Raw genomic sequence first — 123,403 nt, 5'->3', positions numbered from 1 at the left:
GGAAAGGACCTGTTTCCATGTATACAGATGCACACAGTAATTCATTTCCAGGCTTGGGACTGTGTAAAACCCAGAGATCAATACTGATGCTCAGCAATAAAAGGTAGTGATACATAATGATGAGCAAGGAAACCATTTACCTCTCAGGTGTTCTTAATAATGGGATATTAATAGTTATGGGACATTTGTTAGTGTAGACATCCTCTCCTTTCCTATAGGCAGGGTCTTACCTTTTCTTTAGCAGACCTAATTGGCCTTATATTTCTGAGATGTGACTATTCCCTGTAGTAAGATCCTGATGACAAGAGTAATCAGAGAGTTACGTACATAGGGTATAAACATTGTGAGGAAGCTAATTTACTCCTACATACCCTGGCTACCCAGAAGTCACCCCAACAGGAAAACAGAACTTCTGTGGAGATGGGCAGGCAGCCGAAGACACAGGTTACTAATGCAGACTGGCAAGAAGCACCCACTCCTCCATTGCCTTGCAATTATTGCAATTAGTCATGGGAGTGCGGGATCCAGAAGCAGCTGCTCTGCCAGTTCTTGCACCTGTGCTTTGCCTCAGTCACTTGAGTCATCCCTCCACTGACCCTCAGCCCACGGATTCACGCAGCCTTGATGTCAGACCTTGTCTTTCCTAGAACATGTCCTCCCCCAGTGGAGCTTTGCCTGCTGGTGCACGGACACCTGCGTCCATCCTCAGAAGCTGCAGCTCCCATGGGGCACTGTCCTTGCAGCAGCAGGCGGTGCAGAGCTCTCCTGGGAGAGCTCTGGGCTGTAAGAGAATTACCAAGTTACCACACTCAGGAGCAGAATGTTTTCTGTCGTGATCCAGACTGAAGGGGCTGTCTGTCCCAGTCAGCTAGCTGCTCATCATAACCCATGGATATGGAATGTTTTCTTTAGGCAGGACACCTGCACTGGCAGTGTTGCTCATTATTTTTTCTTCAGGCACTTATTAGATGTCTCAAGTTCTCCTCACCTGCTATGTCTTTCATGTGTCAGTTCCACTTCTTCCATCTGCTTGCTGTTGTTTCTCTCTTTCCTGTGCTGACTCATCTGCCGAAGACAGCTCGTGCATGTTGGGAGACTCCTGGGGTGGCCGTTGGCCTGCAGTGAGCTCTGGAGGCAGCTTCTCCTTCTGCTCTGCGCCTGTGATCAAAGATTTGCACCATGCCAGAATGGGCAGACAAGGTGTGAAGCAGTCATTCAAGCAGCCTAGAGGGAGCGAAGAGCTCACACCAGGTAAGCCAGAGCCAGCTTTCACAAGGTCCAGCACTCCCACTTGACCAAGAGCTCTCTAGGCTGTCATTTAGACCAGAAGCTAGCTTTGGTGATTTCAGTCATTCTTTCAGGAAAATGATTCCCTCCGTAGGCAATGCAGGAGTCTGGAGTGTCCAGTCTCCTAAGCTAACCCCCATCCCCACCTGACCATGCAGTTGTCCAGCTCGCAGTCAGTACAGTTCCTGCCCTCCCCAGGATCTCCTGCTGGATCCTCCTTTTGCACCCGGAGGAAGGTGGGAAAATGCACTCCTTCCGTGCATCTGAGGTTGGTGCACGCAGCTTGCGTGAGCTTAGGTCTGCGTGCATTTCTTCAGGCTGCAGAAGCTGACAATAAGAATTGCGCCCTGTGGGACCCAGCTGCCCTGTGCAGCTGGTGCACCGGGTTGTCATCGCTCACTGAGTTATCTGATGCTTTTTAACAGAAACACAGTGCCTGGCGCTCTGACTGCTGGGTAGTGAGGGCCACTCTTATGTCCCATGCACAGATGAATCCTTGCCTTTTATTTATTCCAAAATTACCTGCCATTAACTTCAGGAGCTTCTGTGGAGCAGTTCCCATGCTGAAAAGGGGGAAAAAAACCCCCAAAACCCCCACACTTTCATTTTCTACTTTTCCATTCACTCCTCTATATATATAAAAAAGAAATCTCCCAAAGTGCTCCCAGGAAGGCTGCTGGCTTGGTTTGGAGGAGTAGGGACCCAACAGTGGTTTTATTTGGTCTGTTCTGTGTCTGTGGCACTCCTTTCCTCCTTCAGATTCTTTTTTTTTTTTTTTGCCTTTTCTGTACTTCTTTTGATTTTGCTTCCTGATTTATCTTGTTTATTCCTCTGTAGAGAAGGAGAGTGAGGAAGAGGAAGAGGGACTCCTTTGAAAAGTCTGGTTAAATGAACCACTGTGGGAGTCCAAATACCCTTTATAGTTAAGCATGCTGGTGGAGAAGTGAGTGCCAGAATATTAAGCTGCATGCTGAATGGTGATTGCAAAGAGCAGCCCTTACAGTCCTTTTAGGAGGGGGAGAGAATGGGACGGGGACACTCATTTGCCCAGAATTCAATCCCACTCTGAAGTCACAAGCCCAAGCCTTCAAAGAAGGCTGCGAGCATTTGATGTTTGCATTGTGTATGAGTGTGGCAGATGCATATTTTGAGTTCAGTTCAGCCGTGGCAGCATCTATATTTTGGTTTTCATAGCTTCTAGCGGGCTGCACATTTCTGTCTAGCTCCACTCTGGCAAGGTCTGCATCTGAGCTCTGGTCCTGCTCACTCTGGCAGAATGCACATTTTTTGGCTGCTACATGTTTTTTCATTTTAGTCTTTTTTGGCTGTTCTAGAAGCAGCTGGGCAGAAATTACTTTCATTCCAATATCATTATTTCCATACCACGGGCTTCCAGCTAGTTACAGCTATACCGGGGGGGGGGGGCGGCAGATAACAATGACGGTTCCCTTTAGTACAGAAAATAAACAAATTCAGCAGACCAGAACCAGACACTTTGAAGAAAGATCCTGTCACTTTTGTGTAAGCCCAAACACCAGCTGCTTTTCTGGCACTGCAGCTTCACCTGTAGTGCTGACTGCTGAATCTGCCTGGAAGTTGTCACCTGAATGTGTCTTGTGGAAAGCAGAGGGAAGAGCATATACAATATAGCTGCCTCTTCACAGAGGCAATTCTGAGTTTCATGTCCTCCTTCCCTTACTTAGGGGGAACATGTGGCAGTGGGCACTGTAGATTCCCCTGACTGTAATGAACCTTGTCCATGCAGCCCACTACTTCTGAGCTGCGTCTTGATCGACACATTTGTTCTGTTTTCTATAGTCCTGACAGCACTGTAAGCCAGCGCGGTATTCACCACGGTAGAAACAGCTCTGCAAATTGAAACAGGTGATGCTGCGGCCCCCACACCTCCACGAGGTGTGCGCTGGGAGGTGTGGTGCTGCATAAATGCTGTGGCAATGCGAGTGGTTAAAGCGTTCGGGGAGGGGAAGCTGCCCTGCACAGCCCTGCTCTCTCAGCTGTGGTCCCTCAGGACAGATCCTGGACAGTGTACTGCTGTCCCTTTGTCTGTCTGGCAGCTCACAGAGTATGGCAACATATCCTTGCCCCTGCCAGAGCCCCACCACCACTTCCAACGTGTGGCAATAAGCCTGCATTAGTTCCTGCTCAGGCTGCTGCAGAGCAGTGCTGTGGTGGCTGCTGCTCCCTCCTCCGCACTCCCAGGTGAGGCAAAGTGCAGGGGCAAGGGCTTTATGGACGAACAGAAAGATTAATCCCTTCTGTCCAGTTTAATGTATTCAGGCACTCGCCCATACAGCCTTTGCAGTGCTCTAAAAACACAGTGCCTGCAGACAACAGCAGCACTGAGGGAGTTAAGGTGCTCGGGCTCCCAGATAAACGCCCTGTAAATGCTCTCTTGCCTGATTGCCCCTCCTCTACAGCTCCACATTTCTCTTCCCGGCTTCCTCCCACTTAGAGGGCAAATAGGCACTAGATATACTGTAGAGGCAGCAGCAGAGTGTTGACTCCTTGCCCCTAGGTCGGAAGGACCATCAGCATCCTTCATTCTCTGCATTTCTCAGTGGCTGTGAAAAGACAGGCTGCTATGTGAAAGCTGTGATTATTGCTGGCTTCCACCACCCTCTGATCTCCCAGTCCCATCGCTGATTCGCAGAGGTCAGGCTCTTTCCTGCCTTGTGCTTTTGATCCATAAAGCTTTGCTTGTCAGCAGTGACCCAGCCACGTCTCTGTGCATTTCCAGTACGCTGGGGGAGCCCTTCATGAATGTCCGTTTGCATTTGGTCCTGGGCCTGTTAACCTTGACCCTCAGCCCCAGCATGGGCTTATGGCCGTTAAACCTGGCTATCCAGGCTTTGGTCACCACGTGGATCGTTTCCGCAGCGCTGTGGTGCTCATGGCTTTCTGCTGGTGGGGATGGCTGGGGGCACGCAGCTCTGCACAGCAGCCAAGCACGTGCTGGACAGGCCTGCTGGCACCACAAACCCAGCCCGAGCACCTCTGGTCCCAACACCACTCACCTTTGGCTGTAGCTTTCTCCTCGCAGGCTGTGCTGCAGCTAGCTTTTTCTACAGGAAAAAGCTGAGCCCAGAGCTTTTCCAGTGCCTTTTGGCAGCTTCCCTCACCAAGCAGGGTGCACCTTCCTCTTCTCTTGGTGATCTTAGACTTGATGATCTTAGAGGTCTTTTCCAGCCTGTTCCAACCTGAGGATATAAGGGCTTAGCCCTATGAGCTTTAGCATCTTATTTAACTTTCATGACAAATGGTCTTGAAGGCTGTTTCACTTGCCTTAGTCTCCTGAGAGGTTTTGGTTGCCATTAATTCTGATTAGTTCTTCCAGAGCTGCTGTTGGGACGTGTGTCTTTACATTGCCACAATCCATCCCCGAAGGCCATGTGAGCAGCAGGAGCCTGGGATGCTTGGTGTACAAAAAGAGAAACACCAGCAGCAGCAAGTGAAGCACCTTTGCGATCACAGCAGAGCCAACAGCCAGGGCCACCCGGGGCCGAGCTATCTTTCCGCACCAATGACCCACGAAAACTGGACAGCATTGCAGGCAGCTGCCAGCAGCTCAAGACTGTCTCTGGCTGAGGACCAGCTCCGCACAAACAGCTGCTCAGCACCGTCAGCAGCAGCATCTCCTCCCAAAATGAAGGAGGGGAGGGTGGTGCTGCCGCAGAGAGGCATGAGCAGCCAGCGCCTGGCACTTCAATCCAGCTGCTTCCCAGCTCACTGTGTAGGCAAATGGGGTATTCTCACTCCTGCCAAACTCCTCTGCTTGGTCTGTCACACATGCCCCTCCTGCTTATCTCTACTCCGGTTAAACAGCCCAACACCCGCAGTGCCTCTGCAGGCTTTGCTGGTTTTCTTCCATGTCTCCGGATTTCTCTTTGCACGAGTTGGAGAGGAATAGGCACCCAGGTGACACCCCCACAAGGCTTACAGCCACCTCCTGGAGCAACAGCCCGTTCCTTCATACACCTGTCCTCGGCACAGCTCAGAACTGACAACTGCTACGCACTGCAGGAGATCTGCTTATAGGGTGAGCTAGCAAGTTAATACAGGGCCACGGGGAGCTTAAATTAAGAACCAGAAACTGCGTTTGTAGAGACTGCCAGATTAAATTCAAAAGCCTAGAAGATGTTAGATGGTAGAAAAAGGGAAATGTGCTTGCTAAATACTGCTGTGCTTACGTGGGAAGAAGGAAGACAGAGCGATTACATTACATGAGAATGATGAGAACAAATGCACACAGGTTAAGAGGACTTGGTAGTGACCCTCGTGAGCCATTGATTGCTACTGTTCAAGCAGGGGCATGGTTTTGTTCACTAATGTTTGCAAAGGCTCTGGGGACCCAGCAGAATAAGAAGAAAAGCATCGTGATGCTGAAGGCTGTTCTTGGCATAGTGCCTCGCTCAGTTGCTTTCCTCCCAGCCTGCAGATGGGCATTTTCATCCTCCTGCAACCTGCGCACAGCACAACAGCATTCAGTCATTGCTTGAGCTTTTCTTGTGCTGGTAATTCAGCTGCTCCAGTTCCCCAAATAGCCTTCATGATGCAGTGGAAGTCTAAGACCTGGGTAGGAGAGTGGACACAAAATATTAAGTTAAAAGCTATCTTCACTTGCAGCTATTGACGTAGTGAGGACGGGTGCAGCTCATGTCAGCTCAGACTGAGGGCTCAGGCATAGACAACCTGCAAATGCTCCACAGTGTTTAAGGATTCAGGATGGAGTGAGAGGTTATTCAAGGCAGGTGTTTCAGGTCCAGAATGAATACATGCAGCTAAGTCCTCTGTGTTTTCTCACTCAATTGTGAGCGTATCTCAAGAGCTAGAGAGACACATTAGGACACAAATCGAAGTTAGGCAGTAAGACACTTTGGGAGGATGCCTGGTTTGACCATTAAAAACGAAGTCAAGCACTACGTATTTTCCAATGATGTTTATTTGCTTTCTGTAGCCCGCTGACACAGCCGGATCTGGCAACAGAGCAGATTTGTTTTTCCTTAAAGTGTCTATGTGACATTAAGTCAAGGCTTACACTGTAGTCAAAGGCATTTAGAGAGGGCAGCAGCAGAAGCAATGAGAGGTGTTGAGAGAAGGCTGTACAGCAGGGCAAGAGGGGCAGGGAGCACCTTCCCTCCCACTGCCACAGTGGAGACAGGGTGCAGGTACACATACAATCTTTTTGGTTCTCTGTACCAGACAAACACAGACCATGCAACACAATCTGCAGCTGGAAATGAGTGAAGAGCAGGATACGGATAGTGACTGCAATCTGCTTTTTTGGAAGCTATGTTCCTCAGAAGCACAGCTCCCCTTGGCAGGGAGCAGTCTGATGAGTAACCAGGCTGTCAGCAGCTGGGACACAGGCTCCCGAGTGTCATTTGCTTGCTGAAGGGAACCACAATTCTCAGGATGCATCTACAGGGATAGACCTCTTCCTTGGAGCCAGATCCACTCTGCTGCATTTCAGATGGAGTTAAAGTATCCAAAATATCGTGTGAAGAGCCACCTATCTATTTTCTTTGCAAGAGGTGGACTGCCATGGTGTCTCAACAGGTTAAGGTTCCTTCCCAGGGTGCCTTCCCTCCCAGCTCTGACCCAGACCTGCACCTTCCATGGTCACTTGCTGTCCAGCCGAGCTGAAGGCAGCGCTACCTCAAACATCGTTTCTCTTCTAAAGGAAGATTGGAAGAATACCTTCTCCTGATCGCACTCTGCTGCTAGCAATTCCACCCACCTCCCACCCTCCAGCCCAGGTCCCACAGCCCACCGCCCCACGCTGTGTGTGCTGTATAGCTGCACACAGGTGCAGAGGCTGGGCTATGGGTACAGGAGGATGACACACACACAGAGGATCACTCGCTTTTACTTCGTTTCACCAGTCACAGACCTTCCAGCACATGAATAGTCCTCTGCCAAGTGGTTCCTTAACCCCAAGCAATCCGCACAGCAGCAGCCAACCCAGCAGTCTCCATGGCGGGGGGGCGACTCATGCACCCCGCTTTGCGGCTGGAACCGTTGCTCAGCCCTGGGGGCCGAGAGAAAGGCTTTGGAAAGGCGGGCTGGCTCCTGCAGCCAGCACCATGCCCTTGTCCCAGCCAGTTACTGTACAAAATGGACAATACACACACATTATTTACAGTCTGGTTTTCACATAATGGAGCAGCTCTTGGCTCGGTCTTTCCTGATCTCTGCATCATTCAGTAAGTCTGTCCTGCCAGGCATCTGTGATGCCCGCTTCAGTCCCCGTTTGGAGTTGCTGCGCTTCAAGTTCTTGTGCACCCTGTTGACCGAGGCAAGCGTGGTCACATGAAACACATCCCGTACACTGTTCTCCGAGACCTTGGAGGAGCACTCTGCATAGGCCACTGCCCCAATCTGCCGTGCCAGTGCACTGCCCTGTGATCCAGAGAGAGTGGGAGGAAAACGGAAGAAGGTTAGGACACCAGCGCTGCACGAGGTGCGTCCTTTCACAGCACCATCAGCCCCGTCTGTGCTGGCAGTCCCATCACATCACCATGGCACAGCCGGGAGCGGCTCTCTAACAATGTTTACTCATCATCTCTTTAAATAAAGCACAAGTGTCTGTGAGAGCACCAGATGCGCGGGTGGCCTCCCAAGCAGACAGTGTCACCAGGCACTGGACCCTGAATCACTTGTGCTTTCTCTCTAACGCAGTGCCACCTCTGCAGCTGATGGCCTGGACAACCTCTCTCACCAGGACGGTCACCTGGGACCTGCTCTGCACAACACAGAGCCAGGCACAGAGCAGCCCCTGCACTGCACCACAGAGACCGGGTCTCTGGGCCAGCCTGGAGACGCTGCTGGGTCCGCTGGCGGCCGCAGCAGCCCGGCAGCAGATCCTCAGACTTGCCCCCCACAGCAGTGTTGCCCCAACACAGAACCTGAGCAGGAGAGTCACTGAGTGAAGAAAGAGCTGCACTGAACTAGGAGATGCAGAAGCACAACACTCCCCTTTAGCCACTCCAATGTGTCAAAGCAGGCATCTCCACCACCTTTGAGGAAGACTTTTCAGCTCCTAACCAGGAGGTGGTTCAGTGGAGCATGAGGCATAGGTCAAGGTCTGCAAGAACTGGGGAAAAGAATGCCATAAGCATGAGCAGCTCAGAGTCCACGAGCCAAGATCAAATCACCTTCAGACCAAGACCTGGGCACAGAGGGTCATTTGCTGCTGAGCTTCCTCATACTAGTAGCTCCTGCAGAAAAGCCCCCACCTCACCACCCCGAGCCCTACAGGGATGGCAGCTGAAGCACACCTGCTCATGCGTCACAGGGATGAGGCGCTGCTTGGAAAGCTCACGGAGCGTGTTTAAGTCTGTCCGCATGTCCAACTTGCAGCCGACCAGCACAATCTTCGCGTTGGGGCAGAACTCCTGAGTTTCACCTTGCCACTGCAGAGAAGACAAGAGGGAGAAGGTCTCAGGGACTGCTGGTGTACAAGACACTTCAAGAGGCCCAGCAGCACCTCCACACCAAGTTAATTTTGGCATCAGGCAGCCTGCGAAAGGGCCAAGGTTGGAACAACAAAGGCAGTCACAGGGTCTCGGCTCATCACTCCCAGCCCCCTTCCAACCAGGCCAACCATCCAAGACCCCCAGCCCTGGAGGGAAGGACAGGCCAGGAGAGTCATGCCATCTGTTCCTACCGGACAGCATCATCCAGTCAAATGCCTCCGTGCCCCACCGCCACGGCAGAGCCCATGAGCCTGGTCCATAGCTCCTCCTGCTCCCACCACCAAACGGCACGTTCCTCTCCAGAGAAGCGACGGCTGCAGCAGCCCAGGGTCCAAGCACCTCCTGACTATCAGCACACGCTGCGAAGCCACCCTGGTCTGGCTCGTCTCTGCACAGGACCTGGGACTGGACCAGTTAGGGTACCAGGGCTGCTACTGGCAACCACTGCAACGCTTCTTGTAGGCCTCCTGCCTCGGACCTGCGGTGCCCAGTGCCAGCACTGAGGCTGGTCTTGACCCCGCTCAGCCTGCATGCCCAGATTTCAGGGAGAGGGGAAGGGGCACAGGCAATGGTGGTCAGCGGGGGCTCTCAGTGAGGATGCAGGCCGGGAGCAGCTCTGGAGACTGTGCTGAAGACAGGGAACACAGGGACAACCAGCGTTTCGAATACAACGTAAGACTCTGATGGGATTGGAAAGCAGACTTCAGAGGCCAAGGCTGTGCACTCTGTGTGTACGGCTTTTCCAAACGGGGGTCACAGCTGTTCAGAGACTGGTTATCTCATCAGGGCACTTTAATGACTGGCATAGGCAAGGATGGGAACGGACAGAGTGCCTCTTGGATAACTTTATGCTCGCTTGTTCCAGACACGCCCTGCAAACCTGCTAAATCTAAGCTGCAGTCCCCTGCGTTATGCCATGGGAGACCACTCCTGGGTATGACTGTGGAAAAATAGTGACCACACAGTCGGGTGCACAGATTTGGGACTCCAAAGGTCGACCTCACTGGACCTTTTGAACCACAGTCGGCAGGGAGATCTTTGCACAGCACGCTCGTTATTTGTTTATTATTGGGAGCCACACGTTGAAGACATTAAGACATTCAGAGCATAGCTACAGCCAGGGAAATAAAGAATTGAAGCAATGAAAGGAGAAGACCAGGGCAAACATCCACTGCCTTCACACCAACGGTCCCTTTCAGAGCACCAAAAATAAATGCCCAATGTGCAGCTAAGTGTCCACAGCAGTACATAAAACCATCACCTGTGACCTTCCCCAGGGCAGACCTGTACAGCCCCATCAGCACATCCACCCCGGCTACGTATCTAGCGTTTCTGAAGTAGGAGGCAGATGATAAACAGAGACTACCTCTGGCTAAAGATGTCAGTTGGAATTAGCCATTTCCTGCTACGCTAACTGATGGTTAAGCATATACCCTAGGCAATTAGAAGGGTAAAGAACACCAACCCTACAACCCAGTGTCCATAAGCTGGTGGGAAAGGAAGTGCCAAGAATGACCCAAGTTTCATTCAACCAATATCAGACCAAAGCAACTGCAAAATATGGAAAAATCTTATTTTCCACCAGGAGATGGGCTCAGTATCTTCACCGTGAACCCCCCTTCCCTGCTGCCAGGGACATTTGTCCACCAGGACTCACACACATCCCCAGCACGCTGGGCTGCACAGCTTCTGGGAGATTTCTGGGTGTCACAGCCTCAGAATGTCAAGGGCTAGCACACCGGCAAGAGGAGGATGATGCAGTTCTTTTGGAGCTGGAATTCAAGCACCCTAATTTACCTGAAGGATGAAAATGCTCAAAGCGACTGAGCAGGCAGAGGTCATGGCTGTCTATAATGACATAGGGCTCCTCAGTCTTTGGAGAGAGGTGTGACCCTCTTCTCACACAACTGGCATCTTGGGGAGCCCAAGATTTTCTGCGCTATCAAGACTTGCCAGAACAAAGATGCCACCCCACAAAAACCTGCTTTGAACGAAATGAAGAGCTGCTTGTTTGCATTCTCTCAGATGGCTCCTTCTCTTCAACTGTACATGCTGTGCAGGCAGCCTAGGCATCAGAAGGGCAGCAATAATAAAGATTTCCTCTGCTGAATTAGCATTTTTGCCTGAGGCTTGACTAGGGAGTGTTATTTTCCTTATTTGCCTGATATCAAAAACTAAACCCCATTTCAGCTTCATGGTGTCTTAGGAATTTTCCTCATCTCCATAGGCTGCAAGCCTGCACGAAAGGAAACAAGGCATCTACTCACAGGCACTTCAGAAATCCCCCATGATTTAGGGCTTATTTTAAGTCACCATATCAAAAAGACATTACCTAACAGTACTCAAAGCATCTGTGAGGCTGCACAGGGAAGACCTTGCACTGAGCAGTGCAGACTCACATGAAGAGGGTGAAGAGACACAAATAAACCCCAACCCCAGCTAACTGTTGATGGGTTAGCATCTCATTAAGGTATAAGTGGTTTTCTTGCATTGTTATTCTGCTGACCCTCAAGCTGAGCAGTGAATTCTTTCAGTCTGCATGAAACGCCTCCCTCCACCCAGCACACTTGGTACCCGGGACCTGCTCTGGAAACAAACACAGAGCCATTGACCGAGTTATCTGAAGGGTCTTTGTCCCCTCACCAGGACACTTGTGAGACACAGACCTACTTCTCAGCCCTCCCAGCGGCTGAGTAAGAGGCACTTGCTTCAGCACAACATTTGGCAAAATGTGGAGAGGCCAAGAGGGCAGTCAGTACAAAGTGACTTGTTCAGACAGTGGCCAGTCCAGCCCCGGCAGCCTGGGGCTCACTGGGGAGAACAGCTACGGGAATCACTGTTCTGTAGTGCTTTTCACGCCTCGGTGTCTCAGAGAGCTTCACAAACAAGATGCCAGACAAGACTTGCCTCTGGGACAGAATGCAGCTGCCAGTGAGCTCTCTGCAGCTTTGCTGCACAGCAGTGAGAGCTCACTGAAACCACAGCTCCCTGAATTTCATGGAAGGAAGCAGGGTACAGCCAGCAACAAGGGATGCAAGTGGCCAGGAAGCCATTCACCCTCTCCCCTGAGCAGCATCCTGAGCTGCGGGACTTCATGCCATCTCAGCAGAAAGCCTCCACAGGAACCTCTCCCTCAATGCCACCGACTGCCCCAGGGCACGGCAGGCAAGGACCTGCTGGGAGGCCAGCCAGAGGTGCTCCACAGCAGATCCCCAGCCTTTTGGGGCTCTTTCAGGACCTGCCAGACATGCCACCTGGAAATATCTGCTTTGTTGAAAGGCACTAACCTGCAAGTAGAAAACTCTCGGCTGCTAACGCAGGGCATGGCCAGTCAGCTCTGAACACCAGGGCCCTGCATGCTATCCAGTCCCGTGGCATCATGCTATCTCATTTCATTCATTCACGGGCTTGAAATTCAGTGCCACAGCTCATTATTCGTGTTGTCAAGCTATAGGGAACTGATTGCTCTCTTTCTTACTGTGCAGGTGCTGAACTGAGGGGACAGCCAAAGAACTGAGCTCTCTACTTGCATGGAAACAGGCGCCAGGAGTCATTTCTCAAGTGCTGCAACCACTCACTGGTGGTTATGCTAACAAGAGATGCACAACACTTTCCAAGGTCTTCATGAAAAACAGAACAAATGCCCTACATTTCTTGGCTGTCATCGCATTTAGTATGTGTGCATACACAGACACCCAGACAGACACACACACACACCCACCCACATGCTGCAAGCTACCATGAGGTACACCATTCACTGGGCTCCTTTCAGATGGAAACCTCTTGCCTTCTGCGCACACCGTGTAGGGATCAGCAGCAGCCAACCACGCTCCTCATCTGAGCACGCAAGCTCCAGCCAAGGCTGGCTGCAGAGCCAGAGCTTTTAGGCCTGAGGACATCCTCAGGGAGCAGGGACCCCAGGGCAGCTCCATGTGCTGCTGCAGAGGACCCGTCTCGCCAGCCGGAAGGCGCGCCAGGCACTCACCTTCTTGAGCACACTGTCCAGGGTCTCCGGGCGGCTGATGTCGAAGCAGATGAGCACCGCATCCGAGTCCGGGTAGGCCAAGGGACGTACGTTATCATAATACGCTGAGCCTGCAGAGAGGAGTGGGAGGAGAGTGATGAGCAGAAAGTCTCACCTCACCGACTACTTGTTACCCAAATCGGCAGGCAAGGACCCCCAGCCCTCTCTGCCACGCAAAGAGATCTTTAATTCCAGTAAGCACTGGAGACGTTGCCACATGATGCAACCTGCTCTGTCAGCGATAAAGGATGTTGACCCAAGCTGTCGACCAGTGACCAGACAACATTACGTTCAGCAGAGTCTCTTTGGCAGAGGATTTGGTCCCTTTGTTTGGACATGGAAGTCAGAGGTTTTGTCCGTGTGCTCTTACATTTATTCCTTTGCAAAGTGGAAATAAACTCAAGTTTTGCATCCCTCCTCCCTAGCAAGCACCTGGCAAGTAAGAGGCGGTGGAGCTGTGCTGCCAGGGCATGCTGGCTCACTGCAGAAAAGGGAACATGGAAGGGCTGTGATACCGTAGAGCAGCTCAGCCTCTCCACCACGTGCATATGTATGCTATTGCTCATCACGCAGCTGCTGTACCACTGTGGCTGAGGGAAGACAGGGAACGCTGCTGCTATTTTTTATCCTCTCGCTATCTTTCTACTGGAGAGTTTGCTCACACAGGCTGTGAGAATTTAAGACAGGTAAAAAAAGAATTGTCTTTTGCTCTGGATATGTGCTGGAAAAAGTCAGACAGATTCTTTTTGTAACATACAAGATGTGACAGGATTTGTGAACCAGCCATAAACTGGAGGGGATGATTCCATACTCTGAGGATTTCTCAGTGAGCAGAACCTAGCCTGAATCCTGCACAGCTTCTGCTGCACACACGCACGTGTGCACATGCTTGCACACACAGCCTTGATGCAAATTTCAGGCATTAAAGTCATGGTGGCATAATGTCTTTATTTGAAGTGTGTTCTGTGTGTGATTGTAGATGCCTCAGCAAACAGTAATGGAGAAATCAGCTCATTGCTACTTAAAAACACTGGCTTGGTCTTCTGTCTGGGTTTACAATGGCTTCAACTTCCTCGAGGGATGAGCAGCAGATGTTTATTTATGAAAAGGGGCAGCAGAGACACCAGAGTCCTTGTTGAATCTGCCTCCTCCGAAAGAAGGATTGCCCACCCTGAGGCCGAGGAAACTGGAGCCCACACTTTCCCACCCTGGGAGGAAGATGGATCACCCAGCCCGGGTGTCAGGTGGCTCCTTGATGAAGTTCAGCACCTGATGAATTATGGATGATGGTGGCTTCTGTTTCCGGGAGGATGGGAATCTGCCTGGGACAAGCGTGAGAGAACAGGCTGATTCTCCACAGGGGCTCCGGCCCTGGCTCTTGTCTGGACAGGGGCTCACAACTGCTGTACAGCACAGAGTGGGGCTCAGCCCCTCCAGCACAGCTCTGCGTGCCAGGTGCTTTGCAAACACCCCAGATCCCTCTGCAAGACTCAGCCAGGAGAGCAGACCTAGCCATGACCGCTCCTTCCTCTGCCCAGAGCCCACACGGGGCAGGCTGAGGGCTGGGATGCATCATCTTCCCAAACCCTGCCCAGCTCCAGAGACTGGCCACCCACTCTCCCCTTGACACTAGCTCACAGCAAGACACCAACAGCAGCTACCACTGGGACCTCCACAGTATGGCAGCAGCCCCAGCTGTGCCCACACAGCCCCCACTGCTCTCATGGAGCCTGGGTCAGGCACCATGGAATTCCACGTGCATTTGGATTCTCAGCAAAACCAGATACAGCTATCTCCAGCTCTTACAGACAGCCACGCTGCTCCCAGCCCACAGGAGTAAAAGCACCTACACCCCCTGCTCCCGTCAGTGAAAGAAGCTGCAGCCCAGGTCTGGGTCCCTGCAAAGTCACTGGGAAGGGAAGCAATCGGGATCCAGCACAGAACAAAGAGAGCCTGATCTCTGCAGGGCCCAGCCCTCTTCCTAGAGGGAAAGTCATGTTCCCTGCATAGGAAGGAGCCAGTCCCTGCAGTGCCTGGGCCAGCTCTGGGGACAGGGAATGCAGGCTGGAGCACAAGGCAGCACAGTGAGCCAGGGTGACCCTGCATCCCAGGCATGGAGATTTGTGACCTCACTTCAGGCTCAAGCTGCTTCAGCTCATGACTGGCAGCGCTGGCACCAGTGAACCGCTCCCTCCCTTGCTCCTGCAGCGCAGCAAGGTGACCCACTTCCCACTGAGGAAGAGGCCGCTTTACCAAGCTCAGGAGTGCCAAGTTTCCCTTTAGACCGAGCTTTCAGTCTCATGCCTTGTGTGGGTTTACTGGATGAGACGTGAGATCCAGCACTGATCACAGAATCACAGAATGGTAGGGGTTGGAAGGGACCTCTGTGGGTCATCTAGTCCAACCCTCCTGCCGAAGCAGGGTCACCTACAGCAGGCTGTACAGGACCTTGTCCAGGCGGGTCTTGAATATCTCCAGAGAAGGAGACTCCACAGCCTCCCTGGGCAGCCTATTCCAGTGCTCCGTCACCCTCAGAGGGAAGAAATTCTTGACTCAAATTGCTTGATCTGCAAGCTTGGATGTGCTGGGTCCTTTACCCAAGCCATGCCCTCTCCCCAGTGCATGTAAGGGTATCGGCCTCCAGACAGGGGCCCCCAGCACACGCCGCAGGAAAGCGTTCCCACACACATCCTCTCCCTGCAGCTCCTCAGCTTTACATAAACACTGCAGATAAATCTGCTCCCCCTCCCAGCCCAGGAATGCTCCTTTTGTAGAGGTGGTTTTGGCTCCATTCAGCACAGACATTGCCACAGCAAACTGTATCATAGCAACCTGCTGCTCCCCTCAGCAGCCAGCCAGCTCCTCGCTGGAGAGCCTGCAGCACGTGCGCAGCGGAGCACGGCCCTCGGTTACCCCACAGAACCACCACTGTCCCCACTCCGGGGCCAGGAATCGTGCTCTCCCCACCTGGGACCACAAGAGGAAAGACCCCCGTGCTGGCAGGAGGAGCTGAGGGAAGGGATGCACAAGATCAGCCTCATTTTCTTAATGAGATCAAAAATTACCTTTGTATTCATTAACTTTCTGCTCCAACTCCAAAGGCAGGAGCAGCCCCTGGCACCTTCGCTGGCAGTCCAGCTGTGCAGCTGCTCTGGCAGTGGGCAACAGCCAGTGCTCACCACGACTCAGAGATGCTGCTCTCAGGCAGGGGATTGAAATCGGCTGTTTCATCTATACCAACATAGTGTTAATCTTCATTTGTTCCTTATTAGCTTTTCTGAGAGTTAATGAGCCTCCTCATATGGGCACCCTCCATCCAACAACAGCACACACCACACACCAGCAAACCAAATACTCATGCAGAGCCATGAACTGCTCCGCAAGGGGCTCCTGCAGCCCCAGCCAGCTCTGGCTTGAAACAGAGATGAGCACTGCCAAGACCTAAGTCTTTCAGCATCTCACTTGTCTCAGAGGGCTCACTGTAAACTCTCCCCATAGAGCCAGCAATGCTGTGGGGCGTGCTGCTTTCTGCAGGGACAGCCAAGAACATCCTTCACAGAATGAAGCAGAAATTCAATTCACCCCAGCTTTCTGGAGTGCTGCATCGACAAGCCCCAAGAGCTTTGGGTTATCCCTCTGCACAGCCGTGCCACACCAGCAGCAGCCTTTAGAGACTACAGAGGATGTTTTCTTTGCTAGACAAGTCCCACCACCAGTTCAGCCAAGCCCTTGTCCGGAGGACAAAGGTGTCAAAGCAGGACCAAGTGAAAAGGAATTCAGCCTCGGGGAACACTGAAGAGCAGCAGTTAAACAGCCCCAAAGGTCATGCCCAGTCCCTTTATCCTACTGGGGACAAACTAGGAAGGAAATTTTTCTTCCATGGTCTTTTTACTCAACTTAGCTCGACCATACAACGGCCCAGCCAGCACCTGTGGGAATGGGCAGGTCACGGACTGGCACCAGAGCTCCCCAGCTGAGCACACAACGGGCTCAGATCTCTGTGTGCAAGGACGAAGCTGACCACGCTGACACACCACTAGTGCTCACTGCCAGCCGCCGTGCCACGGCCACCTCCTGCGTGGCCGCCCCGGGATGTCTGCCGGTGCCTCCTGCTTGCACGATCCCCCAAGACACCCCCTCCTGCAAGGCACCCCGTGGGAGCCAGGGAGTTGGACCTCCCAGGGCCCAGGAACAGGCGTCTCCACGATAAAGGGCTTCTCAGACGATCTCTCACTTAGAAGGAACCATGAGCACGGTAAACTCTGCAGACACGGGTCTCCGCCTTGAAGATTTCAGTTGCCTTTATAAAGGCAGAAGGCAGCGTTTGAAGAGCAATAGCTCAGTGTGCCTGGCATACAACAGACCAGAACATGCAAACACCCTCCTCATTCCCTGTGGCATTAGTGCTGGTGGGCTTTACAAACAGGAGACCAGGACATCGGCCACTGCAGCCTTGCAGACTGCAATAGCTGCACACCAGGGAGACAATGATCTGAACCATCAGGAGTTCAGAGACTGACTTCATCCTGCCAGTGTGAAATCAGACCCTCTCTCCTGAAGGAAAATCAGAGGATTTTTTTTTTTTTGTCTGAAGATTGATAAACTGCAGCAATATTCCTGAGCACCTTGCAGGTCCCGGCTCAGAAACAGGTTAAGGATCCCTGACCCTGCCTGGCTGAATATTGTCTGGAAAAGGGAGGATAATGCAGATCCCACTGACACAAAAAAACATGTTTCTGATACTAATACCATGCTCGTTAGAGTCCAGCCCAGAAGTGACAAGTGGCAGAGACAGCAGTTAAAGCACTGGTGACAGACTCATGAAATAGAGTCCAACAGAGCCGCCACCGTGCCAAGTTCCACTCTACAGCGAAGACCTGGCTGTCCACACGTGAAACGCCAGGCTGAAATGCCACTGCTACCCCTGCCAGCACCAAAGTGCCCTGTGCTGCTCGGGGCTCCCTGGCTCTGCCTGCAGCAACAACACAGCCAAAGCCGGCTGCTGTTCTCTGCAAGAGGCCATCTCCACCACAGCCCACGGGGCAGAGCTTTTACCAGCGCATCCCCTGTGTCTTCTCACAGAAGACCCTCCAATGGCAGGCTTTGCCACAAAAGGAGATACCACCATCCTTCCAGGCAAAGCCTCACAAAGGTTTTACCCAAGCGAAGGTCACAATCTGATCTTCAGAAGTTCGGGTATGACAGAGCCTTGAAATGGGGAAGGCTCCAACTCTCTGACCCTGACAGCCAGCAAGGTCAGAGTCAGTGAGTTGTCTTCAAATGACACAAAGCCCTGCCTGCCAGAGGGAAAGCGGGCAAAACAAGGAGAGCTGAGGCATGCCACCAAAGCTGGAGGGAAACAGAAAGCAGCAGAGGGAACTGCCGGCCATGACTGCAACTACCCCTCGTCCAGCCCTCCGAGTGACACTGAACACAGCACGACCGTCGGCTCCAGGACCTTTACAAGCTTCTCTCATGGCTGGACCATGACGTTTCTCCTGCTTGTGCAACACCACTGCAACTAACCCTGAAGTGTAGGAAGGGAGGAAACTGTTCCATGACATGGAACATGCAATCATCTGCACAGTGCATGACAGAAACAACAGCTGATCAGCTTGGACAATTAACCTCTGCTCCTAATTCTGATGATGCCTGTACAAAATTACCAAACAGTCCAGGCGGCATACCTTCAGGACAGACCTGATCAGAATGAAGGGAACAGTGCTTGCATGGGCTGAGGTAGCATTTCCAGGCCCCTCTCCAGATCTTCTTACCAGAAACCAGTCACTCAGGAGGAGGCTGTTCTCCTGGATTTACTGGCAGAGGAATCCCCAGCCCAGGCAGGCACAGGGTGCTTCTGCCTTATCCAGATCCTGTGCCCTGTTTCACACATGCAGCTCAGAGGTTCAGAGGAGCTTGCTCAAATGCAAACCTCACTCAGGCAGGTCTGGAAGCCCCTTGTAGCAGTCCCTGCTGGCATCTCTGGGGGAGCATCACCGAGTGTCTGGAGTGGGAGGGCTGGGGCTGCAGAGGCAGCCTGAGTAGCTCATCCAGGCTTCTCAAAGCATGCTGGAAATCATGCCTGTGGCAACTGACACGGGAGACAAACAGGAGCCAGAAGTCGCTTCCTGGCACTCTTGCCATGTCACAAGGGCAGTTGGCGTTGTCACAACCTGCCTGTCATCCCTTCTACGGGGTATAACAAGGACTAGGAGTGGCAACAGATTCCCAGAGCACAGCCAGTGCACACTCTGGCTTTGGGGAACTTGTCCAAGGGCTGTGCGAACACAATTATCTTTATGCAATGTTGCACATTTCAGGTTTGCCGTGCAGAAGCAGCAGATCCCTCCCTGACTGCTGGGCTGCCAGATAAGGTTTCTCCCCACAGCAAAGGCTGGGACTGTACACTTGTGAAGTTTAATTGAGTGTAGATTTTATCTTCAGAATCTGGGGCAAAAGGAAAGCTGCATCCGTGTCTTCACTGCACACAGGGGGCCTTGGGTGCTCACCGACCGGCTGCTTCAGAACTCTTCCTCCCACAAAGCCTCCTGCTGTCCTCCATCAGTCATCCTGAAGCACTGTTTGATGGGGCAAGAGGGGCATCCTTGGCACCACGCTGGGTGAAGGCTATTAGAAAGGCAAGCCGTCACAGGCAGAGGACAGGGCGTGACTGCCCTGCTCCAGGGATTTCTGCAGATCTGTTTATGTGACTGTTTCCATAAGGAGCTTCCACTTGCCCTAAACGTGTTAAATCGGTATTAAAGCAGCATCAGGAGGTGTCACAGGCGCCACAGAGCAGCCAGGCTGACAGAAGAAACGGCGAGAACAGAGTGGTGCTGCCCTTGCCCACAGGAGAGAGTGGATCACCTCCATGCGGTGGGAAGGGGGTCTGGGAACAAATCCACCCTACAGAAAGCCCTTCCTTGCCTACAAGGTCGCAGCAGCCAGCAGGGTCAGCTGGTTGTCACTAATGGCACCATTCCCACTCAGCATCCCCCCATGACTCCCAGGACACCCCGCAGAGGCTGAGCTTCCCGAATTCACAGGGGAGAACGGACAGATGCTGCCCCAGGGCACGCTGCCCTTGCTCCAGGGAGCTGCAGAAGTGACCTCCACCCCTGAGCTACACAGCATCACAGCACACCCACAGCATGCCCAGCCCAGCAAGACAATCCTCACAGGTACTGTCACGTCATGTCATGTCTTCTGAGGTCCATCCTCCACTCACTCCAGCACAAGCATTTCTGCTGCTGTTTCTGCTGCAACTCTTTGAACTTCTGTCCAACTGGTTACTGACCTGCCTGAGAATGTGACCCAGCTGCAGGAATTTTTAGACTTAACTATGTATTTGTGCTGAGGCAGAACACAAGTATGCTGGTTTCAGGCTCCCAGCCTCAACAGGGAGCATGGGAGGAGCTATTTTGGTATGGAAAGTGCAGCTCCACATTTTTTCTCTGCCTCAGAGTGCAAGCAGCATTGAACTGTTCCCAAGGCAGAACTTGCTCTTGCACTTCTGAAGAGGCAGCCATGGCAATCCTGGAGCCGCACGCTGGGAATCCAGGCACAGACAGCCTCAGCATCCATGGAGATGCCATCGCTAAACTCGGCCCCTTTCAGCTCTCTAATCTCATCAACATTCCTCAGTAGTTCCCCGAAAGAAGGATCTGTTATCACAGCCTCTAGGTTCCCACACAGGCCATACCAAGGCAGACTATTTGCTGAGTACAGGCAAAGAGGGAGGCGGAGGGGCATTTGCAACTCACAATGTTATTCTTGTCTTGGAAGCACATCTGCTTAAGAGACAGAAACCCCGGCGAAGGACTGGCGGTCATGCAACTCCCTGTTGTGAGCTGCAGCACAGAGGGGGGCAAGGCAGCACTGCTGAACCTGTGGGCACTGATCTGTGCCGTGTCACAGGTTGTGGTAGACACTGCGGCTTGCAGCAGCAGTGCATCGTGCTGGTCCATAAAGGACAGAAAAGTCCACTCCAGCAGCTTTCCAAGATGGCAATGATCATGTGCATGGCACAAAGCCAGGCCTGGGTCTCCCCCTGAGCAATTGGCATGGATGCCCCTACTCGAAATGGGCAGTACACCAGTACTCTGCACTGGGATCTGCATCAGCAAAAGATGCACCAAGCAGATAAGTGGTCTCAAGTCACATCCCTGCTCTGTCTGCACTTAGAGGCCACAGACAGGCAGAGTCTCCCAGCGTAAAGGGATGTGAACCAAAAGCAAAGAATGGAGCCCAGACTGCCACGCACAGAGTAGCTTCCTCCCCATCATTATTGGAAACAAAACAACAAGCCCCACCTAAGTACAGAGCAAAGCCTCAGACCCACCAGCACCGAAGCTGTAGCACCCTGGCCTTGCCGAGCCATCGGGCAGCAGCGCTGCCTGAGCCCGGCTCTCCCATGCTGGTACCCAGTGCCAGGGAAGGGGCTCTGTGGGGACGTGGGGCCAGTGCAGAGTTGTGGGCAGTGGGGCCGCTGGCAATACCTGAGCCACCGCAGGAACGCGCCGAGCGCTGGCGCCTGGGGAGGGGTCAGCCGGCGCGGAATGCTCTGGCCGCTGGAGACCGGCTGAGCACCGCAGCCACTCTGCTCCAGGTGCAAGACCTCCCCGAGTGGGGCAGACCCACTCCCCGATCCCACAGGGAACACAGCTATCGCACTGCTGAGGGGAACTGACCTGCCCGGTGCGCATCGAGCAGTAACTGCAGTCCCGTTCACACCTCTGAAGCACGGACATGAAACTCGCCTGCTCTTTGCAAAGCGTTGCCAGTGCTCACAGAACCACCCGCCCTTCCTCCACCCGGCCGCAAGGAAGAAAGCTCTTCCCGACAGGTCTGGGGCACCGGCACTGCGAGTCTGGGAGGCACCCAGCCCTTTGGGAACAGCACTCCCAAGCCATCAGGCATCCCGTCAAACAGGAGTTTCCCCCGTCACAAGATACCAGCGCCGTGCAGAGACGTTGTTTCTGTGCTGAGCACGTTTGGCCAACAGGCAGCAAAGAAAGAATTTGCCAGAATGGGAGCATGCGGAGCAGCAAAGCACCACGTCCTCTGTAAGGCTCACCAGCAGAGGTGCCAGGGCACGGCAGGCAGGCTCCACACCCCTTCCATCACACACCAAGATGTCAAAGTGCTTTTTAAGGGAGGCTTTAGAAAATGGCATGTAGCACAGACTTTCAGGGAGACAGTGTAAAATGCAGTGTAAAATGGCACCTGAAGGAATTTCACTCTCACAGTGTGGCTGGACGTGGGACTAACTTAAGCAGAAACAAACATGAAATGCAACCAGCATCTGCAGATGATCGACAAGGGTTCAAGCTCAAACTTGGTTTGCTTTTCTCCCTGGAAGGTACCTAGATCTAAGGCACTTCAGACAGCGCAAAGTCCTTGCATTTGCCCCTTCTGAGCAGCACAGATTTCACCCTCATGAAGGATTCTTACTGCTGGAAACTCTCTAGAGTCACGCTCCACCCTCAGAAAAACTAATCAATGGACAAAGGTTTAAAAGACTTTTAAAGGAAATCAGAGGTCCCAATACAATTTTGGAGCCATTCAGTCCTCTATCTCTTCTGTCCACTCTATGGCAATATTTCTTTAACTAGATTTACTGCCTGCCTGCCAGCTGCTTAATGCTGTAGCCTGCATTTGCCACTTAGCAAGAGGGGCATATTCAGCCTGAATGGTTGCATTTTCCAACACACTTATATCAGCCGGTACTACAAGCCCCAGGGAGCAGACAACAACCCAGTTTGTACAGAAATTATCAACGTGACTTCTGAGCAGTCAGGTAGGCTGTGGCCACGCTCAGTCGCAAATAAAAGGAGTTTTCCAGGGAGACTGCTCTTGCCCCAACACCCGTTGCTGGATGATGCTCAGCTCACCCCGCACAGCTCTCAGAGTTTCTGACCACTTTCACAACTAACTGGGGGGTGGGGTAAAAAAAAAAAAAAAAGGAGAAAATCAATAGTCAGCTTTTCTGTCCAGATCTCTCTTCTGATTTCTGGAGGAGACCTTCAGTTCAGTTATCTAAGAGATGGCCAGTGTTTAAAATATGAAGGGCAATCTTGACAGGAGGAGGGGAACAGTTGCCCAGCACCTCCCCTCCCACTCTTGCTGGCATGGAATTTGTCACGAACAATAAGCCCCTGCATGCGAAGCTGCTTAAAAGAGACAGGAGGTAGCACAGAGACAAGGGAAAGGGTACCCCAGTGCCTGTCATTCTGCATGAGGAGGGCAATTAGCCACTCTTAACCCCTTCAGCTCAGCTGGTTCAATTCGCTGTTGTGCAAAACTTCTGATATCAAAGCCCCTGTTCACAAGTGTCTCCGAAGGCTACTGGAAATTCCACAGCAGCTTGCAGCCTACAGCTAAAAACATCAGTTTGCTTACTAGGGAAAATTGCTGTGCATTGCTTTGCAGGACTGTTTATTGAAGAACTAGCTCTCGTGCATTTCAAATCAAGGCTGCAACAGAAGGGAATTTGTCTGGAAAACTATCTAGCAAACTCTATCTACAACAAAGCTGTTCAAAAGGTCTTACATTTTTCATAAGGAGAAGGGAGAAAGAATCAAAGTTCATTTCCTCTTGGCTATAGAGACAAACACCTCTTTTGGTGAAAAGAGTCCAAATGAATGCGTGACAGCGTCAGACGCAGGTATCAGATACATATACACAGCTTTAAAGACTTTGTATCATGTCCTTTTCTCTAAACATTTGTAAGATCAAAGCCAAACATTCTGGAGAATTCCTAAAAAGCAGACAATGAATCAAATGTGCTTCCACATCCTCAAAAGGTGAAGTTTTTCCCATCAAATACAGGCACTCAGAGCAAAGCCGTTCAGTGCCTAACAAAGATACCCCACCCAGGCCCTTCTCGCAGGCTGCAGAAGTCCACAGCTTGGAAATCCCCCCCAGCCACAGCGATGACCAAACTGCGGGTGTACGCACAAGCGTGCCCCAGTGACGCAGGGGGTTGGGCCACCCCTCACTGCTGGTGCACCCCAATCCAGACTCACCCCGTCGGAGCAGCTCCACGAACCCTCTGCAGGGAAAGCCCCTGGGTCAGCACGGACGGCCTCGCTGTCACCACGTCTGACGTACTTCACGCAGACGCGTCAGCCCAGCACCATCCACCATGCAACGACTTCCACATTGTAGCCACCATTCTGCGCTTCAAGCCCAGCTCCCAGTCCAGTGCCAAGAGCCAACGCTTCATCCACGCTTCCAGCACCAAGAGCTGCCCTAAGAGCCAGCATCCTTGCAGCTCACACCACATCACACATCGTGTGGGCAAAGCAAAAGACCCCTTATTGTCTCAGGGAATAAAAGCAGCAAAAGCAAGGTCTCCTGGGTCAGGAAGCTCCAGAGAAGACTCAGCAAACACATTTTACATGTTAGAGCCAGTCCAGGACTCAGCAAAGCCACTACTCTAGGTAGAGCTGTGCTGATCCTACAGCTACAATTCGGTGGATATAAAATTACAGCAAGAACTTTGAGTGTACGAGAACAAGGAAAGCCCTAGGTCACATTTTAATTTACTATTGCTCTTGGACACTGCGAGGAATTAATCTGTGACAAGGACTCCAGAAATTACGGGGAAAGAGCATCAGCAAGGCCGTGATGCACACACACTGACGGAGCACAGCATTCAGCGGCATCATGCGCACCCAGCACTCTGAAAATGTTGTCAGAGGTAAATTAAAAGGTGCGCACGACCTTTGGTGGACGTCAATATTTCTATTAGCTCTGCATCAAGCACTTGCAACTTGTGCCTCCCCAGAAAGACAGCATGAAGCTTGGGAAGGGTCTCGGTGCCTCCGGCTTCCTGCAGAATCCCAGCTGCGGGCACAAAGAGGCAAAACCAAACCACCACAACCCCCCCCCCCCCGGGAGCCCCAGACGCTCCGTCACAGCGAGCCACCGGCGGGGGACCGCGTCCCCGCGGCACATTCCTCTCCGAGGCGAGGTCTCCCCGCCCGCCGCGCCTGCCCCAGCCCTCCCGGCCGCGCCCCGCGCAGCTCCGGGCGCTCCTGGGCGCGGACGGAGCCGCTCGGCGGCGGGCGCAGCTCCCGCGGGCAGCGCGGAGCCGGGCCCGGGAGGCTGCACCGGGGCGGCGGCCCGGGACCTGGCCCGGGGCTCGGCGGAGCGGGGACCCCCGGCCGCAGGGACGAGCCCGGCGCCGCCGCCGCCCCCCGCCCCGGCCCACCTGAGGTGTCCCACATGTTGAGCTCGGTGCGCTGCTTGTCGATCTCGAAGCTGGCCGTGTAGTTCTCGAAGACGGTGGGCACGTAGCTCTGGGGGACGGAGGGGAGAGGTGAGCGGAGGTGAGCCCGGCCCGGCCCCGCCGCCCCCGCCCCCGCCCGCCGCACCTCGGGGTAGCAGTCCTTGGCGAAGACGTGCAGCAGGGCCGTCTTGCCGCACTGCGTGTCCCCCACCACCACGATCTTGCAGCGAGCCAGGTGCCCCTCCATGGTGCGGGGCCGCGCCGCCCGCGCCGCCGCTTTACCGGGCCGGCCCCGGCCTGGCCGCGCCCCCGGCCCCGCCGGCACCAACCAGGCGCGGAGCGGAGCCGGCGCTGGGCAGGGCCGCGCCGCCACGGCCGCCCCCGGCCGCCTCCCGCCGGCCGCGGCCCCGGGAGCCGCCCCCCGCCCCCCCCCCCCGCCCCGGCCGCGGTTCGGCGCGGAACCCCCGGCCACGGCGCGGGGGGCGGCGGCGGGGCCTCTCCCGGGGCCGGGCGCGACCCGCCGGGGGCTGCCGCCGTCCGCTGCCCTGCGGCCCCTGCCCCGCGCCTCCCGCCGCATCGCGGCCAGGGGGCTCGGGGCGGAGGCCCGGGGCGGCCGGAGCCCGCAGGCAGCAGCCCCGGGCCTCCAGCCCCGCGCTGCCGAGGGGTGCGAGCGGGGCACGGCTCCAGCCGGCGGGAGAGGCCGCGGCCCGCAGCGCCTGCCGTGCCCCCCCCGCCCCGTCCCCGGGGGTCCCCAGCCGCGGCACGGCCGGAGGAGCGGGACGCGCTCCCCGGGGGGAATTCGGCAGAACGGGAGCACCCGGCATTTCAGGCAGCCCCGCGCCTGTTCGCAGGCTCCCGCATCTCCGCTGGCCGTGGCCGAGTCGGGCTGGCGCGGAGCAGCCCGAGCTCCTGCGGGGGCTGCTCGGCCCGGGCCCGGCTGCGCGGGCTGCCGCGGGGGGGGCCGCGTTCCCTGCTCGCCGTTCCTCCCCGCGTGCGGACGGTGCGTCTGCCGGTTACGGACAGTGATTTTAATTAACAGAATTACTGAGCAAGGAAAGGCTCCTCTGCTGCTAATATTTCGCTGGCCGTACTGCATAAAGACTCACCGCAATGGCAAACTTTCATTTGCCAGAGACAAGCTGCCTGTCACAAAATGCAGTAAAAACAGAGACAATGAAGACAAAGCCAGTCTGAGGAAGTAGAAATTAAAATGTTTTGGCAGTGAAACAGGATTTATTATTGGACTGAGGGGGCAGGGGTTTTTTGCTGAAATCACAGTCATTTTTCATATCTAAGTATTGGTGCCGTGCGTGAAGTTGGGATGAGCAAAGGACAGAGACTTGGTGCACGGCATGGTGCTGTACAGGTCCCTGGTGGTTCTGAGCACTGCTTTTCTTTCTGCTGGGGCTGCCAGCTGAGCACCGGCTGGGACACGCCAGCCGCGGTCAGCGCGTGCCTCGGAGAGCTGGCTGCCTGCACGCCTCTGCGCGGCCGTGGGCCACACGGGTCCCGTGTCTGAGGACGCTCCCCTGGGGCAGGGGCCAAGCGCGAGTGGGGCTGAAAGTGTGTTCTTTGTGCATTCAGCTGGTCAGACGAGAATTGAGGTCCCCCCTCATCTTGTCATCACATACCAGGCAAGACCTCAAAGCAGAGGGGATGAGGCTGTCCTGGAGTCACGGTAGCGCGGCTCACACCCACACCTGGTGTGACTCCGGCATTGTACGGGCCAGGAAACGCTGCCACATGCTCATTTCTTTCCATTGTCCCCAGGGAACCAAGCCTGCACAGCATCGTGTCACGTTTTGTAAGCCCCGTAGGGCTTTTTGGCCTTCTTACCCGTGTGCATGTCGCTCAGCTTTTATGTGGAGGACTGGAAAGAGAAGTTCATTGTTCCGGCGACTGCAGGTAAAGGAGTGCTGGGCAGCCATAGGTGTCACCTGGAGCAAGCTGTTCCCCTAGCCAACACCCTTTCTTCCGAAAGCTTTTCACCGTATTTCTCAGTAGGAATTAGTTTTTTGCTTCCAGCCAACAGATTGTTGTGACCCTGCTCCAGAGGAAGCTCTCTGCAGTGAGTGCTCAAGACCTGCATTTGCCTTCCCCCGCGGAGGGAACGAGGCTGAGTGCCTTTTGCTCGGAGCCACCTGGGGCACTGCCACTGCTGAGCCTTGTGTCCCCTTTGGTGCAATGCACCTTTTGGCAGGCAACACTTGCAAAATATGTGAGGCAATCTACAGCGACGGTGTAAATTTCCCGACTAGGATGCAGAGAGAGACATGCTGTGACTGTCACCACGGATGGTGAGTCGACAGATGGCTCCCACACATTTGCTCCTGAAAACGCTTCCCCGGTGCCTAGATCCTCCCTTGCTGATCCATGCTCTCAGGGACTTTAATTGCTGTTATGAATCAACTTTACTATGTTATATTTGTGTTATTTCCTGTACAAAGAAACAAGGAGACATCCTCAGGAGATGTACTGGGTGAAAGTAACCCTTACCAAAGGACCCACAGTCTGAAACCTGGAGCCTGTGACATCTTGTTCTTGTGCCTGCACAGAGCCTCAAAGCCTGGTCCTCTACAGCCAGTCACAAGCTCCAGGCCCAATTTTAGATGTGATGAAGCAGGCCAATGTAACGAGTGAGGAGCCTCCTGTACTCTGTCATACAGCCGTGACCCATGCCAGATGCACGCAGGTATCTAGCGAGAGGCACGAGTGTCACCCCTGAGGACACAGACAGAGCTCACGCCCATCACGTTACGCAGTGACCCTGTCTCTGTATTTTCAGGGTGCCATGCATTGTTAACTTTGTACATATCTTTTCTGTGCTATTTGTCTTGGTCTGCAACATCTTGTTTCCACTGGTAAGCCTCTAACTGGGACATAAATAAGGGACACACTTTAATTTCTCACCAGACCTAGTCTTAAGTATCTTTTTGGACTTGTCAAATACGTGAAAGAGCTAGCAACTTGTCAAGTAAAACTGCAGAGTATTGCTAACTGTTAACACTCAGCAGTCAAATCATTCAGTCCCAAATGGTGTATTATTTGATGGTTTCCCCTAGAAGATGAAGAGGTGGAGAAGCCGTAGAGTCTGAACACACACAACAAAAAGATACAAATCAACAGCAATTAGGCTGGTTAAAAGAAAGAAAAAAAAATCCCAGTCAAATCCCATTTCATGTGTCCAGCCTGTTTACATTCTGTGCTAGAATAACGCTGATCTGACTCACTGCTGGCATTAATGAAGTTTGCACCTCTGGGCGAGCAATTTAATTTATCTCAGCAAGCCAAAGCTCATTATAACGGTCCGTAAATGCTATCAGATGAAAGCAGCATCCTTCAGCAATCTCAGGGATTAAAGCAAGGAGGCATTTAACTGACAAGGCTTCTGCTGGAAAGACTGCAGTCGGAGCACGTGTGTTACAGGCTGAGGTGGCACAATACCTCAGCTACTGCTGCGGATTTCTCTGCATCAGGAAAGTGGTCTGGAGCCTCGGTAATGCTCCTCTGGAGGTAAGCATCTCCCTTTTTTTCCCCTCTGTCTCACAAGACACCTCTCCTCAGGATTCATCAGGCCTAGCACCAGCTGGAGAGACACGTGGGGGTCTGTGGGGCTCAACAGGTTGGCTGCAGACTGATCGCTCTCCTGCAGGGAACAAGGGGCTCCTCAAAGGGGCAGGGGCTTGCAGCACTGAAAGCACACAGAGAGGGTCAGGATGGGAGCAGGAAAATGGCTGATTCTCAGGCTCTGTCCTCTTGGGTGTGGAAACCTCCTTGCCACAGATGTCCCCTCCCGCACCGGATCCAGCTGCTTGAAATGCAGCTTCCCCCGCTGCGCTGGCCTTCCTCTGGCCTTGCTCCGGGTGCAGGCAGGGCAGCAGGCACCCGCTCGCTCCCATCGCGCCCTTTCTGCCGGGGCTGCCAGCCACGGCCGCACGGCTGCGGCTCCGGCACACAGCACCGGCTGTGGGGCGACGGGGCGAGCCCAGCTGGATGCTCCCTGGCAGAGGTGCTCGGTGGAGATGGTTTCTCCAGCAGTAGGGGTGGTCTCCACCACCTCCGTGTTTGAAATCACTCATCAAAATGAAAGCTTTTCAGTTTTGCAGTTCTTTTTCCTGTGAAGAATGGTGGAGATGGGTAGGGCAGGGAATGGACAGAAATAAACCCTTGAAACTTCCGTTTCTTTTCCATTTAATTTCAGACATGAATTGCATATCCCAAACACTAATTGGGGAAAAATGCTTTTCTTTATAAGGTCTTCCTTTAAGCAGGCCCAACAGAGTGAGGCAGCATCCTATGGGCTGCATGTACCTGGGACGGGTCGGGTCCCTCCCTCACCACAGGCTGGTGAGAAGGTCCCTGCTGTGGTCTGAGGGATGGGGCTTCCCACGGGGGCTGCACCAGACGGGCTGGGTGCAGGTGAGGGTGTTCAGCTCTGCTGCGTCCTGCTGTGTCTCAGTACCACACTCACTCTTCCTTGCAGAGCAGCTTCCGTGCCTGGGGTGATGCAGCTGGCACCACCGGTGTGCAGCAGTACGGGGACTCGTCAGGAACCGGGGCCCTTTCGCGGTCGCAGAATTTTCAGCGGTGCAGAGAAAACTGTCTCCCATTGCAACACACACACCACGCTACCCGGTCCTGCACGTTGTATGGTTACCTCATTCCTTGAAAGCCACAGTGGGCACACAGAGGGGAAGTTTGTGCATTTTCAGCAGGGTAAGACACGCTGACAAAATAAGCGGCTTCTAATGGGTGAACAGCATGTGGCTGTGCTAAGCCTGTAATTTTGGGACTATAACTGTCAGTGAATTATTAATGCTGTGGTGGAAGATTGAAGTTAAGGAGAAGGATTCTTGTTTCACAGGGTTTCTCCAAGGACCACAGCAGAGACAGTGATGTGCCTCCCCTCCAGAGGAAGACATGGTGGGATGCTGTTCTGCGCACACCTGGAAACCGGCCTCACACCAGCTGTGCCGCTTGCTTGTGCTGCTTCCTCAGCCTCTGCTGCTTGGGTTTGTGCAGAGGAAGATGCTGGAACAGCCTCAGCCCAGCTAAGGCAGTGTTCTTTGTGGGAATGATCCTCTGTGCCTCAGTCTGCTGTCACCGTGAGGAGTGAACTGACGTTTGCTGAGCATCAGTTGCCACTTGACAGTCGCCTCCATTGTCTCTGTGATGGAAACAGCAGCGCAGGGAACTGCGGCTGTGAGTGGCAGGTACATCTGAGGGGTTGTGTCAGATCTCTTCCACTCGCTGCGCTACCTGTCAAATCTAAATGTAACTCACTGTGATACAGGCACGGCGTCATCCGGGAGGCACAGCATTCCTGGTACATGTGATGCAGCTGGGAGACCTCATCTGTGTCTACCTCTGCGTGCATCCCAACACTCTGCAGACACAGGTGACGAAAAGGCAGAATAGAGGCAGGAGGAATCTCTCTCTTGAGTTCCTGACAAACCCAGACAGATTGATCCAGGTCAACACTTGCTGTAGATCTAGCCCTTCTAACGTCATTTCAGGCCCTGCCACCCCATGGAGTCAGCCCGCAGCCCCTCAGCCCCTTCCAGAGCCAAGCCCCTGCACCGGTCTGCAGCTGGGGCTGGCCTGGGAGCAGGGGGTCTTGGGGAGCATGGGCAGCACCAGCAGAGCAGAAGCAGGGAGGTGGCAGCACCAAGTCAGGGCTTGAGCAGGAGTGGGAAACCTCAGCTCTGAGCGCTTTGCCTGTGGCCAGGTGTGGAGATGCCGCACGGCCGGGCAGTCGGCCCCCGGCCCCGAGCGGGGTCTCAGCTTGGCAGCCTCACCGAGTGAGGGAGGGCTTTCGTGGGCTTGGCCCTTCCAGAGTCCATCCTGAGTGAACCCTGGGGCCAAGGACGAGCTCCCACAGCTTGCAGACTGCTGACTGGCAGACTGCTGCCAGGCTTTCTTATCTCCTCACTCATTCATCGTTCCAGTGTCCTTGAGAGCAGCAGAGAGGGACTGTTAGAGCCCTCTGTGAAAATCCAGGGAGGTGGAACAAGAGCCCGGCAGGGCGGGCTGGCACTGTCCTGCTGTGGGCACATCCTCATTGCCTGCTGCCGGGGGCCGAGGGGGAGCAGCAGGAGGCTACGAAAAAGCAGGCAAGGAGCTCATGGCGAGGCGCAGGCTACTGCAGAGCTGACCGTCTGGGAGAGAGTTGATGAGAACAGTTTCCTTGGTGGCCTGTGCCTACCTCTGGCTGTAAATCACAAGTCGGTCCCTTTCAGAAGGCCCAAGCGCCTCGGCTGCATGCTCCCGTGCAGCGAAAGCCCACATTTGGAGAGCTTGCTGAAAAACGAGGTGGAGGAGCGAGCACCAATTCCACTGGGAAAACTTGTTGTTTTCTCTGGCTAACCCTTCCCCTTGCTTAGCCCACGCCCGCGTCCATCCTCTGCAGAGGCAGCTGCCTCTCTGCCGTGCTGGGGGCTGCAGGTCTGCAGGCTCAGAGCGTGCCAGTGTGAACCTCCCCATCAGCTCCCCGCAAACGGCAGCACTTCACCTGCACCGACGCCTTGGCACAGCAGCAACTAGCCAGAACCGTCCCTCCTAGATCTGCAGCTTAAATACAGTGGAAAAACTACCACAGCGGAGCACAAACTGAACTGGGTGAAGTAAGATTTACAGGGCAAATGTTACTAAACTGAGCTGATAAGGAAAGGTTGACTCAGGAGCACAAAAGAGACAAAGGCAGCAAGAGCAGCCTGCCCAATCGAACAGACCTGCCGCTACGCAAAAATACCTCTATCTAATCTGCTTTAGAGCCCAGCAGAAGAGGAGTCTGCCTCCCAGATTCCACTGCCTTCATCTGGGAGTCATCCCCTTATCCCAGGTGTCTGCAGGCACTCCCTTCTGGGCAGCGTTTCGCCCACCACAAAAGCCCTGACAACTGTGAAAACAAATCACTGAAAGGACAAATGCCAGGAAAGCTCCTAAGAAGAGCAGTAGGCGACAGAGGATTGTGCTTTGACGACTGCTTCTTCCTAATTTTGGTCATGAGAGACGCCCAGACATCAGGAAGGCACAGCTGTATTTTTCAGAGCCTAACAACAGCAAACAAAGGCGTAAAGTAACTGTCCAAGCCGGACTGCAGTCCTGTCATGCAACCGGACGTCAGCCTCCTCCTTGTTGCCACTGCAGCCGTCCAAGCACCCATAAATACGCCACGCCACAGAGCCAGATGATGCGCAGCCTGCTCCAGGCCTCTGCCCTCCTGGCTGCTTTCCTGCCTTTGTGCTCCACTTCCTGAGCAGCCCCAGCCCGCCTGGCTTGCACGGCTCTGGGGCCAGCCCGGCTCGGGGCGCAGCCCCGCAGGACAAGGCCATATTCACGCAGAACTGCTGCTGGCCGCGGTCAGCAGACGGCATTCGCGTAACGAGCAGGGCTGCTGGCGCAAACCAAGCCCCTGGAAACCCTGGGGTTTGCTACTCCGTGGGCTGGCCGGAGCCTTACATCAAATGCTGTCAGCAGTGCCCTGCCCAAGGCAGGCGTCGTGCCAGCTTCTGTTTGGCTGGGGAGTCCTGGAGCACTGGAGTGACACAGAAACTTCCCCAGTACGTGTTTTGATTATCCTTCAGGTAGTCTTTGCTTTCTTTTTGGGGGTGGATGTTTTTCTCTCCTAGGGGCTCTGTGATCTGTATGCTCGAGCAGCCACCCTGCAACGGCTGCGGGTTATTAGGGAGGAAGACATGTTCACCATACATCAGACAAGCGCCGCATGGATCTGACTGCGCCCTTCACGCACAAAACCGCACCGAACCAGCAGTCCTGATGGCCAAGTGTGACACACGGGAGCTGGACACAGACCCGAGCAGGGAATTCATGGAGAGGGCAGCTGTCTGCTGGCAGATGCCTCACGCGCGGGAGGAGAGGCTGGATCCATCCATCTGTCCACGCACCCTGCCTCGGTTACTCATCCGTGGTTACAGGACCAGAGCTCCACTCCTCCCCCTCGCCTGGGAGCCAGCCCCTGCCTCCTCCCCGCTACACGCAGCCATTTCAGGGTTTATGAAAACCTCCCCGCAAGTGGCATCAGTCCCGCACAATAAATTGCCGCCGCAGCTCAGCGAGACGCCGCTCCAGCACGACAGCCGCTTCAAAGGCGTCTCCGGAGCGGACGCAAGCAGTTTGTTTGCTTGAAAGGAATCATTTACCAAAAAAAAAGGGAAAAATAAAAAACCCCGGGTGGTGCGGCGGGACAGGGGTGCTGCGCGCGGGACGGCGCGGCCGGGGCTCCCCGGAGCCGCACCCCGGGTCGGGGCAGCGGGCGGTGGCCTGCGGGCCTCTGCGGGGCCGCTCCCCCCCCGGCACCGGCCGCCGCCTCGTCGGGAGGGGCCCTCGGGGCCGGCCGCGGGGCGGGAGCGGCGGGGCCGGGCCCGGCGGGACGGGGCGAGGCGGCCCCCGGGACACCGCTGCGAGGGGCGGCGGCCGGCGGGCAGCGGCGGGGGGGAGGGAAGAGGGGGGCGGTGGCTCTGTCCCCGGCCCGCCTCCCGCCCCCGGCCCGCCCCCCGGCCGCGCCCGGCGCCCCGGCTTTTCCCCGCCCGCCGCCGCCCCGCGCCCGCAGCCGCCGCTCCGCTCCGCCATGTCCGCCGAGCCACCCCCGGCCGCCGCCCCCGAGCAGGCCCCCGGCCCCGAGCCGCCGGCGGGCGGCGAGGAGCCGGCCGAGCACCGGGCGCTGGTGCTGACGGGCTTCGGCGGCTACGAGAAGGTGAAGGTGCAGGCGCGGCGCGGCGGGGGCCCGCGGCCCGGCGAGGTCTCGGTGCGCGTCCGCGCCTGCGGCCTCAACTTCGCCGACCTGATGGCGCGGCAGGGCCTGTACGACCGGCTGCCGCCGCCGCCCGTCTGCCCCGGCATGGAGTGCGCCGGCACCGTCCGCGCCCTCGGCGACGGCGTCCGCGACCGACAGGTGAGGGGAGGGGCGGCCCGGCCCCGCCGCACTGCGGTGGCCCCGCCCCCCCGGCTCCGGCGCGCGCTGCCCCCGGCGGGACCGCGCCCGCAGCCCCGGCTCGGCCGCCGCACCGGCGCGAGGCGAGCGTCTCTGGGCCGGGCCCCGGCAGAGCCGCGGTCCCGCCCGCCGCCGCCCCGCCCGCCGAGGCTCCCGCGGCAGACAAAGCCCCGTGACAAAGGGCTGCGGCGGCGGGACGGCCCCGCCCGAGCCCCGGGACGGCGGGCGCACCGGGGCCCGGCTCCCGGTTCCCTGGGTCGGCGGTCGGGGCGGGGCTGGCAGCGGCCGCGGGCCCGGGGACTGCCGTTCCCGCACGCGTCCCTGCGGGGCGTTGGGCTGCGGCGGGGCCGTGCTGTGCCTGAGCGCGTTTGTGAGCGGCCCGTTCGACGGCACGGACGCGGCTCGGGCTGCGGCGGGGCCGTCCGGGGCTGCCGCGGCGTGGGCACGAGCAGGGTCGGTGCTCTGGGCGCTGGCGTGGTGGCCGGTGAGCCCGTGGCTGCTCCGTTTCCCGTAACTCGGGGGACGGGGCAGCTGGCTCCACGTGTCCAGACCTTCGAGTCTCGGGGCTGCTGCAGTCGTGGTGCTTCAAGATGATCCTTGGGTGCGAAACAGTCTCAAAAAGCCTTGGTGTGTCAGAGACCATTCCCTCCCCTCCAGAAAAACATCTTGGTTTATTCAAACGTAAATGCCAAGCCCGCACAACGAGGAGCGTTTCTGCTCGCTGCCTTGGCTCTGCCTCTCGTCCGCTTGCTGACACGGCTGCTTGGTGTCCTGCCGTCTCCTTCCCTGGCACGTCGAGCGGATGCCGCTCGCCCAGCGGGATACGAGCAGATTTTGGGGAATGCCTCAGGCTTCAGGCCTGAGGCCTGGACCTGGGAGGTTCTCCTAAGGTTGGACGTGCTTTTGCCACGGTTGATCCTGGTAAGCATTGCCCCAAGCCTCCTGCCTGTCGGCAGAATGATCCTTGCAAGGGGCAGCAGTAATATTTCACAGTGTTCAGGCTCCTGCCCCCAGCTTGGGCAAGGATGGCAGGATGTGTCCTGTGTTCCTCTGACCTTGTTGGAGATCTGTTGGTTTGGGCAGATGGCGGTCAGGCAGCACGGTGGGCACAAGCCAGAGCTAGGGACGCTTGCGGTCCCTCTGAGGCTCCTGGTGTGTGGTGGGGTCCGTGGCGAGAGGTGCCGTGGTGCGGTTTGCCTGATGAGCAGAGCACAGGCGGTGGGCCTGGCCCAAGCCCAGGGGTGCTCACAGAATCACAGATTCACAGAATCACAGAATGGTAGGGGTTGGAAGGGACCTCTGTGGGTCACCCAGTCCAACCCTCCTGCCGAAGCAGGGTCACCTACAGCAGGCTGCAGAGGACCTTGTCCAGGCGGGGCTTGAATATCTCCAGAGAAGGAGACTCCACAACCTCCCTGGGCAGCCTATTCCAGGGCTCCGTCACCCTCAGAGGGAAGAAGTTCTTCCTCATGTTCAGACAGAACTTCCTCTGCTTCAATTTGTGCCCATTGCCCCTTGTCCTGTCACTGGGCACCACTGAAAAGAGCTTGGCCCCATCCTCCTGACACCCACCCTTCAGGTATTTGTAAGCATTTCTAAGGTCCCCTCTCAGCCTTCTCTTCTCCAGGCTGAACAAGCCCAGCTCCCTCAACCTCTCCTCGTAGGAGAGATGCTCCAGCCCCCTCACCATCCTTGTAGCCCTCCGAAAGGCTGTGATGGCTTCTGCCAGCCTGAGGCTTGCTCCAGACTGCCTTGTCCTCTGTTTGATTTTAGGTTGGTGATAAGGTGATGGTCCTGGCTAGGTCAGGGCTCTGGCAGGAAGTGGTGAACGTGCCCGTCAGTCAGACGTTCCTAATACCTGAGGGGATGAGCTTCGAGGAAGCCGCTGCTCTTCTTGTCAACTACATCACTGCCTACATGATCCTGTTTGACTTTGGAAACCTGAGACCCAACCAGAGTGTCCTCATCCACATGGCTGCAGGTAGGCAGTTCTTGCGAGCCTGTGCTGACACTCTTGGCCTCGGCATCTGAATAGGTGGCATGGGTAAGGAGATGGTCACAACAGGGCTGGACTGGCAAAACATCACCTGCCAGAGATGCAGGCTTCATGCTGACCCAGGCACTGGCAGATGCTGAACCCGTGTCCCAGCAGCTGGGGTCAGTCTCCCCCAGCGTGTCACAGCCTGCCCCAGGCAAAGCCTTTGTTCTGTACCATCCCGGTGCTGCGGGATTAGCACAAGCAGGGATAGTTTACCTATCCAGAGGCTTTTCTGACTGCTAGGGCTGCTTGCTTCTAAGTCTTTCTCACTGCTGCTTTTCAGGTGGTGTGGGAACTGCTGCCATCCAGCTGTGCAAGACTGTAGAAAATGTCACCATTTTTGGCACAGCATCTGCCTCCAAGCATGAGTCACTCAAGGAGAGCGGAGTCACTCACCCCATTGACTACAGAACGATGGATTACGTGGAGGAGGTCCGGAAAATCTCTCCCAAAGGTACCATGTGGTGGAGGACTTCTACAACTGTCCTGCATTTCTTTCAAGTGCAAAGAAACTTCTAGCTATTCTCAATTCCCTCTAGGTGTTGACATTGTCCTGGACCCCCTGGGAGGATCCGATACATCCAAAGCATTTAACCTGTTGAAGCCGATGGGCAAACTCATCACTTACGGTGAGTGTAAGCAGCGTGCCCACACCCCAGCTTCTGCACAGGAGAGACCATGTGATGGGAGGGTGGGTGTGGATCTGCACGGGGATGCTCTGCACTGCTCCGAGCCTGGGCACAGAGCCATGAGGGAGCATCGCTCTTGCTGTGTGTGCTGTGGTTCTGTTATTTCGTGAAGGTCTTTAGGGTGCTTTGCCTTGGTGAGGCACTGAGAGGGGTGAGACTTGTGCCTTGTCCCAAGAGTTCTGGTCACGAGGTCCAAGGCACTTCCTTCCCATGGCAAGATATCTCTTTGAGTACGAGGCAGTGCCTGCAGGGGAAGCTGGAATGTCCTCCTGGAGGAACGCTAGCACAACTGCTTTGTCCAGGCTGACTTAATGCACAGCACTAATAGAGCCTTGCTTTTCTTCTAGAGGATGTGTGGGTGATGAGGTTTGAGGCTGCTGAATGCTTATCTCCCCGTTCCCCAGCCCTGAAACACTGTGATTTTGTCCCATAGACAAAGGCCTCGCACAACCCCCAGTGGGATTCCAGACACTTGCACCAGTGTGCTGCTTCTGTTGTCCCAGCCATCGTAGCGTGTGGCTGCCCTGAAGAAGCCTGGCTGTAGGAGAAGGGGAATGCTGTCCTGCCAGCCTGGCTGGGGGTGACTTGTAACCCTCTCTTGCCTCTGCCAGCACTTCAGTCTAGCTGCATTGCTGCTGCCCTCCTGAGAGAGGAGTTGTTCTATATTTTTGCGGTATATGGGTGTCAATAATCCAAATTCTGTGTATCTTGGGGCCAAGCCAGATACCTGTTTCCATTGAAGATCAGCTGGCAGATCCTGATGTGATCTGGTTCTCACCTCTGTCCTCTGTCAATGGCTGTTACCCTGCATATTGTCTGAGCTGTTACATGGGATGCCCACTGCCCCTCGTGTTGTTTTGATTCCAGCTCACCTGTGGCTTGCCTTCTTTTTAGGGGTAGCAAACCTGCTCACTGGGCAGAAGAAGAACCTCATGGCTATGGCTAAAACCTGGTGGAACCAGTTCAGCATCAATGCCCTGCAGCTCCTGCACCATAACAAGGCTGTGTGTGGCTACCACCTTGGATACATGGATGAAGAATTTGAGCTTGTCGGAGGTGTTGTAGCCAAGCTGGTTAACCTGTATAGTCAAGGCAAAATCAAGCCCAAAATAGATTCTGTATGGCCCTTTGATCAGGTGAGTCTGAGCTAACATATAGGCTGGCAGCACCCAGAAATTACTGGGCGGTTGTTTTCTGCACAGTGAGCTCTGGATCAGTGCGAGCACCTTGTTTGTGGGGGCTGAACTGTTGCAAATGTTTAGCAGCTATCAGTTCTCAGGCATTCAGTGCTGTTTTCCTTTTAAGATATTAAGAAGGAGTAAGGTGGCTGGGCTCTTGTGCTCCGGTGCACAGAGTTGGGCGATGCCAGGCAGCATCCCTGTGGAATAAGGCAGGCGCTCAGCTGTGCTCCATGGGCAGCAGCAGCCCGTGAAGGGGCTGGGTTATGTGTCAGGAGACTGCCCTGAGTCTGCAAGCTGTAATTAAGCAGACATCTGGAAAGGATTCTGCTGCCCCTCCACGAGTGAAAGAGAGCCCAGGCAGTGAAAGCAGAATGAGGGCGTTGGAAGGAAGCAGCAGGTTTTTCGACAGCTCTGCTGTGCTCGGCATTGTTGCATCAATGTGTCCAGGCAGAGTCAGGTACTTCCCTTCAAAATCCTTTGCTGGGGCAGGAATTATTGCAAGGGAGCAAAGGACTTGGTGATGACCAGCTGGTGTTAGTACCTGAGAACTAGTTCTGATGCAAATGCTTAGGGAAAACTCTGTTGATTCCAGGCCTGGCCCAGGTGCTGTTTTGATTAAAAATAATAATAATAAAAATCTGTGCATGTGTTGTTCTGTGGTTGTGTAGATGGTAGGAGCATTGTCCCTCTGGCTGTTGGCTCGCCTCTGGAAGGGAAGCTGTGGTGACACACACTTCATTCCTCCACAGTTTGTGTGGCAGAGCATCCTTGCCAATGTTGCGGTTGGTCTGTGTGAATTCTTGAGGACAGTTTTCTACGGGCAGGCTGGGGTGGCTGCCCAGCTCTGTCCAAAATGCATCTGTGCAGAAGCACTCAAGTGCTTGGCAGTCGCTTGGACTGCCGAGGAAGCTTCAGGCTAGTCTGGGTGGGCCGAGGGGCCCGGGAAGGGCACAACTGCACTGCGTGGTGGGTGCGGGTCTCCTGAGATTTCTCCTGCTTCTGCTTCCAGGTGGCAGATGCCATGAGGCAGATGCAAGAGAAGAAGAATGTTGGAAAGGTCATCCTGGTTCCTGAAGCACCCAAGGAAGAGTCCAAAAAAGAAGAGAACTAAAGAGGAGAGATGCGTGCAGGTTGTGATTTCATGGTTTAACTCCCATCTTTGGGACCTGGAAATGGACAGATCAGTAGCTTCCATCTTCACCAGTACAAGAACGTCGTGATTAAAGTTCAGCTGAGGTTTGCATGCTCTTGTTGTGGCTGACCCTTTGCCAGCTATGCCTCCTGCCCTAGCTCTCTGTTTTAAAGCTTGTTTGTTTCGTACGTTTTTCTAATCACTTGTTTCTCTACTGAATTTCCACGCTAACCTTATTTTTCTCTGGCAGTGCAGCTGAAGCTTCCAGGCCGCTGGTGATGAGCGGCTGCATAGCCTGCCACTGTAAAGTCGAGATGTAACATGCTGTAGCAACTGCCAAGTGTCTCTGCAGAAACTGAGCCCTGCTGAAGCATTTGCACTGTCACCTTTGAGAAGGTCAGCAGGAGAACTGGCCAAACTGAGGATGTTTTCTCAACAGCCAGAGGGAGAGCATGGCTGGTCTAGTTTAATTCCAGCACAGGCTACTCCTCTGTTTACACTAACCATGCTCTTTCCCCTCTGCTTTCATAGGCCTCTAACACCAGTCAGATAGTAACAGGTCATGTTATCTTTGCCTTGTAAATAACCATCATGGCCTTCTGGGGTCTATGGCATATTGCACTTAATTTGCAGTCACTTCTCTGTGCAGTCAGCAAATAACCTGACAGGCTAGGCTGGGCTGTGTCTGAATACAGAAGAAAAGTTTCAATTAGGTAACTTGATCTTGTCCATTTTCTGATTCCAAACTGTATAGGGAGATCTAAACTGTGTGTGATTTTTTTAGAGACCATAAGGACTCGACTGTGTCTCAAACGACTGGAACAACTGATATTGGCTCTGTGCTTTATTAATGTTGGGCTCCAAGCTGGTATTGTTAAGGCTAAACTTCACCCTCGTGTTTGTATTTCCAATGGCTGCAGTGTTGAATCAGACTTCAGCAAGATGGGAACAAAATAAGCCCCTGTTAATGCTTGCTTTGTGCTGTGCCCTATGGACTGGGGAGGTCTTACAGTTTAAGAAGTGACTTGCAAGAACGAGTCCTGTAAGCTTGCTTCCCAGGAGCCTGGGCTGCCTCTTTCCATGGCACCCCACTCAGTAAAGCTATCACCGTGTTACCAGTCTGGATGGTGAACTGCCTAGCTCTGCGTCAAGCCTCTTGGCCTGTATGTCTTGAGCAGTTTAGGTTGTGCTTCCCATTCTCTGCTAGCTAGCTCGTTCAGTGTCCACTCAGCCCAGCTCTCGCCTCGTGGCTCAGTGCTGCAGCAGGGCTTGGCTCTTCTTCCCCTGAAACTGTGAGTCTTGGGACCCTCGGGCTCTCCTCCAGTGCCAAGCATTTAAGAACTGCCTGGGGTGCTCCTCCCAGACCAGAACTCGGTTTCTTTACCTCTTCTCTTTCTTCCGTGCAGTTGGAAACGTAGCTGTGCAGAGACCCAAGCCAAGTTCCATAAGCACTTAATGTCCTGGGTGGTGCCCCTCCCCCTGCTTCCTGCTGGACCCTGTTTTCAGCCCTGAGTGACTGGTGCTGTTTGTGCTTGCTTTGAGGCTTTTAATGGACTGTAGGTGCTGCAGGCTTTTAGGATTCATTTTGGATTTGAAAAGGTAAGCCTGAGGGTGCCAAGAAGACCCGCCCATCACGGAAGATCTCAGGCTCCAGGAGCAAAACGTGGCTACTGGGAGTCCTGCTTAACCAGCCCCGAGGAGGGAAGGTGCCTGCCGGGCGAAGGGCCCTGTGTGTGGAGCCCCTCCACCGCTCACAAGCAGCTGAGCACTGTGCAGGGCTGGGGGTTCCTGTGAAGGTGAGGAGTGCGGCTGCTTCCTCAGCCAGCTCCATCCTCCAGCGGCACTCCTGTCTGTCAGTGCAGCTTGTATTTCTGGCGCTTGGGCTCAGTCCCTAGTTCTCTAGAAATGTGTAGGCATAGCCTCTAGGGACTTGCCCTGGCTAACTTTAAGTATGAAAACAACCCTGTTCCCTACAGCCTCAGAGGGCTGAAGTCCTGTCAGATCCTTGTCAGTCCACCTCTCGCACTTGATACGTGAACTTCATAAACATGGTCCGATAAAACTCACAAGCACAACTTTTAACCTTTCTGAATCCAAAATCTTGCTGCTTCTCCTTTCAACCTGCCATGTCATGCTAATTTAGATTAAATCCAACAGTGTCCAATGCTGCTTTACCAGGTCTGACAACAGAAGGACTCTAAATTGCTGAAATGGGAAGTCTGGACCTGTTCCTCCAAGAAACTGGACTTCACCTTGATGAAAGAGCAGCGTGCTCAGACAGCACACAGCCCTGCACATCTTCAGGTTCTGCACGCTTGTAAAGGGGAAAACTGTCAAGTTGTGTTTCACAGTAACGCCCTCTCCTTGCTTTACTCTCAGCTAAGCACGTGCTCAGTGCCTTACTTGGATGGCCTTGGATCAGGCAGTGTAGCAAGGCTCTCTCAGCCTGTCCCTCGCTCCCCAGCATGGAGGAGGACAGCAGGAGTCTTGCAGCTTCCCGTAGGATGCCTCTGACATGCTGCCTTGTGGTATGCCACAGAAAACAGTCTCTCAGTGCCTTCTTCTACGTGCCTGTAAGGACTAGGAAGTCACTGGAGCCTTTTCCATTCCGGCCTTTCAAAGTATTGCCAAAAACCTGTTACAACTCTTGCTAGCTCTGTTTTGTGAATACTGGTGATGTAGTCTTGACTTACCGTGCATCAGACGCTCCCTTTCCGTGTATTGCAGCCTTTCCAGGGCCGTCCTGGTGGTTCTGGGCTCCCCGGTCCTGCAGTGCTGTTGTAGAGCCCTTGTCTGCCCCAGGGCAGCTCTTCAGCTCCAGCCAGTCCTGGAGCGAGGCTTTATCTGCTGCCCCAGCCTTGGCTCTCTGGAAACAATCAGGGCTCTCTTCGGGCAGCTGCTGTCTGTCTGCTGCCTACAAATTCCTGAAGCCCTTATCAGGGCCAGAGTGCTAAGCAGTTGCAATCTGTTTGCCTTTAGCACTGGCTGGTTTATGTCCCTTGGTAGCAACCATGTTTTCTATGGAAAGACCAAGATTAAACGTAACCTTGCTCTTCACTGCCGCACTGGTCAGTGCTCTGCTTGAGGTGGTTGATTGTTTTTTGGGCTTGTTTTTTTACAGACAAACATTGTACGGGCCAATAAGTATAGAACCTATGTAAAACAACTTCAAGTGTCTTAAAGAAGTTAACCAGCAGGTTTGTATACTAAGGACCAAAGCAAAAAAACAAAACAACAAACCCTAGGATAAAATCATTCCACTCAGTGTTGCTTAACTGTTTAGGGCAAAGTCGTGCTGTTGAGGAAATAGGAGAGTCCTGTGCTTAGATTGCGTGTGCCATTCCAGCTATCAGAAGTGCAATTTAGTGTTTCTTTTGCTGATTGTCTGACCCCGAGGTTGTGCCATGGAGTCCAAGTGGAACACGTCCGTAAGGAGTTAGGAGCAGAGGAGGTGTCCCCAGCCCTGCCCGCTGCTGGGGGCTGCGCAGCACGGGGTGAGTGCCCCTTCGGTGTCCTTGCTGCCATCGCCTTCCCAGACTGGTGCTGCTGGGCTCGGACAAAAGGCAATTCCTTTGCTGTCACCAGGCAGCTTTTCTCACATTTTTGACTCTTTGGTTTGTCTCAAGCTCGCTTGTGTCGCACGCTACCTGCAGAAGGGGAAGGCAGTGGAAGCAGCCTTGGCTTGCGCAGAGCAGCACAAGCCCTGCCAAGTCCTTTGAGAGGGGGGAAGGGGTTTAGCTGTAGCTTTTGTTTCAGACACCTGTATTAAACTAGAATTGATTGACCAGGGAGAAGTAAGAAGTGTTGTGGGTGTCAGGCTTGAATTGTGCAGGATCCTGGCCCACTTACGGCTGCTATCATAGGTGTAAAACCACTCTTGTTGCCTAATGAAGTCTCTAGTGTGCTGAGCCCTGGTGATGGCAAAGTGTGACTGGCAAGAAGTAAACGAGCGTGATGTGAAATGTGTGAAGACTCTGAGCCTCTTACAACATACGGTCTGGTCTGTACTGTCTGAGTCGTGTTGATTTGCAGATACGTGATGTGAGTGATGCTCATCCCACAGACACATGGAAAATCTTTGTTTTAAAAAATATATTCCGCTTTGTGCGTGTAACCAAGTTGGACAGAAAGCAAGTGTGCCAATGCTGTTTACATGACTATACTGTGTAATGCTCCTCTGTCTAATGTTACCATATGCCTTATGTGTTTCAAATGGTAATTAAAAGCATAACAAAACCCTCAGTGGTATGCTGCTCTGTCTTCTGGTGGAATGAACCCTCTGCCCCAGCTCAGCCTCTGGGCTCTTCTACTGCTTCTGCAGGCAGTCAGGGGGTGGACGCATTGTGTATAAATTCTAACTCTGCCAGGGTGAGAAGATACCTCTGCTGTCATGGACAACTGTTAATTGTTGCCTTGCGTGTTGCACTGATGTTCTGACACCCTGGTCCAGAGAGCAGCTATGGTGGGCTTCATTCACAAAGCCCTTAGCTGGCCTCTGCAGTTCAGGCTGTGTCTGGGCGTCTGTGTAGCCAGTGGAGATTGAAATGGGTGACTGGGGTGTGATGGTAAGACAAGGTGTGAACAAGCACTACTAAAAATCTCAGAATAAATCTTGTTTATTTGTGTTCCTCTACTTAGAGTCTGCCCATGCCTTTGTATTGTCATGGGAAGCACCAGGTTGCCTGCTGGCCCCAGAGCAGGGGCTAGGGAGGGGCTGGAGCTCAGGGCTGTCTGCATGGCACCGAGGTGTCTGAGCCAACAGCTGAACTTAATGATGGCGCTGGCTGAGCTGGAACCTGCCTGTAGCAGCCAGAGGGGAAGAGACTTCCAGAAGATGGGGCTGGACTAAATGCAGGCTCCTGCCCAGGTTTGGGTTATGCTGTTGAAAGCCCTGCTGGGGCTGAGCCTGGAGCTGGTGCTGAAACGAGCTGCACAACTGGCTGGTGAGGACAGGCGTCCAGGAGGAGCTGGCGCTTCAGGGAAGCTCTGATCCATGCTGAGGCTTGCAGGGGCCAAGATGGAACTGCTACTGTCACCAGCGTGCAGGTTTTTGCCTACCTCTAGGGACACTGGAGCTCCTTGGACAAACACCTGCTTTTTCCCAAGCTGTCTGTGTTAGGCTGTGTTGTCAGCTGGAAAGGAAGGCGAAGCGAAGGCATGGGCTGTGGCTGCTCAGGCAGGGAGGCTCAGGTGATGCCCAGGTTCTTCAGGACTGCGCAAAGTTTGCGGAGATACTGGGCGTCTGGATAGCCGTTCCTGCGGGGCAGAGAGGGAGGTGGTGTCAGTCCTGCTGACCGTGCTAAAACCACTGGCAGGAGCAGCAGGGGGTTTGCCCCATCCCTTCAACAGCAACTGAGGTGGAAGTCCTGCTCCCTGGGAGCTGCTGCCCGCAGGCACAGCTCGCACCCAGAGCTGTGAAAAAGCCAGGAAAGCTGTAAGTGAACAGGGCCCAGAATTCTGTTCCGCGGGGAACTTACAGGTGTGGGGTAGGCAAAGGGAGGCACCAACTTTGCCACTGCGGGAGCCTGGAAGAGCCACCCATGCCAGGACTTGCTGAGCTGTTCTCCTCTTCCAATTGCTAGAAAGAAAACCCTAGAAGCTTGGGATGAGCTGGGCCATACCTGGCTTTGCCTCCATCCCAGGAGGTTTTGTGTGGGATAAGGCCCCATGTCACTCTTTCCTCTCCGTTGCAGGACTTGATCTGGAATGTCAGCCCATGCTCAAATGCTTTCTTCAGCAGCATTGCTGCCTTCTGCCCTTCCCTGTTGTCAGGCAGGAAGGCATAGAAATTGCCTCCTTTGTAAGGCTGTCCTGGATGGGGGTCACCAACCTTAAAACAAGAAGAAAGCATTTTAAACAACCACCTGAGTGCTGTGCCTCGGATCTGGCTGCTGAGATTCTGTCCAACTCGAAAATACACAGACTGTGGCCCTCATGGGCTGCTAGTCACTTTGAACCAAAAGCACAGGTCACACACTCCTCAGAAGCAACAAGCTGCTCCCGCACCCGGTGTGGAGCTTTTTGCCTTCCACGGGGCAATACCTTTGCTGCTTGGCACGCGGGGCACCCCTCCCGCCACCCCCAGCCACCCCGACAGAGCCCACTGCACGTCCTGCCATGGGATGGGGAAGCCCCCGTGGTGGGTACCTACCCCTTGCACGCCATCAGGGATGTTGTAGGCAACCTGGAGCGTGAGGTCTCGATAGTAGCCACTCAGGCTCTGAGACAGGGAGGAGATCTTGAATGTCCCTGAGATCTTGTGGCTCAGGGCGACCGAGGAGGAGCTGCAGCAAGCTGGCTGCGTACTGTCTGCTGCAAAACATGTCCTGCACAAGGCATGACCACAGGGGGCCTGGCAGGTCACACCAGAGCCCTGGCAAGCATCACAGCGGCCCAGCGAGGTCTTGCCGCTTTCCTGTTCAAGGCTGGGGCCTCGCGTCTGCTGTGACGAGAGCTCAGGCTGCTCCTGCACATCGCTCCTGCCCGCTGGGAGCAGGGCCCGTTCCCGGCTCCTGGGCTCTGCTGCAGGCAGCTGCCGGGCTGCAGCCTCGGGTGGCTCAGCAGCCGTGGCCCGGTGCAGCCGGGCAGGCAGGGAGTGAGGAGCACCGTCTGCTGCAGGAACCGGCGACCGCAGCCGTCCCGTCGCTTCATTGTGGCCTCTTCTGCTCTTGTCTCTTGCAAACTGGAATCTGTCTGGCAAAACCTGCTTCAGCCGCGCAACGTCAGGCTCCCCCACAGACAGTTTTGGCTCTGGCTGTTCCTGGGACTCCCTCGGACCAGCAAGACTTGGCTTATCCACTGCGCTGGGACTGAGAAGGCTGCTGACTGCTTGCACAGCCCCAGAATCACGGTCACTGGCCTCCTCCCGCCCCAGCACCTGCTGGAATCTCCAAGGACTGGGGGGCCTCTTTTCCTCAGCCTCTGGCAGCCGGACAGCCCTGAGCACACCGGTGTGGTCTGCTTTATCGCTGATGTTCAGGTGCTGCAGGCCCATCTGTAGGGACTCCAGGCTGCCGGGAAGGGCTGCACCCAGCGCAGCATCCTGGCTTCTGCTTGGCTGGATGACACTTGAGTGCCCCGTACTCTGTGGTCCTGGAGAAAAGGATGAAGATTTCAAGGCACAGAGTCTCCTGGAAGAAAACACGTGGAAGGCCTCAGTCAATCCTGGTAGCATCTCCTTGGGGCAGGCAAGATACAGCTTGTACTTGTCTTTACTAAGACCAACCTGGAGGGAGTTTCTTTGCAAGAGGCTGCACAGTTCACTCAGGGCACTGTCATCTGGACCATCTACAGCGAGCTCCGAGTAGCTCACGCTCTGACACACAAGGTCAGGACACTTCTGCACAAGAGCTTCCACCTTCCATTTAGCCTGGAAAAGCTTGCTCCTGTCCGCTGCCTGTAGTGTCAGCACAGTGCAGTCCCCAGCACGATGCTCCAAGATCTGCACACCCGCACCCCTGCGCAGCTCATCAATAGCAGCACGGCAAGCGTCCCTCAGGTAAGACCACTGCAGAGAGTCCAGGCTCAGCTCTTCACTCACCCTACTGCCTCCGCTGCCTGCCCTGCCAGTGTCTTGGGGCTTGTCGCTGTCCTTTGACCTTGGCAGGGAGAAGCTGTTGGAGCGTCGCAGCAAAGGCCTGGATTCAGAGGGTTTAGAGTCTAACGCAGAAGAGGTCTTTGTCACATCAGAGGTACTGGGAGTGCTAGCAAGGGAGTGGTGCTTGATGAGACCTGAGCCTTTAGAGTCCCCAAGACACCGCGAAGTGCTGTTTTCTTTGCCTCCAAAGGGAGACAGAGCCTTGTGTCTTGTAAGCCTGGCACCTCCTTTCATATGGTCCCACTCTTTGGGGTCCTTCTGCTGAGACTCTCCTGCTGATCCCATAACCCCCTCTGTTGCAGAGACCTGAGGCTGGTACTGCTGGGTCAGTGCTGTTGGGTCACTTGGACCTAGAGCATCTGTCTCTGACAAAAGCTTTCCAGAAAGCTGCGCCTGTCCCACCGGTGGAGAATCCTGATGCAGCAAGAGGCCCTGGCTGACCTTAGACTTGTCAGCTCTCCAAGCATTGAAGTTGGCAGCTAGCTTGAGCTCGCCCTTCAGCTCTGGCCTGCGTGGGCTGAGCCCTGAGGGCAAGGTGTCCACAGACACTTTGGGCTCCTGCAGCGCAGCCTCCGTGGTGCGGGAGGTTGCTGGGTGCGAGGGCAGGGAGCCGCCGAGCATGCCAGCTGTGTGTGCAGCACGTCTTCTGGTGCTGAAATCCTGAAGGTACTGCTTGGCCTGGGACACATCAACAAGGTTTCCAATAAGGTAAAGCTGCTTCTCATCCTCATGGCAGAGCAGCTGGGGATATAGTTTCTGCAGCTCATGTGTCAGAGCCCTGAGTGCCTGGCTGTCCGTATCCAGTCCTCCCTTGGTGATCTTCTCCTTGCGCAAGCTCACCTCCAGCTGCCGGTAGAGCTGCTGCAGGGCCAGGTGGGCCTGCTGCAAGGTGTCCATGTCCCCAGACAAACCTGCAGCTGGCTGGAGGTACAGTATGGCAATGCCATCGCTGCTAACGTCCACCACATCCACACGATGCTGGCGTAGCACACCTTGGTACTCAGCAGCACAGAATCTCTGCATGTACAAGTAAATGTCCGAGTCCATCACTAGGGAAAAGTCCTCCAGCTGTTCCACAGCTTCCCCATCCACTGGGCCCCGAGGTGATGGGACTTCAGCTGCCTTTTCACACAGTTGGTCCCAATGCGTCAGCTTTGCTGTCTCTCTTGCTGACTCAGCAGAGTCAGGCACTTGCTGGTGATCGTGCATCCTGATCTCTTTGGCCACATGGCTGGAACCTGGCATGAGGATCTCTCCAACAGGTTGTGTGTTGAGGTTCAGGCTGCCCAGCAGGTCTCTGCTGAAGGCCTGTAGCTCAGTGAATGGTCCCTTGACCATGCAGTGTGTGCTCTTGGAGTCGAAGTTGAACTGCACGTTGCTGTAGCCTTCATGCAAGTTCCTCAGGAGGGTTTTGCCAGCAGGAAGCTTGCCATAGTCAACTATCACGCAAGCACGTATAAAGATCTGCAAGTAGAGAGCAAGGGAGTGAGAGAGCAAGGACCAAAAATAACCTCCCGCCAAGGCACAGGGGGAGGCAAATGCACCTGGCGCTTGCCACAGCCCCTGCATTACTATGACAGAAGAGATGATGTGATCCACCACGGCTCTCTCTCAGAATCCTTCATTCAAGTGAGATGGGAGCATAACACAGCCAGGACTAAAAGACCCAGCCAGCCCGAGCAACTCTTGGACCTTGCACTCATAGTCAAAAGCCTTCTGCAAACAAGGAACGTGAGGGGCAAATTGCACAGAGGTGCAGCCCCACTTCTGCATGCTGGGAGCTCTGCAAACAGCCCCAACCCAAGAAATCCACCATCCTTTCTGCATCTGAAATGCAGTTGCCCTCTTGCTCTCCCAGAGCTTCAGCTGCAGACCCTCAAGCAGTCTGGCACCACAGGCTTGCAGAAAGTTCTGCAATGCCACGCTGACCCCATGCCCTTGTTTTCAGTGCGCAGACATAAAAACATGTGATGTGGCTATTGCCATACCCTCTCAAAACTGGAGGAAGAGAACTCTCCAATGCCTCCTAGACACCAGCATGCCTGTCTCCTAAGGTCTCCTGAGAAGGAGAGGAGATAAATACTCTGTGCGTGTCCAGCTAATGACATGGCGTGCAGCTAATGACATGGCAGAGGCATTAACAGAACCCCCCGTGTGTCTCCAGACGGGCTGGGGAAAAGTGCCTGGCTGTCCCTGAGTTATTAGCACAGAAAAAAACAGATTCCTCATTTGAATACAAATGAAACCGGATTTGCTTTAAGTCTAATTAAGAGTAAAGGAGAGAGCGCGTCTGCCAGGCACGGAGCCAGCCTGGGAGCCAGCTGGGGCTGTCACGGCCGCAGGGGCAGGAGCTGTCGGCTCCTCGCTACCTCGTCGGGGCTCAGCTCCGCAACGTGCGCCGTCACCTCCAGCGGGTATTGCTTCCCTCCGACCGACAGCACGTGGTTCCTTGCCTTCACGATCCTCTCGGCCACTGGGCAGGAAAAGCCAGCGGGCACTGGCGTCAGGCCAGTCCCGCAACGGGCATGGTGGCCCTGTCCCTGCCCCGAGCTCCTGGGGACCCGGGCGGGAGTGCAGGGGAGGACGGGGCTGGGGAGGACGGGGCAGGGGAGGACGGGGCTGGGGAGGACGGGGCTGGGGAGCTGAGGAGGACGGGGCTGGGGAGGACGGGGCTGGGGAGCTGAGGAAGACGGGGCTGGGGAGGACGGGGCTGGGGAGCTGAGGAAGACGGGGCTGGGGAGGATGGGGCTGGGGAGCACGAGGAGGACGGGGCTGGGGAGCACGAGGAGGACGGGGCTGGGGAGGACGGGGAGGACGGGGCTGGGGAGGATGGGGCTGGGGAGGATGGGGCTAGGGAGCTGAGGAGGACGGGGAGGACGGGGCTGGGGAGGATGGGGCTGGGGAGGATGGGGCTAGGGAGCTGAGGAGGACGGGGAGGACGGGGCTGGGGAGGACGGGGAGGACGGGGCTGGGGAGGACCGGGCAGGGGAGCACGGGGCTGTGGAGGGCACGGGCGGGTGCTCGGGAGCGGGCAGAGCCCGGGCCGGGCCGGGGCAGCGCGGCCGTTACCTTCGGGCGCCTCGAAGGTGATGAGGGCGCAGGCCGGGGGCCCGCGCAGCACCCGGACGTCCGCGATCTCCCCGCCGCCGTTGCGGGAGCGCAGGAAGTGGATGGTCAGCTTGTCGGCCACTCTGTCGGGCGGCAGCTCGGCGGGCAGGCCCCGCACCCGCACCGTGCGGCCCGCCATGCCCGCGCGGGGAGGCCGCCGGGCCGGGCCGGGCCGCTCCCGCAGCAGCTGCCCCCGCCCCGGGCCCCCTCCCCGCGCCGGGCCCTCACCCGCCCCTCTCCGGCCGAAGCCCCGGCCCCGCCGCCCCCCGCGCCGCGCCCCGGCCCGCCCGGCCCCGCCGCCGCGGGGAAACGAAAGCGAAACCGGGGCCGCCCCGCCCCGGCCAGCGCCTCCCCCGCCCACCCGGCCCAGCCCCGGGCCCCCCTCAGCGCCCTGGCCCGGCCCGGTGCCCGCAGAGCACGCCCCGCTCCGGTGCCCGCGCAGGGCCCGTCCCGCGCCCGCCCCGCACGACAGACACGCCGCTCCGTGCAGACGCTTTAATTGCTCGGCGCGCAGAACGGGGCCGGGGCCGCCGGGGCTACCCCGCGTCCTCCGCGAACACGGCCACCCCGCGCCGCCCCGCCGGGACGTAGGCGAGCGCGTCCACCTCCCCCCCGCCGCGGCTGCCCCTCTGGAAGTGGATCTCCAGCGTGTCCCGCATGGGCTCCGCAGCCAGCACGTCGGGGATCCCCGAGAGCAGGACGGTCCTGGGGCAGCGGGAGGGCTGCAGCTGGGCAGAGCGGGGGGAGGGGGGGTGAGTCGCGCCGGGGGGTGCGGGGACGGGACCCCCGGGCCTCGCTGAGCCGGGAGCAGCACTGCTCTGCGCGGGGTCGCCGGCGGGAACCGCACCCGGGCTGCGCAGCGGCGGGGGGAGCAGGGCTGCGGGAGCCCCCGCGCTGCGGGCCCAGCGGCGCTGCCTGCGCCAGCGCTCCTGCCCCTACCTGCAGGTTGGTGACGTCTCCACTCATGCACGGCGATATTTTGAGCTCGTATTTTCCTTTCCCGATAGGCACCTGGATGCGTCCCCTCGCAAGCAGCGGCTCTGCCACTGCAGCCGGAGAGGAGAGCCCTGAGCCGCCCAGGCGCCCGCAGAGCTCCGGGGAGGTCACGGCCCTGGCACCAACACCAAGGCTGGCACTGCCCAGCCCCAGCTCACCTGCACCAGCACGGTCTCAGGGGAGACAGGACAGCCTGGGCTCCCTCTGCCTTCCCCGTTCCCCACAGACACAGCTCCGTCCGCTCTCGGGAGATGGCCTGTGCCCCCCCAAGACGGGCTGGGCCGCTCCCCTCTTGCCAACAGCCCAAGCTCCGCATGCCCCACGCACCTCCATCCTGCGCAAAGGTCAGCACGACCTGGCCAGAGTCGTCCAGGAAGTCCCTGCTCTCCACCTCGCCGCCCCCGTTCTTCGTCTTGCTGAAGAAGAGCTCCAGCTTGTCCAGCAGTGCCTCCTCAGGGATGCCCAGGCTGGGCAGGTCAGACACCAGGATACTCCTGCGGCTCCGAGTCAGCCCGATCTGCACGTGGCACAGGCTGGTCGGTGCCAGGGCAGGGCAGGGCCGGCCCCGGAGCCCAGGGGCGCAGCGCAGAGCTGCCGTGTGCCGTGCTAACGCGCTGAGCTGGGCTGGTACCAGTGACCTGGTACCAGTGACCTGGCAGAGGCAAGCTCGGCGCGCAGCGGCGCAGAGCACGGCAAAGCTGGCGCGTTCCCAGGGCCGCTCTGCGTTTCTCCACAGCGTGGGGAGCAGCGGGCCCTCAGGACCCACCTCCAGGGCGGACGGCAGCAGGACGTCCACCGGCGCTGCCTGCACTCGCACTTGGCACCGGTCGAGCTCCTCCAGCTCGTCCCCGCAGCTCAGCTCCACCACGTGCTCCTTCGCCTCCACGATCCTCTGGGCCACTGCAAGCACAGGGCATGGGCCGCCGCTCCGAGCCCGCTGCGGGACAGGGCACGGGGGCAGCTAACGCCCTGGGGAGGGGGCACAGCCCTGCACCACGCCGGCAGAGCTCCGAGCCCCGGCCCCGGGGGGGGATGCAGGGCAGGCTCCAGAGCTGATCGACCAGGACACCCGGCTGTGGCAGTGCTCTTACCCTCTGCCTTCTCAAAGGTGATCAGGGCTGAGCCCCCCAGCAGCGGGCAGCGGATCAGCGGGGTGAGCACCAGCTTGTTCATGTCCTCCTTGTTTGTCACAAGTCCCTTGAACACCATTTTCTTCTCTGGCAAGGCAGGCAGCATCTAGGTTTGAGTACACAGACAGCACCTGGAGCAGACTGGGCCCTGCACAGGGCCTGTCCCTGCCCATCCAGACTGGAAACAGCTCCTGGCTCAACACAAAGAGCTACAGAGCCTCAGCAGAGTCTCCTAGGGTCCGTTTTCTGGCCCTGGCAGAGGGGCCGCCCGGTAGCCAGAGCTGTCCCAGCCGTCACGCAGTGCCCAGCTGCATGGCCTGCGCCCTCCCCAGCCAGGCTCGTGCCCCGAGCCAGCAGAGCCGAGTGCCCACGCGTGCTCTGTTACCATCACCGGATCCTCCCAGAGGATCCTCTTCTTCACTTCCTCCAGCTGTTTTTTCAGCGCCTGCTTCTCCTGCCTCAGCCTGTTCTTCTCCTCCTCTGCTAAAAAAACGCCCACCTGGAAGGAAAGAACGACGGGCAGTACGGGAACCCTGGGGACGCGAGGGGCTGCAGCATGCCCCCCGACGCGAGCACAGCCCTGTTCTCAGACACGGACGTGGCCGCGCCATTTCTCGGCTCTCAGCTGCCTGCCGCCCTGCCCCGGCTCCTCGCATTTGCTTTCAGCCCTTCCTCCAGCGCCGAGGCGCAGGCCTGGTGTGACGCCCCGTGAAACCTCCCCGGGGTCCAGAGCGACGCGGCCGCACCACCCGTGCCACCCCCCCAGCCCAGGACAACTCCCCGGCACCGACCCGGCAGGATCTCTCTTCCTCTCTGTTCACGGACGTCTGCTGCTCCAGGTTTTTACGCAGAAGTTCTCCCTCTCTCCTCAGCTCTCGGGTCCTTTGCTCCGCGGCTTCCTTGGCCGCCTCCAGCCTCGCACGGTCGTGCTCCAGGGCGGTGCAAAGCTCCTGCGGGAGCATCAGGCAGCGAGACCCGCAGACCCCGCGCCCCCCCGGCCCGCACTGCTCCGGGGCTGAGCCCCAGGCCCCGGCGCGGCTCAGAACAGGGGGACACCAGGGGACCGGGGGAACCGGGGGAACCAAGGGACACCGAGGGACCCCCACCGGGGGACACCGGGGGACCGGGAGGGACCGGGAGACACCGGGGAACCGGGGGACACCAGGGGACCAGGGAACTGGGGGACACTGGAGGACCGGGGGACACCAGGGAACCAGGGGGAACCAGGGGACACCAGGGGACCGGGGTACACCAGGGAACCAAGGGACACCGGGGGACCAGGGGACACCGGGGGACACCTGGGGAACCGGCGGACCGGGGGACACCGGGGACACCGGGGGACACCAGGGAACCGGGGGACACCTGGGGAACCAGCGGACCGGGGGACACCGGGGACACCGGGGGACACCGGGGGACCAGGGGGAACCGGGGGACACCAGGGAACCGGGGGACACCTGGGGAACCGGCGGACCGGGGGACACCGGGGGACCCCGGGAGACCAGGGGGAACCGGGGGGAACCGGGGGACACCTGGGGAACCGTTGGACCGGGGGACACCGGGGGACAGCCCGCCCCGGCCCGCAGCCGCCCGGGAGAGCCCGCGGGGCTCCGGCCCAGGGGCCCGGCGGCCGGGGCGGCCGGGGCGCGGTTCCCTCCCGGTTCGGGCCCGGCGCGGTTTCCTCCCGGCCCCGCCCACCCCCGGTCGCGGCGGGACGCACCTGGCAGCGCGCGATCTCCCGCCGGAGCTGCTCGGGGGCCGCCGCCGCCGCGCCGCCGCCCCGCGCGCTGCCGGGGGGGGGAGGGGGCAGCCGGACGAAGGACTCCTGCGGGCGGGGGGTCCTCAGCCACGCGCCCAGCCCCGCGCCCCCCGCCCGCGGTCCCCGGGCCCTCACCTCCTCCGGGTCCATCTCCGCCGCGCCGGGACAGCGCGGCCGCGAACGGCGGCGAACGGCGGCACGGCAAGGCCCCGGGGGCTGCGGGGAGCCTGCCCGTCCGCCCGCCGGTCCGTCCGTCCGTCCGTCCGTCCTTCCGCGACCCCGCTGCGGTGCGGCCCCGCGCCTCTCCCGCCCTGCGCTTTCGCTTTCGGTTCCGCGGCCCCGCGCAGCCCCTGGGCGGGGCAGAGGCGCAGAGGCCCGGCCCCGTCCCGCTCAGCGCTGACCCGAACACCGCACCGTTCCCCGCCCCTCCCAAACCCTCAGCCCCGCAGGACCCGCGCCCCAAAGCGACCCCCTCCCCTCCAGCCCCCCCGAAACAGCCTCCCCCCTCCCGCCCCGCCGGCCCCGGGAGGGCAATCGCGAAGGCGACCGAAACCCCCGCACCCCCGGTGGGCACCGCCCGAGGGCGGGGGGCACTGGAACCAGCCACGCACTGCCCCCTGCCCCCCCCCCTCTGCCCCAGGGAACACCGACCACCCCGGGACAGGGCAGCGCCCCGCCCGGGGGGGGAACCGGAGGGGACAGGGCAGCCCCCCGCCCCGGGGGGGGGGGGAACCGGAGGGGACAGGGCAGCCCCCGGCCCGGGGGGGGGGGGAACAGGACGGGACAGGGCAGCCCCCCACCCGGGGGGGGAACCGGACGGGACAGGGCAGCCCCCGGCCCGGGGGGGGGGGGGAACAGGACGGGACAGAGCAGCCCCCCGCCCAGAGGGGGAACCAGACGGGACAGGGCAGCCCCCTGCCCGGGGGGTTCCACCCTTCCCGCAGGCCCCAGCCCCCCCCAGCTCCGCAGAGGCTCTGCCACGGCTCTCCCCGCCCCTCCCGACCCAGCATCGCCCACGCCACGGAGACCAAGGCCGAGCGCGGCTTTTATCCACCAAGAGAGAAGGGGTTTCAATAAACATTTATTGGCGCAAACTTGTCAGAGCCTTAGAAGCGCAGCTTCTGGAAGAACCATTTATTCTTGCCAGTCTTGTACCTGGAAGAGGAGCACAAAGATCACTGAGCGCTCGTTAAGACCTCCCGTGCTGTCAGGGCGCTGGGCAGGGCGCAGCGCCTGGGGACCCCCACACCAGCGCCCACCCCCTGCGCCCCCATCCGTCTGATGCCCAGGGGAGCCGGATCAGGGGAGCCGGATGGCGGCCCCGGTTTCTGGCGCGGGACACCCGCACGGCAGTGGATTCCACCTGGGAGCAGCGCGCGCCAGCCCCTCCAGACCCCCTCCAACTGCCCACGGCCACCGCGCTGCACCCTGGGCTGCCCCCCTGACCCCCGCAGCACCCGAAACCACCCAGGCCCAGCGACAGCCAGCGCACACCGGCAGGGCGATGCCCCGTGCCTCGCACCAGAAGGCCCGGCCTGTGCTGCAAACTGCTCCCCCCCTCACCCCCAGCCCCCTCCGCACAGCTGTGCCAACACGCACGGCAGGCGAGGGGGAACCCACCCACCCAAAAATGTCTCCAGGAAAGCTGGGGCAGCAGCGTCCATCCTGGACTCCCCCAGGCTATGGCACAACGAGCCCGCACGCTGGGGACGGGTGCCGGCACCACTCAAGGGACGAGCTTCCGACTCACCTCTCCTCAAACTTCACCTTGGCTTCACGCCTGGCTTTGCGTTTCAGAGCGGGGTCCCTGAACACGTCCTTATTGACCACGGTTTTGTCCAGCGGGATGTCGACAGAATACCTGAGCAGGGGAGCAGCAGGGTTCGCAACGGGCACGGTGCCGGGCACGAGGGCGAGACACAGCAGGCAGCCTGCCCTGCCCCAGCGCACGCCCCACTGCCAGGCCAAGGGACCACAGCTCTCAAAGCTTTCCCGGGTCTGCAAACCACCCGACCACTCCAGCATCCAACGATGTTTTAACACAGCCCAGAAGGGAAGCGGCTACGCCCTGGGAGCCCTGCACCCGCTGGAGCTCCACGGAGCCAGCGGGCCGTCGCAGCTCGGCCAGCACCCCAGGCCCTCGGGGCTGTCCCGAGGCTCATCCGCTACCACCCCACACGGACAGCGAGCGTGGCTGAAGGAAGGGGCAGGCGCCTCGCTCCAGAAGGTCACCGACATGTCCACCCCAGCCTCCCACCCTCCGGTCCCCGCACAGTGTGGGTGCCCCGTGCTTGTTCAACCGTGTAGCCAAGAACCTCAGTGACTCCCAGCACTCGCTGAGGAGAACTCACGAGAACTACGGCTGCGGAGGGCAGAGGGGGCCTCTCCGGCCCCGCCGGCCGCAGCCCCGCTCACCGGGTGGGCATCAGGTGGTTGTAGTTGTAGACTTTCACGAAGGACTTGATCTTGGACCTCTTCGCGATCTTCTTCTTGCCCATGGCGGCGGTCACCTTCCGCGGGTAGCGGTCGATGCCCGCCACCAAGGCGTGGCTGTACGGCCGGTCCGACGTGCCGTCGTCGATGTTCTGGAACACACCGAGCGCAGCCGGCGATGGCACCGCAGAGCGCCGGCCGCGCCCACCCGGGAGAGCGGGCGGGCGGGCGGCCGGGGCAGCCCCGCCGGCCCCGCGCTCACCTTCACGATGACGGCCTTGCGGCCCGAGTAGCGGCCGGCCAGCACCAGCACCACCTTCCCCGGCTTCATGAACTTCCCCATCGCTGCGGAGACAGCATACAGCGGTCACCGCCGGGTCACCGCCGGGCCCCCGCCCGCCGCCCGCGCCGATGCCGCCAGATCCCGCGCCTGCCCCCGCACTCACCGATTCTCCCGCGGCGATGGCGCCCAGACCGGAAAAGGACAGGGAAGCCACGCCCCCAACCTTTCACCTCGTGTCACTCGTCACTTCCGCTTCCCCCTCCAGGGGCGCTCGCGCATGCGCGCAGGACGCCACGATCGCCTGGCAACGGGCGCCGGTGCCCAGGGCCGCCCCCGCCGCCCCGCCCCGGTTCCCCCCTCCCCGGTCGCCCCCGCCGCCCCGCCCCGGTTCCCCCCCCTCCCCCCGGTCCCCCTTCCCCAGTCCCCGCCGCACCGCCCCCCCCCTCGTTCCCCGCCGCCGCCTTCCCCGGTCCCCTGACCCCGGTCCCCAGCCGCGCACACCCCGCGGCACAGCCGCCAGCAACGACCACCGGCTGCAGCGCGGGCATGGAGCCGGGCGCTCCCCGCACCACCGAAGCCGTTTAATGCAAGCACCGGGAGGCCGCTGCGCCACGCGGGCCCGGGTGCGGCGGGGAGGACGACGGCACCGGCGCCAGGCCCCCGCCTGCAGCCCCAGGGATGTGGCCGGCACCAAGCGGCTGGCCCCCCTCTGGCCCCGGTGCTCCCACACGGTCGCCCTGTGGAGAGCGAGGCCCTGGCAGCGGGGCGAGGCCGAGGCAGCCGCACGCCCGCAGCGTCGCGTCGGGGGGTCGCGTGGAGCACAGGCTTCGAGAAACCGCCACGCCGCCGCGGCACGGGAGCCAGGCTGCAGCCTCGCCGGGGCTCTTCCCCCCCGCAGGCTCAGCAGCCGGGCCGCGGCGTTCCCGGGGCAGCAGCCTTGCGCCCAGCACACGGCCACTGATGACGCAGTTGTGCTCTGCAGAGCTGCGCCAAGGGGCAGGGTGCGGCACGGCCCAGCGCCCACCCTCCAGCAGCTTCACGGCGGCAGCCTTGTGAAACACGCGTTTCCAGCACCGAGGCACCGTGAGATTTCCCCAAAAGCAAACATCAAAGAGCCAAACTCGGTCTTTTAAAAGCAGCCAGGCTTCTGGAGCCCAACAGCTGCCTGCTTGCGGAAAATGGATGATCTACAACAAAAATAACATCAAAAAGCATCTTTGATGTTTTTCAGCTGCCGCACAGCCAGGTCAACCGGGAGGTTGAATTTCAAGTTGCTCAGGCGACTGAGAAGGTTGAGCGCGCTCTCAAAGCCCGTGTTCGCCATGTAGCTCCACGGCTGGTAGTGGGACTGCACCAGAGCTCCAGATTTGCAGATGAGATTCACCCAGGAGACCAGGCGCTGCTCGTTCAGGGCCATACACACCAGAGCTTTCAGTTCGGAGTCTGCGCTGCGCTTGAAGGGGTCGTGCTCCGTGAGGACAGTGTGAATCGCTGTCAGCAGGCTCTGTTTGGGGGTAACGGCCGCCCCTCCTGTCACAGGCAAGGCAAAGGACTGGGAGAGCTTGCGAGCCGGGGACTCCACAAAGGCTTGCCCGTTCTTAGTGTTGTAATACTTCACGAAGAGTTCCCAGGGGTGCATGGTCTGCGGGGATGAGGTGAATGCAGGAATCAAGCACGCGATGGGTGCCAGCACCAGGCTCATTCCTTGAGAAGAGGCACAGAGCCCGTGAGCCATCAGGTCTCGCAGAGCAACGGTCAACTCCTTCCGCACAGCCTGAGTCAGCTCATCTCTGCCTCCCAAGGGAATGTCCTGCAGATCAGAGGAACTGATGACGTGGTCTTCCTGCTGGTGCTTCACAGCCAGCTGCCTCACCCGCTCCACGGACAACTCCAGCTTCTTAACTAAGGGGGAATAGTCCTTGCTGGCTTGGTCCTTCTGCCAGAGGGTGCGAGGAATCTGACCAGCAGCACAACCAAACTGACTGACAGCAAATATTTGTAGCACTGCAAGCATGCGACGCATGAGGTGCAGGCCCGTTTCTCGCATCTTCCTGGCATCTTCTGGGTTCACTGATTAGGTTAGAAAAGAGGAAAAAAACCACTTTGATTAAGGAATCAACAGCTCTGCTCCTTCATGCACACAAAGGGAGCACAAATGTCTGCTCCTCCTCCACCATGGATTCTCCTCCTCCTCAGGAGCTTTCACCACTAGGACTGATGCTACTTTTTCTAGTTCCAAAGCACTAAGCCAACCAAAAAAGCAAACATGGCCTGTTCTTGACAATCAGGTCATCTTGCAGAGAAGAAATCCTACAACAGCATCGCTAGTGGGCACACACATAGCGAAGAAAGATCATCCTTTAGACACGATGGTATCGCATGGGTAATTAGGAGACACCAAAACCTCTGCTGAGTGACATCACTGCCTGCTTTCGAGAAGCACCTTGTCTCAGCAGGGTAACACACGCTGCTCGCTCCGCATGCCATTGTGAAACTCCATTGGCAAGAGCAGCCACACTGGGTAAGACCCAAAGTCCACCCGGGCCAGTATTCTACCTCTGACTAGCAGCAGTTGCCTCAGATTACAGAAAGGATTGTGGTATTTCCTCTAGCACACTGTTCTAGCTCCAATAAATTCCTGGGATAAATAAATAGGTCTCACATCATAAAGAACTCCGAATCCACCCAGCTCACTGTATCTGCGCACAGAGCTAAGAGCTCAATTAGCATTAATGACAGCGCAGCCCAGCAGCGCACACAAGACAAGGCTGCTCAGTCTGTCTGCATTTCGCACCAAGCATCAGAAGTTCCTTCTATTCCTGATCTCAGCTGCAGGATCAACCCCACCCTCTGTGCCACACGTTCAGATTCTATGACTACTCTTAACGAGCCCACGGAGGAAGGGTAAAAGAACCGGACGCAGGCCTTCTGCCAGCGGGAGTAGGAAAGAACAGAAGCCAAATGCCAGGAAAAATGCAAAGCAGCCTAGCGTGACTGGATGCTGGTTTGTGCTTGCTGAAGCTCAAACAAGTGACGGCAGCAGTGCCGGAAGCTCCGCGCCAAGCAGTGCCCACCTCTATTTCCAGAATGCCGCGTCTTTGGTTTGTAGGAGCCACCACCATCTTTCCTGCCCGCGCAATCACAGTGTCCATCTTCTGCCTTACCAGAGCTTCCAACTTCATCTAGAACAAGAATTTCACACTATTATTTCACACTTACAAATTTAAGCTGCGTATCTCAAGTATCAAAGTCAATATTCCTTAGACCTCTCTGCATCTTTTTCTCCAGTTCTCCCTACCACCAGTTCAGAGAGATCTGCGCTTCCCCCTGACCCAGAAACCCTTCCTGCATCCTCTGACATTTGTGACCTCCCTCCTCATAACTCTGTCAGGGAATTACACAGCAATTCAGTCTGCTCACCCGAAAACTCAGCACTGACCCTGAATGAAGTTGATGAACATTTCGAGGTCCCTTATCTGGGTCTTCAGCTGTTCCACCAGCTGCTCCTTCACCCTGGCTGGATTAACAATCTGTGCTATGGCAGCATCCATACGCTGTCGTAATTCCTCTGGAGAGAGCGTGGCAATATCTTCACTCAAGTCCATGTCCAGCTTCTTTATCAACTCATTTATAATCATCTGCAAAACACCATTTAGTGGCATGATCTCGCTGTGCAGCGCTGCTGCCCATGAGCTTCAAAACACTCCTTTACCCACCCATTACCTTGGAACCAGGCCACCCTCGCTGCACATAGAGAATTGCAAGAGAAAGCACGGGACAGGTTTACACACACAGACGAACCACTGATACTTTAATACAGCTGCTGGTGAGAAATAAGGACTGACCAACCCCTACGGCCTGTAAGAGGCTCGCAAATGCTAAGAAGTCATACAGGCAGATGGACTTTTCAAGCCTTACCCGTTGTCTTTCCATAACCACAGACTGCGGCAGAGAATCATAGCTGCCCTCCTGGTAAGCAAACGTCTCCAGGTCATCAAGCTGCGTCTTCAGCTGCAGGATCAGCTCTCTCTGCTTCTCCTTCTGGACCTCAGTTTGCTCCTGCTTCTCTCGCTCGCTCTGAGAACAAGTTACCAGTCAATAAAATGGAAGATTTACTGTCACACTCAAGCCCCAGGGAACAGGACCGTGGCAGGAGGAGCTCAGCTCGCTCAGCTCACCAGAGCACGCTGCGCGCCCGTCCATCAGGGAGCGGCGGCAGCCACCCCCCGCTCGCCAGCCCCGTCCCCCCGGGCCGGGACGCGGGAAGCACGGCTGCACCCAGCGCCCAGCACCGGCGCCCGGGCAGGGCTCTCCCGCCCCGGTAACCGAGCGTCGCGCAACGCCTCCGGCCCGGGCCCTCCCGGCAGCCGGCCGCAGTCCCCCCGGGCAGCGCGGCGTCACGGGGCCGCCCCCGCCTCGCCCACGGCGCTGAGCAGGCCCGCAGCCGCGCCGAGCCCGGGGCAGGCCGCTACCGGGCCGGGCCCGCCCGCCGGCCCGCGCGCGCTCACCGGAGCGTGGCCGAGGCCGCGGGCCAGCGGCGCGGGGCAGCCGCGGAAGGCGAAGTCCTCCAGCTCGCGGAGGAGGCGCTGCTGCTCGGCCGGCCCGGCGCGCGCCACCTGCCGCAGCCGGAACTGCACCTGCGCGAAGTGCGAGGCCAGCGCCAGCAGCGCCCCCTGCAGGCGGCGCCGCTCGGCCCGCAGCCGCGGCACCGACTGCGGCGACCCGCCCGCCGCCGCCGCCGCTTCCTCCTCCTCCTCCTCCTCCTCTTCCTCTTCCTCCTCCTCCTCCTCCGTCGCCGCCGACACGGCGCCCACCGGCGCCCAGCGCTCCCCCGGGCCCAGCGGGCCGCCCTCCGCCTCCATGCCCACCGCTACCGGTGCCGCCACACCACCGCCATCTTGCCGCCGCGGCGCGGGGCGGGGCCTGGCGGGGCAGGGGCGGGGCTTGGCAGGGCCGAGGCGGGGCCTGCGCGGCGCCAGCGCGCCCCCCCGCGGGCCGACGGCGGCGGGGCCGGGGGTGCAGGAGGCCGGCGCGTGCGGCCGGGTGCGGGCCGCGCCCACCGCGGGGTCGTGGGGCGGTGCTGGGCCGGTGACCGGGCCGCGAGGTAGCCGCGCCCCCGGCCCGGCCCCGCCCGGCAGAGCCCCGCTCCCGGCCCCAGCGACAGCCGCGCCCCCGGCCCGAAATAGCGCGGGGCGGGTCCGGGGCCGCCATGGCGAGGTGAGCGCGGCCGGACGGGGCGGGCCGGGCCGGGCCGGGCCGGGCAGCGCCTGGCACCCCCGCGCCGCGCCCGGTCAGTGCCCGGCCGGGGTCTCGGGCAGCCCGGGGAACGGCGCCGGGAGCGGCAGGGAGAGCCGGGCGGGCCCCGCTGGCTGCCGGGGGGGGGGGGGGGGGCGGAGGGGGAGCGCTGCCCGGGCCCCGCACCCGCCCCGCTCTCGCTGCCGGACCGGGCTCTCCCCACCGGGCCCCGCGCGGACACCGGCCGGGCTGCTCTTCCCCAAGGCAACCCGCCAAGACACTGTGGTACGACCGCCCGCGCTACGTCTACCTCGAGTTCTGCGTCGAGGACAGCAGGGACGTGAAGGTCGTCTTTGAGGAGCAGCGGCTGGTGTTCAGGTGAGCGGCCGCTGCCCTGCCGGCCCGGGACACGGCCCTGAGCTGGGGGTGGTTTGGGGCATGGGGGGACGCTGCCAAGCGCCTCAGCCCTCTGCTGAGCCAGGCTGTTCCGGTGTTTTGGCAGCTGCAGAAACGCAGACGGCGTGGAGTTCTACAACGAGATCCACCTGTATGCCAGGGTCAACTCCAAGGTGAGGCTTTCCCCCAGCAAACTCTTCCCTGACAGCCCGCGTCGGGCTCAGAGTTAAACCCCACCGGTGCAGTCTTGAGCAACGCCGCTTAGCACTGAATCCTGGCCGCTTCCCAAGAGCCAAAGTGGGGGGAGCACAAGGCTGGGAGCCCTGACCCCGGGCCTGACACTCCCAGTGCTGCCTTGGGCCAAAACAACTCGTGTCCATGGTCCTCTGTGTGTGTCCGTGTGTCCCCACAGACTGAACGTGGGTGAGCTTTCATCCTGTGCGTGTCTGCAGTGGATTACAGCGAGCAGTCCGGCAGACATGGGCGTGAGGCATCCCGATCTCTTGGCAGGACTCGCGGGAGACACGCTCCGACCGCTCCATCACGTGCTTTATGAGGAAGTGGAAGGAGAAAGTGGCCTGGCCCCGCATCACCAAGGAGAACATCAAGGTGCGTGTGGTGCCCAGCAACCAGGACCAGCCTCAGCGCGTGTGCTGTCCCCACACAGCACGTCGGGCGCCCGGGGACCAACCTGCCCCCAGGACAGACCCTGAGGGCCCCACGCAGGCACCCCAACGCAGAGCTCCCCAAAAGCCCGTCCTCGTGGTCACTGCCAGTCCACGGACCTCTGCCCTCTGGGAAGGACGTGGCACCCCTTTCCCTCAGCGCAGGCAGGGTCAGAACCGGCACCGCAGGCGACGGGACACACTCCCCTCCCCACCATTCCCCACAGAGCAATCCCCGGGCTGGGAGGACGGGGCTGCCGGGTCCCCTCCGTGCCGCTCCCTCCCTCGGGGTGCTCTCTGCCCACAGCCAGCCTGGCTCTCCGTGGACTTTGACAACTGGCGAGACTGGGAAGGGGACGAGGAGCTGGAGAGGGCCATGGTGGAGCAGTATGCGGAGGTGAGATGGACGGCAGGCCTGGGGGTCCCGGGGCGCGGGGGGGGGAGCCGGGCGTGCGGGACTCCCACGGCCGTCTGCTTCCCGCCCAGCTCCTGGAGAAGGTGACGGACAAAGGGCCGCCCCCGGCCATGGACGACCTGGACGTAAGTCCTGCCCGCGGGCTGCCCTCCCCGGACAACGGCTGCTGCGCCCCGCAGCGGCCCCCGCCCCGCCGAGCCTGCGGCCCCCCCGCTCCCCCCGCCGCAGCTCCGGCGGACCCCCGGGGCAGCCCGGCCCGGAGCCAGCCCGGGACGCGCTGCCCGGGGCCGGCCGCTGCCCTGGCGCCTCGCTCCTCCCCCCCGCAGGACGACCTCTGAGGCCCGGGCCCCCGCGGACGCCTCCCGGTGCGCCGACGAGCAGCGCGGGCGGGGCTCCCGCCGCGGCCCGGCACCGGCCGCCCCCCGCCGAGCGCCGCGGACCCCGACCCCGGGCGGCGCGCGCCGTCCGCCCCCCCCGTGCCGGGCACCCGCGCGGGGCAATAAACGTGACCTGCCGCCGCCGCCTGCTGTCCGCTGGGGGGCGCACTGCCGGGAGCGCGCGTCACCCTCCAGGCCCCGCCCACCTGCGGCACGGCGGCCGCCACCGCCAGCCCCGTGTCCCTCCGCGGCCGCCGTCACCGCCGGCCCCGTGTCCCTCCGCGGCCGCCGTCACCGACGGCGCCGTGTCCCTCCGCGCCGCGCCCGCCGCCGCCGTCATGGTGTTCCGGTGCCAGCGGGACAGCTGGGCCCGGCAGGTAGCGGCGGGCGGGCGGGCGCGGGAGGGGGGCGCGGGCCGGCCCTGCCCTCACGGCGCCGCCTCCGTCGCAGTTCGCCACCAGGGTGGTCTCGTGCCGGGCGGCGGAGCTGCGGCCCGAGGGCGGCGGGGAGCCGGTGCGCGGGTTCCAGGTGGTGCTGGAGGACACCATCCTCTTCCCCGAGGGCGGCGGGCAGGTACGGACCGGGGCGGGGCGGGGGCCGGGGCCGGGGCCGGGGCCGGGGCGGGGCGGAGCGGCGGGGCTGACTCCCCCCGTGTCCGCAGCCGGACGACCGCGGCCTCGTCGGCGACGTGCCGGTGCTGCGCGTGACGCGGCGCGGGGGCGAGGCCGTGCACTGGGTGGCGGAGCCGCTGGAGCCGGGCGCGGCCGTGCTGCTGTCGCTGGACTGGGAGCGCCGCTTCGACCACATGCAGCAGCACTCAGGTGCGTGCCCGGGGGCCCCGGGCGGCGGGGGAGGGCCGGTGCCTCCGGCGGGCTCGCCTCGGCTCCTCAGCGGGCAGCTCGGGAAGGGGAGGCTCGACCCGCTTCGGAGGCCTCGGCGTGCGGGTTGGGGTCCCGCGGCCGCTTCGGTTGGGTGCGGGACAGCGGTGTGAGCCCCTCGGCGCCGAGCTGGGCGTTTGGGGACGTCACGGGGAGCGTCAGCGGGAGAAGCAGCCTGAGTGAGGAGCTCTGCCCTGTGCCCGGTGGTGCTCCAAGCTGTGGCTCGCACGTCTCTTCCAGGACAGCATCTCATCACCGCCATCGCAGAACAGATGTTTGGATTCAAGACAACTTCGTGGTGAGGAGGGAAGGGGCTCTTTTTGACCCCAGCCGTACCCTGTCTGGCGTGTGCCACCGTGCTGGGCCGCAGGGAGCTGAACATGGGTCAACCAGAAGCAGTTTGGCCTCGGACATTTCGCTGGGGCTCAGAGGGCCTGGGCGAGGTGACTGAACTGGAGAGAAGCTGTGCAAACCGTTTGCTCTCTCCTCCTCCTCCGAGTGTCTGTTGCGCATCTGGTGCTCTGTAAGCGATGGGGGGAGGAGGCAAGTAAGGTTTGTTTCAGTCACCACATTCCCAGCGGTGGGGTGGCACTTGGTGCCGCACAGAGCGACCTTCCAGCTGGTCGTAGCTACAGCAGCAGGCGTTCTTCGTCGGTGCAGGGAGCTGGGCCGTCAGCGAAGTGTCATTGAGCTGGACACCCCCTCCATGACAGCGGAGCAGGTAGAGGCCCTGGAGAGGAGTGTGAATGAGAAGATCCGGGCGAGGGTGCCTGTGATGGTGAGGGAGCTGGCTGCAGATGACCCTGAAATTGAAACGGTGAGTGGTGGGGAGAGAACTGGTGATATCAGTGGGGCCAAAATAACTGTGGCATGGGGGTGCCCTTGTTTGCCGTTGTCGTCCTTTCGCTAGGTGAGAAGCCGTGGTTTGCCAGACGACCACGTGGGGCCGGTGCGAGTTGTTGACATCGAAGGCATAGACTCGAACATGTGCTGTGGGACGCACGTCTCCAACCTGAGCGACTTGCAGGTGGGGGCTGCGGCCTCGCTGCCCTCGGGAGCCCCGCTCCATGCGTTCACACCTCGCGCAGCAGAAGTCCCTGAGATCCAGGGTCTGCTGGAAATTGTCCCAATGGTAAAGGGAGCAGCGGAAGCCGTGTGCTGGGTGAGCCCCAGCAGGGCCGCACGCAGGCCGGCAGTCTTTGCCCGGTCAGTCGGGCTCCTTTCTTTCATTCTTTGTAACAGAACTCAGCCCTCGTCTGTGGCAGTGACGTTTTCTGAACTGCCGGTACCTCTGCGGAGGGCACGTGCTGTATTGCCAGTTTGGTGGTGCTTTTTGTTCCCTCTGCTTAAAGCTCTGATAGTTCGGAGTGTGTTGTCGTGAATGAGAAATCCTCTGTGCAGGGATGTGGAGGTAAAATTCTGGAACTGCCTGGAAGTGTTTCTGTCTTTTCAGTCTTTTGCTGGAGTCTATATCCCAGCAGGGACATCCAGATGCACTGCGGAGTGCAGCCCATGATTAGCAAATTGTATCAATTCTGCTGTATCACCATCTTTTTTTTTTTTTATTTTACCTTATGGCAGATTTTAATCAGTTTATTTTCACTGGCAGAGAGCCAATATTTACAAGGAGGAATAGTCTGATAGGAACTGACCGCCTGTGCGAGTATAGGAAAAGTACTGTTCTTTTCTGACCAGGGTGATTTTCTTTTGAAGGTCATTAAACTGCTTGGCACAGAAAAAGGGAAAAAGAACAAAACCAACTTGGTTTTCCTGGCAGGAAACAGAGTGCTGAAGTCGATCGAACAAAGTCACAGTACTGAGAAGGCTCTAACCTCATTGCTCAAGTAAAACCCTTTCCATTTTGGTTATTTCATCTTTACTATTCCTTCTGACAAATACCACGTAAGCCTCAGGCTACATCTGCGTGGTGCTTTCTGTGATGTTATCTGCCTTTGCCACTTTAAGAAATCTTTTCTTTGTCCTTCAGAGTGGCGACCCAAATTCTCCTTGTTCTTTCAGAAATGGGCCGGGTGAGCATGTAGAGGCTGTGAAGAGACTGCAGAGTTGTGTGAAACTGCTTCAGAAGGTGTGCGGATGGCTGCGAAAGGCAGCTGCGGCTGCTTCCTGCAGACCTGAGCTGTGGTCGTGACTGGGAGTAGAACCATAGACGTCAGGTTTTATGTTATGAAAACTGCTCCCGTCTCTGCCAACACAGCTCGGTGTTCAGACCGACTTCTCCATCTGCAGGACAGCTTGTTTGCTTTTCTTTCAGAATAACCTGAACCTGCTTAGAGACATCGCTGTGTTGATAGCCCGGGACTTCAAGAGCAAACCTGCTCGAAGTCAGTTGTTTGTGTTACACAGGTATGGGGGAGTTCAGGGAAAAGGGTAAAATGCTCTCTTAGTCGTTTTGTGGCAGTTGCATCCCTCTGATACCTATTCAGGCTCGTTCCCCGAGAAAGAATGTAAAGAAAGTGAATAGAATATTAAACTGCCTGAGCCTGCTGGAAGATTGTTCAATTAAAGGGAAGCGTTAGTAGTTCAGTCACTGGATTATTCCAGTTTTATAGCTAAGAAGTAACGGTGTCTGTCTGATTTCTCTCTGTCCTTGATACTTTCAAATAAAACTGAGGAGCTCTGTTTCCTAAAGATAAACACTGAAATGTTTCCTAGTACGTCCGCAGGAATGCACAATGAGATTTTAGATGTATAGAAGAAGACTAATCTCCATCTTAACAGCAAGAGGCCAGAACCGCAGGCTTGACCAGGCCTTTGGTTTCTGATCGCTATTTTAGACTCTAGAGGGTATTTTTGCTTCTTTCTGAAGTGTTTTTTTTACCCACCCATACAGGAAAGAGGGTGATTCTGAATTTATGAACATCATCGCTAACGAGATTGGGACAGAGGTGAGTCGCTGGTGAAGATTAACCTGGCACCCCTGGCTTTTTCATCGGAGCTGCAGCACGAGCAGGGCCAGGCTTCTGTACCATAGTCACAAGCTGCAGGTCTGCTTCCGTTCAAAAGTTCCATGAGGTTATTGCCCCCGGCAGCCTCAGTCTGCGGGGGGAATCCTCAACAGTAGAGAAATACAACAGTGAAAATTCCGAGCACTGTAGAAGTCTGTCCCCCAAAGAGCTGTACGGAACCTCGTCGGCTGTTTTAGAGTAGAATAAACTGTTTCAGTTGGAAGGGACCTACGACGAACATCTAGTCCAGCTGCCAGCCGTATCCTTTTAGTTTAGGATACCCCACTACCCGTTCTGTCCCCTGCAACATATGATTGAGCGTAAAAGGTTCAAAAGGCCCCCTCACTTTTACAAACTTCTGAACTGTTTGCATGCTTGAGTGTGTGCTGTGGCCAGTGTCTGTCCACTGCCCAGCCAAGGAGGACACGGGTTATTCTGGAGCAAGATCCCTCTCTTTGTTCCCAGGAAACCCTGCTGTTCCTGACTGTGGGAGATGAAAAAGAAGCAGGACTTTTTCTGCTAGCTGGACCTGTTGAAGAAGTTGAGAATTTAGGTCCCAGGTAACATGTCCTATGGTTTCTTTAAAATCAGTAAGAATTCCAATGTTGCAGACTAAGCAGCTGAGCAGTATAATTAGGGCATGGATCCTCGTTTGCTCTCTGGAGCAGGTTAGGCCAGGCGACTCTCCGCTCTGCAAGCCAGTGGCCTTCAGCCTGTGCTGTTGTTACTGCAGGGTGGCGGAGCTGCTGGGAGGCAAAGGAGCTGGGAAGCGAGGCCGCTTTCAGGGCAAGGCAACCAAGATGAGTCGGCGAGGAGAAGTGCAAGCTCTGCTCCAGGAATTCATCAGCCATCGAAGCCCCGAAGCATAAGAAATAATTCTCACAGCAGGGCTGTCTTTCCTGCGTTGCATGTGCTCTGCTAACTTCTCTCCCGGAGAATAAAGACGTCAAAACAACAGCTGGTGTGCATATGCTCTGTGTGAGCTGTTGTGGTGCTCGTGGAAAACTGGGGGAGGGGATCTGCCATCCACGTTTTGCTGCAAGGATTCTCTCATTTCCCCGGACAAATGGTACACATTCCGAAGTGATTAAAAGTAGTCGGTATTTAACCATGCTGTAGGCTTCTTAAAACCAAGAGAGGGGCCTTCCTCTTTGCAGTACACTGTAGCTTTTTACTTTGTACCAGTTGCTGAGAAGTAATTGCATTGTGAGCATGTTTATTTATAACAAGCTCGATGCATTTAAAAAAATCAAAATACTGGTAAAAAGCAGAGGCTTTGAGTGTGATATTTGCCACCCAGTGCAGAGACAATGACTCAAGCTTTTGTGCTGAAATTTTGTAGGGAGAAGAAGGAAGGAAATGTGGCAGGAATTGGGAGGGATGCTCAGATCAGTAAATCCCCCTTAAAAGACCAAACTAAGCTGGTCACTAGTTACGGCCGCCTGAGATAGAACTGGGAGGCAAGAAGACGAGATGCTGTGGTCAAGCCTGTGAGCAAGGAGAGGAGGGGGCACCAAAGGACGAATCTCTGTGAGCCCTTTTTTGAAAAAAAGGAACTGACATTTTTTCCTGGCTGCCCAGAAATCTGCAGATGCTGGCGGTGTGATGACGTTCGCGCTGATGCTGTTGCCAGGGCCCCTCGAACGGGTCAGCACGCAGGGCTGCCGCTGAGCTCTGGGCTCGGCCTTCCCTCGGGCGGCCGTCGCTGCTGGCCGGGGCGATGGAGCCGCTGTCCGGTAACGCTGGCTTCAGCGCTGCCGTCCCCGAGCTCTACTGTGGTAGCATCAAGTACGTTATTGCAAAAGGGATTTCATCCCCTTGCAGCTGGCCTGGCAGCTAACACACGTGTGCTGACTCAGCACGTAAGAAACGTGGATGGAAGCAGCCACTTGTACTTTGTTTTCAGGCAGACAGAAAACCGTATTACAGTCATTTGTTTGAGCTGTACCTTGGGCATTTCTTGTAGGCATGTGCCTGAGTATTTCCTTCACTTCTCTTGCCACAAGCTTGAGCTTTCCTTACCATTCTCTCCCCAGCAGTGGCCTTTACTCTGCCTCTGCTATAGTGTCATATTTTCGGCTCTTTTACACGATAAGAAATGGCCCTGCAGAAAAGCAGTGGTCTGGCTAAGCATTGCTCTGAACAAGCCCGGCGAGGTTGAACCGTTCACGACTGCCCGTGGCAGACTGGGTCTTGGCATGCAGCTGACTCATGCCACATTCTGTGCTAGTCTGCAAAATGTGACATTGTCCAAGCTCGTGCCTGCAGCTCCTGAGCGTTCTCCTTTGGAGCAGCGGCTGTTTCTGCAGTCCCCTAAGCAGAGACGGCAGCTTTCTGTGCGTGGGCACATCAGCACCGGGCTGTGCTGGCAGTCGCCGTGCCCTCGCTGGTACTGGGAAGGCATCTTCCTGCTCGGCAGCAGCACCCCTGCAGCTGGCCCTTGGCAGAGCAACCGAGCCCTGGGCTGTCCTCCAGCTTGGCAGCCCTGGCACAGGAACAGCACCCGAGTTCAGGAGTCTCCAGCAACCAAACTCATTTTTGTGTGAGTATCATCGCTGACTCCCAGCAGAAGGAAGCTGTTCCCCACCTGACGCCTTGGCCTGGGCAGTGTCAGGCTTTCCTCGGACTCGCTCCAGCACAGCAAAGGATGCCGTCCCGACTCGGCCGGGGCAGAGAGCAGCTGAAGAGAGAGCTGCTGCCCCTGGCAGGAAACCGCCCGCCCGCGGGTACGCTCCTTCCCCTGCCGGGGTGCAGCTGCTGCCGGCCCATTTCTGAACCTCGGGAGTTTCTCCGGCTGACGCAGACGCAAACTCCCCCGGGTTGGGGCAGAGCCTCTCCCGTGTGTCCTCAGGTCGCGCCGGGGCTGTCCCGGAGCTGCTGCAATCTCAGCGGCAGAAACTGAAGGGCGCCCTGGAGCCGCCGTGCGGAGCAGCGCGACAGATACGTCGGGAAATATTTTTCTCCTTCTTGCTAGAAATGGCATGACAGGTTTGGTCCAGATGTTGGTAATAAACAGAAGAAAAGAAACCTCTGTCCTAAGGAGGTTCATCCACCATGGGCGCGGGGGCTAGCAGCAGCCCCAGCACCGCGGGTTTCCCACGTGGCAACGCCAGTGTCACAGAATCACAGAATCACAGAATAGCAGGGGTTGGAAGGGACCTCTGTGGGTCACCCAGTCCAACCCTCCCAGCCGAGAGCCGGCGTCCAGCTGTCGAGCTGCTGGCGAGGCGCAGGGCCATGGCCATGGCTGCGACGCGCACGGCGGGGTCCCTTCTGCCCCGTCCCACTCCTTCCCGGTCGGGATGGCTGCTGGAGCAACCCTGCCTGCACCCCGGCTGGGGGAAACAGGGGGCTGGGGTCTGCTGGCCTGGGTAAGCTTTCTGCAGAGAATTAGGTCCACAGCTGAACTCCACAGCGAGTGAAATTTACGGGAATCTTTGCCACAGCAGGCGTTTTAGCGTGGGTTCTGCTGATGTGCGGTTTGGTCAGAAGGAAAAGGCTCGTGCCTGGCGGCTCTCCGTGCTGCCGCTGCTGCAGAGCTCCTGTCAGAGGGCTGGGAAGGCTGCAAACCTGCCCGCCCTGCAGCCATGCCAGGTGAAGGCCCATCCAGGCGGCAGCAAGACCATGAACGTTATCATGGCTCTGCTGGACACCGTCTGCCGAAGGCACTGCAGGGCCGGGCAGGGAGACAGCATCTCGCAGGGGCCCAGCAGCAGGGAACGCTGCCGACGCTTACGGCTGGGCATGGGGTAAACGCTGCAGGAACCGGTGTTTTGGGGGAGATGCTGCACACGCGCACGTACAGTCTGGCAGGAAGAAAGTATCTGTACCTTCGTATCTCTTTTAAACCCTCTCGGACTGAGAGAGGATGTTTACTGAGTTAATTGGCAGGCTGGAGAGCTTTTACAGCTTTGAAGTCAGCAGGGCAAGCATGCAGCTGGTTTCCTGCTACCGAGCAGGGCCTGTAGGCAGGAGGGCTGGGATGTGTCTGCCCGGAAAGCCAAGCCAGCGGCAGCAAAGCAGCTCAACCCCGCGCTGACGCAGCTGCTCCCTGCACCCTGGGCAGACTCAGCATTCGGGCAAGTGGTGCCTGCAGGCTGAGCCCACGCTGACCACCAGCCCCCGATGCCACAACGCAGCCACACGCAGCTCCGTCCCCGCAGCTCGGGGGCTCAGCATGGCCCCACGCGAGCCAGTTGGTCCCAAAGCTGTGCTTGCTGCTGTAAGCAGCAAATCGACACGAGTGTGTCCCTGTTCCTGGCGCAAGGTGCGTCAAGAAATCCTGGATAAACAGCACAAAAAGCAGCTCATCCCCTACCACTGTGCTGGCTGCGGCCGACTGCACCCAAGGGTGAAGGGCAACAAGGACCAGGGGAACCTAGTGCTGCCTTTCCCGGTGGTTTGACCATGCCTTGCAGGTGATGGCAGGAGCAGCACCCCAGGAGAGACATGTTTCCTCCAGCACCACCAGCAGCCCCCATCGCAGTCCCTCTGCTCAGGAGCCAATGCCACCTCACCAGCCAGTGAGACGTCTGAACTCGCCAGCTAAACACACCTTCAGCTTTAATAAAATACCTCTTGTTTACAGACACACCCATATGTATACGTGCATACAGATACACATTATATACGTATACATACATGTGCGTATGCACACCCCACGCTGCGTCACACAGCACCTGTGTCCTTAACACCTCAGGGCTGGGGGAGCTCCTGCAAGCCGGTGCTTTACCTCCAAATCACAGTGCCTGCCTGTTCCTGTAACAGCTGCCCCACCAGCAGCCCCCGCACACCCATGGGTGAGCACCCTGCTCCCGGCACTGCAGGGGAGCACAGGGTCTTCACCCCGTTGCCGCTGGGTCCCAGGCTGACGACCCCAACCCGTGGGCACCGGAGGGACGGCAGGAGAGCCCTGGGAGCACGAGGCTCGCCGTGCCATCAGCCAGCCGCAGACCGCCCGAGCCTACAGCGCGACCGGCACTACGGGGCTGTGCCGCAGCAGCCATCCGGCAGCGCCGGCAGCCCAGCCCTCGCAGTCCGCTCCCGGTGTGGAGTCCGTCTGTGCAGATTTAGCAGGAAGCAAACAGCGGCTGAGGTGCACCCACAGCCCAGTGACTGCCCCCAAGTCCAGAGCCGGGGCGGCCACCCGCCCGGGTGCACCATTACCTGTGGGGACACCCCTAGACCGCCTTCTTGTGCTGCGTGGCCAGGAGCTGGGAGATGCAGTAGGGGATGAGGCCGACGGTGGCCAATGGCACAGCTGCACTCTTGCAGAAGGAGAGGATGTAGAAAAGCAGCTGCATGTGGGAGGGTGGCTTGAAGGCATCGAAGAGGTGTAGGATGAGGAGGGAGGCAGTGATGCAGCCCAGACGGAAGGGCAGCCGCTGGCCCTGCTTCCCTCGACAGCTCTCCAGGTACATGTGCGAGTTGAGGGCCAGCCCCAGCCCAAAGAGGATGCCCAGGTTACGGAGGAGGCTGGCGAAGGGGGTGGTATCGATGTGGACCCACTCAGGGTGGGCGCACCACCTCTGCGCCCTCTCCAGCGTCCACAGCAGGTCGACACCGAGTGCCCGCAGCAGCAGGTAGAAGCCCAGGGCAAAGCTGAAGAGGAAGAAGGTGACGCCCAGGTACCGGCGGAGGCTGGCGTGGTAGATGCAGTGGACGTGCTGGAAGGTCTTGGCCACGGCCATCCCTGCCGGCGATGAAGCGGGTCAGGAGGTGATGCCGATCAAGTGATCGCCTGCCTCGAGGCAGGGGACGTGTGCGGGGCTACCCCGGTGCTCCCGCGCAGCGCTGGCTGCCACCGCTGTGCCCCGTTGCTCAGGAATGGCCGATTGTGCTCCCTCACCCAGCAATGAGCCTTTCACACCCCAAGCCAGCCCTGTCTGTGCTTTCGGGCCACAGTCACTGTCCCTCAGAGCCCAGCAGCACCTGGCAGTGCCCTGCCCGCCCGACTGGGACTCGTACCTCAGACGGGGTAGGGGCAAAGGCACGTCCTGGAGGGCATCCTGCCCGTGACACTGAGGGCAGTCACTGCAGAGCCATGGACACAGCTTTGCATCACGACCCTGCACCCGCCCGTCAAGCCACGCACCTTTCCTGGCCAGTGCTGAGTGCTGTGGTCCAGCACAGCAGTGCCACGGGGAAGGGGGCGGGTGGTCCGATGCACTCACCTGAGATGACCCCTGCGACGACCTGATGGGGGAAGTGGGCGGCAATGAAGACTCGGGACAGGCAGACGCAGACCTGAACTGCCCAGAACCCTGTCCAAAGCACCGTCCACAGCACCCTGCAAGGGGCAGGCGGCCACGTCAGAGCCAGGGCCAGCTCATGCTGCCCAGCATGCCGCCGTTGCATACCCTGAGCAGTGCCTGGCCACCCGCCGAGCCCACCCCCAGGCACACCCCACCTCGGGTTCCATGTCCCGGCTGTCGGCCCACAGCCTCGTGCCTCGGTGGGCTCAGCTGCGCTCCCGTCAGCTCTGGAGCAGCCTCTGCCCAGCACGGGTGGTTTTGGCACACAGCTTACCAGTATTTGAGTGTCCTCGACCTCTTCTTCCCCATGGCAGTGGACAGGAGGGCCGTCACCATGATGTAGTATACGCCAGCGGCACCCATGGCATGGCCAGACGGGCTCCCTGGTTGAGAAAAGAGCCCCAGTCAGACCCCCCCTTCAGCCCGGGGGGTTCCCAGGCAGCAGCCCAGGCCGTGGGGGCTGTGGCACTGGGTGGCACAGCACCCAGAACCCATGTCCTGGCAGCTGTGGTGCCACCTCTACGGCAGGTGCCCAGCTCGGTCCCCGGGCACAGGCAAGGCTGGGGCGGGGGACGGCATGGCTGGAGCAGTGTGGGAGCATGGCTCTGGCTCTGCGGGCTGTCTGCCGGGCCAGGCTGGGCAGAGGGCACTGACCATCCCCAACGGCTCGTGCTGAGTGCACCGGGGACGCCTGCAGCCCTTCCCCAGGCCCACTGGAAAGCCACAGGCAAAGCACAGACAGAGCTGCTCTGGAAGCGGGCAGTCCCCTTCCCCACGGAGCGGCTGCCCACGTCTGGGGCTGTGGGGCAGAGCACGGCCCCAGCACGGACCGAGGCTGCAGCTGAGCGCAGGCAGGGGTTTGTGCTGAACTGCCACGTCCGCGCCGAGGGTCAAGGTCTGCTCCACGCAGCGGCTGCCCTGCCTCCGCCGGCTGCAGGCACAGCCGGGGTCCCCGGGAGCGTGGCGGGGGCTCGGCCGTAACGGCCGTCTGTCCGGCAGCAGCAAGGGCCACACGCTGCCGGCGGGCTGCCAGCCCCGGCCACGCCAGCCCCGGCCACGCCAGCACCCGATCCCTGCAGGGACCCAGACCCCGGGTGGGGACCTGCATGCGCAGCACCCCTGGGCGAGTGCCCACTGCCCCTGCCAGGGCTGCGGGACCCTACCAGGGCCGGTTTCGCAGGTGAGCGGGAACTGCTGGATCTCGGGGGCAGAGGTGTTGCCGTAATAGTCCGTTTCGTGGACCCACCAGTATGGTCTCTCCCCAAAGAGGATCCTGAAAATAAAGGAGAACAGAGGCTGTAGGGGCCGTGGGCACCAGCCCAGGTGGGCACAGCTCTGGTTTTGTCTCTGGCCTGGAGCTGGAAGAGACAAAGGACCCATGAGTGGTCCACGGCGCAGTGGCAGATGCAGCACCCAGCTGGTCCCGACAGCTGACACTGCCTGTCCATGTCCCCATCCCCGGCCCTGCAGGGAAGAGCAAGAACTTCCTGGGAGAAAGTCAACGCCCTGAGAAAGAGGAGTGGTGTCTGCTTCCTTGAAGCCTTTCTCAGGCCAGGAGCAACTGTCTCATGGTGGCATCAGAGGCAGCGGACACCCATCCCCGTCACACATGCAGGCAGGGTGGGCATCCTGGGGGGTTTGAGCTGTGGGGAAGGTGCACAACCGGGGCTGCCAGCACACCCCCCGGCCACACTGCCAGGTCCTGCCACAGCCCACGCTCTTGGGCACGTGCAGCCCTTGGGACGCTGAAACGCAGCTGCGGGGATGGCACTGTGCTGGTCCAGCACCCCCACGGCCACTGGTGCCACAGCCCACCGCCCGCGGGGACAGCCCCCATGGTCACAGCATCCGCGGGGACAGCACCCACGGCTATTGGCCAACACCAGACCCCACTGGGTGCCAGGGTGGACCAGCCTCACGGTACAACTGACGCTGCTGGCGAGGCTGCCCCGTGCCCGGAGCAGCGGCTGGGTCCCTCACATGCTCCCCACCACGGCTCCCATTGCGTCAGCAAGCCAGCATTACCAGCCAGGGCAAGCAAGGGGACGTCAGAGTCCTGGCTTACCCATGGGAAACACTTGCCTAAAAGATGGGGGGGATCACCAAGCCCTGACCCCACACATCAGAGCTGTGCCAAGCTGCCCCTGCAGCCCCCCCCGCGGTGAGGGGGCTCTGTGCAGCACTGCAGCCCCGGCTGATGGCAAAGGGGTCTGTCTGCAGGAGGGTCTGCCTTGTCCTGGCTTCTGGGAGGGGGGGAGAGCCAGTGCTGCGTGGCTCGGGAGGGAGCGACCACTGTCAGCGCCAGGCTGAGGGCTGAGCGCTGCTCTTTGTCTATACCAGAGCCAAGGCTGAGCGCGCACATCTGGCCCGCATTAGTCCAGCTGTGCCAACGCGCCCGGAGGGAGCGTGGCGCGGGGCCACTCACCACTTGAAGACAAGGTTGAGCCAGTCCCCGATCACGGCCACCCAGATGAGCCTGATGCCCACCGACTCGCTGAAGTGGAACCAGATAGGGAAGAGGACGAAGAAAGCATTCCTGAGGTCGGCAGCGAAGGAAATGAAGAGGAACCAGTCCTGGGAGCCCTGGAAGCGCTCCTGCAGCCAGCGTGTCGCCTGGATGCCCGCGTCGTGCAGGACGTCCATGCCGGCCTCCATCCCCCTGCGGCCGCTGCCCTCGGCAGCTCGGGCTGTCCTGCGCTGCGCCGCGCCGCTGCGGTTTTATACTCTGCGGGCTCTTGTTTGCTGCGGGCAGGTCGCTCGTCCCAGCACTGATCTTTGGACCCAAAACCACTTTTGCCAAAGGTGCATCACTGGGGGGGGGGTTGTTACAAACGTGTTTGGAACAACTGACATAAAAGGTAAAAACAGGCTTTGAGGGCACGTGGAGCCCGGGGTGCTCTGGCACCGGCAGCTTAACCCTTCCCGGCGCTGTCCCCTCCGCAGCGCGCAGGCGGCTGCCTCACGCGGGGGGATCTGCAGGCCCCGCGCCCACTGAACGCCGCGTCTGCTGCAGAGCTGCCGCAGCCCCAGCCTGTGGCGTTTCCCCAGTCCCTCTGCCCTCACCCCACGCACCGTGGGAGCACCACAGGGATGCCCACAACCGTGGACTGGGTCATGCGTGGCGTGGGGGGCAGGCTGCCCACCACCCCCACGCCAGCTGAGACCTCCAGCTGATGCAAAAGCACCCCGCTGCCATGGCGTTTGCCAGGCTGATTTAACGAGGACTCTGTGTAGTGGGAAACTTTCTAAGCTGTTTCTGGAGCTCCCCGCAGCCTCAGACAGGGAGGCTTGGGGAGCTCCTGGCTGCCAGCGATGTTTTTCTAATCTTTGGTGGGGGGGTTAAAAGACCTTTGCAAATGAGGTCCCCTGGGAGGAAGGGCGTTCCTCCCAGCACAGCTCCCCTGGTTAACCCCCTCCTGCACAGAACTGCCTCGTCAGACCCCGACTGCCGTGATGGACCTGAACAAACCACTGGTCCCACTGGTGCCAGGTCCCTGCCCGTGGCCTCTCCCCACCCCAGCCACACCGCGCTGTCGCTGGCAGCAGTGCTGGCACTGCAGCTTCATCATCCTCTTCCTCCCCAGCAGGTGATGGTGAATGATTACCACAGAGAGCTCTTTCCAGGAGCCTGAGGACACAGGGTCAGCCTGGCAGGAGAAACATCTTTCCCAGACTGTGGCTGGCCCATGGAGACACAGCCCTGCGGCAGCGGCGTGGGGTGCCCAGCCAGAGCCCGCGCAGCAAAACAGGCAGCTGCCCATGCGTGGGGGAACAGGCAACGAGGCGTTAATGATTAGCAGCCAGTGAAAATGCATCACCTATCTCCCTCCTCGAGAAAGTTCAGGTCAAGATCCTTGAACCGCTACCTGTGCGCTGTTTGCCGCGGTGCAGAGCAGGCAGAGGTCGTGTCCAGCGCCGAGTCCTGCCCGCAGACTGTGGGCTCGGTGCAGCGGGGGCCGCGGGCAGCATCCTGCCCCTTGCCTGCATGCGGCCCGGGGAGCCACGGGGTCTAAAAGGCAAAAACACATCAAGCCTTTCACTCTGGAACACAGGCATGGACTGTCCTTGGAGCTGCCAGGCCGAGGAAGAGGGATGGCACTGGCAAACGCCTGCGCTCCGGAGGCAGCTGGAGGGTCAGCGGTCTGCCTCAGTCTGCCTCGCACGGCGGGGGCTGCCGGGGCAGATCCGCAGCCACAGCCCCGCAGCCCGCGTGCTCTCAGGCAGCCTGTCCTCAGCCCGAGGAGCTGGGATCCCTCCCGGCGTCCGGGCTTCGTGCTGGGGCTGGCGGTCCTGGGTGAAGGGAAACGTGGGCACGGCCAAGGTCCGACCCTGCGCTCAGCATCCTTGGCCCAGGCTGCCACGATCCAACTCCTTCCCCGGGGCCGGAGTGCGGCAGAGCAGCCTCGTCATGCCAGGGAGCGGGGCCGGGGGAGCCCCGGGGCTGCGCATGGGGGGAGGCCTCACACTAGTCCTGCCGAGCTGCAATTTCCCAGCTGCCATCAGTGAGCGAGAGAAAGTGGTGCAAACGCTGCAGGATCAGCCCCGGCCACGGGCGCATCCCTGGCCAGGGCTGCTCCTCCCCGTCCATCCCAGCCCCGCCGCGCCCAGGGGAGACAGACCCAGGCATCCCAGACCCCAGACTGAGTTCTCAACCTACAAAAAATGCCCACAACAAAGCAGAAGTTTGCACAGAAATGGAACCACTCCTGCAAAACGAATGGCCCAACAGCTCATTCCAGGGTCCTCAGCCGAGAGTGGTTTTGGCCAGCACGCAGGAACGCAGCAGACTTGGCTTCTGCGTCAAAAATATTTTGAAACAGTCAGCAATAAATTCTCCCTGAAAGATTTCACAGCAGAAAATGGGGGCAAAAGGTGTTGGGGGAGGGGGACTGGCGTGCTCCAGCCCCGTTGGAAAGAGTCCCTGCAGGACAGAAAGAGCCAGGGCTGCGGTGAGGAGAGGCCAGGAGCAGCATGGCAGCAGCTTGGCAGAGGCCGGTGCGGTGTGGGAGCGAGCACAAAGTGCTGCCGACGGAGCCGTGCTGCCGACGGAGCCGTGCTGCCGACGGAGCCGTGCTGCCCACGGAGCCGTGCTGCCCATGGAGCCGTGCTGCCGATGGAGCCGTGCTGCCCACGGAGCCGTGCTGCCCATGGAGCCGTGCTGCCCACGGAGCCGTGCTGCCCATGGAGCCGTGCTGCCGACGGAGCCGTGCTGCCCATGGAGCCGTGCTGCCGACGGAGCCGTGCTGCCGACGGAGCCGTGCTGCCGACGGAGCCGTGCTGCCCATGGAGCCGTGCTGCCGATGGAGCCGTGCTGCCCACGGAGCCGTGCTGCCCATGGAGCCGTGCTGCCCATGGAGCTGTGCTGCCGACGGAGCCGTGCTGCCAACGGAGCCGTGCTGCCCATGGAGCTGTGCTGCCGACGGAGCCGTGCTGCCCAAGGAGCCGTGCTGCCCATGGAGCCGTGCTGCCAGGAGCCGTGCTGCCCATGGAGCCGTGCTGCCCATGGAGCCGTGCTGCCCATGGAGCTGTGCTACCGACGGAGCCGTGCTGCCCATGGAGCTGTGCTACCCATGGAGCCGTGCTGCCCATGGAGCCGTGCTGCCCATGGAGCTGTGCTACCGACGGAGCCGTGCTGCCCATGGAGTCGTGCTGCCGACGGAGCCGTGCTGCCGACGGAGCCGTGCTGCCGACGGAGCTGTGCTGCCCATGGAGCCGTGCTGCCCATGGAGCCGTGCTGCCGACGGAGCCATGCTGCCCATGGAGCCGTGCTGCCCATGGAGCCGTGCTGCCAGGAGCCGTGCTGCCGACGGAGCCGTGCTGCCGACGGCACAGCACGGCCAGCGTCCCCCTGCGCGGCGGCCAGGCTGCGCGTGCCGCGGGCGGGTCTGTGCCGGCACCCACACAGCAGAGTTTTCCAGCACCAGCTCTGTGCCCTGCGCTTCGGGTGAATCCCGGGGCCCTGCAGCCGCCGCGCGGAGCCGTGGCAGGACGGGGCGGCGGGGGGTGCTGACCTCCTGTGCACCGCGGGGCTCGCACCCTGGCCGGTTTGGCCACTGGCTCTGGGAGCATGGTGCCAGGCTCCGGCTCGTCCCCCGCACCGGGCAGCAGCGCTGGCCAGGGACAGGCATTGCACGCTGGCCGGGGTGGCTTTTGCAGCGGGGCCAACCTGGGGGTGCTTTGTTTCTGCGCTGGCGTCCGTGCGCAGCGAGCGCAGGACCCGCTGGCAGCCAGGAGCTGCGAGCCCGCGGCGACGGCGGCTGGCTCCGGGACACCGGGCGCAGCGAAGGAGGCCCAGCACACGTGTGTGCTGTACCGCAGCGCGCCGCACGCGCTGTCACGGCTTCATCCAGAAAGTTCCCAGCCTGCTGCAAAGGCTGGGGCCGGGCAGCAAGCTGGGTCGCTGCCAGCACGGGAGCGCGTCCGCTCAGGCTCGCCTCAGCCCGCGTGCAGTGCCCAGGCAGCGCCTGCGAACGCGTGGGCTCGCAGCAGCAGGCAGGGACGTGGCCAGCTGCGACCTTCCCCCGCGGGGAGCATCCCGCCAGCCCCCCAGGCTCCGGAAGATGCCCTGGGGACAGGTCCCCACTGTCACCCTAGGGCACCCAGGGACCACCGCAGCCTTGTGCTGGGCCACGTCCCCGAGCTGCCGACTCCTGCTCAACATCCTCTCCCTGCGCTGCGGCGAACCAAGCTGGCTCCCAGGGGGACGTGCCGCTGCCATTAGAGCTTCTCAAGCCCGTCGCAGCACGGCCCCGGGCAGCCCCAGCTCCCACAGTGCAGGGTCAGAGGGGGACGGACGCCCACCATGCCCCCAGGGAGACGTTGGCCAGCCCTTGGGGTCTGCAGCCACGCGCCAGGGCCGGGCCGTGAGGCTGGAGCTGAACTGCCCTCCCCGAGCCCCTCCGTGTCCCCAGCCCAGCGCAGCGGGGATGGGCTCCGCGGGCTGCAGGGTCCCACAGCCCAGGGCTGTGCACGCAGCCAGCAGCACAGGAGCAAGGGTCCCTGCACCGGCGAGGGCTGACCGCGCCAGGCAGCAGCCAAGGCCAGCACCGATTAACGTGGCTCGGTACAGCCGTTACACATTAACTCCCTTGTTTGTCCCACGTTCCCCGGCAGGAGCCTCCTGCCAGCACCGGGGCCCAAGAGCACGGCCGGTGCACGCTGCCACAGCCGTGCCGGGCGCTGCGCAGGGCCCACGGCCCTCGGACCCCGCAGAGCTGAGCCAGGCGCCTTCCACCGCAGGGCACCAGCGCCCGCAGCGTCAGCAGTGCCGGGGGTCCGGCCGCGGGAGCCGCACCAGCACCCGTGAGCTACACAACGGTTTGGTCAGAAAAAGCACCCGGGAGCCTGTTTATTGGGAAAGGGGGGGACACAGGGCAGCTCAGCCCCGGGGGGTGCCCGTCCCGCAGCCCCGCAGCGTGCTCCTCCTGCGGGCTCCTGCTGCAGCCCTGCGCACCGTCCCTGTCCCCAGCGCCTGGCACCATGACGGCAGCCGCAGCTCAGCATCGCCCGGGCCCAGCAGCCCCGGAGTGCAGCGGCCGTGGGGCCAGGGCGGATGTTTCGGGGGTCCCAGAGCTGCTGGCTCCCCGTGGCCCAACACCCCTGGGCTGCGGCCAGGCCACCTGCGCCCACCCCCTGGGCAAAACCTCGGCTCCGAGGGGAGCTGCGGCTCTGTGCAGCGCCCGTCGCCCTGCGTGCACCGACCGACCCGGGGCAGGCGGCAGGGGCCCGGTCCCAGAGGGGAGCAGCCATGGGCACCCCACAGCCCTTTGGGCGGCCTCCTGGATGGGGGGGTCTCCAAAAATCACTCCCAGGGGCTGTTTTTCAGAGGCTTTGAGCGTGACTTTGGCAAAAGGAGAGCTGAGCTCCTCCGAAAACCTGACCCACGCACGTGACACCCCGGGGTGGGAGGGCAGGTCCTGGCGCCGCGGCAGAGCCGGAGCCCCTCCGGGGACGCACGCGATGGCGGGCACGGAGCATCCGCGGCAGCGGGGCTGGGGCAGCGGCGGCGGCCGCGTCAGGGCTCCCCGTGCAGCGGGGCCAGGCTGAGGTTGACGAAGCCCCCGTAGCGGAAGGGGGGCAGGGGGGGTGCGCAGGCGGCGGCGGGGGGCAGGCAGGCGAGGCGGTTGGCCCCGCACGCGCCGGTGTCCTGCTCGCTGCTGAAGTAGACGCTGTCAGGCGAGTCCACCGAGGGGTCCTCATCGAAGTAGTTGTAGGGCCTCAGGAAAAAGCCGACGCCGTTCCCCACAGTCACCGTGTTGGGGACGTCTTCAGCATGGGGGACGTGCAGGAACCCCACGGAGATCCAGGCAACCAGGTCCTGCACGGGGGGAGCCCAGCACCCGTTGGGCTGAGCGGGACCTTCCCAGGCCCCAGGCTGCCCGTTTGGCCGTGGGATGGGTGAAGCCTCCAGCCGGGGCAGGAGCCAGGGCCGTGCCTGCGGTGCTCAGCTCCCGCCCACCAAGGAGACCCCAGCTCACCTCGTTGGTGATGGTCTCGTTGTCGACGAAGTCGGCAAAGGCGACGGTGGGCGTCCAGGGGTCGTTCTGGTTGTAGATGCTGGTGCTGGTGGGCTCGTCCTCCTTCCGCCGGGTGACGGCCAGCGTGTACCTGCCAGCGCAGGGAGCAGAGGGGCTCGTCGCGCCGGCACGGGGCAGGGCAGCTGGGGCTGGGTGCCTCCCTGGCACGCGCCCGGGGACACGGTCTGTCCCGGGTCAGGGAGGGGAAGGGCTGGCAGGGACGGGCAGCAGCAGGCAGCAGCCCCAGCACCTTTGGGCTCGCGGGGGATCACTTGCTGCCTGTGGCTGCTCCGGCTCGGCCAGGAAACACAAACACGTCCAGGCGCAGAGGCTGCTGCTCGCTGCCCGACACACTCATCCCAGCCACAGCCATTTTTAGCTCCTACATCCTCCCGGAGAACGTGAGCCATTAACCTTCACCCTGGCAGTGAGCCAGTTCTGTGTTTATCCCAAGCATTTTCCAAAAGACACTCTGTCCTTACATGAAAATGTCAAGACCTCGGGATGCAAGTGCTTCCTTTGGGAGTTCGCCCTATAGTCTGGTCGCCCTCACAAGGAAAAACACATATGATTGATTGCTCTGAATCAATCTTATCTGGGGGCAGATTCCTGCCTGTGAACTACTACGAACAGTTGTCACAGCAACTTTTCAAGGGGTTTTCAGAGCCAAAAATCATATATGTTCACTGTTAACCCTTCCCTGCAGCCTGCAGGCTTGCCGGGTGGGAGCAGCCCCCCTCCTCTGGGACGCAGGACCAGCCAGGGACGCGGTGGCAGGGTGGGAGGAGAGGGGCTGAGGGCCACGCATGCCCCAGCTCTAGTACCCACCTGCCCCAGCTGATGGACCTCTCCATGGGGCTGCTGGTGGGCAGGTGCTCCCCAGCGAAGCTGGTGATCTGGATCCGGTAGCTGCGCGGATGCCCCCACTTGTTGGGCTTGGGGCTGGCAAAGGAAAGGTAGCGGGGCATGGGACTGTTGAGTGGGAATGCCGCCTCGCCCTCCCTCTCCAGCCTCCTCCGGCGGATGTATGGCCGCTCAATGGTGTTCTGCATGCTCCAGGGGTCTTTCACGAGCTCGTAGCCCATGTCTTGGGTCTCCAGAGAGTTCAGCTGCCCTGTGAAGCAGAACGGAAAACCCTCCCAATCTCCGCAACACGGGCAGAGCTGCAGCCCACGGCGAACCACAGCCACGCACAAAGGCACCCAGACCTACCGTCGACATCCAGGTCCACCTTGTAGTGGATGTGGTGGAGGTGCAATGTCCCCAGCGTGTGGGGCCCAACCTTGTTGCCATAGTCGGTGCCTCGGCCGTGGAAGAAGGAGGAGCTGATGTAGCCGGTGGCGTGCACCCGGACCTCCACAGCCCCGCTGCCGTGGAACATGAAGTCCCAGATGTAGTCATAGTTGATGAGAGTGGAGACAGCACGGATGACCAGCACGTTTTTCCGCAGCCCGCCGTAGTAGAAGGACTGCAAGTCGGAGAAGTGGCGCCGCAGAGGGATGGCAGCATCATGCTCAAAAATACAAAGCGAGTTTTGGTTGGTTTTGGGGGTATCTGACTCTGCCAGGTAGTGCCGGTCCACATAGGTTGCCATGTAGGGGCAGTCGAGGCCCCGGACAAGCTCATAGGCAAACCTGCCAATGCCGAAGCTCCCATCGAGGTAGCGGGTTGACATGCCCGCGGGGCAGTTGGAGCCATACAGGGCTAAGGCTTCCTGGAGACTCAGCTCATAGACAATCCTCTTCCCACGGTACCTGATGTCAAAGAGGCGCGGACCAGAGTTGGGGTTCATGCCAAAGGCGATGCTCCAGCCCTGGAAGGTGACGCGGTTGTCCTTGACGCTGTAGCGGGGACCGTGGGGCTCGTAATGCAGCGGCCCTGGGGAGCCAGGCGGGTGCCGGGGTCTCATCGAGCCCAGCACTGTGTCTGCCTGGGGCTTCCTGATCCTGACCACGTCCAGCAAATTGGCCACAAATGCATCTTCCAGATCCACCGTGCTGGCAAAGTACCGACCATTGTAGAAGACTTGGCACAGCCGCCAGCGGGAGATGTGGAGGTCCCCATGCTCCACCAGCACCTCCAGCCCCACCGGAGAGAGGTAGGAGCCAGTGCCGGCCACGCTGTGGAAGAGGACAAACCAGGTTGCACGGTCACCGGACTTGAAGCCCCGCGGGGCTGTTGTGACGATGGCCAGGTCTGTCCCGTCAGACTCACAGCAAGCGACGAGGAAGCGCGGTGCCTTTCTCAGCTCTTGCTGGATGAGGGCGTGGATATCCATGTACTCCTTGCCGGTAACAGGTCTGCGGTGGTACGGCACCTTCCCCCCGTACTTCTGCACCGTGACGTCCCGGTGATACGCCGGCGTCGGCAGCGGACCCACCACGTACTCGGTGATGTTGGGGTCTGGCTGGTTCCCAAAGTAGAGCACAGCCAGCGCCTCCCGGGGGGGCCGAGCCCCCCCGCCATCCAGGAACCGCAGCACCTCTGCCTTGGCGGGGACCTGCACGTCGACGGAGGCGATGCAGTTGTCGGAGGGCTTCGCACGCGAGGCGTCGACCAGCTGCACCCCGAGGTTTGCCTGCAGGTACCGCACCACCTGCACCATCTCTTCAGGCGTCAGGTCAGCAAAGACCAGGCTGCGGCCGCCATCGGTGTCCTCCTGCTCCGGGGGCTGGTGCTGGCAGGTGCTGGGGGCCCTTCCCCTGGTCAGCAGCACACAGACCAAAGCAAATATCGTGGCTAAAGCCAGAACGAGGAGGATGAGCACGGTTTTCACATTCATGTCTGCTGAGGCACCAGGAGCTCCGCTGTCTGCCAGGGCGGGTTTCCAGCTGCGGAACCCTCCCAGCGACTCGTCAACTGAAAGGGCTGGGTTTGGTTGGGTCGGTTTTTTTTTTCCCTCCGTTGTTTTTGCAGCAGGGAAGAACGCAGAGCAGCTCGCAGGGGGATGTTCTCAGACGTGCTCAGGATTTGCTGGGAACCATAAAAGGCAACTTTGCTCTGCTTCCCTCAGCGGGTCATGATTTTAAGTAAACTTAATGCTTCTGCATCTGTCCTTTCCCTCTTGTCCCACATGCTGCGCTGCAGACCTTGGAGAGCACAGATCCAGTCACTGGGGGAAATAAATGCATCTCCCTGCACGTCCTTCTGTTAACCCTGCAGACGCAAACAGCCAGGCAGGGAGCAGAGACCGCGAGGACGACGCTCCTCCACGCAGAGCACTGCTGAGCACTGCACCGTGGCCCCATCCTGCCACGGCTCTGCTGTCGTCGCGATGTCTGTACAGCCTGCGCCACGGCATCGCAGCATCGCATGCTGCTGCCGACGACCCCGTGCATGGGAAGGCACCGGTCCTGCAGCTGGAATGCAGGGAGGGGGCAGCCGCTTGTCACCCCCCAGAAGGTGCCTTCTAGTCCTGGGCTACATCCTGGCACAGACAGGGCTGCAAGAAGGGGGACGAGGGCTCCAGAGCCCCCCCCCGAGTCCTGGCAAGCAGGCAGCGGCACTGCCGGCACCCCTGCTGCAGCCCAGAGCGGGGGTCTCGCGTGAACCTGGGCAGCCCCGGGCTGCAAGGGGCTGAGCTGGCCCCGATGCCACGGGGATGGGGTTCAGCTGGCTCATGCAGAACCACCCGTGGGGACGGCGCTGGTGCAGGGACAGCGAGGACCCTCCCTACAACAGGCCCCTCCGCTCCACTCGCTGCACCCTGCGGCGAGCGCCCAAGAGCTGCAGCCCACGCGGGTCCTGGCTCTGTCCCCAGCCTCACCCGAGCTCCCACCTCGGTGCTCCCCACAGAGCCCCAGGAGCCCCCAGCCCATCCCTCCTGCCCTCCAGCTGGACCATTCCTGTGCCTGGATGGGCACCCAGAGCCTCGCTGCTGGGCTGGGGTGTGGGTGCAGGGAACACGGCAGAGACCCGGCATCACCCCCGTAGCAGACGCTGCTGTAAGTCGTAAGAAGGAGGCACTTGAGAGAGCACTGGACCAGAATAATTTTCATTTTTTTAACCTGAGGTACGCACTACACAGCTTCTACAGCAGAGGAACAGGATTTTCTCCTCACTTTCCTCCTGCAACAGACTCAAATTCAGCAACTAACAGAGATAACGCAGACACCCATCTGGCATCATGTCAAGAAGATTATGCTTCCCTTGTAAACAGCACTATTTTAAAAGCAATGATAAAAAAGTGAAGCCATTGCACAACTGGAAATTGAGACAACTCCACTAAAAAACTGAATATCTGAGACAGAACAGTCAACCTGGTGCCTCTGATTGTGTCTTCTAACCCCGTCCTGCAGTGTTAAAGCCTGCTCATATTTTGGAAACCGTCATAGGTGAACAGGGGGAAGTTTGGCAAACAAGAGGCAGTTTTGGGCAGGCACGCAATAGGGTTGATTTCACACGCCGTGAAGTCCTGCTCACTGGTGAAAAACACACCATCGTGCGAGTATATGGAGGGGTCCAGGTCGTAGTAGTTGTAGGGTCTCAGGAGAAAGCCGACTGAGTTTCCCACTGTCACCGTGTTGGGAATATCCTCAGAGTGCGGGATGTGGAGGAAACCAGCCGTTATCCAGGCAACCAGGTCCTAGGCAGAGCAGAGCCACAAGGCAGCAGTTATTTCACAAGCCTGCAGCGGCAGCAACTGAAATCTGCACGGGGGCCATGGGAAGCTACAGGAGAGCAGGAGGGGACCTACATGGGCACCAGCCCCGCCGCGTTCCCACATGCTGAGCTCCCCCGTCCTGGGAAAGGTCCCCTCCCTTCCCCAAAGATCTGCCCGCAGCCATAGCCGCAGACGCCCACCCAGCAGAAGGGCCCTTGCCCTGACCCCCGCGGCCAAGCCCCAGCCCCAAAGAGATTTTCCTGATGTCTTGCCAGCATTTCTCCACAGGGAGAAACGAGCTCCTGCTCTGGACTCTGGTCTACGCGCTCTGACCAAAGCACTGAGCAGACAGACAGAAAAGGGGATGCTCAGACCCCCCTTCCTGCTTCCCGAGGCTGCTGCTCGCCAGCCGAGCCCACAGTCCTGCAGGCGACGCCAGGGTCGCTCCGCCCTGGGCCAGCTCTGGGGCTCCCGCTCTGCTTGGGACTGGGTGTTACAGCTCCAGCCCCCGGGGACCCCGGCCCACCTCGTTGGTGATGGTCTCGTTGTTGATGAAGTCAGCAAAGGCAACGGTGGGCGTCCAGGGGTCGTTCTGGTTGTAGATGCTGGTGCTGGTGGGCTCCTCCTCCTTCCGCCGGGTGACGGCCAGCTGGTACCTGAGGACAAGAAAAGAGATGGAAGCAGCCCCCTGGAGCAGGGCAGAGCGGAAAGCCAGCTGCCCAGAGAGTCTGCAAAGCACAAGCCTGCTCCTACGGAGCAACCCCAGCCCAGGAGAGCGTCTGCCCCGTGCCTCCCCATCAAGGAACATCCGTTGCATCAAGAAGAGTGTGGCCAGCAGGACGAGGGAGGTTCTCCTTCCCCTCTACACTGCCCTGGTGAGGCCTCATCTGGAGTACTGTGTCCAGTTCTGGGCTCCCCAGTTCAAGAAAGATGAAGAGCTACTGGAGAGAGTCCAGCGGAGGGCTACAAGGATGGTGAGGGGACTGGAGCATCTCCCCTACGAGGAGAGGTTGAGGGAACTGGGCTTGTTCAGCCTGGAGAAGAGAAGGCTGCGAGGGGACCTTATAAATGCCTACAAATATCTGAAGGGTGGGGGTCAGGAGGACGGGGCCAAGCTCTTTTCAATGGTGCCCAGTGACAGGACAAGGGGCAATGGGCACAAACTGAGGCACAGGAAGTTCCGTCTGAACATGAGGAAGAACTTCTTCCCTCTGAGGGTGACGGAGCACTGGAACAGGCTGCCCAGGGAGGCTGTGGAGTCTCCTTCTCTGGAGATATTCAAGACCCGCCTGGACAAGGTCCTGTGCAGCCTGCTCTGGGTGACCCTGCTTCGGCAGGGGGGTTGGACTAGATGACCCACAGAGGTCCCTTCCAACCCCTACCATTCTGTGATTCTGTGATTCTGTAAGATGCCTCCCCACCGGCAGAGCCGGGGCCTCTCTGAGAACCTGCTGTCCCCATCAGAGCAGCCTGACCTTGCCCAGCTGATAGCTCTCTCCATGGAGCTGGCTTCGGGGAGATGGTCCCCTGCAAAACTGGTGATCTGGAGCCTGTAACCACGCTGGTGGCCCCACTTGTTTTTGCTGTTAGCTGCAAAGTAGATGTATCTGGGCATCTTCGACTGCAGCCGGAAGGCAGCCTGGTCCTCCGTGTCCAGGACTTTCTTGGTGAGTCGTGGCCGCTCTATCTGCTGCTCTGGGCTCCAGGGAGCCCGCGTCATTTCAAACGCCATGTCATGGGCCACCAGGGAGTTTTTCACCCCTGTGAAGAAAAAGCACAGTCACTGAGGAGCATTCCCACAGTCCCCTGTTGCCTACAGACATCACTGCAGCCAGAGATCACTCTCCCGATCCTCCTCTCCCGCATCCCGGGCTCCGAGCACCAGCTCCTGCCCATGAGAGCAGTTAGTGCTCCGCAGCTCCATGGCAGCACGACTGTACATCGCTTACGTTTATCTGTGGCCGTACGACTGCATGTTTGTCTGACCCAGCAACACCACACTGTGGCAGACACCACCCCCCATGGGGACTCCCACCCTCTGCGAGGGACAAGAGGGGAGCTTCGTCCCAGCGCAGAACAGGTTTGCTTCCCAGTGCGAGCACAGTCTAATGAGCTCGAGCGCCTGATGGCCCAGGCGCTGTGTTCGTGCTCATCAGCACGCGTCCCGTGAGCTGGAGAGCGCTGGGAAGGGCCCAGGCTCTGAGCACATTTGCACATCACAGAACCGGAGCAGCGCTGGTGCAGTTCAGGTCTTTCCACAAAGAAGAGTCCTGAGCCAGAGGCTCAGAGCAACGGGAGGGGCACAAGAGCAAATAAATCCAGGGACAAGACGGCAATGAGCTGGCTGAGAGCGCTCGAGGGGGGACGGCACTGGCAGAGGGGCCGGTGCTCGGCACCCGCTGCCCATCCCAGCCGGAGTGTGTGGCGTAACAGCCTCCCGCGCTCCGCTCCCTCGGCCCCATGCGTGTCCAGCTCGTGCAAAGGCCATTCTGGAGCCGAACCTCTGGCCATCCTGGAAGGTCTGAGCAGCAGCACCCTGGGCCTGAGACCCGGGGCTGCTGTCGAGGTCAGCACCAGAGCCAAAGCCCCAGGGAAGAGGATCCGTGCCCAGCAACCGCCACCATGCTTATTTTCCTCCCTTCTCTGACATGAACAAAACTTCTAAGCCCACACCTCCCCCTTTTCCCTGTTTTTTGCAGTTTTGCAATCCCTCATTTTTACTAAAGTACTCAAAACTCATCCTAAAACCTAAAAATCGTGTTTCCCAATTAAAAGGAAATTGTGAAATTTTTAACAGATGGCAGGAGCATGCAGCAAATGCAATTTCAGCAGGAGTGTGAGGACAGATTTGTGGTATAAATGGTAGGGGAAGACCTAGAAAATTGCAGCTGATGGTCCTGTTGCTGCTGTGAGCAAAGCAACCCTTGTAACCCCTGGCAAAACGCAGCACAGCCCTAAGCGCAGAGCTGGCCACCAGCCCAGCATCCGCCTGCTGTGCCGCAGCCCTACGGAGAGGGCAGCTGCCTGTCCCACTCGCAGATGAGCAGCAGGAACAGCTCGACAAAGCTGCAGGGAGCAGGAATGTGAGCTGGAAACCACATCCCAACAAACCAGCTTGACCGACTCCGACAATCATTTGGGGCTCAGGACAGGGGCAGAGCACGGAGGGAAAAAAAATCACAAACTCTGCAGTGCCCCGGAGGTGTGGAGGCCGATGGGGCAGGGCTGGGCTGGATCTGTCTCCCTGGGCAGGAGGGGAAAGGACCCCCTCCCATTACGGGCAGGGGCTGGGCAGACGGCAGTGCCAGCGTTACCCAGCTCAGGAAGGCGCAGCTCCGCGTGGCACTTAGGGGCGACTGCGAGGGATGGAAGGGGAACCTCTCCCTGACTGACAACAGCTTTTCACCGCTCTAAAAACAGAAGGGAGGCAGCTCTGTGTCAGCACAGCATCGTACCCCGGGTACAGAAAGAAAAATCTCTATAAGAGCCAAAAAATGTCAAATTTGGAAACTCTCAAAGTACTCAGGGAGGGTACAAAGGAGAGACAAGACCCAGACCTACCTCCCACATCCAAGTCCACTTTGTAGTTGAATAAATGGGTGCGTATCGTACCCAGCGTGTGCTCCCAAACCCTATTGCCATATCTCAGACCATCGCCATGGAGAAAGGACGAGCTCGGGTACCCCGTGGCCTGGACCTTGCCTTCGATGGCCCCGTTCTGGTAGAAGATGAAGTCCCAAATGTAGTCATGGTTGCCCATGGTTGCAATGGACCGAACGACCAGAGCAGAGTTGACCAGGCCCCCGTAGTAGAGCGACTGCAAGTTGGAGTAGTGGCGCCTCAGAGGGGAGCCCAGGTTCTGCTCAAAAATGCAGAGTGAAGCCTTTCTCTTGCTGGGGCTCAGGGTCTCAGACAGAGTGTGTGTGTCAACATAGGTGGCCGAGTATGGGCAGTCGACCCCTCGCACCAAGGGGGAGGTGTAGCGCCCGATGCCAAAGCTCCCGTCCATGTACCTCGTTGACATCCCTCCGGGGCAGTTGGAGCCATACACTGACAACGCTTCTTGGACACTGATTTCATAGGCAACCCTCTCCCCCTTGTGTCGGATGTCAAACAGGCGCAGGCCCGTGCTCACGCTCATCCCAAAGGCAAAGCTCCATGCCTGGAAGAGGACGAGGTTGCTCCTGACGCTGTAGCGGGGACCCTGGGGCTCGTACTGCAAAGGGAACAGCGCAGCCGCGGGCGCTCGGGGCTTCATGGATGAGAAGTCCCCATCCCGCGGCGCTTTCCTCACCTTCTCCACGCTGATGCGACCCTGCACATAGGCGCTCTCCAGCTGAACCATGTCCCTGTAGTACTGCCCGTTGTAGAAGACCCTGCTCACTGCCCACCGGGAGATGTCCAGGCTGCTGTGGTCCACCAGCACCTCCAGCCCCACCGGGTGCACAAAGAACCCGCTCACGTTCTGAAACACGATGAACCAGGACTTACGGTCTCCAGACTGGAACCCATGTGGGGCTGTGGTCTGAAACGCCACGTTGGTGCCGTCATACTCAAATACTTCTTTCAGGAAGGTCGGGGCTGCAGCAAACGCGATCATCTCTAAGAACGCTCCCACCTGCTTGTACTCACTGCCCAGCATCGGTCTGCGGTGGTACGGCACCTTCCCCCCGTACTTCTGCACCGTGACGTCCCGGTGATACGCCGGCGTCGGCAGCGGACCCACCACGTACTCGGTGATGTTGGGGTCTGGCTGGTTCCCAAAGTAGAGCACAGCCAGCGCCTCCCGGGGGGGCCGAGCCCCCCCGCCATCCAGGAACCGCAGCACCTCTGCCTTGGCGGGGACCTGCACGTCGACGGAGGCGATGCAGTTGTCGGAGGGCTTCGCACGCGAGGCGTCGACCAGCTGCACCCCGAGGTTTGCCTGCAGGTACCGCACCACCTGCACCATCTCTTCAGGCGTCAGGTCAGCAAAGACCAGGCTCGTGCTCATGGACCCTGTCTTCTCCACAATGCGGGGCTGGGATTCACAGCTGGGCGATCGCCTCCCTCTGCTCAGCAGCATGCAGGAGAGAATGAAGATTATCACTGCAGCCCCGGCCAGGAGAACGTAGGGAAGTTTGGGGTTCATCTCTCCAAGTGCAGAGACCGTGCGTGGTTTGGCTGCGGCATCCAGAATACGTCCCTCACCTGCAGACACGGCTCTTCATCTGTTTGCCAACTGTGGGCGTAAAGGCGTCGCTTGTGAGGTGGGGAGGGAGCCTGGAGCTCGCATGAGACTCCAGGAGCAGACCATAGGTCGTAGCCAGCCCAGCCTGTTTCCTCCCCACCCCAGACAGACCGAGGAACCCGGTGCCTGACTCACTCCCCAAGCTACTGATGGCTTTCTGCGCTGCAGGGTGACGCCATGGAGAGCCCCGGGCTGCCCAAGGGGCCTTTGCCTCTCCCAGCATCTCCCAGGTCATCCTGTCCCGGTCTCATGCGGGAGCGCAGCGATGCCACAGGGGTAGGCGTAGCTGGCTCTGCTCCTTCCACACCCCAGTGCCCCGGGACCAGCCCCACTCCCCTGCAGGGCCAGTCTAGGCTGGTGCTCCAGGAAAGCCCCAGACCTGCCGGCTCCCCAGCACCTCCATGTGCCTGTCCTCCCTGTCGCCATTCTCTGCCGTCTCCAAGTCCCTCCCATCCCCAAGGGAAGGGACCTGGCAGCTCCAGACCAGCTCCAGCTGTGGGCAGACTGGCCAAGCTGGGAGGAAGCTCCCCAGGGAGAACAGCAGCACTGCTCGAACCCCTGGCAGCGAGTGCAACACTGACTGAACTCCTGGCAGCGACTGCAAGCAAAAGGCAGGGTCTAAAACGGCCGTGCCGGGAAGAGCAGTGGCTGCAGGATGACTAACAGGACACATCTGTCCCCACTCAGCCCCCTCAACCCCACTCCAGCAGACACGATCCTTGGACAAGAGCTGTCACGGGCAGAAATGGCAACTGTCAGGAAACCGTTCAGCACTCCCAACCGCACGCCGGCGCTTCCCCAGCGAGCACAGCCGTGCACAGCGCTTTGGAGGCAGCGAGCAGGGGGCCGGGGCCGCCCCACTGCGCTGCGAGGCGGCCGCTCCTGCACGGCCCCCAGCCCCTGCGAGGCTGGACCCAGGCGAGGTGGCAGCGACACGTCCCAACAGCCGAGGACGGCTCTCCGGAGACCGTGGCCCGCTTCACCTCCTTCGGGTGGAAGCAGCTTGACGCACAGGCCAGAGGGGCTGGGCAGGGGCTGAAACCACTGCAGCACCGGATCCATTCACCACTCGTGCCATCATGTTAATTTAGGGCCTTGTGTTTTCATTCTCACTTCCAGCCAGGCAATAATTGCCCTTTCCCTGCAGGTCTCACAACAGCCTCAGATCAGGATCCAAGAAACCTGTGCAGGAGATGACCCATTTTTTCTGTGCTGCAGTTTTGCCTTCCCTGCTCTCAGAAGGTGGGGATCCTGCCAGGCGCCTCTCCCGCAGACCACACAGCCCCGAGCCTGCTGCTCAGGACAGGGCTCCCCTCCCTCGCCAAGGGGAACAAGTCTGGGATTTTACACAACTCTTATCCAGAGCACTTTGCAGCAGCGAGGGCTCGGGGACTGTAAACAGAGCAGGGAACCGAGGGGCAGAGCAGTCATGGAAAAGGACCTTGCCCCACGCAGGAACTGTGTTTCAGCATGTTTTTGAGCCCTGTTTAAGGGAAGGGAAGCAGTATCAGCCCTGTTGGTGACCATAATGACAGCAGCAACACCTTGGAAGGCCACGCAAACCACCACGTCGCAGGCAGGTACAACAGAGGACACGCGCCAGGACTGAACGCTTGCATCGGAGTCAGCTGCAGCTTGACGTATGTTGTTCTCTGATTACTTCCCACAATTCAGGAGTCAGCACGGGTTACTGCAGCTGCATTTCTCCTTGGGCTGGGGCAGATGCAGTCCACTGCCTACCAGCAATCTCTTCAGTCCTGCGTAGATGTAAAACATTTTTTCCCCAACCTTTCACTGGAGCGGTTTCTGTAACAGACACCTAACGCTGCCTGCCTGTGCCACCGACACAGCCCTGGCACCTTCCTACACCGTAGTAACTGGCGTGGCCTCTCAGGGGAAGCAAAGCCGTCCTCCCAGGCTGAGCATCCTTGTGCGTCCCGGGGTGGATGCCAGCACTTCGCTGCTCAGCGCGCCAGACGGTGCCGAGGGAGCTGCTCCTGGACTCAAATAACCTTCCGCACGGATCCGCCGCCAGAAACCGTGACTCGGTGCGGGAGCAGGGGAATTCACTGGCTCACTGCAGCGGCTTTGCAGCCCGAGAGTCAGCATCCAAGTTACAAGATTTCCTCAAAAGAGCAGCAGCGACAGAGCCGCACAAGCTCAGCCCTGCAGAGCGCCGGTCCAGCTGCCCTGCTTTACCACGGGCAGTCAAGATACAAAAAGGACTTTCCCACGTTACAAGGAGCGCCAAGACCAGCATCAGGCTCGCACCTTCAGCCCCGCAGACAGGGCTGTGTCTCCCTGTCTGCTCGGCCATGCCTATGGCAACACGCACCGTGCCAGACGTGAGGCCTCAAGGAAACACAAACATTTTTCAGCTGCTACCTTTCATACTTTCCCTGGGCTGAACACAGAGCTCTCAGACAATTCGCACTGCCTTCAACATCATGACCTTGACAGACTATTTTATACATAGAAAAATAATTCTGTGCCAAAAGGTTAGGAGAGTGAAAAAGCAGAGTTCTGATGTCAGTTATTAGGGATTCCACAGACTAGGAGGCAAACCCCCCAAAGCTCTGGGGTTTACCTGTATAAAGGCAGGCATTAAAGAAAGACCCAGACCTACCTCCCACATCCAAGTCCACTTTGTAGTTGATGGAATGGGTGTGTATCGTACCCAGCGTGTGCTCCCAAACCCTATTGCCGTATCTCAGACCATCGCCATGGAGAAAGGATGAGCTCAGGTACCCCGTGGCCTGGACCTTGCCTTCGATGGCCCCGTTCTGGTAGAAGATGAAGTCCCACACGTAGTCGTAGTTGCCCACGGTTGCAATGGACCGAACGACCAGAGCAGAGTTGACCAGGCCCCCGTAGTAGAGCGACTGCAAGTTGGAGTAGTGGCGCCTCAGAGGGGAGCCCAGGTTCTGCTCAAAAATGCAGAGGGCATTTTTACTAATTCTAGGGACCTGGGAATGAGCAAGGTAGTGCACATCCAGGTACATCGCTAAATAGGGGCAGTCGACCCCTCGCACCAAGGGGGAGGTGTAGCGCCCGATGCCAAAGCTCCCGTCCATGTACCTCGTTGACATCCCTCCGGGGCAGTTGGAGCCATACACTGACAACGCTTCTTGGACACTGATTTCATAGGCAACCCTCTCCCCCTTGTGTCGGATGTCAAACAGGCGCAGGCCCGTGCTCACGCTCATCCCAAAGGCAAAGCTCCATGCCTGGAAGAGGACGAGGTTGCTCCTGACGCTGTAGCGGGGACCCTGGGGCTCGTACTGCAAAGGGAACAGCGCAGCCGAGGGCGCTCGGGGCTTCATGGACGAGAAGTCCCCATCCCACGGCGCTTTCCTCACCTTCTCCACGCTGACGCGACCCTGCACATAGGCACTCTCCAGCTGAACCATGTCCCTGTAGTACTGCCCGTTGTAGAAGACCCTGCTCACTGCCCACCGGGAGATGTCCAGGCTGCTGTGGTCCACCAGCACCTCCAGCCCCACCGGGTGCACAAAGAACCCGCTCACGTTCTGAAACAAAGCGAACCAAGTGATCCGATCTCCAGACTGGAATCCACGGGGAGCTGCTGTCAGGGCCGCCAGGTTGGCTCCATCATACTCCATTACTTGACGCATGAAAGACAGAGCTGTGGGGAACACCTGGCTTTTTAAAAACCCTGCAACCTGTTTGTATTCAACAGCCAGTGTCGGTCTGCGGTGGTACGGCACCTTCCCCCCGTACTTCTGCACCGTGACGTCCCGGTGATACGCCGGCGTCGGCAGCGGACCCACCACGTACTCGGTGATGTTGGGGTCTGGCTGGTTCCCAAAGTAGAGCACAGCCAGCGCCTCCCGGGGGGGCCGAGCCCCCCCACCATCCAGGAACCGCAGCACCTCTGCCTTGGCGGGGACCTGCACGTCGACGGAGGCGATGCAGTTGTCGGAGGGCTTCGCACGCGAGGCGTCGACCAGCTGCACCCCGAGGTTTGCCTGCAGGTACCGCACCACCTGCACCATCTCTTCAGGCGTCAGGTCAGCAAAGACCAGGCTGCGGCCGCCATCGGTGTCCTCCTGCTCCGGGGGCTGGTGCTGGCAGGTGCTGGGGGCCCTTCCCCTGGTCAGCAGCACACAGACCAAAGCAAATATCGTGGCTAAAGCCAGAACGAGGAGGATGAGCACGGTTTTCATGTGCATGCTGCTGCTGGCCCTGAGGCATTCACACCGGCTTTCAGAGTAGGGTTTCTAGCTGCTGCCTCTGTCAGTTTACGCTGCACTGGATGGATTACCACGGAAAGTACAAAAGACTGGGAGAGGCTAGGGGAGGAGATCTGAAATTCGTGGTGACCAGAAAGGGCAGATCTCCTCTCTCAGCTGCAGCCTCCTCCGTCCTCCTCCACGAGCAGTGCCCTGAAAGAACTAGTGGAGATGCAGGGTCAGTGAGTCAGACAAGTTCCACATAATTCTGTTACTTTTTCAGTCCAACCTAGCTTCCTGAGGCTGCCTGTAAAAACGAAGCTCCTGTAGTCAGACTGAGGTGGCTGGGACTACTGCTGTGCTCTGACAAGCTGGGAATTGTTGCCACACGGTAGAATTTCACCTCTGCAACTCACCGAATATCCTTGTTTATCAGCCTGCTTCCTTGTAAACATTCTCCCTGGCAGCATGATTCCAAGCTTGGAGTTACTATTCATTTTATTTTTTTTAAATCTTCCACATGGATGTGTTTTCAGCAAAGGGTTCCATCGGTGTAGCAGCATCAAAACTTCAGCAGGCATGGGGAGATGCAGTTCAGGATGATATTCATGCCCCGATGTGCTGTGAACAACTAGCTCTCAGTTCGCACCTCCGAACAGCAACGAAGTAATAAATTCCCCAGCGTTTCATCTCTGCCTCCCGTTCAAACAGAAACCGAGGTGCAGGCTCTGAGAAGTTCCCTCCAAGGACAAAACCACCCCAGCCTGCGGCATCCACGCAGGCAGCCGAGGCAGCGCCCGCTCTCGCTGTGCTGCCAGGCCACCGTTGCCCTGGCTGAGCAGCCACCTCCAGGGCTTTGGGACAACGGCCCGCTGCCATCCCCACCAAAGGCGTCTCTGCTGGTCTCACCGCGCTGTTGAAAGGCCTTGGCAGAATGAGGTGGCCACACGACAGGACTCGGGGCTCCACGCGGCAGATGCCTGGGGTAGACAAGACACAACCGCTCCAGCTACAACCCCTGCCTGTCCCGGAGCTGGTGCTGAGAAGCACAAAGCATCCAAGAGAACCAGGGCTGGAGATTCAACCCAACATTTCCACTCCTGCTGCCAGCCTCACCTCACCTCACCCTGGCCTCTCTTCCTCCTCCTGTCAGAGTTTCCTGGTGGGAGGCAGCCCTCCCCAGCCTCGCCACTGCCTCCAGTTCTTCCTCTGCAGCGGAGCTTGCCCTGGGCTCAGCCCCTCCGCTGTCCTCCGGCCATGCTCACCAGACACCACCCTGGTAGGCAGAAGGCCACGTTGCCAGAGGACACACACCATTATCCTCACCACCACTGGCAGCCTCAGCCTTCTTTAGCCCCGGCTGCAGCTGTGCAGGTCTGGGACACGCACGTCCACTCCGTGCCAGCATGCGTCATCTCTGCCTCGCTGGCCGTTGTGCCAGCAAAGCCTGGAGAGCCACAGCAGTCAATTCACGAGCCCGCTGGGCCACCAGAGGGGATCACTCTGTGGCACAGACACAGGCAATGGGGAGAGCCAGGGCAGATGAGAAGAGAGCCCCAGCAACATGGGATGCGACAGCCACCTTGCTCTCACCGACTTTCAGCTGGTCTCCAGGGGCAGGATCAGATGCCTCTGAGCAGCTCCCAACTGCGAAGAAGTGCTGACTTCCAAGTCAGTCTTTCAATCCATGAAGTCAACAAGGCTTTGAGGATTACTTGGGGTTAGGCTCGAAAGGAAAATTCCCTTTTGGTGTCAGCCTAGAACATGGCATCTGTTTCGCTCAGTGAGCACTGGTGCCTCGGGTAGGGTTTAGAGCAGAGGCAGGACACACCTCCTGCCTCCCAGGAATTCAACAAGCGGTCTGCTGCACCACGCACCTGCGCAGCTGGGACTGCTCCACGACCCTCTGAGGCTGCACGCAATGCTCACGCCGACATCTCCTTACAGAACTACAAAAAGAGCAGCTCATTCAGTTTTGACTTCGCCTCTTGGTTTTGCATCCCAAGTCCCTAAAAGTCAAGGCAGAGGCTGCAATTACAGAATGTCATTTTCTAAGCGGCACAGCAGTAGTTTCAGAGACCTGGACAAACTCCACAGGCCTTACTGCCCCACAAATCACAACTCAACCCTGCCGCTTGCCTCGGAGATGTCTGAAAATAAAATGTGGGAGCATTCGGAGTTCTGTGCATGCTGGACGTTTGGAAAAAAGAAAAGAGAAACCCTAACCTGTAATGACATCCCCACGACAAACAAGCCACCGCACACCCCCCCGGTCTGCGGGGTACAGATGGCACGAAGGAAGCCGCCTGTGCTGCCTCTGCCCCGCTACAGGACGTGTGCCGTGGATGCCGTGTCTAACACCACGGTATTTAATACCGTCCATTTCTGCTGCATTTTACAGGCTGAGGGCTTTTAGAGCTTATTACAAGCAACAGGAGGATCAGCCCGCGCTTTCTGGGAGCTCCGCTTCAGAATAAACAGAACAGCTCTAAATCCCCCCTCTATCTTGCAGCGGGAATTTCAGGAAGCAGAGGAATTAACTGAGCCTGCAGAGCCAGGAAACCTGTGTCAATACCTCACCGGCGAAAAGCCGTCAGGGATCTTTCAGGGCCACACACCCCACCGAGCTGCTTGTGCACCTTCTCCAAAAGAAGCCTGAAGCAGCTTAAAGCTAACCTAGAATTTTAAAAATTACATGTCTCACTAACAGCAGCGTAACTGGTTTATGACCCGCTTGGCGCACACACCTCTTCCCCCCACCCCGCTCCCCAGTCCGATTAAGCCCACCACCCCGTCCCGCACCCCACGGGGAGACTTCACACCCCGCCAACGCTTATTTTGGCTGCGTGGGTGCTGTCGGGTACTGCCCACCGCCCCATCTTGTATCTGCCAGAATGTCCGTGCCCCCCAAAGCCAGGAAGAGAGGACTCCGCTGGTTTTCGCTCGCACAGAAAGGTGGAGATGGCAAAAAAAAGTCTCTGAAATTTCTAGAACCGCAACCCAGAGACAGACGGCTTTTGAGGCGGGAACTCGGCGTCGGTGGCTGCTGGGCGGCTGGGGACAGAACGCGGTGCAGAAAACCCCTCGCCAGCTCTCCCGGCACGGGCGAGCCCCTGGAAACCCTCGGGAACCCCACTTCCCCCCCCGGCTCGGGGGTCAGCGCGCGTGGGGCAGGCGGGGGGTGGCTGGGCCCCCGTCCGCGCCCATCGTGCTGCGGGCAGCGCTCGTGTCTGTGCCCCGCGGCCGTGCCCCGCTCCGCCCCGAGTTCAGCGGCCCCCGCGTCTCGGGAGCCTGTGCCCGCAGAAACCCCGCTCCGGGACCGCGGGCTGAGACCACGGGACCCCGGCCCCCCCGCCAGCCGCCGGCACGGCCCGGGAGCAACAGCCCGGCCTGCGGGCTCCGGCCCCGGCCGCCGCCCCGGGCTCGGGCTCCAGTGGGGCCTGCCCGCGCCGCACGCCGCACGGCGGGGCGCGGGGAGCCCGCAGGCCGCACGGCGGGGCGCGGGGCCCGGGGAGCCCGCAGGCCGCACGGCGGGGCGCGGGGAGCCCGCAGCCTGCACGGCGGGGCGCGGGGTTGGCGGGGCTCCGGGGCGGGGCTCCGGCCCCACCTAGCGGCAGCCGGGCCGGGGAGGGCGGCCGGGCCCCGGGCAGGCACCGAGTGGTGCCGGTGCCGGCGGGCAGGGCGTGGGGAACGGGGTGTCCCGGAGAGGCCTCGGCGCCCCGGGCTGCGGTGCAGCGGAGACGGGAGGGAGCGCGACGCGGACAAGGAGGAGCCCCGGGGAGCGGCGGAGCCTGGGTGGGGGCTGCGGGGCGGCCGCCGCAGCCGAGGGAGCAGCGGCCCCGGCCCCGCAGCACCCGGCACCCGCCCGGGGGGGACACGAACGCCATGAACCAGCTCCGGGGGGGGGACACGAACGCCATGAACCAGCCCCAGGGGGACATGAATGCCACGCAGCCGTGCAGCCGCCCCGGGGAACACCACGCACCTCTCGCGTCCGTTCTAAGCGCGATGGCCCGAGCCCCGCACGCCGGGCAGAGACAGGGCAGAGCCCATCAAACCATGGCGGTGGGCCTAGCGTAAGGCACGCTGAAGGAACAGACCCAGCGACAGAGCAGGGCACAGCAGTGTACAACAGCCAGAGAGGAACGAGGAGAACGCAGGGAAGGAGCAACTGGATGCGAGAAAGGACCAGCACAGGCATCAACACTGCTCAGCCGAAGAGCTCAGTATCACACACGAGGGGCTACCTTGAAAGAATTCCAAGTACCTTATTTTAATTTCCTGACATGGCAAAAGTTTACATACTTTCATCCTGGCAAAGAGAGCCAAACAAATTAAAAGGAATCAATACAAAGAAACACAAGGGGAAGTGCTGCTCCCAGACAGCAGCTAGAATGCAGTTGGTTTGTTACTGAATGTTTATTAGCGGGAAGACCAAGAGCTGACTTACTACAAACAACAAGAGCAGAGTCTATCGCAAGGGCCAGCGGCCCTCCGCACTCTGGGCAAATCCCTGGGAAACCAGCAAGAGACAACATGGCTCTTAGATGTGGAAGCAGAAGAAACAAACAAAAAAAAAGTAAAAAAAGAAGGGGAGAAAATTCATTCCGTTTGTCACTGTTGTTACAATGAGGTTAATACAACTATTAAGGCTACTGCACAATAAGAATATAAGGGTGTAACAGCAAGACCCAGGAAACAGCAAGGTTCCTGAAACAAATGATTTCAAGTTCCCCGAATAAGGAACTTCAGTAGAAATACCATAAATAAGAAAATTTTGGAGCCTGCAGCGTTATGGGCCCACTTGCCACACACAGAAACTGACGCAACGCAACCAGTCATTTCCAAAGGGGTTTGTACTGGACCATGAAACGTTCCGGCGGCTTAGAGGAGTCACCGGGCACACGAGCGTGCCCTCTGCAGGGAAAGGCTCCAGGGTTTAAGTGGCACTAGGCGGGTATCGGCCACCCTCACCCCCAAGCACCAGCTGCGGTGGCTGGCCTGCTCTGCCCGGGCAGCGGGGAGCGCTGCCAGGAGACAGCGGGCTCAGTCTGACCATGTGTGGAGACCATCAGGGCTTTAGCATCGGACCTCCAGCCCCCCCTTCCCTCAGCCTGGGCAAAAGCATCTCATGCTGAGGGAGCACTAGGACGTATGCGAAGTAACGTTGGTTTTAGCCAGGAAAGTGGCTCCAGTCAAATCACAAACAGAAGCAGAAGCCACCTGAGCTCGCGACCAGCCAGGACAGCAACCAGCCCGAGTTCCACGCGCTGCCTCACACTCTGCACCGATCTAGCCAGAACCGACCAGGCAGAGGCAGACGGGGCAGGCTCTGCCGAGTCAGAAGAACCACAGCAGGCATGCAGACCGCCCGGCGGCACTGGAGCGTGGCCGCGGCCACCAGCCCGCAAGGGGCAGGTTCCCATCCTCTGCAGCCGGTCAGCGCAGACCCCCGGCAGCAGAGGGGCCCTGCTACAGCCAGCAGCGAAGAGCGAGTTCCTCTGCTGCTGCACCCCCACCCGGGCCTGCTCCCGTGCTGAAGACTGTCTGCCCTGCTCCCAGAGACCCCAGTGAAGCCTCCAGCCAAGAGGTGGGACGGGACAAGGGCTTGGTCTCTACTGTCGTTCCTACATGGGTAGGAAAAAAGGCATGAGGGAATGTTCCTGCCTGGCTGGTGCTCTCACTCTGCAGCAGCCCCTAGGGCACCCCAAAGCAGCACAGCCTTCTCGTTACCAGTTACTAGAGGGAGGGAGAGCTCCTGAGACCTGAACAAAACCAATCACAAAACTAGGCGAGAATTTCTTTAGAGTTTAACTAAGAATGCGATACTATTTCCAGCCAGTTTCCCATCTCGATAGTCACGTAACAAACCAAGGCAATGACGGTCTTTAGTTGACTGAACAGTTCTCGAGTTCAAACGTTGACACTTAATAGAGGGTCTCAGCATTGCTGCTCCGAGGCCTCTTGATCTTCTCAATGTTTTTAAGGATCATGTCATGCAAAGTGACCTGCAAAAAGGGAGAAAGGGACTTAGACAAAAGGATGATGTCATCCAGCGTTCAGCTTTTCCACAACGAGCACTGGTTAAAACAGCAGCACAGCGCAGCTCGGCTCTACCCTCAAGCCCTGCGTGCAATCGCACACCCAGCTCAAATAAGGGCTTCGCTCAGCCACACTTTACAGAAGCCACTGCACATAATACCAGAAAGAGATTTCTCTGCAGACCCCACGAATGGCTTGTACTGCATGAAGAGGCTGGGATCACAGGTTCCCACAGAGGTGGAAGGAATATTTTGCGCTAGACTCCGGTGACGACACCTGCATCTCGAGGAAGCGGTGGAGAGGCAACAGTCGCCTCTTCTCGTGAGAGCCAAAGCGGAGTGGGGAGGAGATGGGCTGCTTGCCGGGATGAGGGGTACTCACAGGGCAAGGGGAGAGCAGCAGGGTCAACAGGGCTCCCTCCACTGCCGTGCAGGGAGCCAGTGCAAGCTCTGGTTTTTCACTTACATATTGATTCCTCAGCTCTGAAATGATCAGGCGCAGACTAATGTACTCCTTCTCGTCGATCTCTGTCACCGTGCGGCGGTAGTCCTCCTAGGGAGAGCAGACGCACAGCTGAGTGGCCCGAGCTCAGTGGTGCCTCCCACACACCACGGGACGGTCCTGCCTTCTACAAAGGAATCCCCCCCCCAGCCTGCTCTCCTCTAAGGCAGGTGTCCTGCATCCCTCTACAATCCCCACTTTCCCCCTGGGACCCTCCGCTCAAAAAGGACAGTGATGAAGTGGCCCAAAGAGTCCCAAAAAGCAGCAGCATGTAACATGTAAATCTCCACTCCCCCTTTTACTTACCACGTGAGGGTACTTAGCTATTTTGGAAACCAACTTTGCTCTTGTGATATAATATCTGGTAGAAAAAGGAAAAGACTAAAGGTCAGATAAATAGCACCAAGATTTTTTTCAGGCCCAAGCTCCCTTAGAAAAGCTGGGGGACCTTCCCCAAGCACTTTACTTTTCCCGAGTGGATCCCAAAAAAAGAGGTCTGTTCTTGCACGCCTACCTAGAAATCTGGTCCAGGTAGGACGCTGCCTCACTCTCCACAGTCCGAAGCTCAGCAACTGTTTCCTCCTGCAGGGAAGACAAGGAAGCCATTAGCTTCATGAGACTGCAGCTGGCCTTCAGGGCTCTGAAACCAACATGTCTCAGCAGTGCCATGTCAAGCTCACGTTTGGGTTTTAAAACCTAAACCCACCCCATAACTGCAGCTGCTGGATGCCATCAAATGAAAGATTCAGAGGAACCCAAGAGATCCACATCCCTGGAGCACAGCCCTCTCCTGTGGCAGGGCACAGAGCCAGTGGTGCCTTACCTGAATGGAAACACCAAAGTTGTTTCCATCTTCTATCCTGGGGATGAGAAGCTGCACCCACATTTTCACCTGCGGTGGAAAGGTCACAACATTGATCAACGCCAACATCTCCACAGAGACTTCTCTCAAACTTTCTAGCAAAGGCCCCCAGGACCCTGCCTTTGCCATGCAGTTCATGATAAACTCCTCCAGGACCTTCATGCTCACGCAGCACTTCCCACATGGCTGGGACACCGCACAAGGCAGCACAAGAACAGCTTCCTATGGGAATCTCTTATTCTGTGCCACAGAAGCTGGCAGCAGGCAGAGACTGTGCAAAAGGAGGGTGAAGAAAAGCCTCAAGGAAGGAAGGCCTATGTGACAGTCATCATCCTCCTTCAGGAAGTGAAGTACAGAGCTCCCCAAGAGCTCAGGAAAACATTATTTCCCTGCACCTACCTCCCAGCCACTTTCAGACACTGCACTACGAATCCTGCCTTTCCTCACCTACAAAATCCTTCCACTCCGAGCAGCTTTGCCTCTCCAGGAGCAAAAGCACCCTGCTGTCTGCACTTGTCCCAGCACTCATACCCACCGTATTACACTTCTCAATAAGCAGCCTGATTTCTGGTTTCACTTTCTCAATGATGTCCACCAGCTGCTGGTTGCTCTTCAGCATCCCGTTGGGCATCACGAACACTTTGGTACCTAGCGGCAGGGGGAAAAACGCCTTCCATCAGCACGCGGCAGAACGGCTGCGCCAGGGGCTCAGACTGCAGGTCCAGCTGAGCGCCCATCTCCCACAGCAGCTAGCACTGGGCACCGAGCAGGCTACAGCTAACCTGTGGGGAAGGGCAAATTCGACATGGGATAACAGCAGTTATCACAAAGGAAGGAGACGAGAAAACACGGAGCGGAGACGAGAGCTGAAGAGCTCTAGGCTGCTGAGGCTGGGCACAAAGGATTTTCCTGATGCACGTGTATGAGCTGTTTCTGCCTCAGCTTAATCCAAAGCCTGGTACCTTCCTCCAGACAAGGAGAGTTTTCAGCACAGAGCCACAGGGAGATCAGCTGCCTCTGCCAGCAGGCCAGGCTCAAGCAAGTACTACTTATGCCTATCAGAGAAGTCCTAATTACGCCTGTAAGAGCTGGAACCTGACTGCTCCACCACAGAACGTCCGTAGGTCGGGCTTTGAGCGGTTGCGGGAACAGCCCTGCACGAGCAGCAGGCGCTGTCAGGACAGGGCAGGTGGGGTTCTGTGGTTTCATACTCCTAAGGCACGGTGCACTGGTTCAGAGGGCAGGCAGCAAGACGTGAGACTTGGGGACTCTTACCCTGAAAGGTCTCTTCGCGGTCTTCCAGCTTCCTCTTTTTCATATTTGGCTAAAATATACAAAATGTTTTACTCACAAACCAATCGTAAGCTATAACAGTGTTGTAAAGGAAAAAAGGAAAACTTTAGAGGCTCTGCTAAGCTCCTGGTTTCTACGCATCCTTCTTTAAAAACAAAGGAGCACTGCAGAGTACAGCGTTACCTCCAGCAGACTTCCCAGGCTCGAGAGACCGATTCCTAAAAGCCTTTGGGAGAGCCATGGCAGGTTATCAGGTAAGAATATCCCACTCCGGCACCGAGCAAGCCACGTGGTTTTAATTAACAGAAGTAGGGATCACGGCCAAGAGAGTAACCTTACCCCGTCCAGTCCATCATGGCTGTTTGTGAGAAGAATTGGGTCAGGCACTGGGAGGTTCATGTCCGAATGGATCTGAGTGAGATCGTGAATATTCAGGATAGGCTCCTGGAAAATCAAGCAGATTTATTATTTAATTATGATCCAACAAATTCTGTCACACCAAACACAGGAAGAAGACAAAAGATTCAGACCTCCCTCTTATCCAACTATATAATAAGCATGAATTACAAAAAGGTTTAACAATAGGCCTGTGACGGGACCTCCCCCCACCCAGAGACGGCGTGCCAGCTCCAGACCGTGGCCAAAGCTATCGCCTGTCTGCAGCGCCGGAGTCCCTGTGAGACCCCAGCCTCGCGACGGGCAGCCGGGCGCTGCCGAACACGTCAGAAGAAAGATAAATGTGGCGATCACACAAAGAAAACAAAAAAAAAACCCAAAGCACCCCCTCTAGAGCTGGCAGCACCCGAATGCACGCAGCCCACCGAGCCGCTGCTTCGCCTCTCCGGGTCAAGGTGAAACACGGAGCGAAGGCGCAGCGCGGGACCGGCCGCGTCCTTCCCAGCGCGTGGCTTCGCAACGGGAACGGCCGCGAGGCAGACGCGCGCCTCACCTTGAGGAACCCATCGAGCTCCAGCAGCTTCTTCGGGAAGAAGTTTGCCACCAGGTCTTCAGCCTGAGAGAAACAGCAGACGATGTGGCAAAGGGCCACCGGCCCGCGCTGCCAGCGTCCGGCGAGCAGGCGAGAGCCCCGGGCAGAGGCCAGGCGGGAGCTGCGGCCCCGTCCGCCGCCAGCGCCGCGGAGCGAGGCGGCCCGGTGCCCCGCCAGGCCTGGCGGCCCCGCTGCGGGGCCGGGACGGGCACTCACCTCGCTCGTGATCCGCTCGCGGAAGGAGTCGACCTGCGGAGGCAGAGAGCAGCGCGTCAGGGCCCGCTCCTGCACGGCGCGGCCCGCGGCCGCCGGCTGCCCGCGAGCCCCGGACCGGCGCCGGGGGCCTGGCCGGCGCCGGGGGGGGGGGGGGAGCGCGGGGCCGGCGGGCCCCGCGAGGGAGGGGGGCGCGGGGGGAACCGGACACCGGGCAGCTCCCACCCGGAACGGCCGCGGCGCGCGCCCCCCCGCCCGGTAGCGGCGGCAGCGCGGGCCCGGCCCCACCCCCCCCCACCCCGGTGAGGCGGCGCGCGGGCCCGGTGAGGCGGCGGCGCGGCCGGGCCGCGCGCAGGGCGCACCTTGAGCTTCACCTCCGGGTCCACCTTGAGCAGCGAGGCCATGGCGGCGCGCGCGTCCGGGTCTGCTCTGGCGCGGGGCCGCGCTGCCGCCCGCCCCACCACCGGCGTCGCCGCCACCGGAACTGACCTCACGCGGCGCGCCCGCCAGTGCCGCGCGCGCCCGCCGCCCGCGTGACCCTCCCCCCCCGCACCCCCGCGCGCACGCGCCGCCGGGTCCTGGCCGCTCACACGGCCGCCCGGGGGCGGGGCCAGCGGAAATGGCGGCCGCGGCCTCCCACAGCCCTGCCAGGACCGTGCCCGGCCGCTCGCGTCACTTCCGCCGCGCGGCGATGGCGGGGCGGGCGCGCGGCTGAGCGGCGCCATGGAGGCGGCCCGGCCGCCCGCCTGCACGGCGCAGGTCAGCTTCGTGTGCCAGCGCTGCAGCCAGCCGCTGAAGCTCGACACCTCCTTCAAGATCCTCGACCGCCTCACCATCCAGGAGCTCACCGGTACCGGGCGGCCGGGGCGGGGGGCCGGGGGGGGGGGGTGTCGGGCCGCGGCCGGGCCCGGGTGACGCCTCCTCTCCCGCAGCCCCGCTGCTGGCCGCCGCCCCTGCCCGGCCCGGGGACGCGCACGAGGAGGAGGGCGCGCTGACGGAGGTACGGTGGGGGGTTGCGGGGGGGCGGCGGCGGCGGCGGGGCCTGCGGTGGCTGACGGTGCCGCGTCGCCCCGCAGGAGGCCTTCGCGGAGAACCGGCAGGATGGCGTCTCCAGGAGGTTCATCCCGCCAGCCAGGTACGGCCGCCCCCCGCAGCCCCGGCCTTCGCTCGGCAGCCGGTGCGTGTGGCCCCGCGGCGGGCGGCGGCATCGCGACACCCGGAACCTCCCAGTGCCTGGGGCACGGCTGTCGCGACACCTGTAACTGCCCGGCGTTTGGGGCATGGCCGTCACGACATCCATAACCCCGCAGGGTTTGGGGCGCGGCCGTCGCGACGCCCGTAACTGCGCAGTGCTTGGGGTGCTGCCCACCAGAGCCCCTGCGACGCGGGCTCCCCTGCCAGCGCGCCTGGGCTGGGCTCCCTCTCTGACCCCCGCACGAGGCCCGCGTTTCAGCCTAGCCCTAGACTTGTCTCCCTGCACCCTCTGTACTCAACTCTCGATCAAATTCTTTCCAAGAATGATGTCCACAGAGAGCGCCAACAGTTTCACGTTGATCGGAGAGGCGTCTGATGGCGGCACGATGGAAAACCTCAGCCGGAGACTGAAGGCAAGTTTGACGTGAGCCAGTAAACTCGGGTACTTTTGAAGGGAGCATCGGTTCTTCGAGATGCTCTGCACCATTAAACTGCAAAGTTGCCCGTGGCACTGGCCTTCCAGTGTTTTTGTCGGTGAGTAGTTCCGTAAAGCTGGCTTGTTTTAAACCAAGGTTTGACCTGCAAGAATTACTTTGCCAACTGAAGAAGCACGAGCCCATCTGTTGAAAACCAGCCAGCGGCTGCCTGTGGCTTCCCTGCCCTAACAGAGACTCTTCCTGCAGGTCACCGGTGACCTCTTCGACATCATGTCTGGGCAGACGGACGTGGATCACCCTCTGTGCGAGGAGTGCACGGACACTCTGCTGGACCAGCTGGACACACAGCTTAACATCACAGAGAACGAGTGCCAGAACTACAAGTGAGTGATCCGGAGGTGACCTGAGCCCGCATGGCTTTAGCCTGAAGCCCAGGGAAATGCTGCGGCCTTGATCTGGCTGTCCCTGATCAGTAAGAGACGTCCCCAACCTCAGCGCTTGGTTTTCTTGGTCTGAATGTGATGAAAATTTGACTCTGGAGAGTCCTGTGGTACGCAGCTTCTGCAGCTGAACTGTGAGCCCGTCGGAACGACTGCCACCGGCACCCGCGGTGCAGCCAAGGGCTCTGCAGAGACGGTGACTGACAGGCAGCAGCCAGCCCTCGGTCACCATCTCGGTCGCCATCTCGCTCTCCTGTGCACGTTCCTGGCTCAAGCACAGGATCACTGCGGAGAGCTGGGGATTAGCGAGAGGTGCGCGTGAGAGCAGAGTCCCCTTTTGCCCCTCTGCTGTCGCGCGCAGGCTGTCATGAAGTGGGGACTGTTGGCGGGTGGCTTCCCAGGGTCCCCGTTGTAGTAACTGTGTCACTGTCCTTTAGGAGGTGTCTGGAGATACTGGAACAAATGAACGAGGATGACAAGGAGAAACTGCAAACAGAACTGAAGGAACTCGCACTGGAAGAAGAGCAGCTGATTCAGGAGCTGGAGGACGTTGAGAAGAACCGCAGGATCGTGGCTGAAGACTTCGAGAGAGTCAGGGCGGAGGCAGAGCGGCTGGAGCAGGAAGAAGCCCAGTGAGTGACCTACAATGGCAGTTTATGGCAAGGATTTTAGGTAACCAATAAGTGAGATTATAATGTGGAGAAACCTGTAAATAATGTCCTAAAGCAAGCGACCCATTCTTTGCAAAATTGAAGTTGGCTGGACTGAAAAAACCTAGTATACTGTGTGAGCAGTTGCTTTTCTGTAAAAGCCTGCACTTAGCATTTCTTGTCCTGCTTTTATTAAAAGGTATCAGAAAGAGTACTGTGAATTCAAGAGGCAGCAGCTGGAGCTAGACGATGAGCTGAAAAGCGTGGACAACCAAATGCGCTACGCCCAAATGCAACTGGATAAACTAAAGAAAACCAACGTGTTCAATGCAACCTTTCACATCTGGTAACGCAGAGACTGGAATATTGCCTTGGTTTGCCAAGAATCTGCAGCGCAGGGCTGTTTGAGTCGCACTGCCTCTGACAGGAAAGGGGCTCGTTAAGTCACAGTGACCCCACAACAAAGCAGCTGGTCACAGCTGCCAGCAGTGTCAGCCCAGAGCGGTTTGCAGTGCTGCACAGGTGTCGGAGCAGACTGGAATGGCTCGTTTGCTAATGCTGATGCTGAGCCGGGACCTATGGTGCTAGGCAAGGGTAATGCTCCGAAATCAGGCTTTACAGAGCAGGTAGCTGGGGGGGGTGGGCGGGTGGTTGGTTTTGGGGTTTGGTTTGGGCTTCTTTTTAATGATCTCTTGGTGTTTATATATGCTCTTTAACCAGAGCCTCCACGCCCTCCTTTGCTTGGTTAGCAGTGTGCGTCCTGTACCTGTCAGCATGTGGCCCTGGTTTGGTTAGCATGCTCGAGGCTGTTCCTGCCCCACTGCGCGGATTTACAGTTCCTCTTATCGCAGGCACAGCGGTCAGTTTGGCACAATAAACAACTTCAGACTTGGCCGCCTCCCCAGCGTTCCTGTAGAATGGAATGAGATCAACGCTGCCTGGGGGCAGACTGTGCTGTTGCTACATGCCCTTGCTAACAAAATGGGCCTGAAGTTTCAAAGGTACGTGCAACATGATACACACTTCACTTATGGCTCCGATAAAGACAGTTAGACTCAGCTGCCTGTGGATCGCGTCTCCTTTCAGATACCGTCTCGTACCGTATGGCAACCACTCATACTTGGAGTCCCTCACGGACAAATCAAAGGTAAGAGGTCCTGCACGCATCGGAGAGCATTGACCTTGAATGCCACAGAGCCCTGGTCACGCTGGGGGACACAGAAGACAAACTCAGCTCTCTCTGAATTTATGGTACGGGAAAGCTAGCTGCCCCAGCTTCTCCAACAGAACAGCATCTCGCTCCCTATCCTGCATCAGGCCCCTGATTCTGCCACCCAGTAGCATTAAAAGCATCAGGACTCGAACTATACACTGCAGCTGGCCCAAGGAGGGTGGCAGGATGTGGGATGATCGTTCGTGACTAGGAACCTGAGCCTGCATGCAGTAGGCACCTGCCACAAAACAAATCACAGTTACGTGCCACAAAACATTTCTAAGCATCTTACAACAAAGCTAAGTCTTGCACAAGAGCTGCAATGGTCATACCTAAACTAGAGTGCTCGGGAGCCTGAAACGAATCTCTCTTCCAGGAGCTCCCCCTGTACTGCTCTGGGGGCCTGCGGTTCTTCTGGGACAACAAGTTTGACCATGCAATGGTGGCTTTCCTGGACTGCGTGCAGCAATTCAAAGAGGAGGTGGAAAAAGGCGAAACTCGGTTTTGTTTGCCTTACAGGTGAGCGTTGCGATGTAACGTGTCCCATGACCACCTGGTGTGCTGCGTCGCACAGCACTGACTGACCTCTGGGCCAGCCTACGGCACCACGCGCTCCTTCACTCCTGCCTTTCTGGAATTGCCCAGCGTTCTTTATGATGTGCAGGACTTAGCACATTTGCTCTTAGGTTAATCGAAATTTAAAGCTAGTTCCTCAGGTGAAGACCTGAGGCTTGCTAGATTTCCTTTAAAACCAGTATTCTGACACAGAATAATATGAATGTCAGATCTAGAGTTTAGTACCTGACACTGTATTGAGATGAAATGCTTGCAGTAGTAACACTAATAAGACTTTGTGTGTGATGCAGGATGGACGTGGAGAAAGGAAAGATTGAAGATACAGGTGGCAGTGGTGGCTCTTACTCTATTAAAACACAGTTTAACTCTGAGGAGCAATGGACAAAAGCACTAAAATTCATGTTAACTAACCTGAAGTGGGGTCTTGCCTGGGTCTCATCCCAATTCTACAACAAGTAACCATGTAACGAACTCGTCCTGGCAGCTGCAGAGGGGCCGCGTTTCGTTGGAGAAAGTCAAGATGTCTCTTAATATTAACCAGTACAAAATGTTTACAATACCAAAAATCCACAAGACACTTTATTTAAAATACCATTATTACAAGTAGTATATAGAAAAGCAATATGTAAAGTTATATCATTGAGCTGAACAGAATAAAAACAGTTACTAGATGGTGAACTGGTACTTTCGGGGTTTATAGATATGCATATAAAGGACTGTCAAACTTCAAAACACCAGTGAGTTTGATGCTACCATTACAGTTTAACACAGATTAGAAAACCAAAATGTTACAAACGCAGGGAATAACGCGGAAGAACTCACAGAAGCTCTGCTTAGTCATTAAAGAGTAAATACAGTTTGAAATAACATATTTTGTGAGTCCTGTCAGCACTTCTTTGTGCCACTGAACGTAACAAGGCTTGATACTGTTTAAAATACTGTCAGCTATGATGACATGAGCCATTTGTAATGCTTCCTGCGGTCTGTTCCTGCACAGAGGTGCCCTGAGTAAATAACAAAACACTGCTCTACACACAGAGTGCTTTCACCTACCGTAGGCCGGGTACAGCTTGAACAGCCCCGGGCACTTACGTGCATGTGCTGAGTAGGCACCTGCTGCCGCGACAGTTGCATCACTTTCAAAGCTGGTGGGGTTCTGTCCTTTTGACAAGCCTGGTCAGCTAGCTGGCTCTCTTCGGCTACGAGCACGTGGGCTCTGAGCACTGGCAAAGAGGGAACGCAGTACCAAGCAGCCTGCCTGAGACAATATGGAACAGCAGCAGGTGGAGAAAGAAAGTACAGCCCTGTTCGTAAGGACTGGGCGTGCAAGCTGCTCCTAGCAATGCAGACTGCCAAGCAGAACACCGCTGCCTTCACGCCTTTTCAAAACACGCCTAATTCTTAAGAGCTTTCTCTTTATTCAAAGGAAACTTAGAAGATGTAGCTCTTACAATAAAGCTTTTGGTGCTGAAAGAGGTATTTCTAAATGCTACTTCGCTCCTGTACTGGCGCATTGCCTGAAAGGAAGAGCTTTTCTAACTAACACGGAACACACGAAATGTTACAGAACACCTGGTGTTCAAAACCAAAAGTAAAGCCAAATTGCACTAGGTGCCTGGTGCAGCAGCACGGAAGATGGACTGTTACCAGCAGCCTGCCGGTTTGCTGCCGACGCGCTAGCGACCGGCAGGAGAAGGTGGTTTACTTAAGAGGCACGATTCTGTTCTCTGGAGTTTTTGTTCTGCTGTTCCTGTAGTGCTGCTTTGGAGTGGTGCTGCCCACGATGTGTTTCAGTACCGCGTAAGAAAATTCCATGATACTTTGTGAAGTAATGCAGGTGATACTGTTTAAATCCTCCACAACCTTAAAAAAAAAAGAGATACTTACAGTGTCTAAGAGACATCAGTGTACAAGCATACTTCCTAACCCTCCAACTCCACTGAGAATGGTGGTGCTCCCTGGGCGTACGCTGGGGGCTCTTTGACAGAAGGTGAAGCCTCATGGTATGGTTTCTTGCTGGCTTGCATGTTCCGTGTGGGTTTTTTTGTTTTGTGGGTTTTTTTTTTAATTTCATTGCTTCTACTAAAGAAGTGAAATGAAAAAGCTACTGTCCATAATGGGCTGTTTGTTACAGTATTCAGTAGCAGTCTGGGCAGAATGCTGTCCAGGCGATTGCTTCTCCACCTGTCAATGAAACAGTGTCTGGGGGTTCGTCCGGGCTGTGAAGAAGCTGAAGGACGAGGACAAGCTCACGCTAGCACAAGCACAAGCCTTCCTGTGGAACTGCCCTGGACCCCCATAACACCATTACAGAGCTACACGCGCTTCCTGCTGAAAAGCCTGAAAGACATCCCCTCCCTCACGCTACTCCCAGTAGAGTCTACCAGTCTCCTTGCTGTGCTTAAACGTATAAACAACCTTCACACCTCTTTCACATAGAGCTCATGTGTTTAGAGGCGATGGTACCTGCTTCCAGTGCCCAGGGTTTAGTATGAACACACTTGTGCTGATGATTCCAACAGCCAAGAGCATGAAATCTTCCTTTACTGTCAAAAACTTTGCTCTGCAGAAGTAAAAGCATCTTCTGGTGTAAAATGATGCTATTGTACAGTCCAAAACCACCTACTTCTGTAATTGCCATACAGCCTACGGACACGTTAGCTTCTTCAGTCTTTCAGTCCAAATAAAGCCTGATACTGTATTTCAGGATTTCACAGTCCTGAAGCTGGACTTTCACAATTAAGTTAAACACTCTCCCAGCTTGCCCCTAAAGCAAACGTGGTGAAGCACATCGCTTTGAACTGGTATATTAAAAGATCAATAAACAACACTGAAAGCCTCCCAAATGAAAATTTTTTAAAACATCCCCAAAAAATGGCATCATGTGAATTATGCTATGTTACTTTTAGGGTTTTAATTTCAAACAGTTATTTTAAGCAATAGTCACCTAAGCTACTTACACCTGCAGTTTGCTTGGTGTCGAATTTTCGATGGCAATCTTCAGCAAAGTGTCGTAGATGGTATCTCTTGTAAGATAGGAGAAGTCCAGGAGCTGCACGCACATCTGGTGTAATGGTTTTGCAGGAAACAAGCAGCCGTTATGTCCTAGCACGGAGATCAGAGGTAATCAGCCATGTTTTGAGTCATTAAACCGGATTAGAAAGAAGTGTTAGTTCCTGTAAGCGAGGGACAGAGATTTCTGATGGCAACTGCCCTTTGTTTCTGAATGTCACAGGCTTTCTCAATCTCAGTATAATTTCACTCATTTTGAAATACAGGTTGTCATACCTGGGCAAAGAAAATGATAAGGCACTGTAGAAAATCTGGCCTTACACTAGGTTTTGGGGGTTTTAAACTCTTTTACTGAATGAGTCACGACTGGCTGTCCAACAACATTCATCGGGTTCCACTAAAGACAAGGTTCTTCTCTGAAAAGTAAAGCCCTGGAAATCTGGAAAGTTTCATGTGCCTTCATGTGTGCAACAATCTGTAATATGAGGCATTTTGGTTCACATCAGCAATAGCTCCATTCCGGTCCTAAAAAAAATTCTTTCCCATTCTCTCCTATTAATACTCTTACCTAAAACCTCTAGAAGCAATTCCACATAAGCCAAAGGAGACGACACGTTGATCTGGAAGTGCAGAGTTTTTAACACGGCAAGCTCCGACTCAAGTAATTCCTGTTTGGTGTATGAGTATTTTAAGGACTGCAGAAATTTTAAAGCTGTATCACTGTTAACTACCTGAAGAGGGGAAAAAAAAAAAAAAGACAAATTATCTTCTAGGCAATAAGGCACTTGCCAAGAACAAAGTGCTTCCTTGCTTTACTCCTCCCACTGAATTTCAGCGCAAGCCACTGCAGTGGTGACGCTGCCCACCAGCCCAGCGGCCTAACTCATCGGTTCAGCTGCCATGAGAAGCCCAGCTCGGCCCGTCTTTCCCGCAGGCTTCCTCTGCTCTGCAAACCTTCCCCAGGCGGCTGTGAACCCTCTGCAGCCACACCATTTTCAACAGCCACAGGACGAGTTTTCCCGCTGCCTGTACCTTTTTCCCCAGTACTGGAAATATCCTGAGAAGCTGTTACTTGATGAGTGACAACTAACCTGCCCTAAACGGAAGAGGTTTAGGTCTCCATTTCAGTATCCTTTACATTTCACTATCACTACTGTCTTTTAGAAAGGAAATCTGTTTTTAAGAGAGATGCTAAATAGTTTACTACACTGCTGAAAAAAAAAAACACTATAGGAGAAGGCTTAGGTGGCTTACATTGTAGTGTAAGGAAAGTTTGCTTGCAAGCTGAATGCATGACACAAGTCGCAGGACAAAGGTGTCGTAAATCCGATCTTTCGGAGAGCTCCAGCTGCGGCCTTGTCCTCGTTCACGACTTCTGACGTTCTCTCTGGAGGACTTACGGATTTGTTCTACCTGCTTGATCATAAACCTACAAAAACTACAATTGCTCAGCAAACAGTTCTCTTCTGCTAGGAAAAGGAAGAAAAGCAGTTCTGTATGTACTCAGAATATACGGACAGCTGTTAATTTGAATTAAATGAGTGCAGAGACAAAGCTCTAAACACCAAAAAACCCATTATACATTGTCTGAATGAGCGGTATAGAGCACGCGCAGCATAACCATGTGAGAGAAATGAGAAACGCACTGAGCATTCAGGATATTTATTACCTTTCAAGTAACTCTACTGCCTGGTACCTTGCCAACTGGTCCACGTGCCATTTTTCAGACAAAAGGAATATAAATTCTGCAAAAAAAGCGCAGCAGTCCCTCACTTCAGTCAGCTGAAGCTAATTATGCAGCTCCTAACCGTCTCAGGAGTTAGCTGTAGCTGGGAAACTGCATCTCACCCACTATCTGCGTCTCCTTGAAGCACCCGGCCTGGTCCGGCAGCTCACTCAGGTACTGCTCGTTCTCCGTGGCCAGCTGGATCAGCGTATCCTCAATGACCGCGGGAGCCATCTCACCGAAGATGGGGCCTGGGTCACGGCACCGGGATGCGGCTGGCACCTGGGACCCCATCAAGCTGTTCAGCCCAGAGGCCCGAAGGACGGCAATCGCCTCAGCGGAGCCTGGCAGGAAAGGCCCGAGAGCCCCCACCACGGCCGTGCTGGGCCTCGGGGCCTGAGAGGCACCACCGGGAAGCCGCAGCCCCTCAGTGACGAGGGTGACGCCGTCAGGAAGGAGCCCGCCCGCTGCCAACGCAGGCTCAGCCCCCCAGAGCCCTCCCACCACCAGGGCTCTCAAGGAGGAGCGCACCCCACCCCGGCACCTCCCTGGTCACGGGGCCCCGCCCCGCCAATCAGAGCGCGCCTTCCGCGCGGCCGGCCACGTGCCGGGCCTCAGCCAACCACACGACGCTTCGCTCCCTCTGCGCCTGCGCGTAGCCCGTCGACGTCATCCGCCCTCTTCCCATTGGCCGGCCTCGCTGCCGGATGAGACGTTGCCGCGCCGTGCGGAAGCAGTGGCGGGGAAGATGGCGGCGCCGCGGGAGCCGGGCGGGGAGGCGGCGTTCGCGCGGCGGATCGACCCGGCGCGGGAGCCGGGGCTCAGCCCCGAGCAGCGGCTGCTGATGGCGCAGGTGGAGCGCGCCCAGCGGCACCGCGCTCTGCAGCGGCGGCTCCGCGGCCGCAACGCGCTGCTGGCGCTCGGCATCGGTGCGGTGGCGCTCGGTATCTGTATCCTGCGGGCCGCGGGCGGGGGGGTGGCGGGGCGGGGGGGGCACGGCGCGGCCGCCGCTTTCCTTAACGCCGCCCGCAGACGGGTACACCTTCTACTCGGTGTCGCAGGAGGGGTTCCTGGACGAGCTGGAGCAGGAGGTGGAGGCGGCGCGGGCGCGGGCCCAGGAGCGGGCCGGGAGCGCAGCGAGCTGAGTGGGGACCCCGTGAGGGAGCTGCGGCCCCGGGGGCGGGACGGGGGAGCCGCCCCTGCGCGGTCCGGGCCTGCTCGGTGCGGCCCGGGGGGCCCGGCAGGCAGGGCCCCCCCCCCCCCTCCCCCGGCGGGCAGCCGCCTGTCTCCTGGAGAGCAGCCGGGGTCTGTGGCAGAGACCATGGCGAGGGCGGGGGTGCCCCGAGGCCCGGCCCGTTCCACAATAAAGACCCCGCCCGGAGGCTGCGTCCGCGCCTGTTGTCAGAGCAGCTGGTGCCCGGGGCCCGGCTCAGCGTCTCACCCCCACTCGGGCATTTTCTGTTCTGCTCTTCGTCGTGGTGCTCAGTTTGCACTCCCATCCCGAGCCAAGAGCAAGGACACATCCGCGAGCCCCTCCGGACAGACCCAGACAGACCACGCTTGTGTTTAATCCGTATTTATGAAAACATTTTCCAGAAATTGGTTCGTAACGAAGCGCACCTGCCGCTGTTGCTGGTGCACTGGCTCCGCCGGCGTGCGGGCTGAGGGAAGCTGCTTCCCGCTCCGCAGCCGGCTCGGTCTCAGGGCTCGTTCTCCCGAGGGTCGCCCTGGGGCCGCAGGCTTGGGCCCCCCGCGTTGTCCCACGCAGGGAGCAGGGCTGGAGCGGCCGCGGGGCAGAGCTGGGGCACAGCACGGAGGCCGAGGTGGGGACTGGGAGGTGGCAGGGCTGGTTCTGCGCGGGGCAGGGTGGCTGCAGGCTCAGCTCGGAGGAGAGCCATGGCAGAGTGCGGCGCCTCGCACGGGGCCTGCGGCTGGGACCGGGCTGGAGCAGCTGGGCTGGGAGGGGGCCAGGGGGGCCCGGGGAGGGAGGAGATGGGAGGACAAGCGTGGGACAGGCCTGTCCGCCCTGCCGCAGGGGCCGGGCTCCCGGCGCTGGCTGCCCCGGGGCAGCAGGCACTTGGGTGAGGTAGTTGACGGAGTCACTTCTGGCCAGCTGCCTACTGGGGGGAGAGGTGGCATGAGCTGGGGGCTGCTGGGCCCACTGCGGGGCCACCGGCAGCGGGAGCAGCCCCCTGCCCCTTACCATCCAGCCGAAGTCGTCGGCGAAGGTCACCCCCTTGCTCAGGCGCTGCTCCTGCGAGCCCGTGCTGCTGCCGCTCAGCGAGTTGCGGCGCATGATGCCTGCCGGGACAGAGCGGCCCTGAGCCGGGGCAGGGTGGGGGCGCGGAGCTGTGCCCCCGGGCAGCCCCTGCCCCGGGGGTCTCCATCCCGCAGGGACCTGGGGGTCCCTGTCCCTGACCTGCAGCCACTGCCCAGCCCGCAGGGCCTTGAGGGTCCCCGTCGTGCAGCCCCCACCCTGGGGTCCCTGTCCCGCAGCCCCCACCCAGCCCACAGGGCCTTGAGGGTCCCCATCCCGCAGCCCCCGCCCAGCCCGCAGGGGCCCGGGGGTCCCCGTCCCTGACCCACAGCCCCTGCCCAGACTGCAGGCCCTGGGTGTCCCCATCCCACAGCCCCTGCCCAGCCCCACAGGGCCTCGGGGGTCCCTGTCGTGCAGCCCCCACTCGGGTCCCTGTCGTGCAGCCCCCACTCGGGTCCCTGTCCTGCAGCCCCCACCCAGCCCACAGGGCCTCCAGGGTCCCCATCCCGCAGCCCCTGCCCAGCCTGCAGGGCCCCAGGGGACCCCATCCCTGACCCACAGCCCCTGCCCAGACTGCAGGCCCTGGGGGTCCCCATCCCGCAGCCCCCGCCCAGCCCCACAGGTCCTCGGGGGTCCCCATTGTGCAGCCCCCACCCTGGGGTCCCTGTCCCGCAGCCCCCACCCAGCCCACAGGGCCTTGAGGGTCCCCATCCTGCAGCCCCCGCCCAGCCCGCAGGGGCCCGGGGGTCCCCGTCCCTGACCCACAGCCCCTGCCCAGACTGCAGGCCCTGGGGGTCCCCATCCCGCAACCCCTGCCCAGCCCCACAGGGCCTCGAGGGTCCCCGTCGTGCAGCCCCCACCCTGGGGTCCCTGTCCTGCAGCCCCCACCCAGCCCACAGGGCCTGGAGGGTCCCCATCCCGCAGCCCCTGCCCAGCCCGCAGGGCCCCGGGGGTCCCCATCCCTGACCCACAGCCCCTGCCCAGCCTGCAGGCCCTGGGGGTCCCCATCCCGCAACCCCTGCCCAGCCCCACAGGGCCTCGGGGGTCCCCATCCCGCAGCTCCCGCCCAGCCCCACAGGGCCTCGAGGGTCGCCGTCGTGCAGCCCCCACCCTGGGGTCCCTGTCCCACAGCCCCCACCCAGCCCACAGGGCCTGGAGGGTCCCCACCCCGCAGCCCCCACCCAGCCTGCAGGCCGGGGGCAGCGGGGGCTGTCACCTGGGGGCTGTGGCAGCTCCAGGCGCTGCAGGCTGTTGCGGCGGGAGGGGTTGAAGCTGCCCTTGGAGAGGCGGCGCTGGCGGCTGGAGAGCATGGCGGCCGGCGAGACGATGCCCAGCGGCGGCTGCTTCCCCAGCCGCAGGTACAGCTCCTCGATCTCCTTCTTCTGGGCGCTCTGCAGCAGCTGCACCTCGGCTAGGTGCCTGCGGAGGAGACGGGGCCTGGCACCGGGCTCTGCGCCCGCCACGCCGGGGGCATCGGCCTCCTGCAGCCCCGCGCTGCCCTGGGCGCTCCCCGGGCCCCTCGCGCCGCGGGGCCACTCACTTGTGGCGCAGGCTCTGCAGCTCCTCCCAGATCTCCTCGTCCTCGCTCTCGCTGTCGTCGCTGCTCAGGTAGGGCAGGCTGCGGGAGTGGCTCAGCCACACCTGGCTCAGCACCGCCGGCGGCGCGGCCTCCGCGCCCTCCTCGCCGGGGCCCTCCCGGTCGCTCGCCTCCGGCACCGCCGTGCCTTCCTCGGTCAGTGCCACCGCAGCCACGCGGTCCTGCGCCGCTGCCACCGGCACCGAGTCGCTGCTCGAGCTGTCCCCAGCGTCGGGGGCTGCAGGGAGAGGGGAGCCGCTCGCTGCTGGCCCCGCGACGCGTCGCTCACCCTCGCTGCTGCCTGGCACCGGCAAGGTCGCGGCCGGGTCCTTGGTTGGCGTCACCTGGAACCGGCCCAGGATCTGGGGCTTGGCTTCTGCTGGGGAAGGGGCCAGTGGTGGGGGTCAGGGCACGTGGGGACGTCGCAGTGCCCCAGCGCAGACGCAGCCACGCGGCGCAACCTCGGCCCTTCCCCGCCTCACCTTCGTTGATGGGCGAGAGCCGGGCCTTGGGCACGCCAGGGGCTGGTGACTCCGAGACGATGAGGGGGTGGCTGGGCCTGGGGGAGCCGGGCGGCACCTGCGGGCACCCGAGCACGTCAGCCGCCCGTCCCCGGTGCCCCCCGCCCCCCTCTCCCTGCTGCTCCCGTGCCCAGGACCCACAGCCTGCTCAGCCCTCCCCACACCCCGGGGCTCCCTGTCCCCCCCCAGGGCAGCACCCGGCACCGAGCCCCACCTTGACCTACCCCGGGGAGCCACTGCCCCCCCATACTCACTGAGCTGCCCTCCAGGCTCCCCGGCGTGGACGTGCTCAGCGATGGCGGGGGACTGCCCGTGGCCTCGCTGCCTGTGGGGCACGGTGCCGGGGGAGGGAATGGCAGGGGGACGTCGGACCCCGCGGACTCCAGGGTCCCACCGCAGGCCGGGGCTGGCTTGGCCATGCTGGCGGGGTCGGGGTAGACGAAGCGCGGGGGCCCCAGGGCAAGGCTCTGCGGCCGCGGCAGCAGCGGGGGGTAGAGGTGCCCGCCCGAGCTGGCGATGGAGGAGACGGCAGGCAGCAGCGTGTGGGCCACGCTCATCACTGCCAGGGAGAAGACGTTGGCCAGGGACAGGAGGGGGGCAGTGGGGGACCAGGGCGTGCTGGTCACAGGGGGGCTGAGGGGGCTGCTGGGGACGGGGGACGTGGGGAGTGGCAGCGGGGACAGGAGGGCTTGGGGTAGCGCGGGTGGGACGGGTCCCCCCGGGGTGCTCGGAGGGGTCTGTGGGACCGCTGGGGATGCCGTCAGCCAGGAGGGAGCCGTCGAGACGAGGGGCCAGGTCTGCACGGAGCCTGCAGAGAGAAGCGTGTCCGGACCCCCACGAGCCCCCCGCACCCCTTGCCCCGGCAGCTCTGAACCCCGTGCTGGCGAGGGACCGGCCAAGGAGCGGCGGCTGCACAGGGACGGAGCTGCCTGGCCCGGCCAGGGCTGGTACCTGTCGGGGACCCCGGCAGCTGCGGCTGCAGCTCGCGGGCAGGGGCTGCCGGCGGCTCCGCAGCGCTGGCGAGGTCGTTCTCCGACTGGGAGCTGCTCCGCGATGGCAGGACCGGGGACTGGACCAAAAGGCTGGGACTGGCACAGCCCAGGTCTGCGGCACAGGAGTGCCCGCCGACGCTCAGCCGAGGCTGGACGTGCCCCACGGGACCCCCAGGCTCAGCCGGGGCTGTCGCCCACCCTGCACAAGGCGGGGGGGAGGACGGGCCCGTGCAGGGGCAGGGACGTACCGCTGAGCGAGGATGAGGAGGAGATGGAGCGCGAGAGCTCCTGCAGCTGCAGGTCCACCTGCCGAGGGGATGTGGCTGAGCCCAGCGTCGGGGCAGAGACCCCAGACAGACCCCCCCACCCCAGCCCCACCGCACGGGGGGACAGGAGCCAGTGGCTCTGCTGGGCAGGGGCACCATGACCCACCGAGGAGTGGGGCTGCTCCTGCCCCGGGCTGGAGGACCCTGCACCCCAGCACCCTCCCTGCCGGGCTCCCTGGGGCCGAGCAGCACCCGCAGCCACGCTCGGCACTGACGCTTTCCCCAGCGCTGCGGGAGCCGGGCTGGGCACTCACGGGGCTGCCTGCGCCGCGCTCGGCCTCAGGGCTCTCGGGCAGCTCGGCGGCACCGCGCCCGTCCTTGCGGAGCAGGGTCTCCACGCGGTGGATGATGTCCCGGATGCGGTGGACGAAGCCATCCCGCTCCGACTTGAGGATGAACTCGTTGTGGACCTGGTGGTGGCGGGGCTGCTCAGCACCCGGCACAGCCGGGCAGGCCCCTGCCCTCGCCCCCCTCCCCACATGCACCATGATGGCCGCGATTTCCTCCGGGTTGTCCCCGTCCAGGTCAAACTTGAAGGTCACCATCTTGTTGTTGTAGGTCTGCAGCTGGCACTCCACCACCCGGTCGTTCTTGTCGGAGATCTGCAGGGGACAGGGCCAGCTCAGCCCAGGGAGCGTCTGCCCACCCGCCCGGCACCCCGGCACTCACGTCGGTGATGCGCAGCCTGGACCGCGCCCGGCGCCGCAGCAGCTTCGCCGAGGCCCGCTTGGCCGGCAGCTTGGCGCTCCGCTCGCTGGCCGAGAGCCCCTCGCAGCCATCGCTCAGACCGGACGCCACGTCCGAGGGGTAGCTGCAGCGAGCACCGGCACATCAGCGCAGCCGTTCGCCGCCACCACGCTCCCCACCCGGCCCCCCACCACCTCACCTGTCCACCGGGGAGGAGAAGCCGCTGGCGGGGGGCAGGCGCTCGGCGGGCAGCTGCACCGCGATGCTCTGCGGGGAGAGGACGGCGTGAGCCGGCGCTGCAGCCGCCCCGACCCCAGCCCCGCGGGGCACCGCTCACCGTGGGGAAGCAGCGGGCAGGGCGGGCAGGCGGCGGGCTGGCGGGGAACCCCGCCGAGGAGCTGCGATGGGCCGGGTCCGGGGAGTCCAGGAAGCCGGAGGAGCTCAGGTACCCGTCCGTCTCGCCGTCGGCTGCGGAGGAGCACTCGCGTGAGCTCGGCTGGAGCCAGAGCCACCTCCCTGTCTTGCGCCCCTGGGAATCAGCGTTGGGGCTGGGTGCACGGCACGGCTGGAGCTGGGGAGGGGGTGGGGAGGGACCCCCCTGCCTGCCTGCTTCCCGCCCCGGGTTGCCCTGCGGCCCCCCACCCCGTGCCTACGCACAGGTGGCTGAGGAGTAGCTGGTGTGCTGGTAGGTGAAGTGCTGGTGCTGGTCCGCCTCTGGCTCCTCGGGCTCCGGCGGGAAGGTGCTGCCGAAGACGGAGTCCACGGAGCCGGGTGTGGCCGGGGCGGGCACGGGGGTGCCAGGCGGCAGCGGGGACTTGAGCTCCTCCAGCAGCCGCAGGACACCCGCCGGCTGCTCTGGCTCTGCAGGCGATGGCACGTCCTGGGCACGCTTCAGCTTCTCTCGCTTGCGCTTGATGGCGACCACGCGGTCCCGCACCGCCTTGGCCACCAGCTTGTAGTCGGCCTCGCAGATGAAGCCCAGGACCACCTGCATGGGGAGGGGTCTCGTCACGTCGGGGCACAGCGACCCTGAGGCACCCAGGGTCCCTCCATCCCTGCACCCACCATCTCCTGGGCCACCTCCTCTGCCACGTCCTTGTAGAGCTCGAAGAGGAACTCGATGGCGTTGTTGTCCTTGTACTTGCCGTGCAGCTTCTTCGTGTCATCCATGCGCAGCCAGAGCTTGAGCCCAGACTTGACACCGTCATCCTCCTCAGCCAGCTCCACGTGCACCCCCGTGTCCTCCTGGAAGAAGGAGTGCTCCAGGAGGTCCTGGATGGTGTACCTGCAGGGAGCACAGCTCAGCGCGGGGACAGGGACAGGGACAGGGAGGGGCTCTGCCGCCCAGGCCCCCACATCCCCTCACCGCTCGTTCTTGTCCATGCGGATGCAGCCCTCGATGATCTCCTTCAGCTCTGGAACCTTCACCTTGTAGAAGCTGCTGGGCTTCAAGCCCTGGGGTCAACGGGTGTCAGTGCCTCCTCTGCCAGACGCTGCCGCAGCGCCGGCTTTCCAGGGCCCGGGGCTGGACCCAGGCTCTGCGGGGCCGCCGGATGCTCCCCGGGCAGCCACAGCCCCGCAGCCCCCGGGCACAGCCCCGCTGGCAGCGGGGGACGTGTGGGGACAGAGGTCCCAGCCCAGGGCCCCACTGGCCTGGCCGCAGCTGGACCACACGCGCCGGCATGGGCAGCCGAGGCCGGGAAGCCCCGGGGCTCCAGGCTTCCACCACGGCAGGCAGGGGCTGGCGGGAGCCGGCCGGGCCCGGCTGGGGCGGCTGCGGTGCCCCGGGCAGGGTGCCCGCGTCGACCCGCTCCCGTTCCACCCCATTAAC

The 123,403-nt window shown here is 59.3% G+C and overlaps 16 protein-coding genes across 20 annotated transcripts in view; 4 read left to right on the top strand and 12 right to left on the bottom strand.

The window, feature by feature from the left end:
• Positions 1 to 6,242: 6,242 nt before the first annotated feature.
• On the bottom strand, positions 6,243 to 25,334 carry RND2 (Rho family GTPase 2). Its single transcript, XM_075443718.1, has 5 exons — positions 25,188 to 25,334; positions 25,025 to 25,112; positions 12,769 to 12,878; positions 8,586 to 8,720; positions 6,243 to 7,707 (listed from the first exon to the last, which is right to left on the bottom strand). The coding sequence occupies exons 1-5, from the start codon at positions 25,287 to 25,289 to the stop codon at positions 7,459 to 7,461; spliced, it is 684 nt and encodes a 227-aa protein (XP_075299833.1). The 5' UTR covers positions 25,290 to 25,334; the 3' UTR covers positions 6,243 to 7,458.
• Positions 25,335 to 33,626: 8,292 nt separating this feature from the next.
• On the top strand, positions 33,627 to 43,277 carry VAT1 (vesicle amine transport 1). Its single transcript, XM_075443414.1, has 6 exons — positions 33,627 to 33,956; positions 35,769 to 35,976; positions 36,317 to 36,487; positions 36,573 to 36,662; positions 37,617 to 37,858; positions 38,913 to 43,277. Exons 1-6 carry the CDS (start codon positions 33,633 to 33,635, stop codon positions 39,012 to 39,014), a joined length of 1,137 nt encoding a protein of 378 aa, XP_075299529.1. The 5' UTR covers positions 33,627 to 33,632; the 3' UTR covers positions 39,015 to 43,277.
• A 349-nt stretch (positions 43,278 to 43,626) lies between these two features.
• Positions 43,627 to 49,898, bottom strand: LOC142364216 (uncharacterized). The gene is made up of 5 exons (XM_075443413.1): positions 49,702 to 49,898; positions 49,002 to 49,105; positions 45,187 to 48,096; positions 44,657 to 44,865; positions 43,627 to 44,291 (listed from the first exon to the last, which is right to left on the bottom strand). The coding sequence occupies exons 1-5, from the start codon at positions 49,877 to 49,879 to the stop codon at positions 44,222 to 44,224; spliced, it is 3,471 nt and encodes a 1,156-aa protein (XP_075299528.1). The 5' UTR covers positions 49,880 to 49,898; the 3' UTR covers positions 43,627 to 44,221.
• Positions 49,899 to 50,221: 323 nt separating this feature from the next.
• IFI35 (interferon induced protein 35) lies at positions 50,222 to 53,941 on the bottom strand. 2 transcript variants are annotated; one of them, XM_075443688.1, is made up of 9 exons: positions 53,758 to 53,941; positions 53,584 to 53,688; positions 52,658 to 52,816; positions 52,252 to 52,365; positions 51,828 to 51,972; positions 51,503 to 51,636; positions 51,064 to 51,253; positions 50,680 to 50,786; positions 50,222 to 50,468 (listed from the first exon to the last, which is right to left on the bottom strand). In XM_075443688.1, exons 1-9 carry the CDS (start codon positions 53,770 to 53,772, stop codon positions 50,277 to 50,279), a joined length of 1,161 nt encoding a protein of 386 aa, XP_075299803.1. In that variant the 5' UTR covers positions 53,773 to 53,941; the 3' UTR covers positions 50,222 to 50,276. The 2 variants fall into 2 exon arrangements, with proteins under 2 accessions (XP_075299803.1, XP_075299804.1); XM_075443689.1 differs by lacking the exon at positions 53,584 to 53,688 and having other exon boundaries at positions 53,758 to 53,939.
• A 749-nt stretch (positions 53,942 to 54,690) lies between these two features.
• Positions 54,691 to 56,601, bottom strand: RPL27 (ribosomal protein L27). The gene is made up of 5 exons (XM_075443719.1): positions 56,502 to 56,601; positions 56,318 to 56,400; positions 56,038 to 56,207; positions 55,373 to 55,483; positions 54,691 to 54,777 (listed from the first exon to the last, which is right to left on the bottom strand). Exons 2-5 carry the CDS (start codon positions 56,396 to 56,398, stop codon positions 54,729 to 54,731), a joined length of 411 nt encoding a protein of 136 aa, XP_075299834.1. The 5' UTR covers positions 56,399 to 56,400; positions 56,502 to 56,601; the 3' UTR covers positions 54,691 to 54,728.
• A 497-nt stretch (positions 56,602 to 57,098) lies between these two features.
• On the bottom strand, positions 57,099 to 61,249 carry RUNDC1 (RUN domain containing 1). Of its 2 annotated transcripts, none has more exons than XM_075443712.1 (5): positions 60,847 to 61,249; positions 60,257 to 60,415; positions 59,778 to 59,976; positions 59,413 to 59,520; positions 57,099 to 58,408 (listed from the first exon to the last, which is right to left on the bottom strand). In XM_075443712.1, exons 1-5 carry the CDS (start codon positions 61,198 to 61,200, stop codon positions 57,543 to 57,545), a joined length of 1,686 nt encoding a protein of 561 aa, XP_075299827.1. In that variant the 5' UTR covers positions 61,201 to 61,249; the 3' UTR covers positions 57,099 to 57,542. The 2 variants fall into 2 exon arrangements, with proteins under 2 accessions (XP_075299827.1, XP_075299828.1); XM_075443713.1 differs by having other exon boundaries at positions 57,102 to 58,408; positions 60,976 to 61,249.
• A 162-nt stretch (positions 61,250 to 61,411) lies between these two features.
• AARSD1 (alanyl-tRNA synthetase domain containing 1) lies at positions 61,412 to 68,225 on the top strand. The gene is given in 19 exon segments (XM_075443710.1): positions 61,412 to 61,555; positions 61,838 to 61,951; positions 62,076 to 62,142; positions 62,480 to 62,578; positions 62,942 to 62,996; positions 62,999 to 63,031; positions 63,121 to 63,174; positions 63,376 to 63,803; positions 63,877 to 63,999; positions 64,088 to 64,247; positions 64,545 to 64,602; positions 64,965 to 65,121; positions 65,215 to 65,331; positions 66,018 to 66,148; positions 66,324 to 66,390; positions 66,577 to 66,668; positions 67,156 to 67,210; positions 67,736 to 67,830; positions 68,004 to 68,225. Coding segments are annotated over 19 exon segments (2,049 nt in total). The 5' UTR covers positions 61,412 to 61,547; the 3' UTR covers positions 68,140 to 68,225.
• Positions 68,226 to 71,816: 3,591 nt separating this feature from the next.
• On the bottom strand, positions 71,817 to 76,227 carry G6PC1 (glucose-6-phosphatase catalytic subunit 1). The gene is made up of 5 exons (XM_075443716.1): positions 75,950 to 76,227; positions 74,688 to 74,797; positions 73,799 to 73,907; positions 73,444 to 73,559; positions 71,817 to 72,962 (listed from the first exon to the last, which is right to left on the bottom strand). Exons 1-5 carry the CDS (start codon positions 76,177 to 76,179, stop codon positions 72,451 to 72,453), a joined length of 1,077 nt encoding a protein of 358 aa, XP_075299831.1. The 5' UTR covers positions 76,180 to 76,227; the 3' UTR covers positions 71,817 to 72,450.
• Positions 76,228 to 80,842: 4,615 nt separating this feature from the next.
• Positions 80,843 to 85,005, bottom strand: LOC104338696 (amine oxidase [copper-containing] 3-like). The gene is made up of 4 exons (XM_009944758.2): positions 83,253 to 85,005; positions 82,869 to 83,154; positions 82,002 to 82,131; positions 80,843 to 81,841 (listed from the first exon to the last, which is right to left on the bottom strand). The coding sequence occupies exons 1-4, from the start codon at positions 84,820 to 84,822 to the stop codon at positions 81,539 to 81,541; spliced, it is 2,289 nt and encodes a 762-aa protein (XP_009943060.2). The 5' UTR covers positions 84,823 to 85,005; the 3' UTR covers positions 80,843 to 81,538.
• A 1,119-nt stretch (positions 85,006 to 86,124) lies between these two features.
• Positions 86,125 to 91,789, bottom strand: LOC104338695 (amine oxidase [copper-containing] 3). Its single transcript, XM_075443711.1, has 4 exons — positions 90,205 to 91,789; positions 88,119 to 88,404; positions 87,170 to 87,299; positions 86,125 to 86,625 (listed from the first exon to the last, which is right to left on the bottom strand). The coding sequence occupies exons 1-4, from the start codon at positions 91,772 to 91,774 to the stop codon at positions 86,341 to 86,343; spliced, it is 2,271 nt and encodes a 756-aa protein (XP_075299826.1). The 5' UTR covers positions 91,775 to 91,789; the 3' UTR covers positions 86,125 to 86,340.
• A 2,158-nt stretch (positions 91,790 to 93,947) lies between these two features.
• LOC104338694 (amine oxidase [copper-containing] 3-like) lies at positions 93,948 to 96,224 on the bottom strand. The gene is made up of 2 exons (XM_075443553.1): positions 94,500 to 96,224; positions 93,948 to 94,192 (listed from the first exon to the last, which is right to left on the bottom strand). Exons 1-2 carry the CDS (start codon positions 96,064 to 96,066, stop codon positions 93,948 to 93,950), a joined length of 1,812 nt encoding a protein of 603 aa, XP_075299668.1. The 5' UTR covers positions 96,067 to 96,224.
• A 4,237-nt stretch (positions 96,225 to 100,461) lies between these two features.
• Positions 100,462 to 106,460, bottom strand: PSME3 (proteasome activator subunit 3). Its single transcript, XM_075443717.1, has 11 exons — positions 106,328 to 106,460; positions 105,969 to 106,001; positions 105,714 to 105,776; positions 105,104 to 105,208; positions 104,747 to 104,795; positions 104,007 to 104,119; positions 103,433 to 103,501; positions 103,124 to 103,191; positions 102,916 to 102,970; positions 102,574 to 102,660; positions 100,462 to 102,074 (listed from the first exon to the last, which is right to left on the bottom strand). Exons 1-11 carry the CDS (start codon positions 106,367 to 106,369, stop codon positions 101,994 to 101,996), a joined length of 765 nt encoding a protein of 254 aa, XP_075299832.1. The 5' UTR covers positions 106,370 to 106,460; the 3' UTR covers positions 100,462 to 101,993.
• A 177-nt stretch (positions 106,461 to 106,637) lies between these two features.
• BECN1 (beclin 1) lies at positions 106,638 to 111,342 on the top strand. Of its 2 annotated transcripts, XM_075443714.1 has the most exons (11): positions 106,638 to 106,815; positions 106,898 to 106,965; positions 107,042 to 107,100; positions 107,482 to 107,572; positions 107,843 to 107,979; positions 108,474 to 108,668; positions 108,886 to 109,032; positions 109,538 to 109,687; positions 109,773 to 109,833; positions 110,276 to 110,418; positions 110,766 to 111,342. In XM_075443714.1, the coding sequence occupies exons 1-11, from the start codon at positions 106,689 to 106,691 to the stop codon at positions 110,932 to 110,934; spliced, it is 1,347 nt and encodes a 448-aa protein (XP_075299829.1). In that variant the 5' UTR covers positions 106,638 to 106,688; the 3' UTR covers positions 110,935 to 111,342. The 2 variants fall into 2 exon arrangements, with proteins under 2 accessions (XP_075299829.1, XP_075299830.1); XM_075443715.1 differs by lacking the exons at positions 110,276 to 110,418; positions 110,766 to 111,342 and adding an exon at positions 110,419 to 110,755.
• A 48-nt stretch (positions 111,343 to 111,390) lies between these two features.
• CNTD1 (cyclin N-terminal domain containing 1) lies at positions 111,391 to 115,642 on the bottom strand. The gene is made up of 7 exons (XM_009944729.2): positions 115,336 to 115,642; positions 115,157 to 115,232; positions 114,742 to 114,916; positions 114,056 to 114,218; positions 113,436 to 113,580; positions 112,942 to 113,038; positions 111,391 to 112,338 (listed from the first exon to the last, which is right to left on the bottom strand). Exons 1-7 carry the CDS (start codon positions 115,505 to 115,507, stop codon positions 112,177 to 112,179), a joined length of 990 nt encoding a protein of 329 aa, XP_009943031.1. The 5' UTR covers positions 115,508 to 115,642; the 3' UTR covers positions 111,391 to 112,176.
• Positions 115,643 to 115,914: 272 nt separating this feature from the next.
• COA3 (cytochrome c oxidase assembly factor 3) lies at positions 115,915 to 116,659 on the top strand. The gene is made up of 2 exons (XM_075443720.1): positions 115,915 to 116,163; positions 116,246 to 116,659. Exons 1-2 carry the CDS (start codon positions 115,962 to 115,964, stop codon positions 116,356 to 116,358), a joined length of 315 nt encoding a protein of 104 aa, XP_075299835.1. The 5' UTR covers positions 115,915 to 115,961; the 3' UTR covers positions 116,359 to 116,659.
• A 114-nt stretch (positions 116,660 to 116,773) lies between these two features.
• WNK4 (WNK lysine deficient protein kinase 4) overlaps positions 116,774 to 123,403 on the bottom strand; it is a 14,181-nt gene continuing 7,551 nt past the window's right edge. Inside the window, exons 5-20 of one of the 2 annotated variants that reach the window (XM_075443709.1) lie at positions 122,939 to 123,027; positions 122,638 to 122,857; positions 122,230 to 122,560; positions 121,910 to 122,040; positions 121,772 to 121,839; positions 121,555 to 121,696; positions 121,371 to 121,487; positions 121,140 to 121,295; positions 120,808 to 120,865; positions 120,519 to 120,671; positions 119,822 to 120,375; positions 119,529 to 119,625; positions 119,011 to 119,425; positions 118,687 to 118,889; positions 117,417 to 117,514; positions 116,774 to 117,333 (exon numbers count right to left, since the gene is read on the bottom strand). In XM_075443709.1, the coding sequence (XP_075299824.1) occupies positions 117,331 to 117,333; positions 117,417 to 117,514; positions 118,687 to 118,889; positions 119,011 to 119,425; positions 119,529 to 119,625; positions 119,822 to 120,375; positions 120,519 to 120,671; positions 120,808 to 120,865; positions 121,140 to 121,295; positions 121,371 to 121,487; positions 121,555 to 121,696; positions 121,772 to 121,839; positions 121,910 to 122,040; positions 122,230 to 122,560; positions 122,638 to 122,857; positions 122,939 to 123,027 (2,835 nt within the window). In that variant the 3' untranslated portion in view covers positions 116,774 to 117,330. The remainder of the gene's footprint in view (positions 117,334 to 117,416; positions 117,515 to 118,686; positions 118,890 to 119,010; positions 119,426 to 119,528; positions 119,626 to 119,821; positions 120,376 to 120,518; positions 120,672 to 120,807; positions 120,866 to 121,139; positions 121,296 to 121,370; positions 121,488 to 121,554; positions 121,697 to 121,771; positions 121,840 to 121,909; positions 122,041 to 122,229; positions 122,561 to 122,637; positions 122,858 to 122,938; positions 123,028 to 123,403) is intronic. The other variant, XM_075443708.1, reaches the window with a different exon arrangement.

Source organism: Opisthocomus hoazin, chromosome 26, assembly GCF_030867145.1.
Source record: "Opisthocomus hoazin isolate bOpiHoa1 chromosome 26, bOpiHoa1.hap1, whole genome shotgun sequence".
Taxonomy (NCBI): Eukaryota; Metazoa; Chordata; class Aves; order Opisthocomiformes; family Opisthocomidae; genus Opisthocomus; species Opisthocomus hoazin.
The sequence above is the reverse complement of the archived record's forward strand: the minus strand, read 5'-3'. Positions and strand labels throughout refer to the sequence as shown.

Excerpts from the sequence above, each read along its gene's own strand:
- PSME3 (XM_075443717.1), bottom strand. The coding sequence starts at position 106,369 with ATGGCCTCGCTGCTCAAGGTGGACCCGGAGGTGAAGCTCAAG. Across the intron at positions 105,209-105,713 it reads AGCTCGATGGGTTCCTCAAG|GAGCCTATCCTGAATATTCA; the intron begins GTGAGGCGCGCG and ends TTGATTTTCCAG. Across the intron at positions 104,796-105,103 it reads GCCATGATGGACTGGACGGG|CCAAATATGAAAAAGAGGAA; the intron begins GTAAGGTTACTC and ends TGTATATTTTAG.
- RND2 (XM_075443718.1), bottom strand. The coding sequence starts at position 25,289 with ATGGAGGGGCACCTGGCTCGCTGCAAGATCGTGGTGGTGGGGGACACG. Across the intron at positions 12,879-25,024 it reads CAACATGTGGGACACCTCAG|GCTCAGCGTATTATGATAAC; the intron begins GTGGGCCGGGGC and ends TCCTCTCTGCAG. Across the intron at positions 7,708-8,585 it reads TCCCTGTGACGCATGAGCAG|GGCAGTGCACTGGCACGGCA; the intron begins GTGTGCTTCAGC and ends TCTGGATCACAG.
- IFI35 (XM_075443688.1), bottom strand. Across the intron at positions 52,817-53,583 it reads GGGAGATCGCGCGCTGCCAG|GAGCTTTGCACCGCCCTGGA; the intron begins GTGCGTCCCGCC and ends ATGCTCCCGCAG. Across the intron at positions 51,973-52,251 it reads TCTGGGAGGATCCGGTGATG|ATGCTGCCTGCCTTGCCAGA; the intron begins GTAACAGAGCAC and ends ACTCAAACCTAG.
- LOC104338695 (XM_075443711.1), bottom strand. The coding sequence starts at position 91,774 with ATGAACCCCAAACTTCCCTACGTTCTCCTGGCCGGGGCTGCAGTGATA. Across the intron at positions 88,405-90,204 it reads AGTGGACTTGGATGTGGGAG|GGGTGAAAAACTCCCTGGTG; the intron begins GTAGGTCTGGGT and ends TTTTCTTCACAG. Across the intron at positions 87,300-88,118 it reads AGAGCTATCAGCTGGGCAAG|GTACCAGCTGGCCGTCACCC; the intron begins GTCAGGCTGCTC and ends TCTTGTCCTCAG.
- BECN1 (XM_075443714.1), top strand. The coding sequence starts at position 106,689 with ATGGAGGCGGCCCGGCCGCCCGCCTGCACGGCGCAGGTCAGCTTCGTG. Across the intron at positions 109,033-109,537 it reads AATGCAACCTTTCACATCTG|GCACAGCGGTCAGTTTGGCA; the intron begins GTAACGCAGAGA and ends CTCTTATCGCAG. Across the intron at positions 109,688-109,772 it reads ATGGGCCTGAAGTTTCAAAG|ATACCGTCTCGTACCGTATG; the intron begins GTACGTGCAACA and ends GTCTCCTTTCAG.
- CNTD1 (XM_009944729.2), bottom strand. The coding sequence starts at position 115,507 with ATGGGGTCCCAGGTGCCAGCCGCATCCCGGTGCCGTGACCCAGGCCCC. Across the intron at positions 115,233-115,335 it reads CAAGGAGACGCAGATAGTGG|AATTTATATTCCTTTTGTCT; the intron begins GTGAGATGCAGT and ends CTTTTTTTGCAG. Across the intron at positions 114,219-114,741 it reads AACTTTCCTTACACTACAAT|GTAGTTAACAGTGATACAGC; the intron begins GTAAGCCACCTA and ends TCCCCTCTTCAG.
- LOC104338694 (XM_075443553.1), bottom strand. The coding sequence starts at position 96,066 with ATGCACATGAAAACCGTGCTCATCCTCCTCGTTCTGGCTTTAGCCACG. Across the intron at positions 94,193-94,499 it reads AGTGGACTTGGATGTGGGAG|GCATGGCCGAGCAGACAGGG; the intron begins GTAGGTCTGGGT and ends GTGTTGCCATAG.
- G6PC1 (XM_075443716.1), bottom strand. The coding sequence starts at position 76,179 with ATGGAGGCCGGCATGGACGTCCTGCACGACGCGGGCATCCAGGCGACA. Across the intron at positions 73,908-74,687 it reads CACCTGCGAAACCGGCCCTG|GGAGCCCGTCTGGCCATGCC; the intron begins GTAGGGTCCCGC and ends TTTCTCAACCAG. Across the intron at positions 73,560-73,798 it reads TCGAGGACACTCAAATACTG|GGTGCTGTGGACGGTGCTTT; the intron begins GTAAGCTGTGTG and ends TGCCCCTTGCAG.
- LOC104338696 (XM_009944758.2), bottom strand. The coding sequence starts at position 84,822 with ATGAATGTGAAAACCGTGCTCATCCTCCTCGTTCTGGCTTTAGCCACG. Across the intron at positions 82,132-82,868 it reads AGGTCCATCAGCTGGGGCAG|GTACACGCTGGCCGTCACCC; the intron begins GTGGGTACTAGA and ends CTGCGCTGGCAG. Across the intron at positions 81,842-82,001 it reads ACGAGACCATCACCAACGAG|GACCTGGTTGCCTGGATCTC; the intron begins GTGAGCTGGGGT and ends CCCCCCGTGCAG.
- COA3 (XM_075443720.1), top strand. The coding sequence starts at position 115,962 with ATGGCGGCGCCGCGGGAGCCGGGCGGGGAGGCGGCGTTCGCGCGGCGG. Across the intron at positions 116,164-116,245 it reads TGCGGTGGCGCTCGGTATCT|ACGGGTACACCTTCTACTCG; the intron begins GTATCCTGCGGG and ends CGCCGCCCGCAG.
- RPL27 (XM_075443719.1), bottom strand. The coding sequence starts at position 56,398 with ATGGGGAAGTTCATGAAGCCGGGGAAGGTGGTGCTGGTGCTGGCCGGC. Across the intron at positions 56,208-56,317 it reads GCAAGGCCGTCATCGTGAAG|AACATCGACGACGGCACGTC; the intron begins GTGAGCGCGGGG and ends GGTGTGTTCCAG. Across the intron at positions 55,484-56,037 it reads AACCACCTGATGCCCACCCG|GTATTCTGTCGACATCCCGC; the intron begins GTGAGCGGGGCT and ends TCCCCTGCTCAG.
- LOC142364216 (XM_075443413.1), bottom strand. The coding sequence starts at position 49,879 with ATGGCGGGCCGCACGGTGCGGGTGCGGGGCCTGCCCGCCGAGCTGCCG. Across the intron at positions 49,106-49,701 it reads CACCTTCGAGGCGCCCGAAG|TGGCCGAGAGGATCGTGAAG; the intron begins GTAACGGCCGCG and ends TTTCCTGCCCAG. Across the intron at positions 48,097-49,001 it reads CGGAGCTGAGCCCCGACGAG|ATCTTTATACGTGCTTGCGT; the intron begins GTAGCGAGGAGC and ends CTCTACTTGCAG.
- VAT1 (XM_075443414.1), top strand. The coding sequence starts at position 33,633 with ATGTCCGCCGAGCCACCCCCGGCCGCCGCCCCCGAGCAGGCCCCCGGC. Across the intron at positions 35,977-36,316 it reads CCTCATCCACATGGCTGCAG|GTGGTGTGGGAACTGCTGCC; the intron begins GTAGGCAGTTCT and ends GCTGCTTTTCAG. Across the intron at positions 36,488-36,572 it reads CCGGAAAATCTCTCCCAAAG|GTGTTGACATTGTCCTGGAC; the intron begins GTACCATGTGGT and ends AATTCCCTCTAG.
- RUNDC1 (XM_075443712.1), bottom strand. The coding sequence starts at position 61,200 with ATGGAGGCGGAGGGCGGCCCGCTGGGCCCGGGGGAGCGCTGGGCGCCG. Across the intron at positions 60,416-60,846 it reads GCGGCCTCGGCCACGCTCCG|AGCGAGCGAGAGAAGCAGGA; the intron begins GTGAGCGCGCGC and ends ACTTGTTCTCAG. Across the intron at positions 58,409-59,412 it reads GCGGCATTCTGGAAATAGAG|TGAACCCAGAAGATGCCAGG; the intron begins GTGGGCACTGCT and ends TAACCTAATCAG.